Genomic DNA, 144,179 nt, shown 5'->3' with positions numbered 1-144,179 from the left:
AAAGATCACAATAATCAAAAAGAGGGACTAAATACAGGAGGCATTGAACTGCCATATGGAGAGTGATACAAGGCGATATAGAACAATACAAGTTAGGTTTTTACTTAGAAAAATAGGGGTATATAATGAGGTAACCACAAAAAGGTATAACAACTCTATAACTCAAGACAAAAACCAAGAAAAACGTAACGACTCAACTAGCATAAAGTCAAACACTATGAAAGTGAGGATCTCACAATTTACTAAGAAAAACGCCTCAGCACAAAAAAGTATGTGGAAAAATGAAATTGTCAACAACACACATAAAAAGGCATCAAAATGACAGCACTAAAAACTTATTTATCTATAATTACCCTGAATGTAAATGGACTAAATGCACCAATAAAGAGACAGAGAGTCACAGACTGGATAAAGAAACACGATCCATCTATATGCTGCCTACAAGAGACACACCTTAGACTTAGAGACACAAACAAACTAAAACTCAAAGGATGGAAAAAAGTATATCAAGCAAACAATAAGCAAAAAAGAAGAGGAGTAGCAATATTAATTTCTGACAAAATAGACTTTAGACTTAAATCCACCACAAAGGATAAAGAAGGACACTATATAATGATAAAAGGGACAATTGATCAGGAAGACATAACCATATTAAATATTTACGCACCCAATGACAGGGCTGCAAGATATATAAATCAAATTTTAACAGAACTGAAAAGCGAGATAGATACCTCCACAATTATAGTAGGAGACTTCAACACACCCCTTTCGGAGAAGGACAGGACATCCAGTAAGAAGCTCAACAGAGACACGGAAGATCTAATTACAACAATCAACCAACTTGACCTCATTGACTTATACAGAACTCTCCACCCAACTGCTGCAAAATATACTTTTTTTTCTAGCGCACATGGAACATTCTCTAGAATAGACCACATATTAGGTCATAAAACAAACCTTTGCAGAGTCCAAAACATCGAAATATTACAAAGCATCTTCTCAGACCACAAGGCAATAAAACTAGAGATCAATAACAGAAGAACGAGGGAAAAGAAATCAAATACTTGGAAAATGAACAATACCCTCCTGAAAAAAGACTGGGTTATAGAAGACATCAAGGAGGGAATAAGGAAATTCATAGAAAGCAACGAGAATGAAAATACTTCCTATCAAAACCTCTGGGACACAGCAAAAGCAGTGCTCAGAGGTCAATTTATATCAATAAATGCACACATACAAAAAGAAGAAAGAGCCAAAATCAGAGAACGGTCCCTACAACTTGAACAAATAGAAAGTGAGCAACAAAAGAATCCATCAGGCACCAGAAGAAAACAAATAATAAAAATTAGAGCTGAACTAAATGAAGTAGAGAACAGAAAAACAATTGAAAGAATTAACAAAGCCAAAAGCTGGTTCTTTGAAAAAATTAACAAAATTGATAAACCATTGGCTAGACTGACTAAAGAAATACAGGAAAGGAAACAAATAACCCGAATAAGAAATGAGAAGGACCACATCACAACAGAACCAAATGAAATTAAAAGAATCATTTCAGATTATTATGAAAAATTGTACTCTAACAAATTTGAAAACCTAGAAGAAATGGATGAATTCCTTGAAAAACACTACCTACCTAAACTAACACATTCAGAAGCAGAACAACTAAATAGACCCATAACAAAAAAAGAGATTGAAACGGTAATCAAAAAACTCCCAACAAAAAAAAGTCCTGGCCCGGATGGCTTCACTGCAGAGTTCTACCAAATTTTCAGAGAAGAGTTAACACCACTACTACTAAAGGTATTCCAAAGCATAGAAAATGACGGAATACTACCCAACTCATTCTATGAAGCCACCATCTCCCTGATACCAAAACCAGGTAAAGACATTACAAAAAAAAGAAAATTATAGACCTATATCCCTCATGAACATTGATGCAAAAATCCTCAACAAAATTCTAGCCAATAGAATCCAACAACACATCAAAAAAATAATTCACCCTGATCAAGTGGGATTTATACCAGGTATGCAAGGCTGGTTTAATATCAGAAAAACCATTAATGTAATCCATCACATAAATAAAACAAAAGACAAAAACCACATGATCTTATCAATTGATGCAGAAAAGGCATTTGACAAAGTCCAACACCCATTTATGATAAAAACTCTTACCAAAATAGGAATTGAAGGAAAATTCCTCAACATAATAAAGGGCATCTATGCAAAGCCAACAGCCAATATCACTCTAAATGGAGAGAACCTGAAAGCATTTCCCTTGAGAACGGGAACCAGACAAGGATGCCCTTTATCACCGCTCTTATTCAACATCGTGTTGGAAGTCTTAGCCAGGGCAATCAGGCTAGACAAAGAAATAAAAGGTATCCGGATTGGCAAGGAAGAAGCAAAGTTATCACTATTTGCAGATGACATGATTATATACACAGAAAACCCTAAGGAATCCTCCAGAAAACTACTGAAACTAATAGAAGAGTTTGGCAGAGTCTCAGGTTATAAAATAAACATACAAAAATCACTTGGATTCCTCTACATCAACAAAAAGAACACCGAAGAGGAAATAACCAAATCAATACCATTCACAGTAGCCCCCAAGAAGATAAGATACTTAGGAATAAATCTTACCAAGGATGTAAAAGACCTATACAAAGAAAACTACAAAGCTCTACTACAAGAAATTCAAAAGGACATACTTAAGTGGAAAAACATACCTTGCTCATGGATAGGAAGACTTAACATAGTAAAAATGTCTATTCTACCAAAAGCCATCTATACATTTAACGCACTTCCGATCCAAATTCCAATGTCATATTTTAAGGGGATAGAGAAACAAATCACCAATTTCATATGGAAGGGAAAGAAGCCCCGGATAAGCAAAGCACTACTGAAAAAGAAGAAGAAAGTGGGAGGCCTCACCTTACCTGACTTCAGAACCTATTATACAGCCACAGTAGTCAAAACAGCCTGGTATTGGTACAACAACAGACACATAGACCAATGGAACAGAATTGAGAACCCAGACATAGATCCATCCACGTATGAGCAGCTGATATTTGACAAAGGACCAGTGTCAATTAACTGGGGAAAAGACAGCCTTTTTAACAAATGGTGCTGGCATAACTGGATATCCATTTGCAAAAAAATGAAACAGGACCCATACCTCACACCATGCACAAAAACTAACTCCAAGTGGATCAAAGACCTAAACATAAAGACTAAAACGATAAAGATCATGGAAGAAAAAATTGGGACAACTCTAGGAGCCCTAATACAAGGTATAAACAGAATACAAAACATTACCAAAAATGATGAAGAGAAACCCGATAACTGGGAGCTCCTAAAAATCAAACACCTATGCTCATCTAAAGACTTCACCAAAAGAGTAAAAAGACCACCTACAGATTGGGAAAGAATTTTCAGCTATGACATCTCCGACCAGCGCCTGATCTCTAAAATCTACATGATTCTGTCAAAACTCAACCACAAAAAGACAAACAACCCAATCAAGAAGTGGGCAAAGGATATGAACACACATTTCTCTAAAGAAGATATTCAGGCAGCCAACAGATACATGAGAAAATGCTCTCGATCATTAGCCATTAGAGAAATGCAAATTAAAACTACGATGAGATTCCATCTCACACCAGCAAGGCTGGCATTAATCCAAAAAACACAAAATAATAAATGTTGGAGAGGCTGCGGAGAGATTGGAACTCTCATACACTGCTGGTGGGAATGTAAAATGGTACAACCACTTTGGAAATCTATCTGGCGTTATCTTAAACAGTTAGAAATAGAACTACCATACAACCCAGAAATCCCACTCCTCGGAATATACCCTAGAGATACAAGAGCCTTCATACAAACAGATATATGCACACCCATGTTTATTGCAGCTCTGTTTACAATAGCAAAAAGTTGGAAGCAACCAAGGTGTCCATCAACGGATGAATGGGTAAATAAATTGTGGTATATTCACACAATGGAATACTACGCATCGATAAAGAACAGTGACGAATCTCTGAAACATTTCATAACATGGAGGAACCTGGAAGGCATTATGCTGAGCGAAATGAGTCAGAGGCAAAAGGACAAATATTGTATAAGACCACTATTATAAGATCTTGAGAAATAGTAAACCTGAGAAGAACACATACTTTTGTGGTTACGAGGGGGGGAGGGAGGGAGGGTGGGAGAGGGTTTTTTTATTGATTAATCAGTAGATAAGAACTGCTTTAGGTGAAGGGAAAGACAACACTCAATACATGGAAGGTCAGCTCAATTGGACTGGACCAAAAGCAAAGAAGTTTCCGGGATAAAATGAATGCTTCAAAGGTCAGCGGAGCAAGCGCGGGGGTCTGGGGAACATGGTTTACGGGGACTTCTAAGTCAATTGGCAAAATAATTCTATTATGAAATCATTCTGCATCCCACTTTGAAATGTGGCGTCTGGGGTCTTAAATGCTAACAAGCAGCCATCTAAGATGCAGCAATTGGTCTCAACCCACCTGGAGCAAAGGAAAATGAAGAACACCAAGCCCACATGACAACTAAGAGCCCAAGAGACAGAAAGGGCCACATGAACCAGAGACCTACATCATCCTGAGACCAGAAGAACTAGTTGGTGCCCGGCCACAGTCGATGACTGCCCTGACAGGGAGCTCAGCAGAGGACCCCTGAGGGAGCAGGAGAGCAGTGGGATGCAGACCCCAAATTCTCATAAGAAGACCAAACTTAATGGTCTGACTGAGACTGGAGGAATCCCGGCGGTCATGCTCTCCAGACCTTCTGTTGACACAGGACAGGAACCATCCCTGAAGACAACTCATCAGACATGAAAGGGACTGGTCAGCGGGTGGGAGAGAGACGCTGATGAAGAGTGAGCTAATTATATCAGGTGTACACTTGAGATTGTGTTGGCAACTCTTGTCTGGAGGGGGGATGGGAGGATAGAGAGAGAGGGAAGCCGGCAAAATTGTCAAGAAAGTAGAGACTGAAAGGGCTGACTCAAGACGGGGAGAGTAAGTGGGAGTAGGGAGTGAGATGTATGTAAACTTATATGTGACAGACTGATTGGATTTGTAAACGTTCACTTGAAGCTTAATAAAATTTATTATAAAAAAAAAAAAAAAAAGCTTCCTTGAGGAAATAATGACCAAACTGAAATCCTAAAGAACACTGGTATTTTCTATGTGAAAACTGGAATATTTTGCAAGTTTCGAAATGATGAGCAGCTAGAAAATGTGCCCAGCCAAGGAAATGACATTTTAAAAAGCATGATCCGGAACAACATTTCTTGTGGAAGGAGTGGAAAGGAACTCTGTAAGCTTGGGAACCCCAAAGTGAGCTTATTCCATTTTCCTGTATTTGGTGAATTGTGTGTGTGTGTGTGTGTGTGTGTGTACAGCTTCCTTTAATTTTCTGCAGATATGCGTTCCTCAGGAATGAGGATCATGCTTTTGGGTTGCATTATTGCTTCCACTTGGACATAGCTTAACACCTAATAAAGTAATTAACTTGGTGTTTCCTGTGTTTATCTGGAGCTCCGTTAAAATTAAACTGTCATGTTTACATTTCAACAGAAATGTGATAATTGAGCCAATCATTGCATCATGTATTCTCCAATGGAATATAATTATTGAATTGCTTGTAATATTGAACATTTAGCTAGCGATTTTTCCTGATCCCCATTTACTTTGCAAGATACATGGCTGAAGTATATTTTAACAGTGAAAGCACATTTTGATGCTGCAAGATGCACGCAGCCAGCCAGGACAAAGAAGAGAGGGAGGCACTACCTTCAGTGCCTTTTGCTATGGAATGGAGTTTTGAGAATACCTTGAAAGCAAGGGGAATGTATTTCAATTTCACATATTTCCATCGTCAGCAGAAATTGGTAGCTATTTTCAATATTTTTCTTTAAATGTGCCAAATTTTTTCTTTCTTTTTTTTTTAATTCAAGAATTTTGGATTTATTTGAATGATTTGATGATCTCACTCCAGAATAAGATAGCATCTGAATCTATTCAAAACTGCTACGAGTCAATTGCCATTAGCCTCATTCCTATGCTCTTTGTACCATGTCATATTGACCACAACACTGATAAGAGTCTAATTTTATGTAACAATTATTATGAACTTAAATATATATTTAACTAGTACTTAAACATAACTATTATTATAAAGTCAGATATGATTTGGGGAATGCATTGGTATTTATTTAACATTACCAAAATCTTATCAAAGCTAAATTAAATGCATCATTGAAAGCTTTAATTTAAATCTTATTATTATCATGAATTAAAATTCAGAAAGTGCTACAGTAAAGTAGCACTGCTTCTATACCCACCAGAGTGTTTAATATTTTGATTTGAATCACTCAATAAAAAATTAATTTCAAGAGACATATTCTTGTTGGGGAAAAAGTCACTAATGGCTTTTAAAAAGTAAAAAAATTATTCTGGTTAATTGATTTCTTTCAAGTGAAATTTATTTTGTCTAGTATAACCAGAAAACCAAACCCAGTGCCATTGAGTCGATTCCGACTCATAGCGACCCTATAGGACAGAGTAGAACTGCCCCATAGAGCCTCCAAGGGGCGCCTGGCGGATTCGAACTGCTGACCCTTTGGTTAGCAGCCGTAGCACTTGTCAAGTATAAATACTCTAAAAGATTTCTTCAGAAAATGAGACTACATACAGAGTAGGTACGTTGTGATTGCACCAAAACCTACATACCGTGGCGGGGGGGGGGGGGGGGAGTTGTAAGGACTCTCTAGTTTTAACTGTGGAGTCTTAGTAGTTTCCTACTACCAATAGCTTTCATGGGAAAACGTTCCATAACTTAAAAGATATTTTCTTTATCCAGGTAAATTTGTATAGTAAGATATAGTAGCAAGATTCACATATAAGGGATAAATAGCGTTTTAGTATAGTTTAGCTTTAGTTAGCTTTTCTTTTTGAATATACATAATAGATAAATAGAAAACTTAGTGTTTTTGTTAACTAATTTAGCTTTGACATCGCAAATTCACAATAATTTGTGTCAAGGGAATGAATTTTGTAAAGGTAAATTTTAAAAATGAAAGATTCATTTAGTTTTTATGTGACGGCATTAAAACCTGATATTTTGTCTAAATAGAATATTGTCATTGGCCAAAATCCACACAGACCTCAACGTATGACTTGTCTGGTGTTTATACAAGAGGATTTTGATATGTGCTTTTTTCCTCAATCTTAATTGACCATGGACCACTTTATTTACAGACAATTTTATTGTAATACACAACCCCTTTTAAGAAATATTGACAACTTATTAAGTAAAGATAAAATAAAAGTGATTTTTAAATTAGTTAGGAGATGAATGAACATCATTTTTCTTTCTGATTAAAGCCTTCCATCTAAATCCTGATTTTCTTGTTTTGAGAAAATATTAAATTTAAAGAAAAAGGAAATTAGTTTAAGGTGTATTTTGTATGATCTCCTAGAATGAGTACCCAAATACCTATCCAAACACTGCACCCATTCTTTATATTTCTTAAAAGATACATAGCTCAGCTCATTATTGTTAATTGGAGCTCTGAAACAAATGCCTAGTTTCCTACATGTTGAATTGAATATTAAAAAAAAAAAAAGGTAGAAAGAAGAATATCTCTGTTAATTCTCTGTCCTATCACCCAAAGCAGAAATGCCATAACTTAATGTTTGTATCCCCCTTCCCTACCACTAGCATCAACCCTGCCTGGGCCTATTAATGTCAAAAATACCTCCTAGGAAGATGTTGCAGCAAGTAATTATATTATCTGATCACATAGGAAGAAATTGTTTAGTCTTTCACCCCAGGACCCGGGCAGAGTCTTCCAGCAGGGCCTCTTTCCCATGGATCTCACCTTGATGTTCCTACTCAGACCTAATGCTAAAAAAAAAAAAAAAAGACCCTCAGGTACAGCAAAAGAACTTTGACATTTTTACATTTCACATCTAAGTGCCACCTCATGCCAGTTCATTTTTGTCCATGAAGATGTCATTTCGTCTCTAGGCTTATATTGGTACTTTTCCTTCCTGGGGGTAAACTGAAAGGCTAAACATTGAAGTCTGCCTGGACATTATAGTACAAGGATTAGAACATGGCTAACACTTTCTACTCTCTACAGTCAGGCAAACCATTAACAGGTGTTTGCGTAAACCTTATGAATTTGGATTTTAATTGTCAGTATGAAATGAGTTTAGTGAGACCCCTCTCTCCATAAAATACACAATTTTCTACATTAAATGACCCCATAAAGTATTTCATATTAAGTTTTTGCATTTTAGAATCACTATGACAAATATCTGAGATGTGCTTAATATGCTGTGTAACATCTCCCATGTTTAAATATGCTACTCATTGCTCAAAAATATATTTCTGTACTATAGATATAGGCTTAATAGTCACAATTTACATAGTTAGTGTCATTGCTTTGTATTTTATTCTGTGCTTGAGAGCCATATGTACCAACATCTAGCAGCATTTTACATGTATACTACATACAAGTTTATGTTGAGAATCATTTGCTCAATCCTTCATTCAACTAACAGGTAGTGCATGGTATGCCTCTTAATGCCACGTACTGAGATAATAAGGTGTGCTGTTATTATTTTTACCTACAATTTTGCTTACCATTCACTCACTGGTTAAAAACAAAGAAAAACAAGAATATAAAAATACCTTTTTTTACATTGGGATATAACCCTTTCTTAATGCCAATCCCCATGTTTGGGTGAAGATGCACATCTGCCACTCACAATTGTTAGCACCCTCTGAACATCTTGCTATGTCTTCACAGTGCTCATCCTGCCTTTTCAATTTAGGATCCAACAGCTTTTTTTTTTTTCCAACACTCCTAGTGGGCAGATATGCGGCTTAGTTGCTATCAGTCAAATGCACCCGTTTGAGATTTACATTCAGAAATTTTTTAGGTGAAGAGACGACAGCTTTCGAAATACCCATTGTACTGGGTGCAGGTGACAGCAGAGGAGGTGCAGTTCTGGGGCAGGAAGCGGGGAGGTGGAAGCTTTGACTGAGGCAGAAGTAGTTTAGCTTCTATGTGGTCAGCAGCATCAGCCCTGCTCAGGAGGCAGTTCTCAACTGTGATTCATGAAGATGTTCCTGGAAGCTCAGTCTAGAGCTTGCTCCAGATTTTATAGGATGCTTATTTAACATGAAATAAATACCTTCCTGCTTAATGTAGCAAAAGTGAGTTATTTTTACTTACATATAAGGACCCTAACAGATTGAAAGTGACTCAACTGGATGTTCCAGGAGAGGGTACTTGAACTATATTAAAACTGATCCATGTATTTTATGCCCCTGGCCACAGTGAGTGTTCATTACAAGCATCTGACCCCATTAGAGGAAATGAGTCGCAATTTTAAGACTGTGGTTTGAATAACTAAGAAGGAAGATTTTCATTGCCCTTGAGTTAGCTCAAGAAAGTTAAACCTGGTGAATTGCAGCCTGCGGGTCAGGCAAGCCTGAGAATGAAGCATTGGGGCTAAAAAATACAATAAATTAAAGGATGAAAGGTAAAGTAAGGCAGCCCCATTTAACATAGTCATTTGATCTATTTCTTCCAATTCTGTCTCACATCAGAGATACCTCTAAACTTTTCACTTATGAAAATCAGTACATTTACTTTTGTGCTTAAATAATTTTGCTCTGGTATTCTGCCATTTTCAAAATGAATTCTGAATATCTAATATAAGAATCACTGCTGTGAAGTTGAATATAAAGAACCCTTGCATTTGAGCAGTAGGGAGGACAGCTTTTGAAAGAAAGAATAGAGGTAACTTGCAAAAGTCTATGTGGAAAATGCAGCTTTTGTTAGGACACTGCAGCAACTGGAAAGATTATCAAGGAGGATGGTGAATTGCTCTGGAATGAATTGTCAAAAATTAACAGAATAATTTAAGATGAAAAGATCAGGGGAAAAAAATATTTTGAAAGCCTCAAAATAGAGTACAGACTGTAAAAACAGAATTTATATAGCAGAAAAAAAAAAAAAACACAATAGTCCATGAATGAAAGCCAAATCCTAGTAGGAAGCTCCCTACTCCATGTACTTAATTGGTTGAGCACGCTAATGCTCTTTGCAGTGACTACTCAGAATTTCCCTGAGGTCCATTCCACACTCTCATTGGTTATCTATGCTTTATTATGGGACACAAAAGTTCAGAATCATAATGCACAGAAGTAAATGTTTAGCCATTTTATGAACAAGATAATCAAGTAAACTGTGTCCATCTTCCCTTGAAATTTCAACAACTGTAGGTTCTTTGCAAACCCTGGTGGCGTAATGGTTAAGTGCTACAGCTGCTAATCAGAAGTTTGGCAGTTCGAATCCAGCAGGCTCTCCTTGGAAACCCTGTGGGGCAGTTCTACTCTGTCCTGTAGGGTCACTATGAGTCAGAATTGACTTGACGGAAATGGTTTATTTTTTTATAGTTTCTTTATTAAGGTGCAAAAAAAAAAAGTCAAATGCACTTCCAAGATTCAGCATTCTTGCTAAAAGAGGAAATCATACAATTAATCACCTTGATTGTCACAAAGATTGTATGATAAGGTTACAACTAGCTTAAACACCTAGACCTATGCTGATGAAGTTTTATCCTTACTAAAGATTGAAGTTGCGTATTGGAAAAATTTTACTGTGAATAGAAAATCCATCAAGTATGTAACTTCTCAAACTACCCTGTTAATAAGCAATATACTGTGCATTCTTTTAAAAAAAGAATCCTCTCAGAACAAAGAATTATATAAAAAACGATGATAGTTGCCATCAGAGTACATTTCTCCTCATATCAAAAGGTAATGAAAGGAGACGGAAGTGAGTAGACTGATATTCATCTGTGCCTGTAGGAGAAGACTGAGAATTGTTTTATTAAAGAAGAAAGTATATACTAGGAAACTATTAAATTCCATTTTTTATAATCTGAAATGAAGTTGAATATAAGCGTTTATGTGAAAACACTGAAAGATGAATAAGCTGTAATCTTGATGATGGGAAAGTAACAGAGAACAAAAGAAAGGAAGCTAGAGGGAGAATAATCAGAGGAATAACATACCTTATTTCCCAAGAACTTTAGCCAAGCAATAAATCAACTGAAACACTGAAATGTCTAATGTGAATATAGACAGCATTACCTTTAGAGATGATGAGATATTTCAGGGAGGTAATATCTAGCACTATTGTTCATTAGGATGTTCATTTTACTGAGGAAAATATAAGTTCAGAGATGAGTATATTTCTTCCCCAAAAAACTTCAAATCAACCAGTGTCTTAGTAAAAGAAGAAGAGAAAAAACGTAAAAATGTGGATTTATAGTTGCTCTTTCTTCTAAAGGACTCAAAGTTCTTTCTATATCAGTGGCCTTCTCGAGAATAAACAGCTTACTTTTACGGGTAAATTAGGTCTTTCCAAATATTTGAAATCATGTCACTCAGTGACTTATCCATTGAACACTCTGAGATAGGACTAAGGATATTTCTAAAGATGAGCAATTTATACAATATTCTGGGATGTAAATTAAGTTGCAACTGTAGGTAACACTTATTGCTCACCTATTATATATTCTGAACTCTGTTCAAAGAACTTTGCATATGTTAGCTCATTAAATTCTCATGATAATATAAAATAGCCATTGTTGTCACATTATTTTAGCAATGAGGAAAACAAGGCACAGATAGGTTCATGGCTTTCCTAAATCATAGTACCCGGCAAAGTCAAGTTCTGAACCAAAACAATCAGCCTCAGATCTCCTGCCCTTAATTAATCATGACGCCATTCTGCCTCTCCATATATGCTAGAGTTGGTGATAACCTTTTTTTTTTAATTGAAAAGGAAAGTATTTTCCAAAGCACCTTAAACAGAGTTCTGCAGAAAAGAACAGCTTGCTTGCCCTCAACCAATAACTTGCAAACAGAAAGGAAACTAGTATGAATGACTTATACCAGCCCTAATTTATCCATGAGTGACTCATGGAGGCTCGACACATTGCGATACCAGAAAAAAAATCATGTACACCTGCTCAGATTTCCTTGTTCACCTTTTGTTTTTTTTTTCTTTGTCAAGGTTCCATTCCCTTTGTACCATCTCTCACTTCGAGAGCAGCAGCTGAGCAGCTACATGGCGAAACCCAGAAACATGCGGGATTTAGCTCTCCACAGGGTAGTCTTAACCTGCGAGAAGAGAGATAGGAGAGAATCAGACAGACAAATCTTCCTTCTTCTCCCGTAGGTAAACTGCTCTGATGTGATTTCTCCTTGCAAATTTCCCAGAGAAGTCCTTCAAATGGAATCAGTGCACTTGCTGAATAGCCTGCTGTGTCCCTTCCTTGCTTTCTGCGAAGCAGCCATCACTGTAGGCAAAATACTAGCTTTTGATATTTCTGTCTTCCATTGTCTTATTTCCTCTCTTGTCCTCATACTTAGGTCCCTGGTTAGCACTTCTCCAATGATCACATTTTAATCTTTAGCTCAGAGTCTGCTGCTAGAGGACTGGGGCTTAATAAAATATCTAATCACGTCAATGGATATGAGGTTCCCTTATGCAGGAAGAAGGGGGGATGTTTGTTCAGGAGGCAAACAAATGATCAGTCATTGCTCAAAGTCAGTAAGTGGCAGAGCCCAGATTCATACTCAGATGTATTAAACTCCAAATTCTGTATTCTAAAATACTAAATTGTATTCATATAAAATCATCTGTGATCATTAAACTTTCTCTTATCCAAGTTCGAAGGAAAACAACAGGACCAGGAATTCATTTCATCTGGCTCCTCTCTATCTATAGAAAAAAGACAAAGCCTAGGAACCTTTTCCCTGGGAGGTCTTACCTGCCAATCGTGGTAATTATTTCAAGCCTGAGAGTTTGATGGGCACTTGTCTTTCTCTCCTTAGTTAATAGCAGCAATTAGTGTTCTGTGCTGTACAATAATCTCCTGGGATGAATATCATCTTGATGGTGATGCTTTAGTGCTCCAGGTCACCAGGTATGCCCTCCTGAAGAGTAGGAAACTGAATTATATATAAAACATGTGCCTTAATTTATAGTCTGAAACAATATTATCAATCAGCCTACTCATGTGGATTACCAATTAGACAGAGGCACTTACTAACAGTGACAGAACTTTATCTTTAATTTCAGACCTAGGATTGTATGTCATTATCTATTTCTATCAACTCCCAGTCAATATTTTCAGACTTATACAGCACCGTAAATTTCAATAAGTGTTACCATCTTTGTGATTGCCAAGTTTGTGACTGTCCAGACAGTAAGGACAGGGTTCTGGGAATTACAGGTAAGTGAAATGAGATTACCATCTAATCAGAAGCAGTGATTTTCTGTCTTAAAGCTGAATAGGTGGAGCACTTTGTAGCCTATGCAAAGTGCAGGTCAGTATGGGACAGGTGGATGGGGATCTGTACAGTCCCAGTGGGTGGTAACAGGCTCCCCTGATTTGTAGGTGCATTGATAACTGAAGTGGGTTTTACCACTGTTCAATATTACCCACGCGAAGGGATTGCTGGGGCAGGGGGGAGGGTAGGTTTCCACTCCTTACAACCACAGCCTCTTTGAGTGTCCAGGGGCCTACACTTTAAAAAAAAAAAAATCTTTAGGGCCATTAAGAAGGGGATTTCCACTTGAAGCAGTTCATGTAATCTCAACAAGGTCTCTAGGCAAAAGAAAATTTCACATCTGCAGGATAATTCACTCATGATATTCAGCAGAAGTATTGAAAATTCCCATCAAATAATAAGAACAGTTACTGTCAACACAAGTGATGTGTTGGTCACTTGAATGGTAATGGTGAAGTGGCCAGAATTGTCTTGTCTTCCATGTAGATACCGGGGCCTGGTCCCAGAAGGTTCCAGGTCATACCGTGGAGCTGATTTTGATAGATGGATGGTGCATATAGTTGCACAGGTTTTGCTGTCCACAATTTCACGCATCAGTTCTTCCTGATCTTCTCCATATGAATATCTTGTTCTAGTTTCCTTGTCTTACGCCCTATCTACCTTTAACAAATTCAGTTGTCTTCTTCTCTCTGCTCACATAAGATGTATTTTGTGTTCCGAGGGGGTGGGTCAGTTTGGTTTTCCTCTAGTCTCCTTGCAATATTTTGTCACGCATACCCTGTCTAACTCTTTTTAAAGAAACTAACTTTTCTCAACTATGCCTCACTTGTGAAAAAAAAAAAAACAAAAACAAACAAAAAACTGACTTTCAATATGTCTCTTTCTAAAGCAAGATTTAAGGCTCTATTTTGGAAGTCAAAAGTGGAACACCAATCTTTCTTTATCATCAGATTTCTCCTCTAGCTAGTCTAATTATTCTCACAACACTGTGAATGCCAAGAAAACAAAGTTTTGCATAGCAAGATGTTTTCTTCTAAGGACTGTAAGATTGGAGACTTCTTATATATGCTGGATAGAGAGAAAATTTGCAAGAGACAGTAATTTTGTGGGAGTAGTTTGGGGTGATGGTGGTGGTGATCTGATCAGAGCTAACATGCTTAGAACATTAAGGTTAATTTCTGCATACATTTTATTTCTTCTCTTCCTACTTGCTTCCTTTATTTCCCGTATAATATACTAGCAATTTTTCTCTAATTCTCCCAAGAATATCCCCTTGCACTAGCCTGTTCATCCTCCATATCATCTCAAAACCTCTGATCTGCCCTAAATTATCACTCTTGCCTTTTTCCTTTCATGTTGTTCCTTTTGACTGAACTTACACTCCTTCTTCTCGATCTATTATGATCTTAATCATCTTATTTGAATGAGCAACAGAGGAAAGGGCTTTTGTCTACCTTATTTGTATTATACTCCAAATCCCTAGAATGAAGCCTAGCCAGCACAAGCCCTCAGTAAATACTTGTTGGATCAATAAATTAGTATTTCAGACTAGAGATTTTACCCAGTCTCCTTTAGGAAACACACCTAAGCATTCATACAAACTGCCTGATTTTCTCCAAAGGAAAATGTCTGAACAACCACTTATAATGGCACTTGTTCATTCATTATTTTATATATGTATGTATATATATATATGTGTATTATATTTTATCATATACAACACGCTTGGCTGCTAACCATAAGATTGGTGGTTCAAACCCTACCACGGGCACTTCAGAAGGAAGATCTGGCAATCTACTTCTAAAAAATCAGCCTTTGAAATTGCTGTGCAGCACAGTTCTATTCTGACACGTACGGAGTTGCCATGAGTGGAAGTAGACTCGACAGCAACTGCCCTACCAAAGGCCTTCCGGAAAGTCTGCACCAATTTTTGCCGCATTCGAGCGTCTTCACACCCCAGTGGCACAACAGTTAAGCGCTCAGTGGCTAACCAAAAAGTTGGCAGTTCGAACCCACCGAGTGGCTCCATGTGAGAAAGACCGTGGAAAGAGACAATGGAAAAGCTCAATATCATCAGTCAAAACAAGGCCAGGGGTCAACTGTGGAACAGACCATCATTTGCTTAAATGCAAGTTCTAGTTGAAAGTGAAAAAAATTAGAACAAGTCCACAAGAGCCAAAGTACAACCTTAAGTATATTCCACCTGAATTTAGAGACCATCTCAAGAATAGATCTGACGTGTGTGTGAACATGTATATATGTTCCATATATATACATATATGGAAACCTTGGTGATAGTTAAAAGCCACGGCTGCTAACCAAAACGTTGGCAGTTCAAATCAACCAAGCACTCCTTGAAAACCCTGTGGGGCAGTTCTACTCTGTACTGTAGGGTCGCTCTGAGTCGGAATCAACTGAACGGCAATGATCTGTATACATATGTGTGTGTGTGTCTATATATACATACATGCACACATATATACATATATGCATGTATAAACTTGTGTGTGTGTGCAGAATAGGTCTATCAAGAATTACTCTATAAAATACTCTCATAAAGGGAAATACTATGGACTTCAGGAGCCCTATTGGCACAATGGTTAAGTATTTGGCTGCTAACTGAAAGGTCAGTGGTTTGAACCCACCAGTGGCTCTGCAAGGAAAATACCTGGGAATCTGCTCCTGTAGAGATTTCAGACTGAGAAACCCTATGGGGCAGTTCTACTCTGTCATGTAGGGTCATTATGAGCCTGAATTGACTTAACAGCAACACAATAACAACATAAATTAGAGATATTATGCACTTAAACACCACTTTCAAAGACTAAATTGTATGAAGAAATAAGCGTCATGCTTAACGTGTTTACATAAGTTCCTTTCACTCTGCATCTGCAGACACAACAGTCACACATGCACACCGCCACACTAGATGTCGTGGGGTCTTTGGAGAAAGAGATCTACATATTCTTTGCTGTTTTCTTCAAAGTGCTGTACCTAATACTTATTTTTCATATACAAAGGAGATAGAAGCCCAGATTTGTAGCTTTGAAAAATTTTTAAAAAACTAACTCACAACTAATACATGAGAATTCTTTCTATAACATGCATTAATAAATCTATTTATTAAATATATGATTATTATGGCCAAAGTGTTATGTTAACAGCCAAAAAAATCTAAATGATAGTTGTGTGATTCTAGAGATGATGATGAGAATGTTGAAACATATATTTACATTTTTCACAAGTATTTTCAAGCAATTAATGCTAAATAGCAATTTTAGAAATTTGTGATAAGTACAATTTTGTGCTTTGGTATGCTGATTATTATTATTGATATCTGCAGTGCCTGATTACCCAGGGAACCGATTGCCTAAGTAGTGTTTGTTATCTCAGTGATCAGAAATTCATCAAACAGCAAATACCTGTTGCCATTAAGTCCATTCTACCTCATAGAAATACTGGTTGTTTTTTAGAGTAAAGATCTGAATGGAATTTGAAAAAGTTTATTACATTTTATAACTCATATTAAACACATTAAACTGAACATAATCCAGTCAGTCTTTGAGTTATAGAAGTTTTGGTGAAGAAGTGTAGATAGGGAAACCTGTTGAACAAACAGCATGAGGATGCAGTCAGCCAAATCCAGAACGTGAGGAAATCCAGAGAGTGGTTTCTTCAAAAAATAAATGGCTTAAAAAGGGAAAGCTGCTGACGACTAACAGAGACTTAATAGACATATTGACAAATGTCATGTGTTGTTGCGTACCATCGAGTCGATTCTGACTCATAACCACTGTATAGGACAGAGTAAAACTGCCCCATAGGGTTTCCTAGGCTGTAATCTTTATGGGAGCAGATAGCTAGGTCTTTCCTTCTATGGAGTGGCTTGGGATTCAAACCACTGACCTTCAGGTTAGCAGTCCCGCTCTTAACCATTGTGCCAGCAGAGCTCTTGACAAATGCTGTAAGTTGAACTTTACTTTTTGAAATAAAAAACAATGAAAAAGTATATATTTAATTTAAAAAAGCAGGGAAAACTTATTTTCAGATGGCATTAAGGAATTATTGCTAACATTTGCTAGATTTGAAAATGGTACTATGGTTTTTATTTTTCTAAAAGTGTCTTTTAGAAATGCATGTTCTCGTTAGGTGCTTTCAAGTCAGTTCCAGCTCATAGCAACCGTATGTACAGCAGAACTAAACACTCCCAGATTCTGAGCCATCCTCACAATTGTTGTTATTCTTGAGCCCATTCTTGCAACCATTGTGTCAATCTATCTCATCATTGACAGTCTTCCTCTTTTTCACTGGCTCTCTACCCTACCAAGCATGATGTCCTTCTCCAGGAACTGATCCCTTCTGACGTGTCCAAAACATGCGAGACATAGTCTTGCCATCCTTGCTTCTAGGGAGCATTCTGGTTGTACTTATTCTAAGACAGATTTGTTTATTCTTTTGGCAGTCCATGGTATATTCAATATTATTCCCCAGCACCACAATTCAAAGGCATCAATTCTTCTTCAGTCTTCCTTACTCATCATCCAGCTTTCAAATGCATACGAAGCCATTGAAAACATCATGGCTTAGGTCAGGCACACCTTAGTGTTCAAGGTGACATTTTTACTTTTCAACACTTTAAAGAAGCTTTTTGCAGCAGATTTGCCCAATGCAATGCATCTGTTGATTTCTTGGCTGCTGCTTCCATGGCTGTTGATTGTGGATCCAAGTAAAATGAAATCCTTGACAACTTCAATTTTTCTCCGTTTATCATTATTGGTCCACTTGTGAGGATTTTTGTTTTCTTTACGTTGAGATGTAATCCATACTGAAGGTAGTGGTCTTTGATCTTCATCAGTAAGTGCTTCAAGTCCTTTTCACTTTCAGCAAGCAAGGTTGTGTCATCTGCATAAAGCAGATTGTTAATGAGCCTCCTGCCAATCCTGATACCCCCTTCTTTTTTGTATAGTCCAGCTTCTCGGACTGCTCAGCATACAGATGCAATAGGTATGGTGAAAGGATACAACCCTGATGGACGCCTTTCCTGACTTAAAACCATGCAGTATCCCCTTGTTCTGTTGGAAAGACTACTTGATCTAGGTACATGTCCATCATGAGCACAATGAAGTGTTCTGGACATCCCATTCTTTACAATGTTATCTATAATTTGTTATGATTTTTTTACCCATTAGAATTTCTTTGCATAGTCAATAAAACACAGGCAAGCATTCTTCTGGTATTCTCTGCTTTCAGCCAGTATCCATCCAACATCAGCAATGATATCCCTCCTTCCAAGCCCTCTTCTGAATTCAGCTTGAATCTCTAGCGGTTCTCTGTTGATACACTGCTGCAACTCCTTTGAACGATCTTCAGAAAAATATTACTTGTGTGTGATATTAAAGGAAACCCTTGTGGAGTAGTGGTTAAGTGCTACGGCTGCTAACCAAAATATCGACAGTTCAAATCCACCAGGCTCTACTGGGAAACTCTATAGGGCAGTTCTACTCTCTCCTATAGGGTCACTATGAGTCAGAATCGATTCGACAGCAATGGGTTTGGTTTTTTGGTGATAGTAATGGTATTGTTTGATAATTTATGCATTTGGTTGTACCACTTTTCTTGAGAAAAGCGTAAATATGTGTCTCTTCCAACGGGTTGGCCAGGTAGCTGTCTTCCAAGTTTCTTGGCATAGATGAATGAGCACTTCCAGTGCTGCATCCATTTGTTGAAACATATCAGTTGGCATCCCCTCAGTTCCTGGGGCTTTGTTTTTTTACCAATGCTTTCAGTGCTGATTGGACCTCTTCCTTCAGTACCATTGGGTCCTGATTATATGCTACCTCCTGAATTGGTTGAATGTTGACCAATTCTTTGTGGTACAGTGACTGTGTATTCCTTCCATCTTCTTTTGATGCTTCCTGCATCATTTAATATTTTCCCATAGAATCCTTCAATATTGCAGCTCAAGGCTTGAATTTTTTCTTCAGTTCTCTCAGCTTGAGATATGATGTCCTTGATGTCATTCCACAACTTGTCTGGTCTTCGTTCATTAGCGTTCAATGTGTCAAATCTGTTCTTGAGATGATCTCTAAATTCAGGTGGAATATGCTCAAGGTCATACTCTGGCTCTCATAGATTTGTTCTGATTTCCTTCAGTTTCAACTTGAATGTGAGCAAATGGTGGCCTGTTCCACAGTCAGCCCTAGGCCTTGTTCTGACTGATAATGTTGAGCTATTCCGTCATCTCTTTCCACTGGTGTAGTCGATTTGATACCTGTGTGTTCCGTCTGGTTAGATCCCCGTGTATACTTGCTGTTAGTGTTGGTGAAAAAGCTGTATTTGCAATGAAGAATCCATTGGTCTTGCAAAATTCTGTCATGTGATCTTTAGCATCATTTCTATCTCCAAAGCCATATTTCCCAGCTACTAATCCTTCTTTGTCTTCAGCTTTCCCATTCCAATCACCAGTAATTATCAATGCATTCTGATTGCATGTTTGATCAATTTCAGACAGCAGAAGTTGGTAAAAATCTTCAGTTTCTTCATCTTTGGCCTTAGTGGTTGGTGCAAAAATTTGAATAACAGTCGTATTAACTGGTCTCCCTTGTAGACGTGTGGATATTATCCTATCACTGACAGCACTGTACTTCAGGATAGATCTTGAAATGTTCTTTTTGACAATGAAAGCAATGTCATGCCTCTTCAATTTGTCATTCCCAGCATAGTAGACCATATGATTGTCTGATTCAAAATGACCAATACCAGTCCATTTCAGCTCACTAATGCCTAGGTTATCAAAGTTTATGCTTTCCATTTCATTTTTGACAATTTCCAATTTTCCTAGATTCATACTTTGTGCATTCCAGTTTCTTATTTTTAATGGATATTTGCAGCTATTTCTTCTCATTTTGAGTTGTGGCACATCAGCAAATGGTCCCCAAAACTTGACTCCATCCACGTCATTAAGGTCACTCTACTTTGAGGAGGCAGCTCTTCCCCAGTCATATTTTGACTGCCTTCTAACCTGAGGGGCACATCTGACGTTATATCAGACGATGTTCTGGTGTTATTCATAAGGTTTTCACTGGTTAATTCTTTTTGGAAGTAGACCACTGGGCACATCTTCCTTCTTATAAATGCATACTGAAGTATTTATGGGTGAAGTGATGTACCTAGGATAAGCTTTTAGATGCTCTAGAAAAACCTATATAGATACATATGTATACATAAACCAAAACAAAAAGCATACATACAAATTGATTACTTCATTATATTGCACCATAATTTCAAATGTCATATCAAAAATTGTCTTTTCTAGTAAGAAGTCATCCCCAGATGGAATTCTTGTAGAAAAGAAGGCTCATCGTGCTCCTTGTGACTGTATTTATAACTGCTGTTTCTAACTTAGGGCCATGTGTAAAAAAGCATTTAGCACAGAGAATTTTCTTAAGAAGATAATAGAATGTAACTCACAGCTTTGAATGCTAAAACAGGTCAACCCATTTAACCAATGCAACAAATACAAAGTGCTTGAAAATGGGCTATGCAGGAACAATACCCTTAAAATGTTTTATTTTTCCTTTACATTTTAGAGAATCTGCAATCTAGATTATAACTAAATATATAGAGCCTTCAGCCATAATATAACAACTGAAAATATGTCATGTATTTGTTCTTTTAATCAAGCTTCGTTTGATATATACTTTTAAAAATAAAATTATTTTTGTGTAGGAAATAATACCTTTACTAATAAAATAAAGAAAAATACATTAATACAAGATTAATTCATCATAAGAAGTCCCTAATTGTAAATTTTAATTAAAAAAAATCAGATAGTCTACAGTCTAGTAAAGGCATCTGGATAAATTGTTGACAGAGCCCTACATAGGAAGCTCAACTTTGTCACGGCTTATCAATGTTACTCACTATTATTTTAAGACTAGATCTTCTCTCAAAATTATACTGTTAACTATCACCAAACTGAATCCAGCAAAACTAGATGGTGCCCGGCTACCATCATTGACTGCTCTGACAGGGATCACAATAGAGGGTCCCAGACAGAGCTGGAGAAAAATGTAGAATAAAATTCTAACTCAAAACAAAGACCATACTTGCTGGCTTGACGGAGACTAGAGAAACCCTGAGGGTATGGCTCCCGGGTACCCTTTCAGCGCAATAATGAGGCCACTCCTGCGGTTCACCCTTCCGCCAAACCTGCCCATGGAACAAAGCAGGACTGAAAGGGTGCACCAGTCCTGGGACAGGGACTGCAAGGCAAGAGGGAACAGGAAAACTGGTAATAGGGAATCCAGGGCTGTCGGGGGAGAGTGTTGACATGCCGTGGGGTAGTTAATGTCATAGAAAAATGTGTGGACTCTTTGATGAGAAACTAGCTTGTTCTATAAACCATCTAAAGTACAATTTTTTTAAAAAAAAGGACACAAGACAAAAAAAAATAAATCAATTTGCATTGTTTTGATTTAAAAATATTATGCTGTTAAAGTCACACAGATCTAAATGAAAAGGTTATGTTAGTGTCAATCACGGTTCCTCATTTCCCACCCTCGATGTCATACATCTTAACCAGATTTCCATTCTGACTTATGAAGTGTTAACCACTACAGGAAGTGACATTCTGTTGTAAACAACCAGAAAACTAGAAAAAATATACAGCACTTTTTCCAACATTAGACAATAGACTCCATAAGTATGGTCTCTTAGATAAAAAGAATATACAACATGAGCTCTATGATTGTGAGGAGGGGAGGAAGAGTTTAAAAAGATGACAGAAATCCTACTGAGTTATGGATTCAGAGATTAGAGTTCAGGGAGGCCAAGGTGGCTAGTTTGGGGAAGAGGAAGTTACAGAGAGAGAACTTTGTAGATCTGCAGAGGGATACCTTCAAATTTTGGGCTGCACACTAATCTGCACATCTGTGGCTGGAGACCACACGAGGGTAAGAAAGAATCATGAAAAAGCACAGGGCAAACAATTCCCAAAGCTCACACATGGCTAGGAAGAAGCCATCTTTTTCATCAGCCAGGGAGGAAAGATGTCTTAATACAGAAAATGCATCTGGTACAATATTCAGAAGCATATTCATTCACTCATTCATTGGGAAGAGTTCGCGTAGAATTGCTGTTATCTTTTTCCTTAAATGTGTAGCAAAAGTCACCAGTGAAAAGATCTGTGACCTGTACCTGGAGACTTCTTTATGAGACGTCTTGTTTTGTTTTGCTTTGTTTTTAGTACGGTTCCAGTTACTTTAACTGATATGGTGCTATTCAGGAAATCTATTTCCTTCTGAGTGATCTTGGATGATTTTTATCTGCCAGGAATGGATCCATTTCATAGAAGTTGCTGAACTTACTGGCATAAAGTTGTTGGTAATATTCCTTTACTAGTCAATTAATATCAGTAGATTATGAAGTGAGGTTACCCCCCTCATTCTTAATATTGATAATCTGTGTGTTATGTTTAAGTTTCTTTTTCCTTATCAGTCTGGCTAGAGTATCGTCAATTTTATTGATCTTCCAGAGAAGGCAGTATGTGATTTCCTTGATTATTTTTGTTTTTATATTCCATTGATTTCCACTTTGATCTTTATTATAGCCTTTCTTCTGGTTACTTTGAGTTTACTTTGTTCTTTTCCTAGTTTTTAAAGGTAGAATCTGAGGTTATTGTTTTGAGACGTTTCTTCTTTTTAACATATGTTTTTAGTGCTGGAAATTTTCCCCTAAATACTGCTATGGCAAACAAAAAAAAAAAAAACCAAACCCATTGCTGTCAAGGTGACCCTGACTCGTAGCGACCCTAGAAGAGAGAGTAGAACTGCTCCATAGGGTTTCCAAGGAGTGGCTGATGGATTTAAACTGCCAACCCTTTGCGAAACAGCCACAGCACACCATAGCTCTTCACTACGGCACCACCAGGACTCCAGCATCCCCAAAACGGTATTATATTGTTTTTATTCAGTTTGAAATACTTTCTTGTTTTTGCTTTTTCTGATTTCTTTTTTTAATCCATGATTATTTAGAAGTAAGGTATTTAGTTTTCATGCATTTGGGAATTTGCCAAAGATTTCCCCATTAATGATGTTATTTTAATTCCATCATGTTGACAAAGAATCCTTTGATTTGATTCATTTTGGACTATTTAGACTTCTTTTATGTCTCAAATATGGTCTACCTTTTTAAAATGTTTGATGTGCATATGCTGTTGCTTGTTGGAATGGTCTGTGAGGGCCAAGATCAAGTCTTTTTTTTTTTTAAGTCACATTCGAGAAACATATTTTTAAAGCTAGTTTACCCTTGGTTGATATCTAACTTGTTTGGGAAATTTTTTAATTATACAAAGGCTTCAGTAAGAAAAAAAAAATTGTACATCTTCAAGGTTTTGGATAATGAATTGTTTTCTTATAGCTGTTGTAACAAAAAACCACACACTTACTAAGTTAAAACAACAGAAATTTATTCTCTTAGGTTCTGAAGGCCACAAGTTTGAAATAGGTCAATAAGGCTAAAATAAAGGGACACACTCCATCCAGAGGCTTTCAGAGACAATTCGTTCCTGCCTTGTCCAGCCTCTGGTGACTGCTGGCAATTCTTGGTTCTGTGGCCACATCCCTCTGATCTCTGCCTCCATGTCACATTGCCTTCTCTCTTTTGTAGTTGGAACTCCTTCTGCTTCCCTGTTATATGGATACTTGTGATTATATTTGTGTCCCTCTGTATAATACAGAATAACCTCTCCATCTCACTCAGGATCTGTAACTTTATCACATCCGCAAGGTCCTCTTTTTTTTTATAACATTCACGGATTCCAAGGACTAGGCTGTGGACATCTGAGGACTGGGCATTATCCAGCCTACAAAAGGTGATACAGCTACAACAGCCTATGAAGGAATGAAAATTTCTTAGTCAAATACTGGCAAATTCTCCTTCAAAAGGTTACAGTCATTGACAATACCGTATAATGCATCGGTCTCTATTTCCCTACAACCTCATCAACAGTAAGTGATTTCAAAGAGTTTAGCCTTTGCCAATCAGAGAACTGAAAAACCTTATTATATTCTTATAAATGTAAAATTCTCTCATTGTGAATTGGTTAAACTCATACTTTGTCTTCTGATTTTGAAATTATGCATAAGAGTTACTTTAGTTAGTGATTTTTTTCCTCTCGGCCTCCACCTGCCCTTGTAGTCATCAAAGTTTGTTTTTTTTCTGTGTGTGAACTTTTTCTTGGGCTGTTATAATAGTGGTCTCACAATATTAGTCCTTTCGTGATTGACTTATTTCACTAAGCATAATGCCCTTCAGATTCATCCATGTTTTGAGATACTTCACAGATTCATCATTTTTGTGACACATTGCAGGGACCATAAATATTCATCTAAAACATTAAAAAAATATTCTACATTTTAAGAAAAAAATTTGCATGTATTTTCTACTTTTTTTTTTTTAGAATATCAACCCTCAATTTGTCTGCAGTTTACTAATGTTCATGTAATTTTGTGTACTTTTACTTCCAGACATCCTATTGTTATTCAGAATTTCCCTTTTATCATTTTAACATCTTTACTGTTTAAAAAGTTTAATATTTAATTTAATTTTATTAGCCTTGGTTCTATTTTGATATTTTTTTCTATCCTTTGATTTTTAATATATTTAGGTCTTTGTGTCTAAGGTGTGTCTCTCATAGACAGGATGTTGATGGGTCTTTTTTTTTTTTTTTTTAATCTATTCTGCCACTCTGTCTCTTTACAGGTATGTTTAAGCCATTTATATTCAGTGTGATTATCGATAGGTATGAGTTTGTTACTGTCATATCGTGCTTTTGTGTGTGTGTGTGTGTGTGTGGTAATGATGATTTCTTTGCTCTTCTTGCTTTCCTGTGCTGAGTTCTTTTGTTTGTGGATTTTCTTTCATTATTATAGATTTTATGTCTACTGAGTCTTAGTGTGTTTCTTCTTTTTTGTTCTCATGAGTAGATTGGTTAACTTTCTTTGTGGATACCTTGAAATTTACCCTTATCTTCCTAAGTGTGAACCAGTCTTTTCTTGATATTGCCTTTCCTTGCTCTCCTTATGAAAGTTCTGTAATTACACCATTTATTCCCCCTTTTATTGTTTTGACATCATCATTTATAGGTTGACATCTCTGTTTCCCTGTTTTAAGTCTTTTGGCTTTGTTTTATTATTGAGAGTTATCTAATTATTTATCCCTTTGTTTGATGCTTAGGGTTCCAAGACTGACATTTTTATCTGTTTTCTTTAGTTTTTCAGGTTTTGCTGCAGACAGACAGCATGGCACATCTGTCTAGGACACCATGTTCACTCCACTTTCTCTTCCTCCAATCTAGATGGCACATTCTTCTTGATATAGTCCAACCTTTCAGATTACTTGCTCAGCATGCCGATTGAATAAGTATGGTGAAAGGATACACCCCTGACACACATCTCTCCTGATTGTAAGATATACATTATCCCCTTGTTCTGTTCAAAGAACTGCCTCTTGGTCTATGTACAGATTCAACATGAGCACAATTAAGTGTTCTGTAATTCTCATTCTTCATAATGTTAGCCATAATTTCTTAGGATTCACACAAATGTCTTTGCATAGTCAGTAAAATGTAGATAAACATCTTTCTGGTGTTCTCTACTTTCAGCCAAGATCCATTTGACATCAACAAAAATATCCCTCATTACACGTCCTCTTCTGAATCCAGCTTGAATTTCTGCCAGTTCCCTGTTGATGTACTGCTGCAACAATTTTTGAATTATCTTCAACAAAATTTTACTTGCATGTGATATTAATGATAATGTTTCATAATTTCTATGTTCTGTTGGATCACATTTTTTGGAATGGGCACGAATATGAATCTCTTCTTTCTACATATATTTTTCCCCAAAATTAATTAACTGAGGAATAGAATGCAGTCTCACAACCTGATTGATACTTTCTTAATTTCTGAAAGAAAGTCACTGGAAATGCTAAGTTCTGTTAAGATGTGATGTTGCGTGTGTGTGTGTGTGTGTATGCGTTGTCAGTAAGAACTTAAAAGGATACAAGAAAAATCTTGGAAAATGGAGGAAAGGGAGTTCTTTACATGTAGTAATAGAAAATTTAGCAAACACTGCTACCTGTAGTAACTGTCATAGACAGTAGGTCATTTCTGAGATTAGGCTATTAAAAACACTGAGCTATATTTTTTCTATGTCATTTTACTATCTTTCTCTCTTTGACCTCTTACTTTGGAGGAAGCCAGCAAACTCATGGGGAGGAGAACTAAGGAAAGACCCACTTTGCAAGGAGTTGAAGCCTCTTGCCAATATCTGCAGGTGTGAGATTAGGAGCAAATCCTCCAGGTCCAGGCAGGCTTTCAGATGATCACATTCCTGGATGGCCTCATGACAGACTCTGAGACTGAACCACCCAGGTGAGCATACCCTGTTTCCTAACCCTCAGAAACTAAGATAATCAATATTTGTTGTCTTCAGTTACTAGGTTTTGAATTAATTTTTTATACAGCAATAGAAAACTTACACAGTGTGTGAGTAGACAGAGAAGACTAAAAAGCTATCAGGAAAAGAAAATATTGAGTGAAATTATCATGGAAAAAGGGGAAATTATTTTATCCTGCAATGTTGGTTATCCTGTTCACATAAACAATCATTTCTTCAGTGTCTGATTCTTGACAAAGTGCCAGGGAGCTAGAGACTTAATGCTTTTGTATAAGTTATGATCTAAAAATGCACCCATCTGCCTGCCTTCCCTCCTCTGCTTTCTTCCTTTTTCCTTTCTTCCTTCCTTCCTTTCATGTCTTTGTTTTATCAACGGTATTTCTCTATTTTGGTCAAGTATTAAATAGAATGCAGTCTCTTGACAGCAATCCTGCCAGTAAGTTCTGGAAGGAAGTGAGCCCAAATGATGCAACACTAATTCAAAAACCCAAAATAAGAAACATTATTAAAAGCATTTGACATACAGCGAAGGAAAAAGAAAAGCTATGGAAATCATATTTTTATAAACATAATAGATTTCATATAAATTTAATTAAAATTCAGGTGGTGAGATTAAGTCATATATTAAAAAGATATACATGTGCTCTTTTAATTGAGCAGCCATTTGGCCATATTTCATTTCTACTTACTTGTGTCAAAATGTGTTTGGTGATGTGACATGTAGTCTGTTACGTGTTTATAGACACAAACTGATTAACTCATTAGGAACTCCGGAGTGCCGTGGGGTCTTGCAAATGACTATGCACAGTTGCTTAGAATCCACAGTGCAAAGAAAAAATGGGTTGAATATGTGATGTGGAATGACAATATAGCTCCCTGGAAGCTGCTGGAAGAGAGTCCTCTCAATAAATCAGAAATCTGATATGTTGCCTAGAATATATAAACTTTTTTAGAAGGATAATCAAATAGATTTTAAGAGAATCTTTTCCTTTGTGAAAACTTCTCTTAAAAGAAATCAAATAACATTGGCCGTTAAAAACAAATAATGTGACCCAGGCATATCTCTGCATATATACATGCATGTTAAGCATTTGACTACTAGCTGAAAGATTGATGGTTAGAACTCATCCAGAAGTGCCTCAAAAAAACGTTCTGGCAATCTGCTTCCAAATGGTCATAGCCTTGAAAACCGTATGGAGCAGTACCACTCTGACACACATGGGTTGCCGTGAGTCAGAATTAACCCCATGGCCACTAACAACAGCAACAAGGACCTATGTGTATGTGAATAAACACATATATAAAGACACAGATTTATACATGTATATTAAATATCTGTGATACAGTAGAATTTATTTAAGGTATGCATTTTCCTGTTAAAATTATAGTTTTGAAGTATTTACGTGAGAAAAGTTTGAGAATATTCCCCTCAATGTAAGTGTGGAATCAAAGTTATTTTCTTCTTGAAAATGCTAAGCAACATCTGTTATGAATTTTTTGAGAAATCCTGTAGTTTAAAAGTATCATTATATGCCATTTAAAATAGCACTTAGGTTCAAAAACTATTCTCGTACAAAGAAAACTGACAAATTTCTACTGCCAGTTGAGAAAAAATATATATATTTTGGGGTATTATAAATATAGATAAGTATGATATTATTATAATACTACCTGTAAAGTTAAAAAAAAAAAAGCGACATTTTACATTCAGCTTTGAATATCTTCCTAGTTCTCATAATTCTCTACTTTGTCTATCCTGTTTTAGAATTAATTCTTCTGATGGATCTGTGAAAAGTGAGAAATAGAAAAGGTTTTGTGTATATGAATGTATATGTATGATCCATAATTGCTTGGCTGCTAATCAAAAGCTCAGCAGTTCAAATCCACCAGATGCTTCTTGCAAACTCTATGGGACAGCTCTGCTCTGTCCTGTATGATTGCTATGAGCCAGAATCAAGTTGATGACAATGGGTGTGGGTTTTTTTTTTTGTTGTTGTTAATATGTCAAATTACATAGTGTACATATATAACATATAAAATGAATATAAATTATATAATATGTAAATATGTATTATATATCTGGGTGTATGTATACACGTATATGTATATGTGTTTATATATATACACACACATGCATTATATATACATATGAGCCCTTGTGGTGCAGTGGCTACGAGCTTGGATGCTCACTAAAATATTGGCATATCGAATCCACCAGTTGTCCCTTGAAGACCCTGTGGGGCAGTTCTACTCTGTCTTATAGGGTCACTATGAGTCAGAATGGACTTGACAGCAATGGGTTTTTTTTGTTTTGTTTTATATGTACATATATATACACACATATATGTGCATATAAAACATATATATGTATGTGTGTATGTGTATATATATATATATGTAATTTGAAAAGGCCTGAAGACTGTTCATTGTACCTTGAGTTTTCAAGATCATTTGAGTCTAGCTGGTTTCCTTACAGTGTTAAAATCCTTTGTGTGGTTTAGAACATGTAATATCAGAAACTTATGTGTTAGGCAGGAATGTTCCTGTGAAGTACCTTTTAAATTGTACCAGTGAAAGGTAAGCAATGCCTGATAATACCCATGCAGATCAAATAAATCTGATTATAACAAGAGAACAAGATTCAATGTTATAACATAGACCTAGTGTCATATATTAATGCTGGCTGTGTTCATTCAACAAATACTTGTTGAGCAATTACTATATGCCAGACAGCATAATAAGCATTAAAGATAAAATGTTGTGAAAAAAATAAACCTACCTCTCATGTAAATTAACGTCTAGTAGGCAAGATACCCGTTGATTATATAATTCATACAAATGTCCATTTGCACAACTTCATATGTGTTACTGGGAAAGGCATCCCTTGGTATAGGCTGCTGACTTATGTGCAAGGTCAGCAGTGTCTTCCCTGACGTAGTCAAGTTAGAGCTGAGATCCGAAAAGTCAGTAACATTTGATTAGGCAAAGAGAGAAATTTTGTTTCCAAGTAAAGAAACAGTGTCATTAAAACCCTGAGGGAACTTGGAATATCTGAGGAATTCAAGGGATATTAGAGTTCCTGGGTGCTCCAAAGCATTACTGTGTATGGCACGTGGCTACTAATCAAAAGGTTGAAGGTTCAGGTTCACCCACATGCACCTAGAAAAAAGGCCTGGCTCCCTACTTCTGGAAAATCAGTCGTTGAAAATCCTGTGGAGCACAATTCTACTCTGATACACATGAGGTCATCATGAGCTGGAAACTATTTGATGATAACTGGTACCAGTATAAAAAGGATATCAAAATGGCTGGAATGCTAAGGTAGAGAAAGGAAGAAGGGGCTGAAATACCACTGATGGGAAGGGGGAAAAAAAAACATGTAGAATATTAAAGGCACATGAAAAGGTTTATGTCTTTATTGTGAACCCAATGAGAATTAATTTGAGGAGTTTTACAGTGAGTTTAGGAGGAGGGCAGGATAAAATTATCATTTTATTTCTGTTTTGACTGCAATGTAGGAAATGGATAGGATGAAAATCTATTTAAGTTGCCATTAAAGTGATCCCAACAATAGCTGATGCTAGGTTAGACTAAACTTGTGGTGATGGAAGACAGACAGAAGAGAAGGAATTTGAACTTCATTTTGGTGATAGAATTGATAAGATTGACGAGACCTCACGTGGATTGGTTGTGGGTCTTCATTTAAAGAAAAAAAAAAGGATATTGACACAATTTATCCACAAAATTCCATCAACCGATTTTCCCTATTTTCCCTCCATAATGCTCTTTAATTTTAAAGCCATCTTTGTGCAAATTTAATGATCAAATTTATCAGTGCCTGCATGGAAGCAATTCAGTATTGAGGGAGAAAAATCAAATGCCTATGCTAACTTGTTTGACTTTAATTTTTTGACCATGCATTCAAATGAGCACTCAGTACAACTCAGCAATGTCACTTAATTTTCCATTCAATATCAGAGAATAGTGTTCTATTACTTCTGCTTCCTCCCAGAACTAATTGCTGCTGTTGCTAGGTGCCATTGAGTCCATTCCAACTCATATCAATCCTATGTACAACAGAATAAAACACTGCCGTGTCCCGTGCTATACTTACGTTCGTTCCTATATTTGAGCCCACTATTGCAGCTACTGTGTCCATCCATCTTGCTGAGGATCTTCCTCTTTTTCGCTGACCTTCTACTTTAGAATGATAGTCATATTAACTGCTTTTCCTTGTAGGTCTATGGATATTATCCTATCACTGACAGCATTGTACTTCAGGATAGATATTTAAATGTTCATTCTGATGGTGAATGCGATGCCATTCCTCTTCAATTTGTCGTTTCCAGCAAAGTACACCATAAGAATGTCCAATTCAAAATGGCCAATACCAGTCCATTTCAGCTCACTAACACCTCCTAGGGATATCGGTTTTTATGTGTTCCATTTCTTTTTTGACACCTTCTAATTTTCCTAGATTCATACTTCCTACATTCCACTTTCCAATTATCAATGGATATTTGCACCTGTTTCTTTACATTTTGTGTTGTGCGACATTAGCAAATGAAGGTCCTGAAAGCTTTACTCCGTTCCTGTCACTGAGGTCAACTCTACTTTAAGGCAGCAGCTCTTCCCCAGTCATAATTTGAGTGCCTTTCAACCTGAAGGGCTCATCTTCAGGCACTAAGTTAGACAATGTTCTGCTGCTATTCATAAGGTTTTCACTGGCCAATCTGTTTTGGAAGTAGACTGCCAGGTCCTTCTTCCTAGTCTGTCTTAGTCTGGAAGTTCTACTGAAAGCTATCCACTATAGGTGATCTTGCTAGTGTTTGAAATACTGATGGCATAGCTTCCAGCATCACAGCAACATGCAAGCCATCACGGCACAAAAAAACAACAGAAAAGTGGTGTCCAGAACTAATATTCATCTTGAAAACCCCAGATGAAGATATCATTTCATAATTTATCGAAAAAACAAATGCATGGGTAAGAAATGTACTCATCTTCCTACAACCAAATTCTCATTTTTCTGCATCTGTAAGATTTTCTGTCTTCTCTCCTGTTTTTTTATAGGTGGAAAAGTAAAATGCTTTAGAACTATAAAAATTAATCTCTCTTGTTATACCCTTGGTTTCTTCTCTTTTGTCGAAGTGTAAGAAGAAATGTCTAAGACTAAGAACCATGTACTCTGTTAAAATAAAAACAAGAAGTTTATTGAAGGCAAGATAAAGTTTAAACTGAGGAAAACGAAGTGAAACCACAGCGCTCCAAGGAGCTACAGGCATTCAGGCAATATTTATATTGTTAAAGCAGGAATTAACAGCATAATATTCTGATTGGCTTACTAGTGTTTTACCAAAGTCAAAGGCGGGTAAACAAAAGTAGGGAGTTTACAACCTATGTGGGTCTGCATGATTAGTTTAAAAAGTCCTTGTTGATTAGTTACCACTTGGTGATGGTGTGCTTTGTTGATTAGTTACTACCTGGTGACTGTAGGGTGGGTTTTACAGGGTGGTGCAAGAGTCGGAATTGACTCCACAGCAATGGGTTTGGTTTTTTTGTTTTTTTACAAGATGATCGCAGAGCATTGCTTTCTAGGGACATAGAGGTTAGATACACTGTATGAAGGGCCCTTGGAAACACACTGACAACATTCTTAGCTTAGTTACCAAAAAAAAAAAAAAAAAATTCCTTAAATACCAGATTAAGTCTGGCTCAATGTTACAAGTTAGCAAAAGCAGTATATCACTGATCCCAAGTCTGGGAGAGCAGTCCTCCCCATCAAGCACACCAAAACTCAGGACTCTCACACTTTTTTTTCTCATGGACTTCACTTCTGCATTTATTTATCCCTTCTTCCCATGACTAAATTTTTCATTTTTATTAGGTCATGTATATCTGCATACGATGAGCGTATAGTAAATTTCATCTTTATAATAAGCTTGTCTTCAACATCACCTTTTCTTCCAACTGCTATTTTTGTATTCCCTTTCCTAAAGAAATGGCTCAATTCCAAATACTCTTCAACACATTCCAATCTAGAACTGAATGGGATAAATGTGAAATTACCAGTGACTGCCCACATTGCCAAATTGAATCATCACTTCTCTATCCTCATTTCAGTCAACAACCTTACAGCACTTAACCTAGTTTACCATAGTCTATTTTTATGAAACTCTTGAATCTCTTTGCTACTCTGGTAAGTCAAATAAAGGCCCCCAAACAGTGTCCTCATGCAAGCCCCAGAATTTGTGAAGATGTTAATATATGTGGTAAAAAGACTTTGCAAATGTGATTAAGATAAGAATTTTGAGATAAGGAGATAATCCTGGATTATATGGGTAGGCTCAATGTAATCACAAAGGTTCTTATAAGAAGTACAGGAGCATTAGAGTCAGAGAAGAAAACGTAATGATGGAAGCAGAAATTGGAATAATGTGGGGCCATGAGCCACCAATGCAGGCAGCCTTTAGAAGCTGGAAAAGGAAATGGAGTCTTCTTTAGTCCCTTCAGAGCAAATGCAGCCTTGCTGATCCCTTTTTGACTTTTGACCTTCAGAACTCTCAAAGACATATTTGTATGGCTTTCAGCCACTGACTTTTTTTTTTTTTTAGTAGCAGCAACAGGAATTTCATAAAGCTATTACAGCTTTTTTTTTTTCCCCCTTAGTATAACACCTGTCAGTCTTTTTATTCTTTCTTTGCCAGATTTGCCTCCTCCTCCTGATGTAAATATTGGGACACCCCAGTGCTTGGCTTTGAGCCTTCTTCTAGTCACCATCTGTTTGCAATTCTTTGGTGATTACACAGCGTTCCAATGGCTTTAAATGCTTTGTATGGTGATAACATTCCATCCCCAGCCTCTCCCTTGATCTTTAGACTGAACAAAAGCTGCCTACTTAAAAGTTCTGCTTTATGTCTGATAAAACCAAACCCAGTGAGTCGAGTCGATTCTGACTCATAGCGACCCTATAGGACAGAATAAAACTGCCCCATAGAGTTTCCAAGGAGCACCTGGTGGATTTGAACAGCCGACCCTTTGGTTAGCAGACATAGCACTTAACCACTACGCCATCAGGGTTTCCCCTAGTCTCTTTAAACTCCATGGTCAGTATAACTCATTGCCATTGAGTCTATTCCAACTGATAGCAACCCTACAGGACAGAATAGAACTGCCCTCATAGAGCTTTCAAGGCTTAAATCATTACAGAAGCACACTGCCACATTTTTCTCCCATGGAATGGCTGGTGGGTTCAAACAGCTGACCTTTAGGCTAACATCCAGGTGCTTTAACCACTGCACCATCAGGGCTTCTATGGCCAATATTGAAAGAAAAAGGCTAAATCCATTGCTGTCAAGTAGATTCTGACTCATAGTAACCCTATAGGACAGAGTAGAACTGCCTTTTAGGGTTTCCAAGGAGTGGCTGGTGAATTCGAACTGCTGACCTTTTGGTTAACAGTTGAGCTTTCAACCACTATGCCACCAATGTAGAAGTCTCTTAACCTTCTCTTTCTCTGTAAATGGTCCTGCCATCTTTCCTGATCCTTAAGACAATTGTCTAGATATTACCCAACATTCAATTCTGCCAAGTATTCTACTAAAATATATCTCTAATCTTTCTACGTTCTCACCCATCTCTTCTTCCACCATCATCTTAGTGAAGATAACAAAAATCTTTCAGCTGTATTATTATTAAAGCACTTCTAAGTTTCCCTGGGAAACCCTGGTGGCGTAGTGGTTAAGTGCTATGGCTGCTAACCAAAGAGTTGGCAGTTCAAACATGCCAGGCGCTCCTTGGAAACGCTATGGGGCAGTTCTACTCTGTCCTATAGGGTCGCTATGAGTCAGAATCGACTCCACGGCACTGGGTTTGGTTTTTTTGGTAAGTTTCCCTGGGAGCCCTGGTAGCATAGTGGTTAAGAGCTCTGCTGTTAACCAAAACATCAGCAGTTCAAATCTACCTGCTGCTTCTTGGAAACACTATGGTGCAGTTAGACTCTGTCCTTCCTATAGGGTTGCTATGAGCCAAAAACAACTTGACAGCACCTAAAAGCAACAATAAATTTCCCTGTTTTTTTTTTTAATCTCTATAATACAATTGTCATATGGCAATCAAGGGGATTTTTAAAATTCAACTTAGAGTGATTTCCTTCCTAGGCTCAAAATCCGCTAACTGCTTCCCATCTCTCTTAGAATTCAATTGACCTTTTTACTGTGGCTTATAAAGCCCTACGTGATTTCACCTCAAGTGCTTAGGTTAGAAAATTGAGATAAATGTTATCGGAAATACGGGCATATTATAAAATGCTCTTGATGTCTTAAGAATTTTAGCTTTATCCTGTGGTGAAAAAATTTAAATAACTTAAGAGAACATACATTGTCAGATTTGCACTTTTTGAATGACTCTAACATTTATGAGGAGAATTAATGAAATGAGAAAACATCAAATTATACATTACCATGGAGCCTAATGGAGAAGAGTGGGGACAGCAGGTGACCAAGTAACTTCCCTTGTAGAAGTCCAGTGAATCAAGCCACTTTCTTGCCCTAATGTCTCTACTCAATGTTACATTATCTTCTTATTTATATACTTGGAAAGTTGGAGTTCAAAATAATATTAGTATTGATCTAGTTGATATCTTCATTTAATAAATGAAAAAACTAGATATGTGAGAGTTAGGACACATTCCTCAAGCTATGCTAATAACAGTGGAGACATCTATTTTATAATTTTATGGGTATGTGTATACTTTTATAGGTGTGTGCGTAATTACATAGCATATGATAGTATATGAAACTCTTTCCCATTGTACAGATTTTTTAACAACCTGAGATAAAGACATAGCAGTTATTATTTTTCCCATTTTCAGAGCTGGTAAGTAAAGCTGTGTCTTGCCTATGTGACAGCAGGCAAATAGTATGAGTAAAAGTAGAATCCAGGCTTCTGGATTATTCTTCTTCCTTGCTTTCTACTATGCAGAAAACAAACAAACAGACCCATTGCCACTTAGTCAATTCCAACTCCTGGTGACCCTATAGGACAGAGTAGAACTGCTGCATATGGTTTCCAAAGAGTGGCTGGTAGATTTGATTTGGTCAACACCCAAGCTCTTAATCACTGCACCACCAGGGCTCCTGCTTTCTACTATACTGCAGAATAATTTCAGGGTGCCACCAGACTCTGAATATTAAAAGTAGTAACTTTTTTTCAGTCCTCATGTCACACTAGGAAAGAGCCCAAAACATCTCAAGATGGACCCCTAAGACTAGGAAAAGAAGAGCTGGGCTCATTAATTTGCATTTTACTGATGTGGAAGCGTATTTTGCATTACAATTAAACTCAAATATCACTACTTCATTTAACGTTTCTTCTTCAAGCAAGAAATTTAAACGTCTATTAATGATATAATAAAAAAGAACAATTGCTTTTATGTTTAATAAAGTACTATCTATAATCTTTTTTTTTATCTATAATCTTTTATTTATATAGTATTATGCTTTCCATTTTAAGCTGGAAGATATAAAATAATTCTCATTTATATTAGTATTCCTCAGATAGTCTTTTAGAGAGGAATCCTAGGGAGAATGGAATATTCCTCAAGTCATAAATACCAAGTAGGTTCAATTCAGAGTGCTCAGATCAGATTCCTATAACTAAGTTGGCAGCAAAATACCTGATTAGCATTGTGGGGTTTTTTTAGCAGAGTTTGTTTCTACCTTCTAAGGGAAATGCTCATTGTTTATTCATTCAACCAGTAAATTTTTTGAGGAGTAGTTAATCATAGTGAGTAAGAGCATAGGTTTTCTGAAAACCTGGTTCTGCAAGTTTCAATATATATAAAGTCTTGGGATAATAAACTCAGTAGTTCAAATCGTTAAGGCCTTGACTTCTAGACAACAGATTGGCAGTTCAAATCCACCCAGAGGTGCCTTGGGAGATAAGGCTGGCAATCTGCTTCTGAAAGATCACAGCAAAACCCTTGGAAACTCTATGGAGCAGTTCTACTGTGCACATATGGGATCACCATGAATCAGAACCAACTTAATGGTAACTGATAGTAACAGCATGACTCAGTCTTCTCATCTGTAACAAAGGGATAATGATATGGAAAATAAAGCTTGTCAGCTGTTTCCTACCTCTTAGCAGAAGGACTGTCTTGAAAAAGCAGTGAGATTGGAAGAGCATGGCTTGGTCAACTGAAAATAGTTCGGTGAGACCATACATAATGAGGATGAAAGATGAGCTTGGAAAGTTAGACAGTTACTAGAACTTAAAAAAAAAGAACTTAAACGGTCGTATATGTCATGGTGAGCAGATAGGTAGCTACCACCTAAACCAAAACCAAACCCATTGCCGTCGAGTCAATTCTGACTTATAGTGACCCTATGGGACAGAGTAGAGCTGCCTTTAGTTTCCAAGGAGTGCCTGGTAGATTTGAACTGCCTACCTTTTTGTTAGCACCTGTAGCGCTTAACCACTACACTGCCAGGGTTTCCAGCTACCGTCTAAAAAAAAAAAAAAAAAAAGTCTAGTCACCTTCAAATCCTGGAGTAGTTCAGACTTATTCTTAAAGTCTGTGCAAGAAAATACTGAATATTCTTAACTAAGCAAAGGTGGTACATTGTAGGATTTTTGCATTTGTAAACTAATTAGGGCAGCAGTACAGGGAATGGATGGCAAAATGGAAAGCCTGGAGGCAGGGAGAACAATTAGGAAGTTCTTGAAAAATTCAGTAGAACCTGAAAGAAGAGAACAGAAACATAAATCAAAGAAAAGGAGTAGATGACTTCAAGAGTTATTTAGGAGATACAATGGCCAACAGTCTTTAAAAAACTTTTGGCCACAACCCAGAGAATAAATGAACTTAGTGTCACTTCTCAGTACACAACACACACACATACACATACACTTAAACATATATGTTAGTCTGAAACCAAAATTTCAGGCAACAATATTTACTATGTTTTATTTATTCTGATATTTTCTCTTTAAAGTATTGATTATGACCTACTCAACTGACTTTATGACCCATTAAATGGTCACATTAAAAAACAAAAATTATGAATCTATGTGACTTTATGATTGATTGAATGTGAAGAGTTGATAGGAATACTGTGTGACAGAAAAATGTCTGGCTTAGATAATTATATGGGTAGTGGAGTCCCTTACTAAGATGAGAGGAAACTCATGTGTGGGCTAATGTATACTTCTGTTAAGACATCTGTGAGATTTTAAGTGGAGGTGTCCAGTACATGGCTATATATGGTTTTGGTGTTTATGGCAGATGTCTGGGCTAAATAAAGATACAGAAGCTCTTAGTGATAAATAGGACAGCCAGTGAATACAAAATACCTGGGTTCATATTCTTACTACATGCTTAGCATCTGTCAAACAATGGGCAAATTGATTTTCTCCTCTCCAAACCTTAGTTTTTTCATGTCTAGAATGGAGAAAAGAACAAAATGAATGATTGTCAGGATTAGAGGAAAATAATGCATATGACAGGTTTAGCACATAACCGGTATATATAAGTGCTCAATAAATATAGGCTGTTACCATTGTTGTTGTTATTATTATTTATTCTACTATCAGTAAGACCCTGACTGGAGTGTGGAATAGCAGTTAGGATACTGCTTCAGTTCCTCCCACTACCAAAAATCAAGGGTCATGCATGTTTACAAGTCCTGCTTGCTTAACTTAATCATGATGGATTGTCTCGTCTGCCTTCATTGTTAAGGAATGGAATCTCAAACAGTAATTTCTCCATTTTACACCAACCAGTAGCCAACAAGGAAATCAGAGATAAGAGCCTAGCATCTGCCAAAGCTGGCCACTTAGCAAGGTGCTATGGTCTTTTTAACTAACAATGAAACAGTCCCATATTTGCAGAACTGTAAAAATTGAACTAAGTAATGATTCTTTAAAGCTGTAAATAATGCAACCGGTAACTAGCAGTGGCTTAAGCAAAGGAATTTCTATTTTTCACACAGTGATGTTTATGGGTAAATGGTTCAGTAGCTTAACAATGCAATCACAGACGCAGGCTTTTCCCATCTTTCTGCTCTCTCATCCTTAATGTGTTGCCTTTAGTTGTATTCATAATGACCCCTATAAGACAGTGTAGAACCACCCGTCAGACTTTCCAAGGAGCGCCTGGCAGATTTGAATTGCCACCCCTTTGGTTAGCATCCACAGCACTTAACCACTACGCCACTATGAGTCGGAATCGACTCAATGGCAACAGGTCTGGGTCTGGGTTAGTTTTATTGCTTGATGGTTTCAAGAAGACTGTTCCAGTTCTGGACAACATGTCTGCATTCAGAGGATGGTCAGAGACAAAGGGAAAGCATCATACTCATACTAACAGTTTGCATTCCTTTTTTATGAAGAAAGCAAAATTTTCCTAGATCACCAATCATGTAGCTTTTGTCTGGATTATGTTGGTTAAAACTGGCACCTAACTATACAGAAGCGCAGGAAGCTGGGGAAAAGTATTATCATGTTCAGCTTTGACAGTGGTTCTCAACTTTAGCAAGAGGCTAAAATCATCTGGGGACCTTTGTAAGTACTGACCCCTGGGTTCACTTGGTTAGGCTTTGAGCTGGGGTTCTTGCCATCTTAAACAAAATGTAGGTCTTGTTTCGTAGTTATCTTGGTGTACATGGTGCCTCCTGTATTTGTGCAGTACACAGATTGCATAATCGTTCAGAAATCCCTATGAGTCAGAATTGACTTGATGGTGCACAGCAAGAACAGCAGCAGTAAGGAGAAAAGGGAAATGAATACTGTGTAGGCAATTAAATGTGCCTGCCACCAAGGGCTAATACAAAGCCTGGCACATGGAACTTGATTAATCAGATAGCTGGATGGGATCCCAGAAATGGACAGGGACCAGTTCCTTGTGGCGATTGCCTAATGGATTTGAATGAAGAATTTCTGGTCTTATGAAAGACTTTTCTCTTTTTTTGTTTTTAACATAAGAGCAAGCCCCTTTACCACAAGAAATTTTAATAACTTTTTAAAGGAACATTTCTATGAGTAGAGAAATTTTAGGTTAGTTACAGTTTTTTTAATTTATTTTTTATCAGTCCAGATATTATGTTCGCACACATGTGAATGGGAAGGCAATACCTTATCCACAGCCAACGAAGAATGGCCAGTCAACTGAAGGAGACAGAAAGTGGCCTCAGGCAAAACAGGGCACCAAATCAACATTTATGGGATAGACAAAGGAAAAGAAACTTGAAAGTGAACGGAGAGATGGGAGAAAAACACAACAATCTCGGGGGAATGCAGAGTCAACAATTTTCTGCTGCTGACAGATTGAAATGATAAGAGCCTTGGGTTTATCTAGCAACCAGGAGATCAGGGATGGTTCACAATAAACAATTATAGTGAAGGATTTGAGGACAGAGTTAGAGAGTTGTTGGAAGAATAAACATTAAGTGAGGAAATTAAGTAAAGCTTCAAATTAAGAGTCACAGTTCAAAATTCCTTCAAGATTTTTATATGAGAAGGTAAAGATAGCGTGACAGATAGAAGGAAAGAAAGGGGATGCTACACGAAAGCCAAAGCGCCTAAAGAAAAGAAGGCAAAAGCCCATGGGTGTACAAAAGAATCATATAGCGGGCCTGAGACTGCAATCCTTAGGAAGGTGTGCTTGCAAGGTTGACCTTTAGCTGGCCCTCTGGGAACCAGAATATTGGGAGTGTTGCCAACATTCCCAGAATTAATAAGGGTCACTCACTATGCTTAAACTGTTTATGCAAAAAATATGGTTGATGTTGAACACTGGTTTCTTTATGAGGGTAAGAAATTTTGAAACATGTTAGGCAGAAGGTGTCTATGTCACCAGCTGCCCAAAAATCCTGACTACAGTGTTTCTAATAGCTTTCCCATATGTTGTCACTACTCATTGCTGGAAGAATTAAGCGTACCCTGTGTAACTCCACAGGGTGAGGACTCCTGGATGTTTGTGCTTGGTTTCCTCTGGACTTCACTCTGTTCACCTTTTTCTATTGCGGAATTTGCTTTGTATCCTTTGACTTTGCAATACAGTGTAGCCGTGAGTACAGCTGTATGCTGAGCCCTGTGAGTTCTTCTAGAGAATCAGTGAATTTGGGGGTGCCTTTGAGAACCCTTAAAGCATAGGATCAAAAAAAAAACAGGTGATGTTAAGAAATGAAGCATGCCTATCATACTGTAACTGGAGGACAGAGGTTGGGTCAGGATAAAAGATTTTATTGAAGGAAGCTGAGAGTGTTTCTTTTGGATAAAAATAGCTATCTGATAAATGGAATGAGGAGACATTAGAATCAGATTCTTGGGAAAAAATGAAGGTTAAAAATAATCTGTAAAGATTAAGAGATCTTACTAGAAAAATATAAATTGATGGCCTAGAAATACTGATAACCCGGTTGTACTGCAGATCTTGAGTTTAAAAAGATGCAGTGTGTGTATGTGTGTGTGTGTTTTAATCTAGCAGTTCTATGAATCCTATGTGTGAGAAATAGTTAACTGAATTGTTTTGAGATTCAGGGCTTTGCTAACTATTTGGAATGTCATGATTTTAGGGTCATTTATAAGAAAAGTTTACATGATAAGTCATAGACTTTGAGTTTGCTAGGAAAGAAAATGAATCCAAGAGGGATCTGAGAGTTCGCTAGGAAATAAAGAGAAAAAGAGACTGGGGTAAACTAGTGAAATACTACAAATGCAGAAAAGTTGAGACTGATGAGAGAATTGAAATGGTGACTTTAGTGGGCTGCTTTGTAATTCCAAAAAACATGTCTGCTTTCGAAGCTCTACACCTGGAATATGACCTTATTTGGATAAAGGGTATTTGCAAATGCATTTAAGATAAGAATCTGGAGATGACATCAACCTGGATTATCCAGATGGGCCCTAAATGAAATGACAAGTGTTCTTATAAAAGACACACATAGCAAAGAAGGGAAAGCCACAGGTTAAGGGAGGCTGAAATTGGAATTATGCAGTCAAGGAATGCCTGGACCTACCAGATACTGCAAGAGGCAAAGAAGGATTCTTTGACAGACTGTGGCCCTGCCTTTACCTTGATTTTGGACTTCTTGCCTCCAAAAATATAAGAGAAAATTTTCTGTTGTTTTAAACCATCAAGCTTGTAGTAATTGATTATGGCGGCCCTAGGAAACAAACCCAGTGACTATGGAAAAATATGACTGAATTGGAGTGATATGAAATTTACCAAGGAAGAACAGATCAAAAACATGAGACAAAAGGATATTGAGTGGATTATGTATGTGGAGTTTGTGTCTCCCAGAATAAGGACAGCACCTTGAGAGTAGAATAAGACAGGTAGGGATAATCTAAAATATATCAAAAGCAATACATATACAATATATGTAATTGATTTAGAAATTATAAAATGTTATACAAGTAAAAATATTGCTATTGGGGAATTTCTTTTAAATGTAATGAGAGTATACTTACGTTAATAGACAATATAGTTAATGTTCAATTTCAAATGTCTTCTTTTACTCCATTAATTAGTAAAAAACACCTGAATGCACTCAGCTTTACATTTACTTGCCTAAAAATGAACATCTAAAAATTGTAAAATAGGCCTGATTGTTAAAAAAAAAAGAAGAAGAATATTTTCATATGTAGAAGATCAGGCTACCATACTCATTTGCACCCACTAAAATATTTCACTTCCTATAGTGCAGTCTTGGAGTTGCAGATAAATATTTGTAATGTGCCTGCCATCGTATCTTAAATCTTCATATTGACCTGGAATGCTCATGACCAAAGAAGTTACTTGACCTTTCCAAAGTTGCACAGCCAGTTCTAGGTGGTCAGGAATTTGAAGCCTGGTTTGTCAACTTCTAAGACCATACTGCCTCACCTTCACCAGATCTTCCTGAAGCAAGAAAGGGAGGTACAAGACAGTTGATGCTTCTTCCCATAAAAATGAACGTAGTCTCTGGGTTTTGTGTAAAATGTCAAATGAGTGATTTAAATTATGAGGGATTACATTTTGAAACTTAACAAATGTTTTATGGGGTCATTCTGCCTAATTGCTGAGGCATTTTTAAAATATCATATCACTTTTACATTTCCCTAATCAATAAAATGGTGTGCTACATTTTAACAGCTCTCTTTCCTATTTGGCCTTTCAGTATCACGCTTTATGGTCAATCAACTACAGAGCAGCAATAACCACAGATGTTTTGTGCATAGCATCAACCTGTGCTTGAGCCTTTCAATTCACATATATAGACTCTCTATAGAAAAAACAATGTAATGAATGCTAAGTCTTAAAGATATAATATTAATGGTGCAATAGGAAAAAAAACCAGCGGGAGATATATCTTAGTTAACAATGGTTGATTTTTTTCACTATTTTTTGCTAATTATGCCAACTTAGCCTCCTTTCTGTGCAAATTTCCAAATGTTTGAAATATACATAATCACATTAAGAAACACATAAAATTATGCCATAATAGTTATATACTAGTTATGGCATAATTAGTACAAGTTCTATATTATTATAATTAATGTAGTTATCTCTATGTTGAAAGGTAGTTACATGTACATAGAATACCAATTTTCAAAAACTAAAATAAAACAAAGTTGCTCATAATGACAGCAATTAAAAAATATACAGATCATACGAAGAAACAGGATAAGATGGCTCAAACAAGTGAGAAAAATAAAGGAACAAAAAACATTTTTGAGGAAGAAATTCAAAAGACTTATAAATATAGGGTCCTCAAAGATATCAAGGGAAACACAGACAAAACTCTGGAAGAATTCAAGAAAACAATACAAAAATAAAATGACAAAATAAATAGACCATTAGAAATCCTACAAAAACAATAACTAGAAATCCAGATTAACAATAAAATATTAGAAATAGATAACCCAATGGAAGGACATAGAAGTAGAATTGAATCAATTCAAGTAGAATTGAACCAATGGAATCACTCTATTAGTAAAATAGAAGATAAACTCCTTGACACAAATTTATTTGAGGAACAGTCAGGAAAAAGAATGAAGAAAGCCTAAGAGTTATATAGGACACAACCAAGAGGAATAATTTATGCATGATTATAATCCCAGAACAGGAGGAGACAAAAGAAAAAAAAAAAAAAAGAGCACATAGAGAATTTTTGAGAGATTGCTGGCAGAAAACTTCTATAATACCATGAAAGACAAGGTTTTCATCCAAGAAGCTTAACAAACTCCATTCATACTACAAACCCCCCAAAATTTGCTAAGACATCATAATCAAACTTTTAAGACAGAAGACAAAGAAAGAATTCTGAGAGCAACTTATAAAAAATGAAGTATCATTTACAAAGGGGAAAGAAGATGAATAAGCTCTGACTTCTCAGCAGAAACCATGCAGCAAAGAAGACAATGAGATGACATCTATAAAACCCTGAAAGAAAAGAACTGCCAATGAAGAATCACATATCTAGCAAAACTGTCTCCCAAATATGATGGTTAAACTAGAATATTCCCAGATCAATAGAGTTAAGGAAACTTTTATAAACTAGATAGGCCTTACAAAAAATATTAAAGGCAGTCATTCAGACAGAGAACCAATGATATCAGACAACAACCTTAGTTTAAGACACACAATAGCATCAGTCATATACCAACCCAGGTAAAGAACTCTCAAAAGTAAAATAAAGCTACAAAACTGAAAACAGGGAACCTGAGATGTTAATGTGTAATTGATGGCAGCTTCAAAAACAAAGGGGAAATAAATGGGGAAATAATAGAACTTCCATATGGAAAGGAAGTCAAGGTGATATCAAGAAATAACAGACTGTTTGAAACCTAGGAAATCAAGGATAAATTTCAGAGTGATCACAAAGGAAATTAATAATCCAATTCACCAAACTGAAAAAGAAAAAAATCATTATGGTTCAGTATACAAAAATCAACAATGAAGGAAAAGAAAACTCATAAACACAAAGAACTCAGGGTAGAAAATTAAGCAGAACACAGAAGCCATCAACAATAAAAATAAAAATCATAACAAAATGATAGCAATATATTCATACTTACAATCACAGTGAATGTAAATGGCTTAAGTGCACCACTCAAGAAACAGAAAGTTGCAAAACGGATAACCAGAAAAAAAAAAAAAGACCCATAAATATGTTGTCCACAAGAGACACAAAGACATAAATGGATTAAGATAAAGGATGCAAAAAATATACCAAGCAAACAGTAACCAAAAAAGAGCAGGAGTGGCAATATTAATCTCTGATAAAATAGGCTTTAAATCAAAATCCCACATAAGAGACAAGAAAGAGCATTACATAATTACTAAAGTGTCAATCAACTAAGAGGACATAACCATAATAAGTACTTACGCACCCAAAGACAGAGCTCCAAAATGCATAAAACAAACTTTAACAGTATTGAAAAAAGAAACAGTTCCACAGTAACAGTAGGTGACTTTAACATACCACTTTTGATGAAGGACAAAACAACTAGGAAAAAAAAAACTCAAAAAGATACAAAAGATCCAAATAACACAATCAACCAACTTGACCTCAGAGATACACGCAAAGCACTCCAGTTACCAGTAGCACAGTACACATTTCTTCTCCAATGCACCTGAATGTTCTCTATAATAGACCATATATTAGGCCAAAAAGCAAGCCTCAGTAAATTCAAAAACATCGAAATAATACAAAGCATCTTCTCTAATCACTATGTTTTAAAATTGGAAATCAAGAACAGGAAAAGCAATGAAAAAAATAAAATATATGGAAACTGAATAACACCTTCCTTAAAAACCACTGGGTAATAGAAGAAATTAAAAAAATGAAATGAAAAAATTTCTAGAATCAGAGGAGAATGAAAACAGAACATACCAAAACCTTTGGGACATAGCAAAAGAGTGCTCAGAGAAGAATTTATAGCAATAAACTCAAACATCAAAAAAGAAGAGCCAAAATCAATAGTTTAACCCTACGACTTGAACAAATAAAAAAGTTCACAATCACCAAAAGAAAGGAAATATTAGCAATCAGAGCAGAAATAAATGAGACAGGAAACAAACAAAAAAATAGAATCAACAAGACTAGAAGTTGGTTTTTTGGAGGATCAATAAAATTGACAAAGGAAAAGAATGAGAAGATGCTAACAACCAAAATAGGAAATGAGATAGGCAACATTACAACAGAATCAACTGAGATAAAAAGAACCATAACAGAATATTATGAAATATTGTACTCCAACAAATTTGAAAACCTCGAAGAAATTGACAAATTTCTAGGAACACACTACCTACCTAAACTAACACCAACTGAGGTAAAAAAAAATTGAACATACTCCTAACAAAAGCAGAAATAGAAGAGATCATAAAAACAAAGTTTGACCCCCTCTTAAAACACACACATACACACAAAAAAACCCAACCCAGAACCCAGACAACTTCAGTAGATAATTCTAGCAAACATTCAGAGAAGAGTTGATAACAATTCTACTCAAACTATTCCAGAACAGACAAATGAAAGGAATATTCCGCAATTCATTCTATTAAGCCAGTATAACCCTGATACCAAAGCCAGGAAAAGATACCGTTAAAAAAGAAAATTCATGAATATAAATCCAAAAATTCTCAGCAAAATTCTTGCCGATAGAATTAAACAACCTATTAAAAAAATATTATGACGAAGTGGAACCTCTACCAGATATGCAAGGATGGTTCAATATTAGAATATCAATCAACGTAATGCACCACATAAATAAAAGAAAAAGCACATAATCATCTCGATTGATGCAGAAAAGGCATTTGATAAAATCCAACACCCTGTCTTAATAAAAACACTCAGCAAAATAGAAATAGAAGGGAAGTTCCTCAACATAATTAAAGGCATATTTACAAAACCAACAGCCAACATCATGCTCAGTGGAGAAGGGCTGAAAACATTTCCCTTGAAAATGGGCAACAAACAAGGATGCCCTTTGTCAACACTTTTATTCAATATTGTACTGGAAGTCCTAGCTGGGGCAATAAGTCGAGAAAGGGAAATAAAGGGCATCGAAATTGGTAAGGAAGAAGTAAAATGACCCCTATTCACAGATGACATGATCCAATACACAGAACATCCCATAGAGTCCACAAGAAGATCAGTATAACTATCAGAAGGGTTCAACAAACTGACAGTGTACAAGATCAACATAAACAAAACCAGTGGAATTCCTCTACACTAACAAAGTGAAGGCCAAAAAGTACATCAGGAAAACAGTACCACTTACAATAAAAATAAAAACAAAAATTTTTTATTTATTTTATTATTTTTTTTAGCCAACGAAAAGATAAAATACTTAGAAATAAATATAACTCGGAGTGTAAAAGACCTACACAAACTACAAAACAAGAAACCAAAAAAGGCACACATAAATAGGAAAACATACCATGCTCAAGATAAAAAGACTTAACATCGTGATAATGTCAATACTACCCAAAGCAGTCTATAGATACAATGCAATCCCAATCCAAATTCCAACAACATTCTTTAACAAAATGGAAAAACTAATCTCCAAATTTATATAGAAAGAAAAGAGGCCCCAGATAAACAAAGTGTTATCGAAGGAAAAGAACAACGTAGGAGTACTCACACTATCTGATTTCAGAACCTACTATATAGCCATGGTAGTCAAAACAGCCTGGTACTGGTACAGCAGACATACAGAACAATGGAACAGGATTAAGAGCCCAGAAGAAACCCATCTGCCCATGGACAGTTGATCTTTGACAAAGTGTCGAAGTCCATTAAATGGAGAAGAAATAGTCTCTTTAACAAATGTTGCTGGCAAAACTGCATATCCATTTTCAGAAAAATGAAACAGGAACCATACTTCACACCATATGCAAAAACTAGCTCAAAATGAATCAAAGGCCTGAATGTAAAACCTAAAACTATAAAGTTCATGGAAGAAAACACAGGAACAAACCTAGGTACCCTAATTTATGGCATAAATAGCTTATCAAACAACTAAAAATCCACAAACAGCAGAAGATAAACTAGATAACAGGCCTCCTAAAAATTAAATAATTATGCTCATCAAAAGACTTCTCCAAAAGAGAAAAAACAGTCCCTAAAGACTGGGGAAAAAAATTTGGCGACGACATCTGACAAGGGTGTAATCTCTGAAATTTTTAGAAAACTTCAACAACAAAAAAATGGACAAAGGGCATGAACAGACATTGCACCAAAGAAGGCATTCAGGAGGCTAACAAACACATGAAGAGACGCTCATGATTGTTAGCCATTCCAAAATATCACCCGTTGCCATCAAGTCGATTCCAACTCATAGGAACCCTAGAGGACAGGGTAGAACTGCCCCATAAGGTTTCAAAGGAGTGGCTAGTGGATTTGAACTGCAGATCTTTTGGTTAGCAAATTTGCTCTTAACCACTGTGCCACAAGGCTCCAGGAATATCATGTGACCCAGCAATTCCACTCCTAGGTATATATCCTAGAGAAATAAGAGCTGTGATATGAACAGAAATATGTACACTTACGTTCATTGCATCATTATTCGCAATAACAAAAAGATGGAAACAACCTAAGTACCCATCAGCCAATGAATGGATAAACAAAATGTGGTATATACACACAAAGGAAAACTATCCAATGATAAAGAATAATGATAAACATTCAAAACATTTCACAGCATGAATAGATCTGGAGGACATTATGCCGAGTGAAATAAATCAACCACAAAAGGACAAATATTGTATGAGACCACTAATATAAAAAATCGAGAAAAGATTTACATGCAGAAAGAAACATTTGTTCATGGTTACCGGGGATGGGAGAGGGAGGGTAGAGAGAATCACTAACTAGATAGTAGACACATGCTAATTTTGGTGAAGAGAAAGGCAGTACACAACATGGTGAAAGTCAGCACAATGTGACCAAGGCAAAGAAAAAAAATCAATTAGGTCATTTTGGTTGATAATGTTTTTCATATCTTCTATATTCTTACTGATTTTTCTGTCTGCTTGTACCATCAATTAAAATTGTGGATTTCTCTCTTTCTTAGTTCAGTTATATTAGCTTTTACTTAACATATTTTGAAATGTGACTACTAAATGTATGCATTGGCATGACTCCTTTCTAAATTGACTACTTTCTCTGCAAGAAATATTCCTGTCTATTTCTGCATATATATATTTTTGGAAGTACTGTTTGTCTAATATGCATGTAATGACTCCAGCATTTTGTTTATGTATATATGTAGTTTGCATTATATATACAGTTTTAAAATCCTTTTATTGTAATCCTGTCAGAAACTTTACATTGAAAGTGAATTTCTCGTGGACAGCATATGGTTGAGTCAAAAATTTTGTTAAGTCTAATGATCTTACCCTTTTAATAGATGCATTTATTTTCAGCATTTAAAAAACAAAAGCAAATCCATTGCCATGCAGTTGATTCAGACTCATAGCGACCCTGTAGGACAGAGTAGAACTGCCCCATAGAGTTTCCAAGGAGTGCCTGGTGGATTTTAACTGATAACCTTTTGGTTAGCAGCCATAGCTCTTAACCACTAGGCCACCAGGGTTTCCATTTTCACCATTATGTTTAAATTGACCTTCTTAATATTTGTATTGTATTTGTCCCATATCCTCTTTGTTTTATATTTTCTATATTCTTGACTATGTTTTTGATTGATGAAGTATCTTCTATACCCTTTTAATCTCCACAATTTATTCGTTATATCTATCTCTTTTTTTCTTAAGTTTGTCTAAAAGAATTAATGTGCATTTTTACCTTATCACCATTCAATTTCAAATATTTTAATACTTCATCTATAAGACACAACAATATTCTTTCATATCCTAAATTCAGTCTTTGGTGCTAATTTTTTTCCAAATGCAATATAAACAAATCCGTTCTTATTATTTTACTAAATGGAATGTATGGCTAACTGCCTCCATGAGCAACTGCCTCCTTTGCCATGAGACCAGAAAAACTAGATGGTGCTTGACTACCATTACTGAACATTTTGGATCAAAGATTTTATAGAAGAATCATAATCAAAAGGGAGACAGTGCAGAACAGAATTTCAGATTCTCACGAATCCATACTTTCTGAAGCAATTCAGGCCAGACAAACCCATGAGACTATTGCCCTCAGATAATCTTTAAACCTTAAACCAAAAATATCCCCAAGTCTTAAAACCAAAGAACAGTTTAGCCTAACTAGTAAAAAAGGGGAAACCCTGGTGGCATAGTGGTTAAGTGCTATGGCTGCTAACCAAAAGGTCAGCAGTTCGAATCCGCCAGGCGCTCCTTGGAAACTCTATGGGGCAGTTCTACTCTGTCCTATAGGATTGCTATGAGTCGGAATCGACTCTACGGCAGTGGGAGCAAAAAAGGTTTACTTTAAGTGTTGTGCTCTTTTAAGAACTATTTGTATGGGATCAAATTGACAAAAGCAAACTGAAAGATTAGATAGGAAACTAGGAAATTTAGGGGGCAGCAAGTTTATGTTAATGGGGGGGATAATTCTGAAAAAGACTGTGAGAAAGGTTGTACAACTTGAAGAATGTAACTGATGTTACTGAATTGTACATGTGGAAATTATTGAATTGGTGTATGTTCTGCTGCGAATACTCTCAACAACAAAAATAAATATTAAAAATAAATAAATAAATGCATACATTATCACCAGAGGCTATTTCATACAGATAATTTTTATAGAGAAGCAAATGTGAATTATGATATTTCCCTGTAAATATTAGAATCATGAATAAATGGATAGGATGTCTAAAGTTTGCTTCCAAATAATCCAGGGTGGAGGAAATGGGAGAATATAAATCAATCTCATGCTTGGCCATGAATTGTTCATTTTTAAAATGGGGTATTGGGTACATGTTGTTATTGTTGTTTTTGTTATTACATGCTGTTGAGTTAGTTCCAACTCATAGCAGTCCTATGTACACCAGAATGAAACATTGCCTGGTCCTATATCATCCTCATGAGACAAAGTATAAAACCTACAATATGAAGCAAAAAGAGGGAAAAAAAGACTAAAATAATTCTTTGTCTTCTCCAACCAGTCTTTTCCATCTTCTTTTCAGCTCTTTTACTTCATTATTTCTTCCATTTGCTTTTGCTACTCAATGTTCAAAAGTAATTTTCTGAGTCTTTTCTGAAATCCATTTGGGCCTTTTCTACCTTTGTCTTTTTAATGACATTTTGCTACCCTCATGTGTGATGTCCCTGATGTTGTTCCACAACTCATCTGGTCTTTGGTCATTAGTGTTCAGCACATCAAATCTATTCTTGAAATGGTCTACAAATTCAGGTGGGATATGTTCAAGTTCATTTATTGGCTCTCATGAACTTCTTTTAATTTTCATGAGCTTCTACTTGAACTTGCATATGAGCAATTGGTAGTTCCCTGGCCTCTTTCTGACTGATAATATTGAGATTTTCCATCATCTCTTTCCACAGATGTTGTCAGTTTGATTCCTGTGTATTCCATTTGTCATACTGCAGTGGCTGGCCTGTTTCTGTGATGCTGAAAACAATGTCACTGGTATTTTAAATATCAGCAGGATCACCCATGGTGAGCAAGTTTCAGCAGAGCTTCCAGACTAAGACAGACTAAAAAGAAGAACCAGGCAGTCTACTTCTGAAATAACTGACCGGTGAAAACCTTATGAATAGCCATGGAAAGTTGTCTGATATAGTATCAGAAGATGAGCCCTCAGGTTGGAAGGTACTCAAAATACAACAAGGGAAGGGCTGTTTCCTCAGAGTGGAAAGCCAAACCAAACCTGTTCCCATCAAGTCAATTTTGACTCATAGCAGCCCTATAGAATAGAGTAGAACTGCCCCATAGGGTTTCCAAGGAGTGACTGGTGGATTCAAACTGCTGACCTTTTGGCTAATAGCCCAGGTCTTAACCACTGCACCACCAGAGTTGACCTTAATGACATGGATGCAGTAAAGCTTTCAGAACCTTCATCTGCTGATAAGATATGATTCAAAATGAAAAGAAACAGCTGTAAACATCCATTAGTAATTGGAATGTGGAATGTGCAAAGTATGAATCTAGGAAACTTGGAAGTTGTCAAAAATTAAATGGAACTCATAAAGATCAATATCCTAGGCATTTTTGAACTGAAATAGACTGATACTGGCCATTTTGAATCTTATAATCTTATGATCTGATATTCAGGGAATGACAAATTAAAGAGGAATGACATCATCATCAAAAAAATAAAAAAGAAATTTGAAGATCTATCCTGAAGGACAAAGTTATCCCTTTGACGAAGTACAGTTTTCCTCTGGTATTATTTTCCTTCCTCAGGAAGGGCTTCTACTGAGATTTTTGTTATTGTGCAAGTCTGCTGGCCATGAATTTTATCACTTTTTGTTTGTCTGGAAAAATCTTTACTTGGCTCTCATTTTTGAAAGGTATATTCTTTGGTAAAGAATTCTATTTTGATAGTTTCTTTCAAAGCATTGTCTTCTGGATTGCATAGTTTGTCATGAGAACTCTTTATTGTTTCTTCCCCTTTCTCTGACTATATTATCTTTTTTCCTATGGCTATGTTTAAGACTTTAATAAATTTGATTTTAATTTGCCTTCATATGATTTTCTTGTGTTTATTTTTCTTGGGTTCATAGATCTTCATGGATTTATGAGTTTATAGTTTTCATCAACATGAAAAAAGTTGACTATTATATTTAAAAAAAATTTTTTTTGTCTCATTTTCCTTTCTTCTAAAATTTCAGTTACATGTGTATAAAATTTTTTGATATTCAGGCAAACAAAAATTGATAGTCCCACAGAGACTAGTTATTATTTTAGTCTTTTTTTTCCCTCTTTTTGCTTCATATTATAGGTTTTATACTTTGTCTCATGCTCACTGTTCTTTTCTTCAGCAGTGCCTATTCTATAGCTAATCCAATATAAACCAACCCATGCCTTCAAGTCAAATCTGACTCGTAGCGGCCCTATAGGATAGAGCAGGATTGCCCCATAGGTCTTCCAAGGAGTGCCTAGTGGATTCCAACTTTTTGGTTAGCAGCCAAACTGTTAATCACTACGCCACCAGTGTTTCCAATCCAATATAGTGCTGTTATTTAACTTTTCTAGAAATTCAATTTTTATGTCTTTCATTTATCTCCTCACTGTGTCCTTGTTCTCTTTTAAACACTGAACATAATTTTAATGATAGTATAATGTTATTTTCTGTTAATTCTCCAAAATTTATTACTGTTTGGGTGTTTTTTATATTGACTGGTACTTCTGGTAATGTTTTTCACCCTCGTCGAATATCTAAAAACATGTATTAGATGTTGGTATTGGTGTATTTTGTGTTGCTTAGTGTCTGGATTTTATTGTCTTTCTTTAAAGAGTATTTGTTTTGGTAGGCAGTAAAGTTACATGTGGTTCAGTTTGATTCATTCATGTCTAGTTTATCTGCTTTGTTTTTGTAGGAATAAAATACCTTTTCTCTGTTATTTAACCTCACCACTAAAGGTCTTTCCTTTTGAGATTTCTACCAACTCTTAAGTAATCAATGAAGAATATTGACTATGGCTGGTGTGATCTTAAAATACCCCCTAGGCTAGGTGAGGTCTGAGAATTATTAGGCTGACAGATCCCTTTAAGTTCTCTCTCTGACCTTGTAGCATTTTACCCCACATTAAAGGCCTTAGTATTCAGCAATACAAAAGCAGTCCACCTTGGTGATTTCTGAAACTTTTTTCTATCTATATCCTGCTGTTTTTGAAGCATAGAAATTTCTAGTGACCTCAGATTGCCTGACATTTGATCTCTGTCTCAACTCAGAAATATTAATTGGGAATCTATATCTGCTCATTTGTCTAGCATGTGTTTCAAGGCAGAAAGTAACAGTAATTTTTTCCCTTCCAAATGGGATAAAATTGCCTATGGGTCAATTTCTGAAGAGTTATTACATATAAACTGTCCCTATATATTCTATGTTCTTGTTGTTGTCAGGTGCTGTCGAGTCAGTTCCGACTCATAGCAACCCTATGTACAACAGAACAAAACACTGCCCAGTCCTACACCATCCTCACAATCATTGTTTTACTTGAGCCCGTTGTCACAGCCACTGTGTCAATCCATCTTGTTGGGGATATTCCTCTTTTTTACTGACCCTCTGCTTTACCAAGCATGATGTCCTTTCCAGGGACTGATCTATCCCGATAACATGCCAAAGTACATATGATATAGTCTAGCCATTCTTGCTTCTAAGGAGCATTCTGTCTGTACTTCTTCCAGGGCAGGTTTGTTCATTCTTTTGGTAGTTCATGGTATATTCAATATTCTTCATCAACACCACGATTCCAAGGCATCAATTCTTATTCATTGTCTAGCTTTCACATGCATATGAGGTGACTGAAAACACCATGGCTTTGGTCAGGCCTGCCTTAGTCTTCAAGGTGACATCTCTGTTTTTCAACACTTTAAAGACATCTTTTGCAGCAGATTTACCCAATGCAATGCGTCTTTTAATTTCTTGACTGCTGCTTCCATGAGTTTTGATTGTAAATCCAAATAAAATGAAATCCTTGAAAATATCTATCTTTTCTCCTTTTATCATGATGTTAATTATTGGTCCAGTTGTGAGGATTTTTGTTTTCTTTATGTTGGGGTGCAATCCATACTGAAGTCTGTAGTCTTTGATCTTCATCAGTAAGCACTTGAAGTCCTCTTCACTTTCAGCAAGTAAGGTTGTGTCATTTGCATAACACGGGTTGTTAATGAGTCCTTCTCCAACCCTGATGCCCCGTTCTTCTTCATATAGTCCAGCTTCTTGGATTATTTGATCAGCATACAGATTGAATAAGTATGGGGAAAGGACACAACAGGGAGGGTAAATCTCTTCCCTATTACTCCCTAATTATGGGAACCCTAGGTTAACATTCTGAACTTACTTTTTTTTTTTTAACCAGTGCCATTAGTATCACATTATTTGTGAACATTTTACCAATTAGAAAATTGAAATTCAGAGAGATTAAGAAAATTTCCAAAGTTCAAAATGGTAAGAAGTTCTTAACCCAGAATTTCAAACTGTATGTGTTTTTACTTTATGTTCATATGAAATTCTATTATACTATATTGCTAATACCTTGATTAAAAAAAAATTGGCAGCTAGGCATTTACAAAAGTTGATATGGATCCATGTCTGACAGCTTTACGTATGGGAAATACTCTGATTGGTTTAAATGTGGAGCTATTAATGTGGGCCTGAAGCAGGTTGTATATAAGGAATTATCTTTTTGAGTTTAAATATTTTTAAGCCCAGTTAGTTTGCATAAGGATAAACAAAAAGCAAGGCAGACTGAGAAAGTTTTAGGGGCATAATGACTATTGCTGCTGAGTTACTCTTGTGGATTGAATTGTGTCCCCATAAAAGATATGTTGAAGTCCTAACCCCCAGTACCCGTGAATATGATCTTATTTGGTAACAAGGTCTTTGCAGATGTATCTAGTTAACATGAGGTAATACTGGAGTAGGGTGGGATATAATCCAGTATGACTAGCCTCATTATACAAAAAGGAATACGCACACAGAGAGATACAGAGAAAACGAGCCTCGTGAAGATGGAAGCAGAAATTGGGAGTTATGTTGCCACAAGTCCAGGACTGCCTGGGGCCGCGAGAATCTGGGAGAGACAAGGAAGGATTTTCTTCTAGAGCCTTCAGAGAGAACATAAAGACCCTGCTGACACATATTGAATTCTGACTTCTAGCATCCAGAACTGTTAGAGAACAAATTTCTGTTGTTTTAAACCATCTACTTTGTGATAATTTATTACAGAAGCCCTATGAAACCAATACAATGACTTTTAAGTGGTCCTGAATAAGCAAATCTATTATTCCCTATTTTGTTTGCACCCATACACCAAATCTACCTAATAGTTTTATCTGCTTGAGCAGCTTTTGCATATATTTCAATAGATATCACCCCAATCCTTGGGAGTCTCTCTCACTACTCTAATGCAATTTAGTCAAACTGGTCTTCTTTTGATTTCTCACATTCCCCAGGCTCACCCTCACCGGAGAACGTTTGCTCTTGTTCTTCACTCAGCATTCCCTCTTCTACCTCCAGATGCTTTCATATCTCAGTTTCTTACTTCCTTTGGATCTTAGCTCAAACATCATCCTCACCTCCAAGTTACACGATGACTGAACTTAGAATTACATCCTTTCACCCCAGTACTCTTTATTCTCCCTTTTCTTTTTTTCTCCATAGTACCTATTTCCCTTTGCTATGCTATTTTTTATGCTATAAAAAAAATAAATAAAATAAAATAATTTTTTATGCTATAGTTTACTTTTTAATTTGTATTTATTTTATATTTTTCTTTCTGTTTAATGTTAAAGTCACCTTCGTCTAAATATACCACCATATTGAGAGTTCTTAATTAAATTCTTAATACTGTGATATATTTAGACTATGGAGACTTTTTACCCTTTCTCATATTAGTTATCAGCACTCTCTTTTAATTTATGGAAAAGTATTTGTATGTACAGATTTTTGTCATAAATCCATTTATTGTTATTTTTAAAAATCATTTCTAGTAAATATTCTCAACACAGCATGAGAGCAAACACATTTATATTCTCATTTTTAATGGCCTATTATTTTTTTAATGAATTGGTATATCATCTCAATCTACAGATTATTTTCAAACTTCATAGCTTATTTGTGGAAACTGAGTTTCTCAGATATGAGAAAAGTTTTTACTTGACCAAATATTTTTTATGTATGTGACTTAATTAGCCACTTACTTAATTTTTTTTTTCTGATTTACTTGCATTTTTGGATTACTTTCCTCATATGAATGTAATGGGATTCATCATGATAAAATCATAATCATAATAAATAGTGTCTTTTTAAATATTGTCACCTTCTGGTGCTTTATAGATGTTACATTTTATTCTCACAACAAGCTGCAAATTAGATATGATCATCACTAGTTTTGCAAAAGAAAGGCCTGGCAAACTGCTTCTGTAAAAACTACAGCCAGGGAAACCCAGAAAGCAGTCCTATTCTGTGACACATGCAGCTGCCATGAGTTGGGGGCCAACTCCATGGCAGCTAACAACAACAAACTATAGGAGCGAGGAAACTAAAACTTAGAAAAGCCAAACGACTTAAGCAAAGCTGCATAATTCATAAATAAAATGTTTGGCTGCAAAGTTTGTACTATACTTGCCTTTCAGTTTCTTCAGAAAACATTTGCTCTCTCTGTTGATATAGCTGACAATGAAGTTACTGCAGAGCTTTATTTGTACAGTTTCTAAGGACTATTGTGAAAATGATACCCTGAGGAAAAGTTTTCGTAGTCATTTAACTGTTTTACCCTTTGGAGTTTCGTCTTAAAAAATAACAAAGTTTGCAAAGTTAAAGAATTGTTCTCTGTTCCGTATCTCTAGAGCATCAAACAGTGTTAGGTGTATTGACCTTAGTATACCATATATATAAAAAAAAAAAAAGGTGATAATAATTAAATTAATAACAGTGTATGCTATGTTCATATTATAAATGTTTGGGAGTACATAAAATCAGTCTCACTTTTAGGTTGTAATTTTATCAATGATAGAATTGGTAATGGATGTGAAATTATATATTAAGAGTGGAAGAGATGACAGTTAAAATCATTGTTTCTGCTGAAATTTAGTTTTGCTTAAATCAAGGTTAGTTTTAGTTAAACAGATTGCGATGAGCTAGTTTGGAGTTTCTGCCACCCTGATTTGATGATTGAGCCCAAGCTGGCATTTGTGACATTCATCTTTACCTTCTCTAGAGGGTTATGAGTATCATTCAGTAGTATACATGCACTAAGCTAAATGATATTTAAATCTTCAGTACATGAAACAAGTTGGCATAATTAATGCTATTAGACTGATGTGAATTGATGTGGAAATTTTCTCTCTCTTATAGATAGAAGCCTTAATAACGCTATTAAGTACAGTTGGTGACCTAGGATGTATCTTTTTCAAATTCATATTTTATGAACACTTGCCTAAAAAAAAAAAAAAATTTTTTTTTCTTTACTGCCTAGAAAGGCTTCAGAATTTTAATGCAACTCCATGCCTGATGATACAACTTTCATTTCTAGGTTTCACATTAGGGGCAAATGCCCTCTGTAGGGTAATCACATATGTTGTCTATTGTAGGGAGGGAGAGAATGATACAGGCAGAGATAATTAAACATCTAATGCCAGGAAATGGAGATGATTTTACACAATCAAAAATACATCACACTTGGAAGATTTTAATTAGAAACTTATGTTAGATATTTTGAAAATCCCAAAAGCAGGCAAGTTAAGATTACATTCAAAGCAAATACATGTGACAGGTTGGCATTTTCATTCTCCTGCTTTAAGCAAGAAAAATGTCATCCAAGATTTCTCACCTCAACATAAACGTCAATATAAAATACAATTCAAATACTGTCATTTCTTGAAGATTTTCAATTATTTTCAGGTTAGGAGAGGTTAAAGGTTTTCTTCTTGGTACTCTGTCCCAAATAGCTCATACTCTTCCTCTCCTGAAAAATAGAAAGAGAAAATACCTAACTTTCTCAAAGTAGTTGAGAGAAAAAAATGAATAGAGAGGAAGACTATGAGAGTGAGAAAGCAAGGGAAGAAGATCAAAGAGAAAGAGGTGCATTGAGAGGATAGACAGAGAAAGACATGGCAGGCTGAAGGAAGAGAGGCAGGTAAAGATAAACGAAAAGGAAATAGGGGAAGAAAGCCTTAAAGGAAAAGAAAAGAGAATACCAATGAAGAGGAAAAAAAGTTTAAAAAAAAGGATTGTTGGGATTTGGGGTTATAAAGAATTTTTAAATGAGTTAAAATGAATCAAAAGTATTTCTAAACTGGGTTGGATAGACAATAATTAGTGACTAAGTAAATTAAAATTATATATGCTTTTATGGTCAGAAAACTACAAGCAACAAAATATAGTAAAATATAAACTCATTTTATGTAAACTGTTCTCATTTTGTAAATTATTTTTCAATGTGCCATTATCAGTGCTCTATTTTCCCTCCTTTGACATTCTCATTTCTTAATGTAACTTATTTAATTAGTTTGAAGAACAATGAAACATTTATAGTATCCACCTTACATCTGAGAGGAAGGATTAAGCAACTAGAATTTCAAACAAAACTAGTTTTGAGCCCATTCCTTGAAATGGATCCTGTTTGGTTGAAACGAGTAAAGTAAGGTTAATGCTACATTCTTTTAATTTTCTCGGCTTGGTTCCTTCACTTTTTTCAAGGGTTATTTGTACATCTGGTGTACTGCAGTCTCCTGTATTATCTTTCTAATTTACATGAATTATAATCAATACTTTGTCAAGGAAAAAAAAAATATGACTTTGAATTGGTGGCAAGTTGTAAAAAAAAAAAAAAACTTTTTTTTTTGTAGGTATGAAAAATTAAGCTGTAGATGTGATGAAAAAGATTCTTATTTGTTATGTGTCACTAAAAGATGTAACCAAGATAGATCGCTAGAGTCGAGTATCCCTAAGTTCTACTAACCAGTAAACCAGGTGCCCTCCAGTCAATGCTGACTCATGGTGACTCCATGTGTTTCAGATTAGAACTGCGCTTCATAGAGTTTTCAATGGCTGTGATCTTTCGGAAATAGATCACCAGGCCTTTTTTCCAAGATGCCTCTGGGCAGATTCGAACCACCAACATTTCAGTTAGTAACTGAGGCTTAACTGTTTAAACCCTCAGGGATCCTCTAAATTCATGTAGCTTATCTATAATCACTGAAAATTCCCAATGGAAGGGCCATACAAAGGAAATCAATGTGTTTTTTATTTTATTTTTTAACAAGGGGCTCATGGTAATTAAAAACCAAACTCATTTTTCCACCTGATTCTCTTCCCTGATAACCTAGTTTGGTTCATTAAAAAAAGTATAAGGCTGAAGGGCAGTGCAAGATGGCAAAAGAGCGGACTCTCCCATCAACTGCCCCGGCAAGTAACCCACCGAACAACGAATAAGAACAAGCACCGACTGAAATCTCAGAATTCCAGAGACCAGCAAGGAATATAGAGATTTCCGGTGAGTCTAGAAGTGGGGGAGAGGAGGAACGAGATCACCTCAGAAACTGAGAGATCCTATCCGCTAACATCGGGAGTGCTTGCTCATTGCAGCCATTTTGGAACAGGACTGGGTAACAGCCCAAACAGGGAATGCAGAAAATGAACTTATTTGAGGAAGCTTGAGCTGGATTTTTTTTTTAAGGTGGCGCAAACTGTGAGACTTCACAGGCTGTTCAGGTGAGAAGGGTGAAGGAAGACCATAACACTGCTTGAAAGTGTTGCTGAACCTCGCTGAGGCCCCAAATGACGGGCACTAGGCACAAAAGAAATGACCCCAGCGGGTTACCGTGGGTAGTGGGTGTGCCTGAGCAGGGTCACCCGTAAGGGAAAGACAAAAAGGTTCCTCCCAGTTGCCACACTGAAGTCGTTCCCCACCGCGCACATCAGTGAATGCATCCAGTGAGACACCCTCTCCTGTGTATGCTGTTGAATTCCAGAGACTAAGCATGCGTAGCACCTGAACCCTGATGGCATAGTGGTTAAGAGTTTGGCTGCTAACCAAAAGGTCACCAGTTCATAATCCACCAGGTACTCTTTGGAAACCCTATGGAGCAGTTTTACCCTGCCCTATAGGGTCACTAAGAGCCGAAATCGACAGGACGGTATCGGGCTTGTTTTTTTGGTGCTTTTTCCATGTGTATTGTCCTTGATGTCATTTCCCAAGTCGTCTGGTCTTTGGTCATTAGTGTTCTATGTGTCTAACCTATTCTTGAGATGGTCTCTAAATTCAGGCGGGAGATACTCAAGGTCTTACTTTGGCTCTTGTGGGCTTTTCTAATTTTCTTCAGCTTCAATTTCCACTTGAACTTGCATATGATCAGTTGATGGTCTGTTCCACAGTCAGCCCCTGGCCTTGTTCTGACTGATGACATTGAGCTTTTCCATCACCTCTCTCCACAGATGTAGTTGATTTGATACCTATATATTCCATCTGGGGAGGTCAGTGTGTAAAGTTACCGTTTATGTTGTTGAAAAAAGTGTATTTGCAATGAAATGAAGTAGTCATTGGTCTTGCAAAATTCTATCATATGATCTGTGGCGTCATTTCTGCCACCAAGGCCATTATTTTCCAACTACCAATCCTTCTTTGTTTCTAACTTCCTCATTTCAATCACCAGTAATTATCAATGCTTCTGGAGTGCATGTTTAACTAATTTCAGACTGCAGAAGTTGGTAAATATCATCAGTTTCTTCATCTTTGGCATTAGTGTTTGGTGGGTAAATTTGAATAATAGTTGTATTAACTGGCCTTGCAACCTGAGGGACTCATATTCCAGCACTATATCAATATGTTCTGCTGCTATTCATAATGTTTTCACTGGCCACTTTTTTCAGAAATAGACTGCCAGGTCCTTCTTCCTAGTCTGTCTTAGTTTGGAAGCTCAGCTGAAACCTGTCCAACGAGGGTGATCATGCCGGTATTTGAAATACCAGTAGAAAAGTTTCCAATATCACAGCAACACGCAAACCACCACAATACAACAAATTGACAGACACGTGGTGGTGATAAAATATTAGGGGCTCCAAATCGGTCACTGCTTCTGGAAAGATGGGTTGCAGTTTTTGCAGCTTGTCATTCTTAGTGAGGTAGGGCCTTTGTTTGGGCCTAAACGTAGCTTAAAGGCTTGCTGCTGTTGTCTGTGGTTCATGCGCCTATTAGTCAAATGGTCTGGAAGGATAATATCTAGGAAACAGATAATTTTGTCTTTTTTTTAAGTAAAGTGGTGCTCAAATTTTACATATTACATAAATATCCTCACCTTATTCTGGGTCCATTCTAGAGATCTGTTCTATTACATCTTACCAAACATTCTTGTCAATGATTTTCCAAATTCGTATCTCCCTTTTCTCTGAATATCTAGCCAAACTATTAATTCAAAGTACATTAGTTAGTGATGACGTTTCCTTCCAGAAACAGTGGACAGTAACTTATACTGTACAATGTCCTGCCCAAGGGCAGGATCTCCCTATTTGTCTTTTTCACAGTCATTCATAATCTCCTCTAACAGTTCATCAGACCATTACTGGCTGGTTCAACACATCATGATATACCTGGACTACTACTGAGCAATCAGTTCAGGTTATGTTCTCCATAACTACAGAAGACTAGAATTCAGATAGCACCTTTCAGATTTATAGAGTGTACAACATGTGCCACTACACTTGATATCCTTGTAAATATCATTCGTAAACTGGTTACGTTTTTCTTTTTATTCACCTCCGCATAGGGAGCTTACCTTGAAGCCACAGATACAGATGGAGGGAAGGGTTTCAGTAAGGTGTGAATATGCATGTGGAGAATGGGAGCCACCTGCTCCTGCAACTTTTTATGTGCCTTTGGGCCTCCTCACCCTACCAGCCAAGAACTGATTATAACATTCAAACCAATAATGGATAGTGGCTAACATGCTAAATCAATTTGACTAGATTAATCAGACAATATTAAGTTCATGAAAGGAATCTCATCTTGTCTGGTTACCTGACATCTCAGAATCAGGTTTTAAGCCTCTTTTTTTTTTTTTTTTCCAAGGGCCAAGGGCCACTTCTCAGAGGGTAAGCATTAACTTGCTCAAGAGGGCATAGCTTTTCTACAAAATTCTATGGATTATTGTGCATATTGAGTGTATAACCTCATAGACATTTTAAGCTTTAGCAAGGCCATAAATGGTTGTATTGTTTATACTTAAGCCTGGACCCACAAAGCAGAGTCTCTTGCTTTTAGTCCCACTCAAAATAGGCAACAACATGTGAGGTCACCTAGTCAGAGAGTTGAAGCACACACCCAAATGTGATTTAGGGTTTTCCAAAGTCTAGAGATCCAACATTATAATTTATTTCATAGGTAGTGGTGCAGGGGACAACTTGCACTTATTTTAAAAGGAAATAACTGGACATACTTCAGTCCACGATGGCTGTTTTATTTTCCTATAATTTAACTCATATTTTATTCACATATCTATATTTCAAACTATTTATAGTATAAAGCCTTGATCTAGGATCTTTTTACTTCCTAAACTTAGACCCTACCAGCATAAAGTCACCAATGAAATAGATCAAATAATGTCTCATGCACGCTTCAGTCTGAATCTGACCCAATGCTGCTGAATTGGTGTATTGAAGACTTATGACCTCAAAATATTGCTCTTCTTTTCATCTGTTTTAGGGAAATAATACTTCTAGCCTTTATGCTGTATAAAAGGTAAAAAGCACTATATTAAATTGTGGTATCCGGTAAGGAAACCACATATACGATAATATGTATAATTAGAAAAATTACAGTAAATCCCTTTTTCCTCTCCAAGAACTATCTGCCTTGCATCAGGTCAATTAGGAAAGTTAAATGAAAGTAAGGAAGACCACACCTGCATTTTTTTTACATATATTTGATAGTGACACTAATTGATACTTTTTTTTTTTTTCCATAAATATGATCATTTGCTATTTGATTTGCTGTTTTATAGGGAGAAGATGATATGCTTCCTCTGGTCCTTCTTTCTATTATCACATATACTTCACAAATTAGAAAGCTATTGTGGAGATCATAAATGAAACTAAACAGTTTTATTTTGGTTATGTAATCAGGGACTCAGGGTATAACCACTGAATAGATTTAGACTCCTCTTCAGCTTAACGTGAAATAGATTTTGATCAAAATTCTGTTATCATGAGACATCTATAAATCTTACCTTGACTGATGACACCAGTAGAATTTTTGAGATCTTTTTTTTTTTTTTTATTAGGGATTGTTAGTCAGAACCAATACTTAGGAATCCCCAAATTATTTGAGTATTCATTCCCCTAGTTAACTGTTGATATTTTGGATGACTTTAGATCCCCTTAGAGAAGGGTAAGAGGAAGACTTTCAGAGTATACTTGTAAAGTAATTGTAAGCTTCTTCTTAAATAGCGTCCAACCTCTATTTCGTTGAAAGGGGCTCAGATTATGTGACCTGACTTAGGATTTGGATTTGAATGAAGAGTGTGATTTATAATATTTGCTTCTGTTAGGATCCTGTTTAATAAACTGGATGTTTTCTCTCTTGCAGGAATCTAGTGGAAGCTTATTAGGCTATCCCTAGATTTTTGTCCTAGGAATACTATGGTCAATTATTTACCGCGTGGAGAAGCAGAACACCTGCTTTTACTTACTTATTTATCCAAATGAGTTTTTATCTGTAATTACATACTAAAACCTATCTTCCCTGCTCAGATATGTTTATATTCTGCCCAGATCAGATTTCTAGTACTGTCACATCTATGCAATTTATATTTGACTCCTCTGGAAGAAAGAATCACGTTCTTATTAGGGATACTCCATAGGGTAGAAATATTAGATATTTTACTCTGGTCATAGGTGCATCAGATGTGTTCTTTTTAAGCCATTTCAAGCATAAAATCATAATACTTTCACATTACCTTGGTGAAAAGCCTTATAAAATTTCCACCCTTCATAAAACTCACAGTTAGTGGAAAGCCAAGGGAAGCTCTTTTACTCCTGATGCTGAATTGCTGTTTTGTTCTCTACTGAACTAACATGGAACCCCTAGTGGCAGAACCTATGATTAAGCACTTGGGATTTACTGGCTTAATTGCTATGAACCCCCTAGATCCATCTGCAGTAATGTTTAGTCCCCTTTCTTCATACCTCTGATATCTTGTGTTTGCTTTTTCCTCTGGCTCTTCTCTGCATCACAGTAAAAGAAGCCAGCATCTTAATTGTATTAGTATTACCCAGTATTTGTCTAGTAATCTAATATGTAATAATACAATAAATCCTCTTCAAACTTCTAAAGTGGGGGAACAAGGGGAGGCAGCAGCGGAGAAAGGAGCCCCAGATGAAGAATTAATTCTCTAAATTCAGGTTCCAGCTCTGCTTTCTAATAGCTTTGTTATCTCACACACATAATTTAACCCCTCTGATTCTCCAGCAATACCTCTTTTACTGGTCCTTTGTGGGAAATAAATGAGACAGTATTTGTTAAGTCTAACAAAGAGAATATGCTTTGTAAATTATAAATCACTATAAAATATGATAATTTTTGTACAGCACAGATTGATTTTTGTGTCTTGGAGTTTATTGGAAAAGTTTATTTTCTGCAAGATAACTGTTTTATAATAACCTTCTGCTACTAACATAACAAACAATACATATTTCCTTTTACTTACCTGGCAGAGGCAAATCACCAAATATCTCAAGTGAAAGCACTTTCAATTTAATGTATTTGATTTATCTTATGCTTGTCTAACACTGCTTGACTTTTGAATCCTTAATAATCTTTCATTTTCAGATTAAATATGAGAAGAAATTATGTTATTGTTTCAGAAAGAATTGCAGAAACAAAAATAATATTAAATGCTTGTTTTACTTGTATTCCTTTATATGCAATGAATAATCTTTTTTTTTTGCAAGTATTATTGAGTCATTCCAAATGAAGTACATGCCTTTGCTATGTACCTACTTGCTTCTCAAAGTTGGTTTGTTACTGTTTTAGTCATCTAGTGTCATTATAGCAGAAATACCACAAATGGATGGCTTTAACAAACAGAAATTTATTCTCTCATAGTCTAGTAGTTTACGAGTCCAAATTCAGGGCATCAGCCCCAGGGGAAGGCTTTCTGTCTCTACTGGCTCTGTAGGAAAGTCCTTGTCTTCAATCTTCCCTTGGTCGAGGAGCTTCTCAGGTGCAAGGACCCCAGGTCCAAGGGATACGCTCTGCTCCAGGTGCTGCTTTCTTGGTTATAGGAGATCCGCAAGTCTCTGCTTGCTTCCTTTTCCTTTTACCTCTTGATAAAAGGTGGTGCAGGCCACACCCCAGGGAAACTCCCTTTACACTGGCTTGGGGAGTTGACCTGAGGCTTAGGGTGGTGTTACAATCCCACCCTAATGCTCTTAACATAAAATTAAAATCACAAAATGGAGGACAGCTACACAATACTGGGAATCATGGTCTAGCCAAGTTGACACATATTTTTGCGGGGGACACAATTCGATCCATGACAGTTACCATTAACCATTCATACCAAACTGGACAATATACTTGTTCAAATTAGATATTTCCTGTAAAAAATGTGTTTGTCTCGTACTAAAATAAATTTAAAATAACAATCATTTATGTGATAAAATGCATACAATTCCATTCTACTTCTTTGTTTAATAAACACCATTTTTATTTGAAAGTGACCTCAAAAAGAAATAATAAGCATCGGTTGTCTTTAAAAAATGCCATTGTTGACAACCTAGAGACATATTTGTCTTTGGTGAATTTTAAGTATATGTTTAAAAACACAAATACACATCTATTGACAGATGCATTAAAGCATTCAGATATGAGTCATATGCGTAGTAGACGCTGTTATATATTCAAGATTCCCAACCTCTTCCATTGGCCTAGAATAAGAGCATTGACTCAGAATCATCAGGGATGAGGGCCTAAGTACAAAGGTTGCCCTACATGGCTTTAAGATAATCTCCCTCCTAAGCGCTTGGTTCAGAAACCAGGCCTAAGCCAATATTTGATTGTTTGCACTTGACAAACAGGAATTGATACAAAGCCCAATTCATATCAATAAGACCTCATAAAAGATGATGTAATTGTAGCCAAGGAGTTACTAGATGGCACAAACTGTAAAGCGCTTAACTACTAGCCAAAAGGTTGGTGGTTCAAACCCATCCAGAGGTGTCTTGGAAGACAAGCCTGGTGATCTGTTTCCAAAAGGTCATGGCCTTGAAAACTCTACAGAGCAGTTTTACTCTGCTCACATGGGGTTGCCATGAGTCAGAATCAACTGACAGCAAATAACAACAACAATTGTTGCCACCTAGAATAACTAGATTCAACAGTAGCATATATTCCTTGTCACAACTCCAGTTCTATTATCAGTGATTTTCCTTATTGTTAAAAAATGCTTAATGTAGGTTTTCTTCTCTAAATTAAGTCAAAAGTTTCCAAACTGATGCAGTTTGTCGCAAGTGAATTGAAATGCAATAAGAGTGAAGAAATGTCTTTCAGTATTGACTGAAACAAATATAGATCCAAGAATAACTGAGGGAAATCAGTCAATTGCAAAAGAACAAATATTGTATGAGACCACTATTATAAGAACTCCAGATAAAGTTTAAACAGAGAAGAAAATATTCTTTGATGGTTATGAGAGCACGGAGGGAGGGAGGGAGGGAGGTTTTCACTAATTAGATAGTAGATAAAAACTATTTTAGGTGAAGGGAAAGACAACACACAATACAGGGGAGATCAGCACAACTGGACTAAGCCAGAAGCAAAGAAGTTTCCTGAATAAACTGAATGCTTCGAAGTCCAGTGTAGCAGGGGCAGGGGTTTGGGGACCATGGTTTCAGGGGACATCTAAGTCAATTGGCATAATAAAATCTATTAAGAAAACATTCTGCATCCCACTTTGGAGAGTAGTGTCTGGGGTCTTAAATGCTAGCAAGCAGCCATCTAAGATGCATCAATTGGTCTCAACCCACCTGGAGCAAAGGAAAATGAAGAACACCAAAGACTCAAGGTAATTATGAGCCCAAGAGACAGAAAGGGCCACATAAACCAGAGACCACAGAGCCTGAGACCAGAAGAACTAGAATGATGCCTGGCTACAACCTATGACTGCCCTGAGAGAGAACACAAGAACCTCTGAGGGATCAGGAGAGCAGTGGGATGCAGAACCCAAATTCTCATAAAAAGACCAGACTTAATGGTCTGACTGAGACTAGAGGGACCCCAGAGGTCATGGTGCCCAGATCTTCTGTTAGCCCAAGACAGAAACCATTCCCAAAGCCAACTCTTCAGACAGCTATTGGACTGGACTGTGGGGTAGAGAATGATACTGGTGAAGACTGAGCTTCTTGGATGAAGTAGACACATGAGACTATGTGGGCAGCTCCTGTCAGGAGAAGAGATCAAAGGGCAGAGGTGGTCAGAAGCTGGCCAAATAGACACAAAAATAGAGAGTGGAGGGAAGGAGTGGTGCTGTCTCACTAGAGGGAGAGCAGCTAGGAGTATATAGCAAGGTGTATATAAATTTTTGTATGAGATACTGACTTGGTTTGTAAACTTTCACTTAAAGCACAATAATAATAGTAATAATCAGTTGGATTACTATACACCAATAAAGAGAACAACAAAAAGGAAATCAGGAAAGTAATACCACTTATAATATCCCCTAAAAAAAAAAAAAAATACTTAGGAATAAATCTAACCAGGGATGTAAAAGACCTATACAAAGCAAACTACAAAACACTACTGCAAGAAACCAAAAGAGATCTCCATAAAGGGAAAAACATAGCATGCTCATGGATAGATAGACTCAACTTTGTGAAAATGACAATTCCACCCAAAACAATCTACAATGTGATGCAATCCTAATCCAAATACCAACAATATTCTTTAAAGAGATGGAGAAGCTAGTCATTAACTTTTAAGAATCCCTGGATAAGTAAAGAACTATTGAAGAAGAAGAATAAAGTAGGACTCATACTACCTGACCTACTATACAGCTACAGTAGTCAAAACAGCCTGGTACTGGTACAACAACAGATACATTGACCAATGGAACAGAATTGAGAACGCAGATGTAAATCCATACACCTAAGGTCACCTGATCATCGACAAGGGCCCAAAGTCCATCAAATAGGAAAAAGACAGACTTTTAACAAATAGCGCTGGCAAAATTGGATGTCCATCTGCAAAAAAAAAATGAAAGACAACTCATACTTCACACCATACACAAAAACTAATTCAAAATGGATCAAAGACCTAAATATAAAACCCCAAACTAGAAAGATCGTAGAAGAAAAAACTGGATCACAGCTAGAGGCCTTAATACATGGCATTAACAGGATACAAACCATAACTAACAACAGACAAACTCCAGAAGATAAGCTAGAAACTGGGATCTTCTAAAAATTAAAAATTATCCTCATCAAAAGACTTCACCAAAAGAGTAAAAAGAGAACCTACAGAATGGGGGGAAAAAATTGGCTATTACATATCTGACAAAGTTCTAATCTCTAAAATCTACAGGAAAATCCAACGCTTCTATGACAAAAAGACAAATAGTCCAATTAAAAAATGGGCAAAGGAAATGAACACGTCACCAAAGAAGACATTCAAGTGGCTAACAGACACATAAGGAAATACTGGCAATCACCAGCCATTAGAGAAATGCAAATCAAAACCACAATAAGATACCATCTCACCCCCAGCATTACTGGCACAAATCAAAAAATACTGGAAATAACAAATGTTGGAGAGGCTTCGGGAAGGTTGGAACTCTTATGCACTGCTGGTGGGAATTCAAGATGATACAACCATTTTGTAAAACAGAAATAGAAATACCATATGATCCAGCAATCCCACTCCTAGAAATATATCCTAGAGCAATAAGAGCCATCACACAAATAGACATATGCACACCCATTTTCACTGCAGCATTGTTCACAATAGCAAAAAGATGGAAACAGCCTAGATGCCCATCAACAGATACACACGATAGAGTACTACCCAATGATAAAGAACAATGATGAATCTGTGAAGCATCTCACAATGTGGATGAATCTGAAGGGCATTATGCTGAGTGAAATAAGTTAATCACAAAAGGACAAATATTGTATGAGACCACTACTATAAAAATTCATGAAAAGGTTTACAAACAAAAAGAAACAATCTTTGATGGTTACGGGAGAGGAGAGGAGTGGGGTTGGAAAACAATGAATAGACAATAGCAAATTGGTAACTTTGGTGAAGGGCAAGACAGTACACAATACTGAGGAAGCCAGCACAACTTGTACAAGTCAAGGTAATGGAAGTTCCGTAGACCCATCCAAACTCCCCGAGGGACTGAATTACTGGGGCGAGGGCTGTGGGGACCATGGTCTCAGGGAACATCTAGCTCAATTGTCATAAAGTAGTTTTTTTTTTTAAAAAAGTTCTACATTCTACTTTGGTAGGCAGTGACCGGAGTCTTAAAAGTATGTGAGCGGCCATCTAAGATACTCCACTGGTCTCACCCCTTTGGGAGCAAGGGAGAATGAAGAAAACTGAGTACATAAGGGAAAGATTAGTTGAAAGGTCTAAAGGAACACAACTACCACAGACTTCACTAGACTGAGTCCAGTACAACTAGATGGTGCCCAGCTACCACCACTGACTTCTCTGACAGGGATCACAACAGAAGGTCCTGGACAGAGCGGGATAAAAATGTGGAACAAAATTCTAACTCACAAAAAAAGACCAGATTTACTTGCCTGACAGAGAGTGGAGAAACCCTGAGACTATGGCCCGCGTACAGCCTTTTAGCTCAGTAATGAAGTCACTCCTGAGGTTCACCCTTCTGCCAAAGATTAGGCTGGCCCATAAGACAAAATGGGACTACAGGGTCACACCAGCCCAGGGGCAAGAACTAGAAGGCAGGAGGGGACAGGAAAGCTGGTAATAGGGAACCCAAGGTCAAGAAGGGAAAGCGTTGTCATGTTGTGGGGTTGTTAACTAATGTTATAAAACAATATATGTACTAACTATTTAATCAGAAGCGAGTTCTGAAAACCTTCATCTAAAATACAATAAAATAAAAAAAGGCAAACATGAAAAAAAGAAGTAATAATTATCTTAGATTTTTGTACCGTGAGGGTTTTCAGGTTATAATCTGGACTGATAAATTTCTACAACCACTTGCCAATTATTCTTTAAGTCATTACAATCCAGTCAAATGCTTTTGTCAAAGTTGTTAATTATTTCCATTTTAATCAAGCCCATTTTACATTTTTGTATTCTTACTAGTAGCATTTGCCAAGGTTGTACATAAGCTTGCTCCTGAAACCCTCTCCTAGCCTTTGTGGTGATTCTTTTTCAGGCCTTCCTTCTGCCTCACTGTCCACTTTTCTTAGTCTTCCCTGGTTCTCTCTTTTCTTAATGATGCATACTTGCAGAATGCAGGTGTTTTTCTCTTCTCTTTTTTCTGTTATCATTTAAGAGTGGTCTTATTCATTTAAATGTCATCCATACTTTTTCACTTGTATAGCTCCAGCCAAGGTATTTTCACTGAGCTTTTGATATTTCAACTTGGATAGCTCATACATTTCTAAAGTTAGCTCATCCAAAATACAAAATTTTATTTTTATTTTTTTAAAAAACATAAGCTTTCCTGTGTCTCAAGAACTATAATACCCATCTCCTCAGTTATTAAAGCCAGAAAACTGACAAATATCTAAAAAATGTTTTTCCCTGTAGTTGTTGAACAAAATATATCTCAAAGCCATCCATTTGACCTCTTAACAGTTCTTCTTATTTGTTCTACCATCTATTTTGTGCACAGTACCTACCATGAAAATTAGAAAATAAAATGATTTATCATTTTCTTCCTTCAGAGTTTTCCAAATCACTTGTAGCATAGGTTTCCAAATCATTTGCACTACAACACAAATTCTTTCTTGTCACTGAGGAGGTACCGCATGACCCACTTTTCACTTACATCTCCAGTTTTACTCCACCCCTTTTCTGTATTCACTGGAGGCACAAAATCTTCTGTCATTCCTACCCCGCCCAAACTTTTTTCTACCCCCGCTGTTTTTCATTTCATATTGCTTTTCTTGGAAAAATACTACCCCAACTCTCTAGATAATTTTCTATTCTTAAAGTTTACACTTGTGTTATACCTTCAGATGAAGCTTCCAGTCAACAAACACCAAAAGAGAATGCTTTTATTCTCTAATTTAGCAACCTGTTATTTTCCTGCATAACGTTATTTACCACTTGTAGTCATTGCATTCTATATCTCTTTATTTGGTGAATGTCTGTTTATCCCACTGAAAAGTAAGCTTCTTGATAGCCAATTCATTATTTCTCTTGTTGTCCTTCATGTTCCAAGGAACTAATCCCTATATTATTGAGTGAATGAAAAATTAAACCCATTAATTCATAAGGCTCAAAGTCTTCAAAAGTGTTTGAGTAAATTGCCAAGTGTAGGTGGAATATATAATTATTTAATTTAAAATAAGTTTACTTTTAGTATAAAATAATGGTGCTAAAAATTTACCAAATTTCATAGTATATTCTTAGTTTATATCTTCTTCTTTAAAATGTTATTATATTATTAATTGAAAATATATTTTTGTTCATAAAATTTACTATCCTTTTATTCAACCTCACCTGATCCTGACATAAGATAAACTTTCACACACTCAGTAGCTGGATACAAAAATAAAATATTAGCTATCGGCAATCAATTGAGACCACGTTAAACATACAAAGACCAAATTTATAGCCCTTCGGTTTTAGTTCTTAACATTATTTTGAGGTTTAGTACAATTTCTCAAGATACATTTACAAGATTTATATTGTTTTTGTATTCCTCTATGTGTACATTAAAAAAAAAATTTTTGTGTGTGTACATTTTTGCTGAGGTGGCACAATCCAAAATGAGAAGAAACAGCTGCAAACATCCATTAATAATCAGAACATGGAATGTACAAAGTATGAGTCTAGGAAAATGGGAAGTGCTCAAAAATGAAATGTACTGCATAAAGATTGATATCCTAGGCATTAGTGAGCTGAAATGGACTGATGCTTGCCATTTTGAATCAAACAATCATGTGGTCCACTGTGCCAGAAATGACCACCTGAAGAGGAATGATGACACTTTCGTCATCACAAATAACATTTCAGTAGCTGTTATGAAGTACAATGCTGTCAGTGATAACATAATACCCACATGCCTAGAAGTAAGACCAGTTAATACAAATATTATTGAAACTTATGCACGAACACTAATGCAAAAGACGAAGAAATTGAAGATTTTTACCAACTTCTCCTGTCTGAAATTGATCAAACATGCAATCAAGATGCATTGATAATTGCTGGTGATTGAATGCAAAAGTTGGAAACAAGGAAGAAAGATCAGTAGTTGGAAGGCATAGCATTGGTGATAGAAACAACACCAGAGATTGCATGATGGAATTTTGCAAAACCAATGACTTGTTCATTGCAAATGCTTTTTCCAACAACATAAATAGTGACTATACACAGGGACCTCACCAGATGGAATACACAGGAATCAAATCAACTACATCTGTGGAAAGAGACAATGGAGAAGCACAACATCATAAGTCAGAACAAGGCCAGGGGTTCGCTGCTGAAGAGACCATCAATTGCTCATAGGCAAGCTCAATTTGATGTTGAAGAAAATAAGAACAAGTCTTATAAGAATTAGAGCCAAAGTATGACCTCGAGTATATCCCGCCTGAATTTAGAAACCATCTCAAGAATAGAAGACTAGGTTTGAAGCATTGAACACTAATGATTGAAGACGAGACAAGTTGCCAAATGACATCGAGGACATCGTACATGAAGAAAGCAAGAAGTTCATTAACTAGAAAAGAAAGAGAAGACTGAAATGCATGTCAGAAGAGACTTTGAAACTTGCTCTTGAATGTAGCGAAAGGAAGAAATGATAAAGTAAGAAAGCTGAGCAGAAGATTTCAAACGGAATCTCAAGAAGACAAAGTATTATAATGACCTGTGCAAAGACCCAGAGTTAGAAAACCAAAAGGGAAAAACACGTTTGCCATTTCTCAGGCTGAAAGAACTGAGGAAACAATTTAAGCATCAAGTTCCAGTACTGAAGAATTCTAAGGGGAAAATACTGAACAATACAGGAAGATTCAAAAGAAGATGGAAGGAATACACAGAGTCACTTTACCAAAAAGAATTGGCCGATGTTCAACCATTTCAGGAGGTAGTGTACGATCAAGAACTGACAGTACTGAATGAAGAAATCCAAGCTGCAACAAAGAGAATGGCGAAAAACATTGCTCCTGGAATTGGTGGAATACCAATTTAGATATTTCAACAAATGGATGCAACACTGGAGGTCCTAACTTGTCTATGTCAAGAAATTTGGAACACAGCTAGCTATCTGACCACCTAACTGGAAGAGATCCATATTTGTGCCCATTTGAGAGATAGCTGATTCAACAGAATGTAGAAATTATTGAATAATATTATTAAACAAGTAAAATTTTGCTGAAGATCATTCAAAAGCGGTTGCAGCAGTACATCAACAGTGAACTGCCAGAAGTTCAAGCTTTATTCAGAAGAGGTCTTGGAATGAGATATAATTGCTGATGTCAGATGAATCCTGGCTGAAAGTAGAGAATTCCAGAATGATGTTTCCCTGTGTTTTATTGACTATGCAACGCATTCAACTATGTGGATCATAACAAATCATGAATAACATCGGGAAAAATTTTTGTTGTTGTTGTTAGGTGCCATCAAGTCGGTTCCGACTCATAGTGGTCCTGTGTACAACAGAAGAAAACACTGCCAGGTCCTGCGCCATCCTCACAATTATTGTTATGCTTAAGCTGACAAACTGACATATATGTGGGGGCATTGGGAAGAGTAGGAATTCCAAAACACTTAATTGTCCTCATAAGGAACCTGTACCTAGACCAAGAGGCAGTCATTCAGACAGAACAAGGGGATACCTCATGCTTTAAAGTCAAGAGGTGTGTATAAGGGTTGTATTATTTCACCACACTTATTCAGTCTGTATGCTGAGCTAATAATCCAAGAAACTGGACTATATGAGAAAGAAGGTGGCATAACTATTGGAGGATGACTCATTAAAAAATTGTGATATGCAGATGATACAACCTTGCTTGCTGAAAGTGAAGTGGACTTCAAACACTTATTGATGAAGATCAAAGACTACAGCCTTCAGTACAAATTACAAATTAACATTAAAAAAAAAAGTCCTCACAACTCAACCAATAAGCGACATTATGAGAAAGAGAGAAAAAATTGAAGTTATGAAGGATTTCATTTTACTTGGATCCACAATCAATGCCCATGGATGCAGTAGTCAAGAAACCAGGTGATGTATTGCATTGGCCAAATCTGCACTGAAGACGTCTTTAAAGTGTTCAAAAGCAAAGATGTCACTTTGGGGACTAAGGTGTGCCAGACCCAAGTCATGGTAGTTTCAATGTCCTCATATACATGTGAAAGCTGGACAATGAATAAAGAAGACCGAAGAAGAATTGATGCCTTTGAATTATGGCGTTGAGGAAGAATATTGAATATATCATGAATTGCCAGAACCATAAACAAACCTGTCTCGGAAGAAGTACAGCCAGAATGCTCCTTAGAAGGAAGGATGGCGAGACTTCTTCTCACATACTTTAGTCGTGTTATTAAGAGGGACCAGTCCCTGGAGAAGGACATCATACTTGGTAAAGTAGAGGATTATCAAAAAAGAGGAAGACCCTCAATGAGATAAATTGACACAGTAGCTGCAACAATGGGTTCAAGCATAAAACTGGTTTTGAGGATGGCACAGGATTGGGCAGTATTTCATTCTGTTGCACGTAGGGTTATTAGAGGTCACAACCAATTTGACAGCACCAAGGGTCGGAATCGACTCGATGGCAGTGGGTTTGGTGGTTTAAGGACAACAACAACATATGTATACTTTAACTGACCCATTGAGGATTATTTAAAAGCCATCCTTAGCGACACCTACTATTTGTGTTGCAGAATATTTCACACTTCGTAGAAACTGCCAGAAAAATTCAAAAATGCAGGAAGAAGTAGTTTTATTTGTTCTAATATATACTGCCATTTAAATAACTCTATAGGTAAGAGTTTAACTCGGTTCTATTTTTTCTATTCTATTCTATTCTGCTCTATAATTCTATTCAACAAGTATCAACTGAGATAATCATTTCTGCTCTAATGTTTGACTTGCTTCTGGAAGAAGACTCAGGATCAAATCAATGTACTAAGTGTCCTTTTTACCTTGGGCCCAAAATCCCAAGATGATTTATTTCTTTGGTACCAGGAGCCCTCAAAAAACATGCAAGGACTTTTTCTTGTAAAATCCCCCAATGAATCACAAATGCTGACAAGAATTTATCCACATAATGTTAAGTTGCCTGTTGAAATCTACTAGCTTAAAATCAAAGCTCTTGTTCCCTATCAATCTTCCTCTCTACTTCAGTTTTTCTAATGTATCATAGCTTCTCAAAAAATAGAAGATTGTAGAAGATACCTCTGGAGGTCTTTAGTCCTTCTTTTGTCCATAGGGACTTACAAACCGTTCAGGCTGTTTAAATTTGTCATCGGTTTTTAAGTACTCAAGAGAAAGAAATTCTAACACCCTAGTTCAATATTTAACAAAGGCACTGACGGCAAATCTTTCAGGTTGAAATCGAAACCAGATTTTTTTTCTAGATTCTGGGAAAGGGAATAGTTGATAATTCTCCTTTTATTCACCACAGAGTATTCAATAAGCAACAAGTTGATAATGTCAAACTGAGGATGGCAATTAGTCTTTTTCCCATTATGCTCATATATTTGACTGAATTCCATTAAAGCAAAACAAGCATAGAATATATTATCAATCCCTCTTTGACCACCAAACATTTAGGTTTTATGATTTAAATATTTCCAAGTAAATTCCACCTTACCTAACCTCTCAAATTCCAGGCTAAATGATTCCAGGTTTATCAGTCTTTGCACATTATTTTCATTTTTCAAACCTCTTGTTTCCATTGCTGTCTCTGGTGCAGACTATTGAAAGTATTTTCTAATTAAGATCTGAATCAACCAAAAGAAGAGCAACAGATTAGCTTTTGAAATTTGACTTACCCTGATGCAAAGAGAGATACAAAGATAGAATTAGAGAAAACATAAGAGGTAATAGAAAATGAAGAGGGAGGAGGAGGAGGAAAAAAAAAAAAGATGAAGAAATCCCTCCTTCCCTTAGGAGCACCTGATTAAAATGTTTGGAGTAATAATACAATTGATGGGTATCTTAGTTATCTAGTGCTGCTGTACCAGAAATACCACAAGTGGATGGCTTTAACAAAGAAGTTTATTCTCTCACAGCCTAGTAGGCTACAAGTCCAAATTCAGGGCATCAGCTCCAGAAGTCTTTCTCTCTCTGTCAGCTTTGGAGGAAGGTCCTTGTCATCAATCTTTCCTGGGTCTGGGAGCATTTCTGCATAAGAACCCTGGATCCAAAGGACGTGCCCTGCTCCCAGTGCTTCTTTTTTAGCAGTGTAAAGTTCCCATGTCTCTCTGCTCACTTCTCTCTTTTATATCTCAAAAGAGATTGGCTTAAGACACTATCTAATCTTGTAGACCTCTTAATATAACTGCTGCTAATTCATCTTATTACATCATAGTGATGGGATTTACAACATATAGGGAAATCACATCAGAAGATAAAATGGTAGACAGTCATACAATCATACAAGGGAATCATGACCTAGCCAAGCTGACAGATATTTTGGGGGGACACAATTCAAACCATGACAATGGGGAAAAAAATACAGCTCCTCATATTCTATTTTTTTTTTTCCCTTCTCAGATAGGTTTATCCACATTTACAAAAAAAAAAAAAAAAAAGCCCATTGCCATTGAATCAACAGAGTAGGACTGTCCCATATGGTTTCCAGTTAATGAAAGACATCTGTACTAAAGAGGGTGACGTGCCCTTTTTTGGATCCTGAAGCTTCATATTTGGGATTCTCCCAGACCTCGCTGTATGTCTCTCTTCCTTATAGTGGTCCTGAGAATTTTTTTATTTTTTATTTTTGCTATAATAAAACTGTCATCGGACTAGGCTTGGTGGTCTGACAGAGACTGGAGAAACCCTGAGATTTTCTCCAGTACACGCTTTTACCCCAGTACTGAAGTCACTGCTGAGGTTCACCTTTCAGCCAAAGATTAGACAGGTGTATGGGGCCAACAATAACATGTGTGGGACATGCTTCATAGTTTAAACACGTATATGAGAGAAATGGGCACACCAGCCCAAAAGCAAAAACCAGAAGGCAGGAAGGGACAGGAAAACTGGACAAATGAAACAGAGAACTTGAGGTGCAAAAGGGAAGAGTATTGGTTGACACATAGTGGGATTGGCAACCAGTGTCACAAAACAATTTGTGTATTAGCTGTTTAATGAGAAACTAATTTGCTCTGTAAACTTTCAACTAAATCACAATAAAATATACATACATATTAAAAACTACAATCATAAGGATAGTGCTTACCTTGAGTTCTGTGTGTCCTTTAGCAAATCACTGAACCTAAGGGAGAAGTGGGAGCCAGCAGTTCAGAAGTGAGAGGGCAAGGGATACTTAGTTTATGACTGGTATCCTGAGAGGGGTATAAGGAACCCCTAAATTTGTAACCATCAGGTCAAAAGTCAACATGTCCTGTGGACTCCCAAGCTTATAGCCTGTGTTTGAGGTCTTTGGCCAACTTCACAGTCAGGAGGACTGCCCTGTAACTTGTGAGGTCTGACCTAGCTCCAGGGGGCTAGGGTCAGAGGAAGTGCTGCATGTATAGCTGGTGTCAGAACATAAGTGGCAGAAAACTGTGGATTTGACATTTTCCTCACAGTGACTGAATATTTACTTTTAGGGCTTTCACTTCATTACATTGCTCTGTTCCATCTCCCATCTTAATTACGTCTCTAGTGAGGTGAATCTGAACCTTCTATTCATGCCACTGGTAGCTAATTTCAACATAATTTTAATTTAAGGGCGATTTCTTGTTTAATCAGAGTAGGTTTCAACCCCTTCGAGGAAAAATGGAAGAGAACCTGTTTATATTTTCTACTTTAAGCCTTGACCGTTTCTTATGAATCATATTTTTTTATGAGAAAATGTTTTCTAATAGCAAATTTAATCTTGAAGATAAAACACATTACCAGACAAATAACATTGTTTGTGATTAGTAAAGCTAGTACAACAAAGGGGATCAACTAAAAATGTTATTACTAAGAGAGCAGAATATGAGTTGGTTTATTTGCTCAAGCCTCAAGCTAACTGTTCTATTGATACACCAAGCTGTAATTATCACAGTAAAAAACATGGTGTGGGCTGAATATTCTTAAGAATGTGTCTGCTTAATGCTTTCGGCCAATCTGTTGAATAAGATTAAATTAGATTCTATTTGAAAATAGAAGAAAAGGGAAAAGAGCTTCTTATTTTTTAATTGCTCAGTCTCAACTATAGTTTATTTCCAATATAAAACACTAATAGTGTTCCGTATGTGAGACATACTTTAGATTTCATGATAATAAAAGAATAATACTGGGAGTACAAAAGCAACTGTGAGTCCAAAATAGAAAAATAAAGCATAATTGTTGGTTCAATGTTTATTATTTTTAGCCAAATTTTAATATACCCAATAATATAATTTTGTACATTCAATAAAACATTTAGTTGCAATCCTTTAAGAACTTTGTCAAACTTCTATGCAGGCATTCGATAGTAATAGAATCATTTTAATCATGACTTTTAAAAATCTGAAATACAAAGGATGCAGAAGTACACTGGAATATTAGACACATTGTCACCCCCTTTCATTTCAATTCTCCTGGTAAAAAAAAAAACATAAGCTAATCTTTGTGGCAGATGGAATTAGTTGATCTTTGTTTCTCCCACCTCGTAGGAGCCAAATGTCATTCTCAGCTCTTGAGACAAGGAAATTAACTTTTTTAAGACTCTAAAGACTATCTTAGCACTACTTTTTGTTTTTTACTTGGTTTGTCATCGTTTAAATTTTTATTATTGTGGTGGCTTTGTCAGTTGGCCTTGGCCGAATGATAGTTTTCTAAATTCCCTTCACCATGTACTTCTGAGTAAGGTGAGCTACAAAAAGAGATTTTTGTGTGAGATGCAGAGGGCAGAAATGAAGTGGTGGCCATTTTGTGGCTTACATATCCTGTTACTTATCTGCTCAAGGACCTCATTCGGATGGGACAGCAGGTGGCCTGCAACTGCTCGCCATCCAACTGGATTTCCCTCAGCTTCTCTAACTCCTAGGCTAGGTGTGTGTTTTCCTCTGTGATAAGTGTGCCAGATTTTTCTTCAAACACATGCACATCACAGTCACAGAGAGCTAAAACTGAAACAAGCTTTAATCTATGCTCTTGGGTTCTATCTCATGCTTGTATGTTCTGGCTTGTTCTGTTCTCTTCTACTTTTCATCCATCTACCCTTTCCAGTTTCCTGTCCAGAAAATTTCCAGTCCCAGCATCAAATTCAAAGGCAACAGCATTATAGAGACTGCTTTTCCAACTCCCATGATTGCTTAAAGGAAAATCCCAGTGAGGAATGCATGTGTGTGTGTGTCTGTACACACACACTAGTGGTTCTACTTCTATGATTGAATTTTGAAGACATCAGTTGAATTAACATCAGGTCACACACTGGGTTCAGGTGAGTCCTAATCCAGTATGAGTAGCTTGTATTTTGTTACATATTTTCTGTGAAGCTTAAAAAAAATCCATAGGAATAAAAATATGTGGTATAAGATTTTGACAAGATAGGCATGATATAATTTATAAAAACAATCACCAACAACAATCATAAGAAAAGCAGAAACAAATATTAATTATACTCTTACCACTTGCCAAACACTCTATCGGAATCATCTCTATCCTCATAACTACCAATTTGAAGTAAGTTCTATTATTGTTTCCATTTTGCAGATATGATCACACCTTTAATGAACTTCAGAGTTCAGAACTGAGTTTTAAAGAGTCTGAAATTTTGTCTTCTACGCTATAATACTTTTCATTCTAATGTTAACTTTAGTGGGTGCTGTTAGGAGAGCAGTGAAGGATATAGGTCACCTTGAAAGCAATGGGAAAAAAATTGTGTAAATTAAAAAAATTGTTTTATATTTCAGTAACTGAGCAATAATTGAGCATACGTTATATATTTAATCACATATAATATTAATAAATTTATATGAAAATATAACGATAACACATATTATGATTACAGTGACACCTGTGAAAGCCAGAACTTGACGGGAGTGTCTTGTTTTTCTGGGTCTTTGAGAGGATGCAGTCTTACCACTTTTTTATTGCTTATTTTAGTTTTCTTCTCTGACAGGTTTCCACATTACACAGATTCCGGCTCTCACAGGTTTTGCTATATATGTTAACACGTAGATATTAACATATAGCAGTTAAAGGATAGAATTAAATCTATCTTCTTCCTCACTGGAACCAGTTGTAGACAGAGATTAGGCTCAGTAAAGTAAATTATTCAAGATAACTAGCCAAATATACTGAAGGCTGAGCCACATTTTTTTTTTACATTACTCACATAGAAGAAAACAGTATTCGGTATTTCAGATGTTCACAAGGCTAGATCGCCTTGTCTATAATGTGGAGGCTTCTAAATTGTTAGATACTTCATGGTAGGGACTATATTTTATTCTATAATCCCATTTCTCCCATATGTTATAGACTGACTCATAAAAATTATGCATATAAACTTCCAGTGTTCATTTCAGAAACAGAATTATTGATAACCTATTATACAAGTTTATTTCAATAATAAATAATATGTAAAAATGCTTTAATAATTTATATCTTTTCTAATTGTAAAATTGATTTGAGGTGAAGTTCTTTAGAACTTGCAAGTGTAACACAAATATCAGTAGGTATTGTTATTGGTTTTCACTAAGTGCTAGTTTTCTGACATTAAACCCCAGTGCCATCGGGTCGATTCCGACTTTCTGACCTTAGCCACTCTAAATATCCTATGGCCACTGTAACAAAGTACCCAAACTGGGTGGCTTATAAAAGAACAGAAATTTATTGTCTCACAGTTCTGGAAGCTGGAAGTTCAAATTCATGGTCTGAGTAGGGCACACTCTCTTTGAAGGCTCTAGGGACGATCCTTGTCTCTCAACTTCTGGTAGCCCCTGCTGCTCTAGTAATGTCTGCCTCTGTTCTCACATGGCTGTCTTCTTTTTTTGTCTCTCTCTATGCCTCTTCTCTTTTATAAGGACATTACTCATACTGCATTAGGACCCACCTTAATCCAGTATGACTTCTTATTAATTTAACTGATATCATCTTTAAAGACCCTATTCCCAAACAAGGTCACGTTCACAAGGATATGGGGATTACGCTTCAACATATCTTTTTAGAAGATACAATCAAGTTTATAAATCCACCATTTAATTAAAAATAGTGAGGAATCAACAGAGTGTCAGACTAAAAACCAAAATCAAACCTGTTGCTATCAAGCCAATTCCAACTCATAGCTACCCTATAAGACAGAGTAAAACTGCCCCATAGGGTTTCCAAGGAGCAGGTGATGGCTTTGAACTGCCAGCCTTGCGGTTAGCAGTTGAACGCTTAACCCCTGTGCCATCAGAGCTCTAAGTGTCAGACTAGTGGGTGAGTTAAGTAGTTACTCTGTCTATGATGATGTTAATTTAGGACCAATAAAAAGTTACATTTCTTTCCATAGTAGCCTGGAAGGAAATAACCTTAAAAGGAAGCAGGACATTTTAAACTTAATTAAAAAAAAAAAAAAAAGCCTAGTTTTAAAAGTATTTTTTAGATATTACAACATGGCACATTTACTTATAGGGAACACTGAATAAAGATTAGGGAGAAGCCTCCTACTTAAAAGGTCATTTAAATTTCAGGCTAAATTCTTTTGGAAAATTCCATATTTTTATGTGTGTATATGTGTATGTGTATGTGCACCCCATTTTTTCATGGCTATTGTTGGGGATCTCTATTAACTCCTGCAGTCTGATGTCTGGTCCAATTTTAAGCCAACAATCGTCTATCGAATCCTTCCTGCGTTTTAAATCTCTCTGACTTTTCCTTCTACCACCAGCTATAGAAAATTGCTTTTTACCTGCTCATGTGATTTGATTGAGCCCACCAGATGACCTCCCTTTTGTCATATAATATAGCACAATCACAGGAGCACTATCTCGTTATATTCACAGGTTCCACCCACACTTAAAGAGGAAAGCAAGTGGGGCAGACAGCTTCAGAGCCCAGCCCTTCTAAGAGACCCCTGCTGTGGCTTAGCCTCATACAGGAGCAGAAGAAGCCGCACTTTCTTCTAAAATTGTCCTGGACAAGATAACCACAGGATGGGCCATAGACGGCCTCAACCCGCCTCTGGGTGGAGACTTAACACCCTAATGAAGGAGAATCAATGTCGTCCTCCATCCTGGGGGATCAAACCCTTGTCTAAAGAAAACGCATTCTCATCCCCAAGTTCTGAGCGCCTGCTGGGAAGTTCAATCCTGAATATTCATGATGAATTTGTATTTCCTTGTCTGCTTTCTATGAAAGCCCATCTCCCAAAGGTGCCTGCTAGTAGTCTTGGGGGCAACACCCCCGATTGTTCCTTTCCTTATACAATGAAATAAAGGCATCTTTGTGATCTCCCACCTCAGCCTCTTGTTTATTGGCTGTAACAAGCCATACTGAGCAAAACCTGGGGTTTTCGCCAGGAACACAAAAGTCATGAAAGCCATTCTTAAAATTCTGCTTACCACAGAAATTTTATTAGCTTAAGAAGACGTCCCCATTAAAAGAAGAGACCTTTTTATCAATAACTTTTAAAGACGTTTTATTCATTTTTTTACTTTAATTTTATTTAAAATGCACATAACAAAACATTTGTCAGTTTCCACATGTAGAATTCAATAACACTGATTACATCCTTACGTTGTGTCACCATTCTCACTATCTCAACCGTACTCTTTCACTACCATTGGCTTACTCTACTCCCTAAACTTCTCACCTCTGCTTTTGAGTTACTGTTGACAATTTGATCTCATATAGATAATTCTTTAAAAGAATGCAATGCTAATTTAGCTAAATAGTTGTTTAGTTTAAAGATGACTACAAGGGATAATTTTGGTTCATGGTCTGAAGATTTTCTCAGACCAATAGATCTCATCTCAATAGATTCAGTAAGCTGGATTCTACAAAAGTTGAAATTCTAATCCACATTTTTCCCCTTTTTATCAAGATTCATCCACTGATTCCTTGATCAAAATGTTCAATAATGGTAGCCGGGCACTATCCAGTTCTTCTGATCTCATGGCTAATGTGGCAGTAGTTCACGGAGGCAGTTATATCTTCAGTCCAGTTGTTCTCTCTCCTGGATCTCCTTCTTCCTCTGTTGCTCCAGACAGATAAAGAGACCATCTTTATGGTCTCTATCTTGGATGTCTGCTAGTAAGCTTTTAAGACAGTAGGCACTAATCACCAAACTTGGGAGTGGAACAGTAATTCTACTAGGTATTAGGTCAATTGGTTGGACAGTCCTACATGAAGAGGTCTTTATGAGACCTGTGGACAAGTACTTTGGCACCCTGTTTTGAAAGGAAGTGGATAGCTGACTTGGCTTAAGACTAACGGTCATCAAACACAATTTTTATTTGAAACTCAGACATTTTATTTTTCTTCAAACAAGATACCATCATAGTTTCAGAAATTTCCAAAGTATTCCATTTATACAATTTTTATCACTCTCCTCTAGGAAAAATGTGACCTGTAATTCTCATAAATTCTCAGTATAAAGTTCTCTTTGAGTTCTTGAAAATGCTAAAGACTTGTGGCTTTATAGGCTGCCTACAGCTATTATGATAAATGGTGGCACATAATGGGTTTAAAGTATAAACAATAATAAAACAAATAATCCTAGCAAAGCATTGCTTGAAAGAGTTTCCTCTGTTATGCAAATATCCTAGCTTCTATGCTTCCTTTCTTTATCTTTTTCTTTTTGTCTTCTTTGTGGCAAAGTAGGATAAAAAGCTCCCTGCTCATCCCGAAATGCTGCTTCTCAAGGACTTTTTAAGTTTATTGTTGGGCTTTGCTATTTATCTATAACATTTCAACTGCAGGTAGGGTGAATATATAGTATTTGTAAGGGAAAAGCATTTCCAGGTGGTACAAATGGTTAAGTGCTGACTACTAACCAAAGGTTAGTAGTTCGAATCCACCCAGAGGCATCATGAAAGAAGGTTCTGGCTATCTACTTTTGAAAGATCACAGTTCTACTCTGAAACCTATGAGATCCTCATGAGTCAAAATCGACTCAATGGCAACCGTTGTTTTTGTTTGTTTTAAATTGCAAGAGAATATTAATGATATCACATTAATATTCTTATTAATGTGAAGTGAAGTGGAGTGAAGAAAATGCCAAAAACTTCTTAACAGCATCACCAGATATAGGTATTAAACTTATGGATTACAGAGTTTTGCATACCCATTTTTTCCAAATCTTCCTCTAATTCTCCAATTGACATTCATTCCTTCATTCATTGTGTGTATATATATATATATATATATATATAAATATATTCTTTTTTTTACATTTTCCTAGGCTGTAATTTTTTCTTTCATTCAATTGTAGGAATTGAATTGCCTACAAATTACCAAGTACTCTGAGACACTTGAAGCAGCAGCAGTGGGCAAGAAACACATGGCTCCTGTTTTCATGAAACTTAAATGTCTATAACTCAGGAAATTGGATTTTCTTTTTCATGGATTCCTAAATATGTCAAGATATGCCCCCAAATTAACGTTGATAATCTTTTCTAAATATACCCATGCTATTTTTTTTATTAGCAATCTATAGGTTTTTTAAATAAGTATTGCAGTTGTGGTGGCGGCAAAATGGAGAGAGAGCAGTAGAAGTGGCATATGACTTTCTCATAACTCCCTCTTACTGGTTTAAATTTCACACTTGGAATGAAGTGATACTCCTTGGGAGATGGTGTTCAGAGATTCCAGGTGTTATGTAGCACATGCCAAAAAACCAAGCCCATTCCCATGGAGTTGATTGCAACTCATAGTGACCCTATAGGACAGAGTAAAACTGCCCCATACAGTTTCCAAGGAGCAGCTGGTGGATTCAAACTGCCAACCTTTTGGTTAGCAGCCAAGCTCTTAACCACTGCACTACTAGGGCTCCATGTAATGTACTTATAATGTACTTAAGTTTGAGCTCTGGATCAATACTTTCTTAGATGTATTTCCGTGAGAAAATAAAGACATACTGTTGAGTTTTATTTTCTCTGTCCCTATTATCTTTTGCAGCATTTTGCAAACTTGAAATTTATTTAATTAGCTATAATCATTTCTTTATTACACATCAGCCCAGCTAGACCATAAACTCCATAAAGTCAGAGACTGAACTGTTTTGCTTATATATCAATGTCCAAGACCTAGCACATTACCCAGCAAAATAGAAGTGTTCAATAAATATACGTTGAAGAGTACCTGGGTGGCACTTGACTACCAAACAAAAGGTTGGTAGTTTGAACCCACCCAGAGATGTCTTGGAAGAAAGGTCTGGCATCTGTTTCTGAAGGTCACAGCCTTGAAAACCCTGTAGAAGTTTTTTTGTTTGTTTATTTTTAATATATGTTAACTAACAAGTGGACTAAATTGTGAAAATGCTTACTCCAGAACAATGTGGTAAGAACCAAACAAGGTAATGCTTGTGAAAGCATTTGATGAAATAGACATGATTTGATTTCATGTCTTATATAGGATAAAAGCTTATGAGTAGTAAGTTATCATAACATTAAATTCCATAAGCAGTAGAATGTGTGAAGGCAGGCATTCAAACAACTTACTTGTTTGCATGCTTGGTGAATGATTTTTCAGACCATATTTTTAATGTCTACGAAGTGCAAAATATAGTTGATAATCCATCAATAAAGAGCCTAAAACTAGTCATGTTGCCAGGAAGTACAGATTCTGCTCGGCATAATTCCATCAGGGCCAAAAAGAGACTGAGTTGAGGAGAACGAAAGGCAACTTTATTGGCTGGTCAGGCAAGAAAACAGGCGGAACTGCGTGCCATCCAAGACTACCTGGAAGGCAGCTTGTGGAGGCTGGCTTATGTAGGCAGGATCAGTTTCAGTATACAAAATGGCATGCGCATAGACGAAGAGCGTTTCAGAATGAGTAAGCATTTTCTAAGACCCAGTTGGATTCCCGAGCAGGAGGAATTTAGTCCTTTTTGTTCATGAGTATGTCAGCTCTCCACCCAGGGTCGGAGAATTTATCATGCAGGAAGCAGTTGATGAGCTAAAAGTCATCTGGAATGCCAGGATGGAGGACAGGACCTGGTTCAGCCAATTCCGGCTAGACTGTGGCTGTTTCTTTTTAAGGAGATTCTGAGGAAAAGAAAAAAGAACTGTAGGAAAGGGGCTGGATAAAGGACAGTCTTGAGGCTAAAAAAAATGGCTCTAGCCTTGTCTTATTCAGAGAGACTTCTGCTTAGAGAAGATTTCTTTCATTTTCTCTTTGCACATTTCACACTGAGTCAGTCAATTCCAAACTGGAAGAGTTAGTCACCCTGATATTTATGATGGAATACTTATTTCACAAGGACCTTGGTAGAATTTGTTTAGACGGCTCACATTCGCTCAAATTTGAACATCTGGACAATTTTACTTTTTCTATACTATTTCAAAATTGCTCAGCAAATACTAAGGAGAGGTCAACTGGCTAGTTCAGAAAGGAACGCCTTACCTTCTGAGGTTGTTTTTTTTTGTAAACTTTTCGACAACCTTAGATTTGAATTTCTATTATATCAACTCTAGCACCCCCTGATGATAACTACTATGCAGCTGCAAATTAAAGGCCAAGTTTTGATCAAAGTAATTATAATTTGGAGCACAGCCCTGTGACAAAGCAGTTCAAAGGATAATTCCTTACTATGTGGCAGAAGTTTGCAAAGATGATTAAAAATTGTCAGAACCTATTTTCCAACCGTGAATATAACCAAAATCAATCATAATTATTGCTATTATGTGCCTTAATAAAAATAGCTGATATACTTTATAAATTCTTCTTTGGTCTTCCTTATTCATTGTGGTGTTGGAGAAGAATATTGAATATACCATTGACTGCCAGAAGAATAAATAAATCTGTCTTGGAAGAAGTACAACCAGAATGCTCCTTAGAAGCAAGGATGGCGAGACTGCATCTTAAAAACTTCGGACATGTTGTCAGGAGGGGCCAGTCTCTGGAAAAGGACATCATGCTTGGCAAAGTACAGGGTTAGCGGCAAAGAGGAAGACCCTCAAAGAAGGTGGATTGACACAGTGGCTGCAACCATGCGCTCAAGCATAACAACGATTGTAAGGATGGCACAGGACCAGGCAGTGTTTCGTTCTGTTGTGCATAGGGTCTCTATGAGTTGGAGCTGACTCGACAGCACCTAACAACAACAACTTTATAAATTGTATATCAAAACACTGAAATATAGGACAAATAAAATACAATCTCTATGTTAAGAGAATATAAGACTTTTGTATATCTAGATATTTACAAAAGAAGCCCTAGTGGTGCAAGTGTTCAGCTGCTAGGAAGGTCCTGAGGTTCCAACTCACCAGTCACTCTTCAGGAGGAAAGACCTGGCAATCTGCTCTTGTAAAGATTTCAGCCTAGGAAACCCTTTAAGGCAGTTCTACTTTGCCCTATAGGGTCACTATGAATAGGAATCCACAATTTGTCACGAACAACAACGGATATTTACAAAAGTTACAGTTAAATAATATGTACTGTGATACTATGTTGCAAGGTGTACAGCTATTAAAAAAAAAATCATATGTTTTCTCTGAGATTCTATTTCAACTTGGTTTGTGTTCTTAATAAACTTTTATCACATTTCAGTGCCCCTACAGCGCTTTTAAAGGTGAGCTGTTCCATTATTGAAAGTACTTGCATTGATTATAAATCAATTACATTATTGCTATCTAACATTTGTTTCTTAATCCAGTGCTCAACTCTTTCACTGGCCAAAATCATTTTTTATAATCAGCTTTATGTTCTACTGAACAGGGAGATGTTTATTTGTGGTTCATGCAAAGTTCTATTGGATTGATACTTAAATACAGTGCAACGAATGGAAACTTGTTAGTTTGTGGTCATGCCATTGATTTTGGTTCACCATTGTGTCATAAATCCATAGTTCTAATTCCGTTCTGCTGAAAGGAGTCAGTTAACATATAAATTTCAGGATAATACTGACTTGATAGATGGTCAGGAAAAACGAATGAACTATTATTGTAATAAAATAGTAATGAGGAAGAATTAGGTCTCCCTCCCTAATTGAGTATTCCTTAAAAAAAAAAAAAGTTTTTTTTTTCTTAGCATATGTTATTTACATATTAGTATTTGCAAACATTTCATTCCTTCTTTGAGTTATTCAACTTCATTTCCATAACCCTAATCTATTTGTAAGAATATTCAATTATTTTTTGAGTTTGAAACTTAAATTCTCTCCCACTCCTGTATAATAAAGAAAAACACAGTATTAGCATGAGCATCAGTGTTATGTCAAGCCCATAGCATTCATTGAAGACTAATTCCTAATAATAATAATTTACTACTTCTTATAATATACATAATGAATTAGAACTTTGCACATTTTCCTCCTAGATAATGACCATATGTAATTGAAGGAAATTGAGTAAAGAATATCTACAATGGCTGATCAACAGGGAAAAGCATCCTAATAAAGAAAACTATTAAACTACAGGAAATTATCTCTCTAGGGAAGCTGCACCAGCCATACTGCTTAAGTCACATAAAATTGGACCACAGACAAAGAAGCACTAGAAACTACACCATAGGGAACAACTCTGCTTTAGCAAGAGAAGAAAGCAAGTAAAGGAATGGTTGCATTTTCTCCCTTCCACTCAGAAAGTCTTAACGTGCCACTCAGAAAGTTCCTTCCTCTACTTTGGGGATTTTAGTACTATATGCAAATAGGTCTTTTATTTCTACTTTGGAAAACTAGAAAACTTAGCCTTATGATATTTTATGTAACTATGATAGTTATAAAATGTATTACATGATTTATTCTTTTCCACAGTATGTTGTATTTATATGAACTAAAAAGGAATTTAAATATATTATTTAAAATACCACATGTAGGAATATGATGTCATATGCTTTATTATTTTGTTAATTTAACTTAAGAGATCAGTGATTAAAAAAACAATTTAATGACTTTTATTACAAAAAGAAAATTGTTATCATAATAGAAGACACGTATTTGGAGTCCTGCAGATAAAGTTAGGAGAGAGGTTGTATTAGGGGAAAATAAATAATAACAAAACCTTTTATCTAAATTTGCAAGTAATGAAAATTAAGTCATCATTACTAAAGATTTAAACACCTATGTCGTTCAGATCTCAACATAGTGGACATTTTAGAAAAGAAAGGAATCGTGTATTTGATGAATTGGCCTGTATAGAGCACATCGAAAGTCTACCAGTGAGTTGCGGATGGAATTTTAAAGCATAAAAAGAGCCAACCACCTTGTTCTTATCTTGTCTACTTGGACTGTTTTCTTCTTCAATATTGAGCATCTGCTCTGTGCCAGGCACTGTACCTTATCCTTGAGCATGTGTGACACTGTGGTAACCAAAAACAACACAGTTCCTATTTGTATGGCACTTGGAATCTAGTGGGAATGGATATTAACTAAACTGTTGTCTTTAGCATCAAACCAAAAAAAAAAAAAATCAAATCTCTTGCTGTCAAGTTGATTGCAACTCATAGCGACCTTATAGGACAGAGTAGAAGGGTTTCAGAGGGTTTCCAAGGAATAGCTAGTGGATTCCACTGCTGACCTTTTAGTTAGCAGCTGTGCTCTTAATCACTTCACTACCAGGCATTAAAGTCTTATATACATGTTGTGAGGTACAGTAATACAATCCCATAATGGCATGAAGCAAAGTAGTTTGAGGTAAATTTGGAGGGAATATGTGGATGATTTTTGTGGAAACCCTGGTCGCATACTGGTTAAGTGCTACGGCTGTTAACCAAAAGGTCAGCAGTCCAAATCTGCCAGGCGATCCTTGGAAACTCTATGGGGCAGTTCTACTCTGTCCTATGGGGTCGCTATGAGTCAGAATCGACTCAACAGCAGCAGGTTATGTGGATGATTGGAGTCTTGGTGGCACAGTGGTTAAGTACTATGCTGCTAACCAAAAGGTTAGCAGGTAGAATCCACCAGCTGCTCCTTGAAAACCCTATGGGGCAGTTCTGCTCTGTCTTATTGGGTTGCTAAGAGCCAGAATCCAAACAACCAGTTTTTTTTTTTTTTTTTTTGATATAATGTGGATGATCAGATAAATTGACAGATGAACATGAGTTAACTGAACAAAAAGAACAGAGAAGTCCAGGAGCTGATCATGTTCTAAACAGAGGGAGTAGCATCTGCAAAGATCCTGTAGATGATACAGGAGATGTCAGCACAACTTGACTAAACCAAAAGTAAAGATGTCTCCTGAAGACAAACAAATGCTTCAAAGGCCAGGGTAGCAGGAGCAGGGGTAGGGAACCATGGTTTCAGGGGACATCTAGATCAATCGGCATAACAAAATGTATTAAGAAAATGTTCTGCATCCCACTTTGATGAGTGGCGTCTGGGGTCTTAAATGCTAGCAAACAGCCATCTAAGATGCATCAATTGGGTTCAACCCACCTGGAGCAAAGACACAAGTTAAATATGAGCCCAAGATACAGAAAGGGCCACATGAACCAGAGATTACTTTGGTCTGAGACTGGAAGAACTGGATGGTACTCAGTTACAACCAATGACTGCTTTGACAGGGAACACAACAGAGGATCCCTGATGGAGCAGGAGAACACTGGGATGCAGACCTCAAATCCTCATAAAAAGACCAGACTTAATGGTTGACTGAGACTAGAGGAATCCCAGAGGTCATGGTCCCCGGACTTTCTGTTAGCCCAAGACTAGAACCATTCTTGAAGCAAACTCTTCAGACAGGGATTGGACTGGACTATAAGACAGAATATGACACTGGTAAGGAGTGAGCTTCTTAGCTCAAGTAGACACATGAGCCTTTGTGGGCAGCTCCTGTCTGGAAGCAAGATGAGAAGGCAGATGGGGACAGGAGCTAGTTGAATGGACATGGGAAATACAGAGTGGAGGAGTGTGCCATCATATTAGGGGGAGAGCACCTAGGAGTACATAGCAAGGTGTATATAAGTTTTTGTATGAGAGACTGACTTGATTTGTAAACTTTCACTTAAAGCACAATAAATTAAAAAAAGAATATTGATAACAATCGATATGAGAAAAAATGCTACAAAAAAAAAAAAAGATCCTGTGGACGGTGAGAGGCTGACACTCTGTATAAGCTGAAATAAGACAGAGTGACTCATGTATAGAGAATAAGGACAAGCAACTGGCAAAATGGGCTGTACAGAGCACCATTTTGAGAGAGTTGGATGAGTAATGGATCAAATTGGAATATTGAAAATATCCATCTGGATTCCATGGGGAGAACGAATTGAGGTAAAGCTAGTTTGTAGGCTAGTGGGCTAATGCTCTGAAATCTGGAAAGAAATGGAGGTTGCCTGGCCTAGAACATTATGGACAGAAGTAGGACATTGATAACAGATTTCAAGAAGTGGAAGCAGTTGTAAAATTTATAGAAAATAAAGTAGATGGAAATTTTTGATCAGCTGGACTTGCCTCATTGAAGTAGAAGTCACAGGAGAATCTCTAGTTTTGTCAAAGAGCAAACTGGAGCTTCTGTTAAAACTAAAGCAAAGAGCATATTGAAAGAAAAAAAGAGATACAGATCAGATAGTACTTCGTAAGGATTCACAAAAGTACTTCGGCAAAAGAAATTTTTCAGAGTTTAAGCACAGAAAATCTAGGAATTTACAAGGAAAAAATTCTAATTGGTTGGTCTTTACAAAAGTGACACAGTGGTTAACAGCCTGGCTGCTAACCAAAAGGTCAACAGTTGGAATCCACCAGCTGCTCCTTGGAAACCCAAGGGGGCACTTTCTACTCTGTCCTACAGGGGCCTCTGTGAGTAGAACCCCACAGCAACAGATTTAGTTTGGTTTTAGGCAATTGCAAGCTCCCTTAAACACTGTTTTGCTAACAGTAAAACAGCTTTATCTATGCATATTTCTAGGGCTAGCCTGAGTGCTTGGGAGCATGCTATGAGAGGAAGAGAGAGGAGGGGAACTAACAGGCATCCTGAAGTGATCTGGCTGGCTGACTTTTGAAAGTCAGCTTAGAATAAGCAGTAAAGAGCAAAAGTTTTGGCAGAAATCTCTCTTATACCAAGCACCTAGGTTTTATAAAACTCCTTCACATTTCAGGAGCCTTGGTGGTGTAGGGGTCAGGAGCATGACTGCTAACCAAAAGGCTGGCAGTTTGAATCCACCAGCTGCTCCTTGGAAGCCCTATGGGGCAGTTCTATTCTGTCCTATAGGGTCACTATCAGTTGGAATCAACTCTTGGCAACGTTTTTGTCTTCATAGTTTATGTAACTAGATGAGAGATGGTGATTTTCACTGAGAAAGGTATCACAGACAGAGGAACAGTTTTGATAAGAATAATTATGAATTAGGCCTCGAGCCTATTGAGTTGTAGATATTTTGTGATATCCAAATGGAATAATTAAATAAGCAATGATTACATTTGTCGTTGTTGTTGTTAGGTGCCGTCGAGTCGGTTCTGACTCATAACGACCCTATGCACAACTGAATGAAACATTGCCCGATCCTGAGCCATCCTTAACAATTGTTGCTATGCTGGAGCCCTTTGCCGCAGCCACTGTGTCAGTCCATCTCATTGAGGGTCTTCCTCTTTTTCACTGACCCTCTACTTTAGCAAGCATGATTACATTTTAACATGTAAAATTGCCGTTTTCTAGGTTAAAAAGTGATTGTCTAAGAATGATTTTATAAAGTAACCTAATAGATATAAAGATCCAGAGCTAAGAAGAGAGGTTTAGACTGGAGATTTCAGTGTAAGGGTTACTAACATGTGGAAAGAGTCAGAGCTATGACTTTCATTGGCTATGGAACGAGTATAGAGCAAAAAGGGAAGAGTCCAAAGCTAAGAAATGGAACACTTAGTGGCTGAGGAGAAAATGGTTAGTACTTGAAGAACACTAAGGAAGAATGCCAGATATGGATTAGTTGTTCAGAAGATATCCAAGATGTTTTCCTCATTTTGCCAAAAGCTAAGAACATTCACTAAATTATTTTCTAGTGATGATATCTACTTTGGTAAGGGTGCAAGGCAAACACTAAAGTTATCCCTTGGTGCTGGTGAAAACACATATGCTAAAAGACCACAGAAGCAGAGAATCTCTTAGCATTCTGCAGAGAGGTACCTCACAGCAGAGTTGGACACACTGTTTTCCCCTAGAGGCTGACTGCCCTCTCCCCTCTTCTTATTCCTATTAGTTGCCATAGTGTTGGCTCCAATTCAAGGTAATCTTATGTATAACAGAAGGAAACATTACTCAGTCCTGCACCACAATATGTTTTAGTGCATCGTTGTAGCTATTCCTCCCCTTTACTCTCCCTTTATTTGAGGCAGAGCAAGAACAATCCTGTACAAATAAATTACATGGGCATTCGTGAGTCTGTGCTTGTGTCTGCTGTTTATAACCATTGCTGGCAAATCCAGCTGTCCAGGACCTGGAGACCTTGGGGACCTGTGGGAAGTTGCAATTATGTCTGTGAAAGAAGTCACTGGCTCACTGGCAAGTTGGGTGTATCTCTACCTATGTGATACAGAGAAACTAAGCATGGCCTCTGGAGATAGATTATTGTTAGGTGCCTTCGAATCCATTTGGACTAATAACAACTATGTGACAGAGCAGAACTGACCCATAGAGTTTTCTAGAATGTAATCTTTATAGAAGCAGATTTCCAGACCTTTTCTCTTGTGGAGCTTCTGGGTGGCTTGAACTGTCAGATAGCAGCCTAGTGCTTAACCACTGTGCCACCAGGGCTCCTTGGACATAGACTTAAAAAAAAAAAAAAGAAGCCCATTGCCATCAAGTTGATTCTGACTTATAGCTACCCCACAGGGCATGGTAGAGCTGCCCCACAGAGTTTTCAAGGAGTGGCTGGTGGATTTGAACTGCCAACCTTTTTGTTAGCAGCTGAACTCTTAACCACTGTGCTACCAGGGCTCCTTGGACATAGATTATCTGGTTTTAAATCCCAGCTCCATCACTAATGGTCTGGGTAATTTGAGGCAAGTTACTTAATCTTTCTGTACCTCTGTTTCCTCATCTGTAAAATGAATACTACTAACAGTAACTATGAAGAGTTGTGAGGATTAAATGAATTAATATAGAAAAAATATTTTCAAAGTCTGCAAGACAGAATTATTATTTAAGTGCTAGCTGTTATTATTGTCTTTGGAATATCAGCTTTGTATGTAGGCACTGTACAAACGGGAGAGAGCCAGGATGTCAAATGCTCACAATGCAATGATGAGATTCTTACATCCTTGCATAATCATTCTTTCTCTCATCAGTGGTATATGTTTGGGATGTTAACATTGTGCCTGTTTTTTAATAAACTCATTATTTGGTCATTGTAACACATTTTACTAGTCACAAGATCTAAGAAAAAAATATATTGTCGTAGGGCAAAAAGAAGCCAGACTCAAATTTAATCAAAAGATATTTTTATTAACCCAAGACAATCATTCAAATGAGGGTGACCATCAACATGTACCCAGTACAGAGGCTGAAGGAATCCACTGAATCACGGTCAGAGGACAAAGAAAATCATCACAAGGTCATGGCTGGTAGCCGGTCAGTTCATCACTGTCCCCCACAGAAGTGGGGAAGGGACCATGAAGAGGATACGTACATAGTTACAGGTTAAAAGGGTTACAGGATTGGGATTTTAGTTACTTGGCTACCTGGGGCTATTGTAGATTCATGATGATGTGATCCTGAGTCATAGTCACAAGGTGGTTATAAGACAATACCAAGACTCCAACCTTTAACTTAAATCAGATAACCTGCATATGGAGCATTTCCTTCTTTGCTTTACATAGGTACACTTATTTATTGACCAGCAGAGAAACTTGTTGTGCCAGTTTTTCTATCACATAACTATGGGGAAGAGAAATTGGACCTTATCCTAGTTTTCCTTACCATGGCCAAGCCCTATAAGATTTAGGGGATCGCCACTCTCCCCATTAATACTCTTGACTTATTTTTGAAAGCTGTAAATATTTACTTAGTATTTGTTTTAATCAAAAGATGCCAAACTCTGGAACAAATTGAAATGTAAGAGTAACACTTAACAGTATAAATGAGGCATTTCAAAGTTTAGCTTAAGTATTTAGCTGTAATCCTCTTAATATATTAATTTCAGTTCAAAATTTACTGTTTTGAAGAACAAGTAATCAATTACATGATACAATATGACATTTTGAATTGGTAATATGCAAAATGTGATTCTATTTTTATAATCAGAGGCTGAAATCATTAATATTAACCAATTTCTATTACATTTGGTATTAGATCATCATTATAAGAATGTTTAGCACTTCATATGGCATATAATACCACTTTGTGACTACCCATAACTTTGAAAAACACATTACAAATGATAATATTCAAATGAAATATACAAATGATGAACAAAAGAATGTTCTATTTCAATAGCTGAATTTAGAATGCAGTGTGGTTTTGAATTACATTGAGGATCTCAAATGAATTCTCTGTTCAGATGGACTTCAAGAGCTAGCTAGAGTTTACATTTAAGGGAGGTACTTAGTGTGTTCTGTGTTTTGGGAACAATTTAGAAGATAAAATAAATTTAAACTGAAAACAGATTAGAAACTTTGGTTTGGGCCACAAGGTCTAATATCTGCATTGAGATGAGTTAAGGATAACTAGCAGAAGCCTGGGAAAGCACACTAAATGGACAGTGAACAAAACATAGTGCTAACTCTCAATGTCTGGATGATTTGTTTCTGGTTGATTTATCCCACCATAGGCTGGAAGATATTGTATTATAAGAAGATTGCTACCTATCATTTCCCAATAATTATATAAATTGAACCTCATGTGTTTAGGCTCAAATACAAGAATGCAGAAGTTAAAACCAGGATTTATTAGAACGTTAGAAAAAAAAAAACAGGATGTCACTTTTATCGTTACAAAATCATTGTAATTTATAATTTTTTTATTGTATTTGATTATTTTCCTCAAATTCAATCAAAACCTAGGCTCAGTTCTTGAAATTCCCAAGTTTTAGTAGCTTGTTTCTTGAAATGCTGAATTATAAACTGAAGACATTCTGTAATCTGCAGTAGCATTATTTTGTATTGCATTGGAGCTGACTCTCTTGTGTAGTGCGTCAGTTCAAGTGGTAAGTGAGTGATGATGATAGCAGGCAGTAGGGTGAACCCTGGAATAATTTTAAATGACAGAAAATTTGGTTATTATGTGAAACTATGAATAATGAATGATCATCTGTATAGTTAAATTATAGCAATTGAATGTAAGAACCTGTGGAAGATACTGAAGATGGTTTGGATATAGGCCAGCAGAAGTCGATGTAGAAAGATTTGCAGTATCAAGGAAATGTTTGTCTATGCTGTGTTCATTCATTCAACCATATTTATTAAGCCTCTACCCAAGAGGAGATACTATGTGCTTTGTGGCACATGGAGATAAACCAGACGATCATTCTCTCTTGAAGGAGCTCACATAGGATGTAGATCATTGAAATGTAATGTATAATTAAATACCAAATTAAAATATAGGATGAAAAGGTGATATGGATCATGTACATAGAACAGATAAAAATGCTGAGGCATTGTTCTCAAAAGTGAAACAGGAAAGGTCTTATGGAGCACGTGGAAATTTATGGTGGGTTTTCAAGTATATGCAGGCTTTGAATATGAGGAAAAGAAACAATAGGGATTCTAGGACAAAGATGGACAAGGCCTGAAGATGAGGATGAATGGGATAAGGATAGAAAACATGGAGTATTTTAATGTGATACAATTGGAAGCTCTACAACGGTATACTGTCACAAAGAAATCTGGGAAGGTAAAATGAAGGCAATATTCAGATTGTGATATGTAACATAATGATTAAGCTTAAGGTCTTGAAAATAAGACAGACCTGAGTTAATTCCTGACTCCTCTATTTACTGTCACCAGCATGATTGTTGTCAAGTTGTTTCTTTCTATGGCTCAGTTTCCTCATCTGTAAAATAGGGATAGTAAAAATATTTGCTTCGTTATTTTGACATAATGAATAAATTTAAATACTGCATGTTAAGTGCCAAGCATAAGGCAAACATTTAATAAATTGTATAAATATTTTAATAATGCAATAAGGAGTTGCTGAGCAGATAATGGTAAAATCAAAGTTTTACTTCTGAATAAATAATCCAACTTCTGAATAAATCATTTAGATGATGCAAAATGGATTACTGAAAGATTAAACCGGAGGTAGAGAGAGCAACTAGAGGGTATTGCTTGATTCCAGGCAAGGCCTAAGCTGGAAGAGTAGTGTAAGTAATAAATTGGAAGACACCCACCCAAACCTATTGCCTTTGAGTCAATTCCAACCCATAGCCACCATATAGGACAGAGTAGAACTGCCCCATTGGGTTTCCAAGGAGCCCCTGGTGGATTTGAACTGCTGACCCTTGGTTAGCAGCCGTAGCACTTAATCACTATGCCATCAGGGTTTGTTTGGAAGGGACGGGTGCACAATATTTAACAGGTATATTATGCCCAGGATTTAGTACAATTGGTGTTGGATTTCTGATTACTGGGGGCCAGAGAAGGCAGCATAAAATGTGAAGTAAGTCTTGAATCATTTTCCATGAAAGAAAACTACTAACGGTATACCTTCTTGTTTAGGAATATATTTAGGAATAACCAAAAAAACAACTCATTGCCGTTGAGTCTATTTCAACTCACAGGAATAAGGTCAGTTACTTTACTCTTAATACTGTTCAGATTTATCCATTAAATATTTACCTTTCTTTGGAACTTTCTTTGGAAAATTAGAAGATCATCCATACCGAAGGAAATATGATACCAAATCGTCAAATACAACTGAAATGGAGACTTAGAAATTTCCCCTAAATTTAGCCTGCAGGAAACTCTGAATCACATTTCCATACAGGTTAAATGACTCAGATTCTTTAGTTAGTTTAACCAAATCATTAAGTTTTTTGTTTGTTTTTGGTGACAGGTAGTGTTGGAATGCTCTGTGGTAGAGTCAGAATAACTATGAAGCTAATGAAGATTAAGCCCCAGGGTCCTCTCACCCTGGCCTCTTTCAAGGTCCTGTTACTAATTTGTGTCTGTGATTTTGAATTCTTTTTCTTAAGGATAGCTGCTAATATTGTATAAGGTTTCCCCAGCAGTAGCCATCAAGGCCATTCCTATTCATGATGACCATATGACTGCCAGAGTAGAACTGTGCTCCACAGGATTTTCAATGGCTGACTTTATTGCCAGACCTTTCTTCTGAGATGCCTCAAATCACCACCATTTTGGTTAGCAGCTGAGTGTGTTAACCATTTGCACCATCCAGGGACTCCCTATAAGGTTTAGGAGTCCACAAAAGCTTGGAACAGTCCTTGAATTCTTAAGCTTTTATTTAATATATAGGTTCCAGGTGGCTCAAAAATCCTTTGAGGTTGTAGGCAACATTTTGTGTCCACGAGCGTTTTGTCTGAGAGGAGCGTTTTGGAATTTATCGTGTTTCCCAAGAAGATTGTGGACAACAAAAACTAAAGAACTTCCAAGAAAATTAGAGTTAGGATGTGGAAGGAGGAAACAAGATTGTTAGAATAAGACACACTTGGGTTTATTACCTGATTCTGTGGCTTGGTTCGAGAACTTGGACCAGGAGGTGACTCTTTTTTTCGATTTCATTCTCTGGGATACGGTTCTCATCATCCACACTTGTGGAGTTGCGAGGATTAATAGGGGTAATGATTATCCCTGGAACCTAGCAGATCCTTGACAGGTAGGAGTATTCATACAGGCCAGTTTTCTTGATGCTTGGTTTTGTGTTCTTGCCATTATCATTCACACATACAGGTGAGTAGAGGAAGTTAAATACATAGCTTTAATCAGAAGATGAATTAAAAAGAAAATAATAAAAGCAGCTTAATTAAAGAGATGGGTAAAAAAAAAAAAAAGTGCCATCCCACTTAAGGGCAGTGATAGTATATGGTCACCTGATTATCCTTGTTTTCACATGAGCATCTAACAGCATTTGGTCAGGTGGTTCTCAACACTAGATGTACAAAAGAAAAAGGGGGGGGGCAGTTTAATAATTTAACAAATAAGTAAATATCTATTCCCCTCAACCAGAAATTCTGTTTAAATTAGTCCAGGGTGGGCTCTGGCATAAATGTTCCATAAAAGCTCAAGGATAATTGTAATGTGCAGCCAGGTTTGAAAATCACTGACCTAGGTATTACTTATCATTCTTGAACTGTATTGGAAAGGTTAAAAAGAAAGGTTCTAGATTTGGGAGTAAGAAAATTTCATTTGAGATCCTGTAAGTACTTAGACAAGATGTTTAGCTTCTCTGAGCTTAATTTCTTCATTAGTAAAAGCAATATAAAAATAAAGATGGGCCATGTTATCTCGGGTAGGTAAAAGAATAAATAAGGAGGGGTAATCAAAAGTGAAAAATGGTAAAGTGGTTGAGTAGGAGGACATGGTGGGGTGAATTATCATTGGAGTCAGGATGTTAGAGGAAGGAAAGTACAATGGTTACAGATGGTATTTAGAGGAGATATTTGAAGCAGAGAGTACTGTGGGAGCCAGCCTTTGGTGATGACAAGGTCTAGGATATGATTGTAGGAGTATATGGCTGAGTTTAGATGTAGGACAAAATTTTTGGAGATGAGAGGGAAAGGAACTGATTGGTCAGGATATTTGAAAAATTTCAAAAGTAGTTATTGAAATTGCCAAGAACTTGTCAAAGAATGTGGAAAGGTGACCTTGCATTCTAAACAAACAGCTGTGGTTTCATTTGTTATTTGTATGCCAGAAACATTCCTTAGCATTATCATTTTTAGAACTTTGATAATAATGCAGAAATAAAATGTTATCTTACCATTACTATAATAAAAAATCAAATAAATGTGCAACACCATGGGAAGGAACATAAATCAATGGCCTGCATTAGCTCATTGTATCACTTTTTCTTTCTCCCCAAACATGAGGTAAATGGTAAAGATGTCATCTCCTCCTTACCCTTAATCAATCAAGCAACAACATGGTCAGTAATATTATTGAATAAGGGGTTAATTGTTGGGGAATTTGTTGTCAGTCTGCACAGTTGTCAGATTCTATATTACAGTTTCTCCAACAATGCTGAGACTAAAATTCAGCATAATACTTGAATTGCCTCTATCTGCTTAGCTGGTAAAATTTAAAAAAAAAAAAATCTTGTTCAGTTAGGATTTGTAGGTTGTAGGAAAAAGAATCCTTATTTGCCTCTCCATTTTCTCAGTGATCTTAATAACACTTTGCTGCTTGGCATTTCATAAAAGAAACAGAAACAAAGTAGAAATTCTCCCAGGTTTCCAATGGCTTCTTGTTGACACAAATGGCTTCTGAGGTCTTTCTGATAGAGCCCCTTACAGAAATGTTTGTGTATCTATCCTGCTAATCCCCTTCTCCCCAACGAACTCACCACCATTTAGGCAGCCTACACAGCTTCCTGAGCTTTCCATGTCTTACTATGTCCTTAACTTCAAGGGAGAATTTGCCAATTTTTTCCTTTGGCACTTCTCTTCATACTCTCATGATCATCCTGACTTTGAGCCAAGTAAATATTTTTTAAAATAATAATACGTGTTGGTTTTTATATTGTTTTATCTCTAGGAGCTACACATCAAATCTTTTCTGCTGTGCTATTTAGGACATTTTAATTCTTTAACTGTCCAGCTCTGCCTGACATACTTACCTCAGCCAAGAAACTGCCCCAGTGGGAAAACAATTGTGTATTGAACTCTGTCCCATTTGACAGGTAAAAAATGAGATCTTTAGAGGGGAATGACCCATGTTTTCTTGCTGAACATTGTGCCAACAAATAAAACTTTAAATGCTTTGAGTCAAGTTTCCAAATTTTTAGGTGACTGAGTATGCAAAATATTTCTCTTGTAAAAATTGCACACTTAAGTACTGAGATAATTTTAGTCAACAGCTCATTGCCAATTATGTATTTGCTCATACTTTTAGTTAGGTATGACAAAATCTCACTTTCATAGAGGAATTCACTGAATTTTATGTAGAAATAAGTATTTTTGAAGTACCTCCCATACATTATCTTGACTTATTTCATCTCCAGAAAAATACTATATTAGTAGATCAAATATTATTTCTGCTTTGCACAGATGAGGAAATTGAGATTTAGAGAGATTAGATAACTTAGTAATTTGCACAGCACATCTAGGGATGAAATCAAGTTATTCTTGACATTTAGTCTTATGCTATTTGCTCTTTGTATTACTTCATGTCACTATGGTCACCCAATAGACATTCTTTTCTTTACACATATGATGCTTATGTATTCCTAAAATTCGTATATAGGGATCAATTTAAAAACTCGGACTTTAAATATCCAAATGTTGCTCTTTATTTAAATAAATTCTAAACTGAAGCTTTTGTAATTTAAAAATTATCTTTAAGTGTAACCTATTCTCAATCAGTGTAACACATTGGAAAAAGCATTACAGTTAATGAGCATAATCTTACCTAGTGTGGCGAATATGGTTTTTTAATTATCTTTCTCACTTTCATTAAACAAAACTGGAATCATCGTACCCATATTAAATTAAAAAATTTACATTTTCTGTGTAAAAACTGCATGTTGGCATGAGCGAGGATTAAATTTCATCTACGCCTTTTTTCTAAGAGGAGGGATTGTTTCTTAAGCAACCTCCTAGGCTCTCTCCACCCCTTTACTCATTCTGCCCCTAAGCTCTTGAAATAACCACTCGAACTGACCCTTATGTATTCTGTCTTATTCAATGCATGTATTAATTCTTTCAAAAATATTTCTTTTTCAAGATCAGATATTTTTCTAAACAAAACAAAGCTACGTTTGTATGGTGCATATGTTCTAGTGAAGGCTGCCCCATGGAACTTCCTGCAATAATAGAAATATTCTGTAACCTGCACTGTTCAGTATGTCAGCCAGTAGCCATATGTGGCCATTGAACATTTGGAATACGGTGCTTATACAACTGAAAAAGTTTTTAAATGGCTTAGATTTTAATTCATTTAAATTTAAATTTTATGACTTAATGGTTACGATTAGAAAAGGAAAGATCCAAATGGTACCCAGGGATCAGAATATGTAAAGTATGGTAAAGCTTAGTGAGGACATTAAATTTTATTCTAAGAGTGAACAGAAGCCGTTGGGAGGAGCAAGGGAGTAAAATGAACTACTTTAAACACTGAGCTGTATGTGAGGAATACACTATATATAAACACAGCAAGAGTACAAACAAGTTTTGTCAGTTCAACTTTGTAAAGGTGTGCAACTTGACAGCAATTGGATTAATTAGCCGTGCAACCGTACCTTTAATCAATGCAATATTTCCATCACTGTAACCAAAACTCAGTTCTCCATAAGTAATAATCCCTTATTCCCCTTCCTTTCTGCCCCCTAATAACCACTAATAAACTTTGGTCTCTATACATTTGCCTGCTCTTGTCTTTATATGGTAACCCTGGTAGCATAGTGGTTAAGTGCTACAGCTGCTAACCAAAGGGTCAGCAGTTCGAATCCTCCAGGCGCTCCTTGGAAACTCTATGGGGCAGTTCTACTCTGTCCTATAGGATTGCTATGAGTTGGAATTGACTCGACAGCACTGGGTTTGGTTTGGTTTGGTTTGGTCTTTATATAAATGAGGTCATACAATGTCTGACCTTCTGTGATTGATTTATTTCACACAGCATACAAGGAGTCCACTTCAGAGACTGGCAATGTTATAGGAAAGAAAGATGGTAGCTTTGACTAGGGTCATAGCCTTGAGTCTAGGTATATTTTAAGTGTAAGTGACTCCAACAGGACTGGTTAACAGACTGATATGCGATGTAAGACAATGAGTGGAATCAAGGATGCCCCTTAGTTTTTAGACCTAAGCAATGAAATGAATAGTGTTGTCCTTTATTGAGATGGGTAGACTAGATAAAGAGCTAGTTTGGGGAAATCAAGAATTAAATTTTGGGCACGATGGGTTTATTATACGTATTAGATATTTAAGGTGGCAGTTTTATATTTAAATCTGAAACTTTAACTGGAAGTCAGGGCATGTGCTAATGGGTAGTATTTAAGGTCCTGAGACCAAGCGAGTGAGTATAATTAGAGAAGAGAAAACATCCAAGGACTGAGCCCTGGAGTTCTTCAACACTTAGAGGTAAAAAAGAGGGTAAAGAGAGAACACAGCAAGATAAAAGTAGCAGGCGATGAGGCATGCGAAAAAACACGCAGATGGATTACTGGAAGCCAAGTGACCAAAGTTGTTCAAATAAGAGATATCAAGTGTTTTGAAAGCTTCTGATATCTCAGGAAATCAGAATTAAGAATTAATCACTAGATTTCACAATACTGGTAAAATGATGATTTAAGTAGTACTTAGTTGGAATTACAATGAGAAAGGTTAGAATGGAATGGGTTCAGAAGAGATTGAAGAATCAGAAATTGGAGACGGTGAATATAAGCAATTTTTGGGAGGCCTTTGCTGTGAAGGAGAAGCCCTGTTGGCACAGTGGTTAAAGTACTTTTCTCCTAATCAAAAGAAAGATCCACTGTTTGAATCCATCATCTACTCTGAGGGAGAAAAATATAGCAGTCTTCTTCCATAAAGATAAAAACCTTGGAAACTCTGTGGACAGTTCTGCTCTGTTGTATAGGGTTGCTATGAATCAGAATCGACTTGACATAGTAGGTTTTGGTTTTGTTCTGAAGAGAAGAGAAATGAGGTGATGCTGACGAGATCATGGAATGATTGTCTTTGTTTTGTTGCTGTTATTATTGCTATTGTTGATGTTATTTTTTTAAGGTGGGAGATAATTCAGTGTTTGTAGCTTCGTTGAAATTATCCACTAGGAAAAAAAAAAATTGATGCAAGGGCAAAAGAGGTTAATTGCAATAGCAAATTCCTTGAAGAAACAGGTGAAAAGAGTCTTTTGAGTGGTCTAGTTTTCTTAAACAGATGCAGAAACTTTCACTAATTTTTAGAGAAGGGTAGGCAGACTAAAGATGTAGAAAGATTTTAGAGTGGGATCATTAGGAAATTCTGTTCTGATTGCTTCTTATCTCTCAGTCAAATAAGCAAATTCATAGGCTGAGAAAGAGGAAAGAGGTTAATGGATAAGAGAAGAGAAAAGATGTAAAATGGTATATGTCTTGGTTATCTAGTGATGCTATGACAGAAATACCACCAGTGGATGGCTTTAACAAACCGAAATTTATTCTCTCACAGTCCAGTAGGCTAAAACTCCAAATTCAGGGCATCAGCTCCAGGGAAAGGCTTTCTCTTTCAGCTCTGGAGGAAGGTCCTTGTTACCAATCTTCCCCTGGACTAGGATCTTCTCCACACAGGAACCCTAGGTCCAAAGGTCATGCTATGCTGCCGGTGCTGCATTCTTGTTGGTATGAGATCCCCCTGTCTCTCTGCTTGCTTCTTTCTTTTGTATCTTAAAAGAGATTGGCTCAAGACACAATCCAATCCTGTAGATTGAGTCCTGCCTCATTAACAAAACTGCCATCTATCCCACCTCATTAACATCATAGAGGTAGAATGTACAACACATAGGAAAATCATATCAGGTGACAAAATGGTGGACAATCACACAGTACTGGGAATCATAGCCTAGCCAAACTGATAAGCAAATTTTGAGGGGACACAATTCAATCCACGAGAGTATGCACTTAAAATATAATCCAAATTTCTTGCTAATTTCCTTCTAAATAAATTTTAAATTCCTAAAATCAAGTTACTATATGATCTAGTATTAGCTTATCTTTTAAATTTCATCTCTGGCCATTCTCCACCTTTTTTCCCCCATTCTATATTACCAGATCAAATATGTTGTCCTTGTTAGGTGCCTTTAAGTATGTTTCTACTCATAGTGACCCTGCTTACACAGAAAGAAATACTGGTCCAGTGGTGAGGATCTTTGTTTTCTTTACGTTGAGGTATAATCCATACTGAAAGCTGTGGTCTTTGATCTTTATCAGTAAATGCTTCAAGTACTCTCTTCTCTTTCAGCAAGCAAGCTGGTGTCATCTGTGTAACATAGGTTGTTAATGAGCCTTCCTCCAATTCTGTTGCCCTGTCCTTCTTCATATAGTCTAGCTTCTCAGATTACTATAAACAGATTGACAAAATGTGGTGAAAGGGTACAACCCTGACACATGCCTACCCTGATTTTAAACCATGCAGTATCCCCTCGTTGTGTTCAAAAAACTGCTTCTTAGTCTATGTACAGGCTCTGCATGAGCACTATTAAGTGTTCTGAAATTCCTATTCTTGGCAATGTTATCCATAATTTGTTATAATCTACACAGTCAAATGCCTTTGCATAGTCAATAAAACACAGGTAAACATCTTTCTGGTATTCTCTGTTTTCAGCCAAGATCTATGACATCAGTTATGATATCCCTCATTCTACATCCTCTTCTGAATCTGTCTTGAATTTCTGGCAGTTCCCTGTTGATGTACTGCTGCAACAGTTTTTGAATTATCTTCAGCAAAATTTTACTTTCATGTGCTATTAATGATATTGTTTCATAATTTCTGTGTTCTGCTGGATCACCTTTCAACAAATAAAAAATACAACAGTCTTTAAAACAAAGGCACAGCATACACAAGTGAATTGCATTCAAACCATGTAAAACTGTTTCAAACTTCAGAAATATATTAATACAGTTCACCATATTAAGAGGCCAGATTTGAAAATACACTTATTTTACTTAGATATATGCATAGTCTTTGACTATGCAACTAATGCAACATCCATTTTAGGTTGAAATCTAAATAAATATAGTTAAATAATTTCTAAATAGAATATAATATGGATAATTAAGTCATGATGAAACAAAAATATCTTTCAAGTCAAGCGTACCCCTTTTATTACTATTGCTGCTCATTATTGTAATTGGTCTGAAGGTACTAAGGAGTCCCTGAATGGTGCAAATAGTTAATACACTTAGCTGCTAATCAAAAGTTGGAGGATGAAGGATACTCAGAGGCTCCTTGAAAGAAAGGCCAGCCAATCCATTTCTAAAAAATCAACCACTGAAAAACCCTATGGAACACAGTTCTACTCTGACACACATGGTGTTATAATGAGTCAGAATTGACTCTGTAACTGGTTGGGTAGAGGTGCCAACTATATAACCGAATTATACTAGCAGCAAAAATAAGGAGCAATGTTAACAGATATACAGGAAAACAAAAAACACAACCGTCGTGGTGGGATGAATACAATTATGGAAGAACTACTACCTTGTTTAAACCAAATAACCATAAAAGGAGGGTTCTGTTATTTTCAGGATCTGTTAGATGAGATCACAGAAGTTTAGGGCAATAACTTGCTAAAGGTAATACAAGTCTTGTGGAGCCAAGTATGATTTGGACTTAGTTTGAATCTTATTTGTGCATGTTCAAGATGTGAACCTGTGAGAAAGATTAACAATCTTAAAAGTGAGAATCTAGGTCTTGCTGAGAAGCTATGGTGGTTATAAATTAAGTTTTCCCAGTCCTCGCCAATTTATGGGGACAAATCAGGCCATGTTTGCAAAATGATTCAAATTTTACTGATCATTTCACCCAATTGTATCATGCCATCACAGTCCCTAAAAAGGGGAATCCACTGCCAATATTTTTTGCAGTCTTCTGGGCATCACCTATAAATAATCTTTTATATTTTTCATCTGAATCCTACTTCTAGCTTTTGTCCCATATACGAATGATGGGAGAGGAGGGTAAAGCAGAGTAAATTTTCAACTCAGATGAAAATAGAGTTTCACATTGAAATAGAAGTTCAAAATATGAATATGAAAGAAGAATAAAATGTCTACAACCACTTGGGATACATAGCAAAAAAAATTTTTTTAAACAGCATTTCATCCCATTGAAGCGAAACATAAGCAAAAAGTAAAAATTAAAGAATGGATGTAAACCTTTTGTATTTTTGTTACTGAAATAATAGTGTATGGATATCAGAGAGATCACTGAGTTTTAAAAGAATCATAAAATATTTCTTAACTTTAATCCTGTACTAATTTAATTAAATTTGTTTGATTTATTCTTTTGGCTTGCTTTTAGAAATGTTATCTTTAGGATCCGACTCATAATGCTTCCTCTTCTTACTAACTGATAAATACGTATATCGATAAGACATGCCTGGGAAGCATTATGGAATAGTGGTTGGGAGCATGCATTTGGAGACAGAGTGTCTTGGTTTGAATTCTGGTTTTGCCATTTAGCGATCGTATGACTGACATAGTGCAAGCTACTTGACTTCCCTGTGTCTCATTTTCTTCATCTCTAATTGAGGATAATAAAATTATCTACTCATAGGGTAGTGTGAAAATTAAACATCACAATACGTATGAAACACTTAAATCAGTCCCTAGCCTATTATAACGTAAAGACTCAGCAAGTGTATTTTCTGTGAGTTTGATGCCTTCCCACGTGACACATTTCTTTGATGAATATTCTTGGAAAAATCAAAATTATTATGACAGAAAGAGTGAGTTAATGAATGGTGAGGATACTGCTATAAGAAGAACACAGAGAGAACATGCTGAATATCTTTGTAGTCCCTTTTAAAATGAATTGTACAGCATAAAAAACACAATATCTTTGTAAGAAGAAAATAAAGCCACCTGCGATTACACTACCCAATTAAATTGATGGGTAAATTCTAAATTCACATTTGACAGAGTCAAGAATAAAAACTAGTGATTACGTACAGGAAGTATTAAATACTTTAGAAATCTAAAAGTCCTGCAATCACCTCACCATTTAGCTTTAGTGGTGGCACAATTGGGGAAGCTGAGTAGGGCCTATTTGATTGATTCAGGGTCATCTTGCCTGATTAGAGACTTGAACTTTTCTTTAATTTGTTTTTTATAAGGAATGACACAAACGTATGCTGAGGAAATGGCATATGTTGGTCCATGGTGAGGAGGAAAATATTATTCCTGGATCTTGAAAGAGGATTAAAATCATGATTTGCTCTCTAAAGAAACATTTAAGTCAAAAATTTTAATCAGTACAAAGGAGAAGTTATTGCAAGAAACAATTCAGGTTCTTTTATAGAAAGTGATTTCACATATTTAGTATTTAAATGAAAATGTTTGTTTGCAACCTCATTAGTTGTCTTATTAACATGAACTTTGGCACCATTTTATTCAATGTAACTAAATTCCTATAAAATGACTAATTTATTTAACATGATTCCAGATTATTATAAACACATAAAGGACATTTATTAAGAAACAAAACAAAAACTTGAAAAAATATCCAGGCTTTGTTTTTGCTAACACGATTCTGGTCTAACCCTATCTGAAATCACTGCAATGAATACTTTAAAGGAACTAAAATGTACAGGAGGACTAATAATAAATGACGTCAACTGCTTTACTACTTTTAATCTGTAACACTAGGCCTTATTTTTCTTTACTTAGAAAAGTTATTTCTGTGGGACTGCCCATATCATAATACCAGGTGTAGAAAAACCCAGTGACTCTACAAATCTATAGCTATGGAGTCCAGATAATTAAATCTTTCTTACTCCTTTCTCTGAGATTCTGGGACATCCACTACACATATAGCCGAACAATCAATGCCTTATGGCTTTAAAAAATTATACAATAGGTTTCAAGCCTTTTGGTCAGGAATGGCTTTAAATTGCAATGCCACTTTTCAATTTCTGCAAATAGCCCTATGGATTGCCTAACCTGAACACCTCAATTATTATGGCAGGAAGTCAACTTCTTCTAGGTCTATAGTCCATTATCATGTGTGATACAATGGAAACAAATAATATATATTAAATTCATATAGTTATAATCTCAGCTATGTGATTTTGGGTCTTAAGGCAAGTTAACATCTCTGATTTCCAGTTCCCTCTTTTTGCAATACTGGAGATTATGCCATCAATGTGACATGAACATTATCCTGTGAACTATATAATGAAGGCACTATACACCTTTCTTGAAAAAAAAAAAAGTCAATTCTCAACAACAAAAAAAGTATTAAGTGTGATTGTTATAGGGCTTCTAGTATGGCACAGGAGCCCTGGTGGCAAGTGGTTAAGCACTCAGCTGCTAACCAAAAGGCCTGCAATTCGAGTCACCAGCTGCTCCTTGGAAACACTATAGGGCAGTTCTAGTCTGTCCTACAGGGTCACTATGAGTCGGAGCCAAGTGTACGGAAGGCTTAGGCTAGCATGACATGGAGCCCTGGTGGCAAAGTGGTTATGAGCCCGGCTGCTAACTAAAAGGTCGGCTATAGAGTTGCTGTGAGTCCGAATTGACTTCTCGACAACAGGTTTGGTTTTTGGTTTGGTTTAGTATGGCATAGTAGATGTTGTCACCTGTATACTTTTTAATTAGACACAGGGTCTTTTATTTTATTTCTTAAGCAAAACACAATTCTAGCTTCCAATTTTAGAGATGTAATATGTAGAATATAAGAGCCCTGTGGTGCAGTTAAGTGCTCAGCTGCTAGCTGAAGAGTCAGTGGTTGGAACCCACCAGCCACTCCTCAAGAGCAGAATGTGGCAGTCCACTTCAGTAAGGATTGCACACTGGAAACCCTATAGGGCAGTTCTGCCCTGTTCTGTAGGGTTGATATGAGTTGGAATCAATTTGAAGGCAACAGGTTTGGTTTGGGGACTGTGTAGAATGCCAGCTCCTTAAGGCAAAGATCCATATTTTATTACAGTTTTACTGCTATCATCAATTAATGTTGAAATAAAATGAAATGAAGTGAGGTCATATGGAGTAGCAATTGTTGACCCTCATAGGAGACCACTCCCATAGAGAATGCCTTGGAAGATTAGTTGATGTAGCTTTCAATAATAGCACACAATTATAAGAAAGGTGTAGGTTTGGGGAAAAACTAATAATTCCTAGTGAATTAAACTATACTTGATTTAAAGCCTCATTTCCTTGCTTAATATATGTGTGGCCATAAAAAATAAAAAAAAGGAAAAAAAAAACAGTTGTTTATCTTCTCTGAATGTCCATTTAATGAAAAAGGGAGCTAGTAATACTTACCTCACAAGGTGATTATTAAGACTCGGATAGGAAGGTGTACATGGAAAGCCACACAGAATAAAGTCTGACACATTGTAAACAATACAACATGCTGGTTAAATTCATTACTTAATTAAAAAAAAAAATGTAGCTAACAATTAATTGCTGTTGTATGCTTACAAGTTGATTCTGACTCATAGGGACTCTATGTGACAAAGTGGAATGGCCTCATAGGGTTTCCTAGGCTGTGATCTTTATGGAAGGAGCCCTGGTGGGGCAGGGGATAAAGTATCTTTGCTAACCAAAAGGTCAGCTTTTGAACCCACCAGCTGCTCAGCAAGCAGTTCTACTCTGTTCTGTAGGGCTGTTATGAGTTGGAAGCAGTCTGTGGCAGTGGGTTTGGTTTTCTGGAATCATTATGGTAGCAGATCACCAGATTTTTTCTCCAGAGAAGCCGCTGGTAGATTCAAATGGTGACCTTTCGGTTAGCAACTGAGTGCTTTAACCATTAGTAGGTACACAATAAGCGCTAGTTCTCTCCATTATTTCCCTGTGGTTGGCAAGTTTTGATGGTAAGACCATCCCTGACAGTAATTCATCATGTTTTGAATCTGTCCTTTCAAGGGTTTGCTTTCCTCCACATCTCCCTTTTCTAATATGTGAATCAGGTGATAGTGAAGGAAAAGTTATCAGTAAATACCACGGTGTGCATTCACAAAAGAGTTCCTGGAAATACAGTTTTTATTGAAATTGTGAAAACTGAATCTGAGCCCCAAGTATAGTGAAGTGATTTATGAGACAATATTAAGATTATTGATCGACCAAGTAAAAGTCTACTTCTTTCTTTTAGTCATGACCGTAATGAAGATTAAAGAGATCTTGATCATTTTCAGCAGATATTATCAAGCAATTACTATGTTCCAGCCACAGTGCCAGACTCTGTGGATGCATATGTAAACAGCACACTTCTTGTTTTCAAAGAGTTACAGGATCTAGACTTGTAATCAAGGGATTGGAGAATTACTTAATTATGCCAGGTTCCACTTATGACTATCTTGCCTAGATGTCAAGTTGGCATGACTAAACTATGAAGTCAATTGGCAATTTATTTCAATCATAGAACCTCAACATATTTATTAATAGATAACTATGTCCAATTCTTTTCTTAATAAATTATTTTCTAGATGAATTCTTTTCTAGATGACTTGTGCTATAAAGCCAACAAACATCTGCCAGTTAAGAAGGTGTTTTTTACCATAGAGAATTTTAAAAAAAACCAAACCCGTTGCTGTCAAATTGATTCCTACTCATAGCAACCCTATAGGACAGAGCAGAACTGCCCCATAGGGTTTCCAAGGAACAGCTGGTGGATTCGAACTGCTGACCTTTTGGTTAGCAGCTTGAGCTCTTAACTACTGCCCCACAAGGGCTCCCCACAAGGAATAGTTCTGCCTAATCCTAATTATAACAACAAACCAGCAACTCTGCAAATAGTACCTGGGTAATTATTTTCACTCAAAGGTTAGACTTGATTATGCTGTAGTAATAAGTAGCATCAAAATATTATTCTCTACACAAGCTTGCTCAAGTTATATGCCCATTGAGTATTAGTGGGGAAGTGTCGCTGTCTCGTGTTATCCTCACCTCAGGATCCAAGCTGATGGAGACTCCACCACCTAAATTAGTCATAAAAGCACTAGTTATTGCAGTAGGTGAAAGAAGGAGATAGGAAATCACTCACCACCTTTCAAATTCTTCTGGCTAGAAATGGCATGCATTACTTCTGCCACCGTTTTATTGCTAAATCAACTCATATAACCTCACCTAATTGCAAGAATGGGCAGAGTATGTGGTCTGACTGTGTGCTCAAAAGAAGAAGAGCTATAAATATTGATTGTTGTTATTGTGACTTACTATCCAGTCGATTCCAACTCATGGGGACCACAAGTGTGCAGAGTAGAACTGCTCCATAGGGTTTTCATGGCTGTGACCTTTTGGAAACAAATTGCCAGGCCTTACTTCTGAAGCATCTCTGGGTGGATTTGAACCACCAGCTTTTCGGTTAGTAGTCTGGTGCTTAACCATTTGTGCCACCCAGACACCCAGAGGATCCCATAAATATTGGTAGGACATCTTAATAAATGCCACTGGTTATTTAAAATATACTCAACTGTGACTAAAAATCTTTCTTTTTTTTTGCATTGAGACACACAGGAAAAGTCAAATATAAGTTACAATGTTTACAGCTGAAATCTAAGCATTTATTGTCTTTAACATTTTTATTTTAGGAAATGTGACTTTTGAGGGAATTTCCCAATGTCCAAAGCTTTGGAAACGTCCTTATTTACCTTTTGGAAATAATTTTGATAGAGGCCACAATAGTCTGGCCAGTTATTTCTCAATTAACAGTGGATGCCAACTTTAGAGCTGCTTGGTACTTATTTTAAGGACTCAGGCCTTCTCATTTTGGTCTGCTTTTCTAATGAGAATTGCCTTTGCATTTCTCTGGAAGAATTATTACAAATTACATTGGAAAAATATGAAAATCAGACTTTTATACCAACATTTAAATCACCCATCCATAAATTTTGTTGACTGATTACTGGGTGCCTGGTAGGACTTCTATAAGTATTATGAACTGAAATTGTTTATTTTTGCAAAATTCCGACCCCAGGCTCTAAGCACTATAATTTTCTATGTGACTCAGGGATAGACCCTTTATGAACTAGAGTAACTTGTTTTCCTTCAAATCCCCTCTACCTACAAAAAAAAGTTATTCTCTAACCTACACTCCGATATCTAAAAATTTAGTTGGTGCTGATATATCTACAAATGATTGTGAATAATACAAGAGTTTCAAAAAGATCTCAACCATAATGTTTTACTACCCTGCTGTCTCCAAAAGTTCACTTATTATTGAAAGTGTTGTTCTTATTGTGTGCCATTGGATTGATTTCAACTCATGGAGACCCAATGTGACAGAGTAGAACTGCCCCATGGAGTTTCCTAGGCTGTGAACTTTAAGGCAGCAGATTGCCAGATCTTTTCTCCCCGGGAGCGCTGGAGCGGCTGGTGAGTTTGAACAAACAACCTTTTGGTTAGTAGCTAAGGGTTTAATCATTATACCACCAAGGCACCTTATAATTGTTTATTTCTCTAAATATAAATATGCATTAGGTGAAATCTTTATTAGATAATGTATAAAGCATGCTTACGAATGCCCAGAATTATATGTACAAAAATAAAGATCATAGCCTTGTATTTGATGGCACATATTAGAAATAACGCAAAGATCCATCTATGGAGGAAAGTATTTAAAACTAATGGAGCATTATCCAATTCTTTAAAAAGAATGTTATAACTTTATATATACTGAAATGGAAGGATTTACAAATATATGGTAAAGCATAAAAATTTATTTTCAATATGACTTAATAGTTGGAAAACAGATCGTATGAACAAGAGAAAAATTATGGCCATTATACTATTTGTTAGTTATATATAGGAAGCAAAAAAAAAGAAAAATTATATAACCAAATACCTTGCTGTCGTTCTTTGGTTGACATTCTAGAGAGATGATTTTATCTGATTCTGATTTGTATGATATTTTTAATAACAAATATCCTTATATTGTGATCAGAAACTAAAAGCCATAACCATGTGGAAAAGGAAATGAGAGTAGGCAATATACCAAGATTGTATTTTATTTCTTTTTTTTTTACATAAATGCCTGAGTAAATTATTGTCTAATGGTTCTTCTATTTGGATGATATAAGAAATTTTAACTTGAAATTTCTTGGAAGACTTTTGGTAGATTTTGCAAAAATTTTTGTTGCTGGTACAGTTACTGTTCTTTGAATAGAGATACACATTTTGTTAATTTCTTGAATTCAAAGTTGGAGAGAATTTTCATTTGCTTTTAATAAACTTGTATTTTTAAATTATTGAATAGCAAGAATAAAGTAAGTGCCATAAAGTATGGAGTTAAATTTAGTGCTAATGTGTAGTAATAAACTTATTTTTGATGGCAGTAATAATAATATTTTTCATTTGTATAGATTTTACAATTTTCAAATTGTTTACACAAGCATTAATTTTCTAACATTCACGATAACCCTGACAAACACAGGAGATGCAAATGCCTAAGGACTAAAATACTTTGAAGTCATCCAAAAGGACCAGAACATAGGTTTTCAGATTTTTTTCTCTAGTGACTGCTTTTTTTTTTTTTTGATATGCTACATTTGAAACCATTTTTGTAATTGATTTCAGGTGTGTGTTTTTTAAGCTCTTACATTTTAATCATCCCGATTCATGTACTTTGAAAGTATAAATTGCTTTAAAAACATTTGCTTTCAGAAATTCTTTTATGCTATTTACTTTTTAAATGCCTCAATCTTCCTGTCATGTGGACAACATAGATCAAACACTATCAGATGAATGCGAAAGAATGAACTAATCAACCAACCAGGGGCTGCCAAGTTCAACCTGATTCATGGTGACCCCATGTGTTTCAGAGTAGAACCGAACTCCGTGGCTGTGGAGTTCTTTCATGGAGTTTCTTTCATGGCTGTGACCTTACGGAAGCAGGTCACCTGTTCTTTCTTCTGAGGTGCCTCTGAGTGGTTGGTAGCCCAGTGCTTAACCATTCGTACCACCCAGAGTCTCCATAAGTGAGTTACTGATAGGTATTAAACCACATGGAATCGCTGGGTATTATAAACAGATACGTGCTTGGCTGCTAACCTAAAGGCTGGAGCTTTGAGATCACAGAGGTGCCTTGGAAGAAAGGCCTGGAGATCTACTTCTGAAAAACCAGCCACTGAAAAATTCTATGGAGCACAGTTCTACTCTGACACAAATGAAGTTGCCTTGAGTTGGAATCAACTCAACACAATTTTTTAAATTAATAACTTCTATTATTTCACCAAATACTGTGTTAAGAGCACCTCTGAAGTACTAACACTGACTCAAATGCAAGTTACGTGGAGCTACAAAAGGGCATCTTCCATACGTTCTACATAAACTTGGTATTTTGAGGAATTTATACTCGTCCTCAAATTTAGAGACATAGTACAATCTGAAACAGTTTTGTGGAAATTAATTTACTGATTATCTAAACCAAGCAATTCCTTCTTTCTGCTGAAATGCAAGTATTTTTACTGAATATGATCAGCAATATTCTTTTTAAAACTACTTTTTCATTTCTGGAATATATTGATGCAGTCTTGCATGCCGGGTTCTGTATAACCTAATAATCATCACAAAAGAGTGCTTTCAAGATTTTTTAGTGTACATTCTAAACATAAAGCAAATCTGCAAAGGGATTGGTGTTAAAATCCCCAAATTTAAGTCAGGTTGAAAATATAATTTTTTGCAACATGATGTGGGTTTCTTTTGTGAAATTCTAATATTATGATTGTGATCAAATGTGCCTTCAGTAATTCACAAATGTCATCAAATGCCATGATTTACAATGAAGCAGTACAGGTGATGTTATTATGGTAAATGTTTAAAGATTGTCTCTCAATATATGAACCTCCAAAATCATTGAATTATTCAATGTATTAAAAAGCCTCATGTTAAATATTGAGGTAGGTTCAGATACAGAGCGCAGGTTCCATTATTTGATTGCTGTAGGTAGTATTTGGAAATGATTTTTTTTTCCTCCCTCTTTTCCTTCCTTCTGTCCTCCCTGCTTTCTTTCCTTTTTTCCTCGTTTTCTTTGTCTCCCTTCCTCACTTCTCTCTCTCTCCCTTGCTCTCCTTTCCTTAACTTCCTAACTTCTTTCTTTTATTTAATGGTCTAGTCACGGGTAAAAAAGGTAAGAAAAAACTGTTAGTGTTTCAACAAAGTTTAATTGTTGAAAAAATTACTGTATGAGAAATCATGGCAGTACATAAATATAGGAAGTTACAATTTCCAGAAGACCATCACTAAACAGCGTTATTTAATAGAAGCCAGAGCAATTTTTTTTTTTTAGAGCAATAGGAAAAAAAAAAAAAAAGAAAATTAAACTAGGATAGGAGAATTATGAACTTTCACAAATTATAGAGAAAATTCTTCTTACATTTTTTCTTCTTGCTGTTTTTTGAGAGTTGATCAGAATATATAAGTTCAAAGGTGTATGAAAATGAAAGGAAAGGTAATGAAAGGAAAGTTAACTGAATGTTTATGGACCTCAATAAGGGATTTATTTTCAGAAGGGTCAATTGCCTGCGTTAATTTGCTAAGCCCTAGTAATAACGTGTTAGTGATTTAAGATTCAGTGTCCTTTTACTTAACTGAGAATTTGTGTCAAGCTTAAATAAAATTTATCCAGTTGAAATAGTCTACTTTTTTGCATTCCAAGCAAATAATGCTTGTTTTATGATCCATGAAAGTGCTTTTGGGAGTTTTTTTTTTTTTAAAGCACTCTAGAAAATGTGATCCTTAAATCTTAAGATATTACGAAATATAGAATTAATATAAGTCATATTAGGGTATTAAATACGTAAAAATGGTTCTCTTTAGTGTTTAAATATTCTGCTGGTATCTCAGGTACCTATGCATGAGAACTAAAAAGTGAAATTGACAGAAGAAATTAAACTGAGACTGCCTACTCTGTATTCATTGTCTAAACTCTAGTGTGCATATTTTGTAACTTTCCAATTGGTTCTGTTCTAAAGACAGAATAGTCTTCATCTCAGAACAATTGAGGGTTCTTTCTGAAGAGCTAACTTCTTACAAACTGATTAGTCTATCATTAAGAATCACTTTGATATAATTTCTTGTGATATATTCTTAGACTTCAGATTCTTATTTTGTGATATGAAAGTTCTTCAATCCAGTCAAGTTGGGGTAGTGTCAAGCAATAATTATTCATGTGTTAATCATTAAAGTTGGAAATGTAGTGTAATAATGAACCTAGTTTTAGTGAATAATGCATTATTTTGGGAAGCACATTAGTTTACTCAATAAATATAAAAAGTTTATTTTATATGGAAATCATTAGAAATGTTATACTGTGTATGCTTACGGCATTGTGGTACTTTGATGATTTTTTTTTTCTTTTGTATTTTAAATCATTGATTAAGATACTGCAATATGTTATCATTATATATTAGACCGTGGCACAGGGGACAGAAAAATTATATTTTGCCCTGGGTTATTAATCAAGCTTTTAGTGGTCATGGCAATTAAATCATAATATTAACTTCTAGATTATTCTATTTTTTCTTCTTTGATAAATTGTTGCTGACACAATTTTGCTTGTCATCTTTTGTGGCAAACAATTCACCACTTGAATTTTTTTTTTAATTCTAGTTGTATTATTATAGAGTTTAAAATTTTATTGTAGAATTTTCAAACACAAAAATAAAGAGAATAATATGATTTTTCCATCATGCAACTTCAATAACCATACAATTTCTGTCATTCTTGTTTCAACTATTCTCTGACATGTTTTTATGGTAGAGTTTGTTAAAAGTCCAGATGTCATATCATTTCTCTAATAAATAATGAAGATGTTTTCAACATACAGGATGGGGACAGAGGAACCAAAGAAGTCCTGGGTAAGATCTGAGGACTAGAGGTGCCACCATTGGACAATTCAAAGTTTTGGAAGAACAGAGTATTATTTTTTAAACTGGTAAGAAAATTTTCTGAGTATATGTATCAATAAGAAAACTTTTGGCTGTTAGTAAAAAAGACACAAGTAAAGGAAGCTTTAACATTATGGAACTTTTATATCTCACTCAAAAAGTCATCCCCAAGTACATTAGTCCCAGGGTAGATTCATTCATTGAACCAACAGAGTCAGAGATTACAAAGTTCTTTTTTTTTTTTTTAATCTTTCTGCTTTGTCATTCTTGACATTAGTTTGTCCTTAGGCTTGTATTCTGCATGAAATCAAAACATGCACCAGCTCATGCAAGCATGACAATTTCCATAAAAGAATGAAATCATATATGCATTATATTCAAGAGAACTTTTCCCAGGAGAATGCCAATCGGCTTAGAATCTTATCTTCCATAATTGCATAACCCATTCATGCAAAAACAAACTACTGGAAAGAAAAAAGACAGTGGTAATTAGCTTAGGACAATGTCCTCTACCCATTCAGATGGCACTACAAAGAGCTTATCAAAGAAAACAGCTGCAAAAAAATGACAGGTTAGTAAACAAAATTAAGTGTTTTTTTGAAGAAGGGACAAAAAGATATTGGAGAGGGAAACAATAGTGCTTCTATTATACTAGTTCTAGTGTGAAGAAAATTCAGATAATACTCATTTTTTAAAACTAAAGTAAAATTTATATATAGGGAAATCCATGAATCATATGTATACAATTCCATGAGTTTGAACAGAAAGTTCCCTCATGTCACCAACACCTTAATGAAGACATAGAACATTTCCATCACCCTAGAATGTTGCCTCATGCCTCTTTTAAATCCATTCCCACCTCGCATGAGATTTCTGATTTCTACCAGCATAGATCATTCTGCCTATTCTTGACCTTCATAGAAATGAGATCATACAGTTTGTATTCTTTTTGCATAGCTTCTTTGGCTCAAAATAATCTTTTTGTGGAATCATCCATATCCTTTACTATAAATGTATTTTTAAATTGCCTACTTGTTTTCCATTTGTATGAGGGTATCAAAATTTGCTTATGAATTATACTATTAAGGATTTGGGGATTGTTCCAAGTTTTGACTATTATGACTAAAACAGGTATGAATAGTCTTGTACAAATATTTTTTGCAGACATGTATTATTATTGTCTTTGGGTAATTGAAAAGGAATAGAAATTTTGGGTCAGAGGGTATGTTTAACTGTAGAAGAAAATTTTGAATAATTTTCTAAAGTAGTTTACCTTTTATACTCCTATCAGCAATGTATGAAGAATTCCATTTGTCTTACACCTTGAAGGAGATACATATTGTACAATTGTTAGGTCTAGGTCAATTAGGTCAAGATGATTTATTATGTTTTTCAAATAATCTATATTCTTTATGATCCTCTAACAAGTTTTTCTAGTAATTACTGACAGAGAGGTATAATTTTTTTTTTTTTACTATTATTGTAGATTTGTTTATTTCTCCCTTCAGGTTTGCCTGCCTTTGTTTACATATTTGAAAGCTCTGTTATTACACACACACACATTTCTAATTCTTTATGACTTCCAGATTCATATGTTATAATGGCATATCTAGTTTTATTTATAGTGATAATCTTTAAGTCTGTAAGTCTGCTTTATCATGTGTTAATACAGCCACTTGAGCTCTCTTTTTCTTAGTTCTTGCCTGAAATATATTTTCCATACTTTTGGCTTTATCTGTGCCTTTATATAAGATGTCTGTATTTTGTAAGCAATATTATATAAAAGTGGCTCTTTGCTTTTTTGAGCAACTAAATATTAATGTAGATGAGTCTTTGCTTTTTTACCAGGTCTAACAGTCTCTGCTTTAAATTAGATATGTAGCTTATTTTTATTTATTGTAATTACTAATATTTTGGAGTTAATATTATATGTTTGCCACATAATATTATTACAAAAATACTGAGAAATGTTCTAGGAAGAGATGCGTATTATAATATGTAACTTTCATTTTTAAATACATAGTTTTGGCAATGTCACTAAAATTCTTCTTAAAATTTAAGAAGCCTAAATAAAATGAAAAAAAAAGTAAAATAAGATTGATGATAGACCTTTAATTCAAACAAAACATTCTAGTTGCTTTCATATTCGTTGTTTTATGCAATTATCTTAGCATTTTAATTTTGTCATTTAAAATGTTTTTTTGCCTTTTATTTTTATGTGTTAAAAAAAGGATATTATTTTTAAAAAGAACTCTTTAATGAGTTGTACTTTTCCCTGGAGTTATTTACAGTGAATTGTAAAAAAATTCCATTAAAAATTTAGTGTAAATTTACAAAGAAATCTACAATGGGTGAAAATTTAGACAGATGAGGAGAGAGAGAGAGAGAGAGAACAGAAATGAGGACATTAAATTATATCAGTGACTCAAAAATGTTTTACTAGGACTGATTCTTGTCTCAGATTCTTTTTTTCTAATTCATAAATTCAATCAAAGCTTCATTTTAAACTAAGATTACATTAATTAATAATTTTAACATATTTTTCAATCATTTCAATTATTAACTTCTACATTGGAAAGTTGCTATTATTATTAATAAATGATAGTATATACTCACTCTTTTTTTCCTGTTATCAATATTTTATGTACAAGTTATTATATAATAATGCAAATCAAAGTAATAGCAAAAACTTATTATAGGATTTTTAACACAATTCTAAAATTAAAGCTTGTTCTATTCTGATTTTTTATTTTTACAGAAAAGATTTTGTGAGTAACAATAGTCTTAGACTAAATTAAAATATTCCCATTTTTGTCCATGAGATAGGGGTCCCCAAGACCATCTTCAGGCTCAATAATTCACTAGGACTCACAAAAATCAGAAAAGGTGTTTTATTCATGGTTATGGTTTATTACAGTGAAAGGACAAATATAAATAAGTCAACAAAGGGAAAAGGACTATAGGGCATGTCAAGGAGAAGTCATGCATGAACAAGCTTACAGGTATTCCCTTAAAATTGAGTCACATGGGGACCTACTTAACTCTCCTGGCAGCAATGTATCACCAAACCAAAAACCCACTTCCATCGAGTCGATTCCGACTCATAGCGCCCTACAGGACAGAGTAGAGTTTCCAAGGAATGCCTGGCAGATTCGAACTGCCAACCTCTTAGTTAGCAGCCATAGCACTTAACCACTATGCCACTAGGGTTTCCAATGTATCACAACATATGGGAAATATTGCCTGTCAGGAAATCTCACTCAACCCTAAGTGCCCAGGGTTTTAATTGAGGGTCAGTCACATAAGCATGCAACACCCTTGTGACTGACCCTAACTACTGAGTTTCCTGGCCTCCAAAGACCAAATTGATACAATGTGGCCCACAGCCTGAGACATATAGAAACACTCTTACCAGGCAGACTGTTCCAAGGGCTGAGAGCTTAGCCCTTTGGAGTTGGTCAAGGGCCATTCTCTTCCTCGGTATGTGCAGGGTTTGAACAACCCAAGTTGACTGAGTTAACCCTATACTGAACGGTCACAAAAGCTCATATGACGTTTCCAATATTTATTGACAATACTAGAAAATTAATTGCTTTATCAGTTACTAAGATTTAGGCTACTTAATGTTAACCAACATGTTGGCCTATTTTTGAATGTAATGATGAAAAAATAACTAACCAAAAAAACAAAAAACCTAACAATAAATAAATTAGTCAGGAAATACTAAAGAGTTAAGGACCAAATACCATGGAGAATAGCAGAACTATGACAAAAATGATTCCTGAGGTAATTCAGGTGAATTCACTAGAATGAAATAAGAATTTTTCTTTGTATTACCAAAAAAAAAAAAAGACTGGCATATTCATTATTGGCTCAACTACTTTGCTCTCTGGATAAATTTGGTTTATTGTTTGAATATGGGTACTTGTCAGAGTGGTAGATTTTACATGGTAGCAAATATATTCTAATTTACTTTAGTGTAAAGCTATTTAAATATTCTTTTGCATTTGATACACTCAGGTTGAGTGTGCTATGTAGCAGTGACAACTAAACCTAAAACTCTAATAGCAGAAAGCATCAAGTTTTGCTTTTTATTATACTGCATGTCCATTACACATTATCAATGGAACTGTGCTCATCATATTCACTCAAGTACGCTGTCTGGTGGAGACTCCATCTTGACACATGCTGTCATTATAGCAGAGTCTAGAAAGAATGAAAATGTAGTGAACCGTATGCTGGCTCTTAAAGATTCTACCGGTGTCAACAATTACTTTCCTCAATTTTATTGTCCAAATCATGTCGTATAACTCCACCTAGAGGATATATAATCCTTCTGAATTTGTGAATAGTAATGTTATCTATTTATTTTTTTTAATGTTATCTACCACAATCTGTTTTCTGATCACCAAATATGCAGTCTCATTTCTCTCCCACACAGAAAACTGTTTCTTATTGAATTTATATGTCTGTAAAAGCTTCTTACATACAGCTAGAAACACTCAACTTATACTTTGAACATGCTACCTAAAAAGTTCCTTATCAAAACTACAGATTTATTTTTTATAAATATACATGTAACCAAACATTTGCTATTTCAACATTATATGGCCGAGGGGCCTACACCCAAAATCCTGAGAGTGTGGCCAACACTCAGAGTCTAGAGGGCAGGACCATTTCCTAAGTAGTCTCGGAGAACAGAGGATTATTTTCAAGCCTTAAGGGCTAATATAATGTATCCTGCTGACTTACCAGGAACCCTGGTGGCATAGTGGTTAAGTTATATGGCTGCTACCAAAGGGTCAGCAGCTGGAATCCGCCAGGCGCTCCTTGGAAACTCTATGGGGCAGTTCTACTCTGTCCTATAGGGTCGATGTGAGTCGGAGTAGACTCGACGGCACTGGGTTTGGTTTTTTGGTTTGACTGACTTACTTGGTGCCTGTTCTTCCTTCTTTCCCTCCAATTTCTCCTATTTGTACGGGTAATGTCTAGCTTGTTCCTATTTCACCACTGTACTTTGGAAGCAGATAACTTGTATTCTGGACTTTGCAGATGAAGAAGAAGTTTTGGAATTTAAACTTGAAGTTGATTTAAGACTTTTGCTATGATATGATGGAGTGAATATGTTTTACATGTAGCAAGGATGTGAATTTTGGGGGGTCAAAGGGTGGAATGTTTTAATTGAGCAATGTCCCCTCAAAAATGTGTGTCAATTGGCTAGGCCATGATTCCCAGTATTATATGATTGTCCATTATTTTGTCATCTGATATGATTTTCCTTTGTGTTATAAATCCTACCTCTATGGAGTCATAATCAACTCGACGGCACTGAGTTTAGAGTATGATGTTAATGTGTCAGGATTAGATGCGGTTATGTTAATAAGGCAGGACTCAATTTACAAGATTAGGTCGTGTCTTGAGTCAATCTTTTTTGAAATATAAAAGAGAGAAGCTAGCAGAGGACAGGGGGACTTCATACCACCAAGAAACCAGAGCCAGAACAATAGTGCGTCCTTTGGACCTGATGTCCCTACACTTAGAGGCTACTTGACCTGGGAAGTCTGATGACAAGGATCTTCCCAAAAAGGTGACAGAGAGAGAAAGCCGTCCCCTGGAGCTGGAACCCTGAATTCGGACACATAGTTTCTATACTGTAAAAGAATAAATCTCTATTTTTTAAAGCTACCCACTTGTGGTATTTCTCTTATAGCAGTACTAGATGACTAAGACAATTTACAATGAAAAAAAAAAAAGAGTTGCTGCTGAGGCTAATTATGTACAACTAAGCACCTCATGGGATTTGGTTCCTCGGTTTTTTTTCATGGGACATCGCAGTCAATTGGCCTAATAATACGTTTAGTGCTTCTGTTCTACTTCCTAGTTTGTAGTGTAGAATCAAAAGAGGGAAAATACAGAATAGATTTTCAAATTCTCATGGACCCTAGGTTTTCTAGAGCTATATGGAGGGTAGATGAATCCACAAGAGCCAAAGCATGACCTTGAGTATATCCCACCTGAATTTAGAAACCGTATGAAGAATAGATTTGATATGTTGAACACAAATGACTGAAGACATGAGAAGTTGTGGGATGTCATCAAGGACATCATACGTGAAGAAAGCACAGGGTCACTGAAAAGGCAGAAAAGAAGGAAAAGACCAAATGGATGTTAGAAGAGACTCTGAAACTTGCTATTTCACCTATAGTAGCTAAAGTGAACGCAGTGCTGGAGATGCTCATTCATCCATGCCAACAAATTTGGAAGAGAGCTACCTGGCCAAATTGACATGAAGGCATCCATATTTGTGCCCATTCCACAGAAAGTTGATCCAACAGAATGAAAAAATTATCAAACAATATCATTAATATAACCCACAGGTACAATTTTGCTGAAGATCATTCAAAAGTGGCTGAAGCAGTACAGCAGTACCTCCCCAGAGAACTGCCAGAAATCCAAGCTAGATTCAAAGAGGACACGGAATGAGAGATATAATTGCTGGTATAAGATGGGTCCTGGCTGAAAAAAAGACCAGAAAGATATTTACCTGTGTTTTATTGACTATGCAAAGTCATTCGATTGTATGGATCATAACAAATTAAATATAACATTATGAAGAATGAGAATTCCAGAACACTTAATCGTGCTTGTGAGCAACCTGTACATAGACCAAGGGGCAGTCATTCAAACAGAACAAGAGGATACTGCATAGTGTAAAGTCAAAAAGGTGTGGGTGAGTGTTAGATCCTTTGACCATACTTATTTAATCTGTGTGCTGAGCAATCTGTAATCTGAAAAGCTGCATTTACGTGAAGAATGCAGCATCAGGATTGGAGGAAGGCTTATTAAGTACTTGCGATTCGCAAACGCCACAAGTTCGCTTGCCGTAGAGGACTCGAAGCACTTACTGATCAAGATCAAAGACTACAGCCTTCAGTATGGATTGCACTAGAACATAAAGAAAACAAAAATTCTCACAACTGAACCATTAAGTGACATCAAGATAAATGGAGAAAATGTTGAAATTATCAAGGATTTCATTCTACTTGGATCCACAATCAACGCTGATGGAAGCAGCAGTCAAGAAATCAAATGATGTATCACAGTGGGCAGACCTCTTTAAAATGTTGGAAAGCAAAGATGTCACTTTGAGGGCAAAGGTGTGTCTGATCCAAGTCATGGTATTTTCAATCACCTCATATGCATGTGAAAGCTAGACAATGAGTAACGAAGACTGAAGAAGAATTGACTCCTTTGAATTATGGTGTTTGCAGAGAATGTTGAATACAACATGGACTCTCAGGAGAATGAACAAATTTGTCTTGGAAGATGTACAGTCAGAATGTTCCTTAGAAACAATGATGGCAAGACTTTGACTCACATACTTTGGACACATTATCAGGAGAGACCGGTCCCTGGAGAATGTCATCATGCTTGCTAAAGGTGAGGGTCAGTGAAAAAGAGGAAGATGCTCAACAAGATGTGTTGACACAGTAACTGTAACTATGGGCTCAAGCATAAGAATGATTGTGAGGATGGTACAAGACCAGGTAGTCCTTCATTCTTTTGCTCATAGGGTCATTATGAGTCAGAACCAACTCAATGGCTCTTAACAACAACAATAGAAATGCAATTTTCGGTGCAAGAAATAGATGGTTTGAAACTACGGGCAGTCCCTGAGTTAAGAATGAGATCTGTTCCTCAATCTGTGTTTAAGTTGAATTTGTAGGTGAATCAGAATGGGTACATACAGTTCTTATTTAGCATCAGTTAGTCAACTGTTTACCTTTCTAATCATATACAACTCTTAAGAAACACTTCTGAATACACTAAAACAACTTAAACATAATAATACCTTACATAATAATAATATGGTAATGATAAAAAAATATGGTACTGTCGCTGAAAAGAGAAAGAGAATCTGTTTGTCTAAGTATTAGGTACTATAAAACAAACAAAAAAGAAACAGTAAAGAAATAGTTCTCAAAATGGTTTAGAAAGAAAAAAAATTAGGATTAAAGGTTAACAATTACTCTTGTTCCATTGATGTCTTGCATACCAAAAGGGGCATTCATAAGGTAACATTATAGTAATATCAATAATTGGATGATGCAGGAGAAGGTAATGGAGAGATACTATTGTTAAAGATGGTGAGCCTGGTGTTGGAGAGATTAGATCTGGCGCCGTTCCCATGACCAATGTCATTTCACCTCTTTCTGATCACTTTATTATTTCCACTTTATTATTACTCATGATCATCTTCCTTTTCTTTGATGTACTTGCATATGATTTATGCTTTGAAAGCATGGCTACAAGAGTGAATAAGGGAAAAAAATTAAGGCAAAAACAAAGTTACACAGTCAGCATAGTGTTAATGGCAACGGGATCTGACTTCAAATGACGGAAGTTGTTCTTCTTTCTCCAACTGATGAACCGCTGAAGCTGTGCAATGTTTTCATGAATGTCACTAAGTAGTGTGTACATTCGTTATTACCAACTATTGTATTTAACTCGAATTTTTAATATAATAGGCTTTATGGCAGTCCTTTCTTAAGACTTGTCCGTAAGTTGGACGTTCTTAACTTGGGGGACTTACTGTAATCTACATTTGTAATACTACACATGAAAAAGTGTACTGTTTTTGACAACATACTCAAAAGGGGAAATTAAAAGCTAGACCTTATTTATTGAAGTAATGGAACCCCAAACCTTGTATAAAAAAATCCAGATATGGGATAAGGCTGTTTTAGTTCAGAAAAGGAGCTCATGTGGGCCATGATTACTATCATCAAGCAAGTGGTAAACAATCATGTATAATTAACTTGATTTGTGTGACTCTTTTTTTTTATATATATATAATTTTTATTTTACTTTAAGTGAAAGTTTACAAATCAAGTCAGTCTCTCACATAAAAACTTATATACACCTTGCTACATACTCTCAATCACTCTCCCCCTAATGAGACAGCCTGGTTACTCCCACCACCCTCTCTTTTCGTATCCATTTCGCCAGCTTCTAACCCCCTCTACCCTCTCATCTACCCTGCAGGCAGGAGCTACCAACATAGTCTCAAGTGACTGCCTAATCCAAGAAGCTCACTCCTCACCAGCATCCCCCTCACCAGCATCCAATCCATGTCTGAAGAGTTGGCTTCAGGAATGATTCCTGTCCTGGGCCAACAGGAGGTCTGCGGGCCATGACCACTGGGGTCCATCCAGTATCAGTCAGAACATTAAGTCTGGTCTATTTATGAGAATTTGGGGTCTGCATCCCACTGCTCTCCTGCTCCCTCAGGGGTTCTCTGTTGTGTTTCCTGTCAGGGCAGTCATCAGTTGTAGCCAGGCACCATCTAGTTCTTCTGGTCTCAGGATGATGCAGTCTCTGGTTGATGTGGCCCTTTCTGTCTCTTGGGCTTGTAATTACCTACTGCCATGGTGTCCTTCATTCTCCTTTGATCCAGGTGGGTTGAGACCAATTGATGCATCTTAGATGGCTGCTTGCTAGCATTTAGACCCCAGATGCCACTCTTCAAAGTGAGATGCAGAATGTTTTCTTAATAGATTTTATTATGCCAATTGACTTAGATGTCCCCTGAAACCATGGTCCCCAGACCGCTGCCCCTGCTATGCTGGCCTTCGAAGCATTCAGTTTCTTCAGGAAACTTCTTTGTTTTTGGTTTAGTCCAATTGTGCTGACCTCCCCTGTACTGTGTGCTGTCTTTCCCTTCACCTAAAGTAGTACTTATCTACCACCTAATTAGTGAATACACTTTTCCTACCCTCCTTCCCTCCCTCCTCTCATAACCACAAAAAAATTTTTTCTTCTCAGTTTAAACTATTTCTGAAGTTCTTGTAATAGTGGTTTTATACAATATTTGTCCTTCTGCAACTTACTAATTTCACTCAGCATAATGCCTTCCAGGTTCCTCCATGTTATGAAGTGTTTCCAGATTCCTCACTGTTCTTTATCGATGCCTAGTATTCCATTGTGTGAATATACCATAACTTATTTATCCATTAATCTGCTGATGGGCACCTTGGTTGCTTCATTCTATTTGCTATTGTAAACAGTGCTGCAATAAACATGGGTGTGCATATATCTATTCATGTAAAGGCTCTTATTTCTCTACAATATATTCCAAGGAGTGGGATTGCAGGATCCTATGGTAGTTCTATTTCTAGCTTTTTAAGGTAGCGCCAAATCAATTTCCAAAGTGGTTGTACCATTTGACATTTCCACCAGCAGTGTATAAGTGTTCCAATCTCTCTTTATTTTGTGTTTTTTGGATTAATGCCAGCTTTGTTGGAGTGAAATGAAATCTCATTGTGGTTTTGATCTGCAGCTCTCTAATGGCTAGTGATTGTGAACATTTCCTCATGTATCTGTTAGCTACCAGAATGTCTTCTTTAGTGAAGTGTCTATTCATATCTTTTGCTCATTTCTTAATTGGGTTATTTGTCATTTTGTACTTAAGTTTTTGCAGTATCATTTTGATTTTAGAGATCAGGCACTGATCGGAAAATTCATAGCTAAAAACTTTTTCCCAGTCTGTAGGTAGTCTTTTTACTCTTTTGGTAAAGTCTTTGGATGAGCATAGGTGTTTGATTTTTAGGAGCTCCCAGTTATCTAGTTTTTCTTTTGCATTCTAAGTAATGCTTTTTATCCTATTTATGCCATGTGTTAGGGCCCCAAGCTTTGTCCTATTTTTTCTTCCATGATCTTTAGCATTTTAGATTTTATATTCAGGTCTTTGATCCATTTTGAGCATGTTTTTGTGCATAGAGTGAGGTATGAGTCTTGTTTCATTTTTTTTTTAATAATTTTTATTGAGCTTTAAGTGAACGTTTACAAATCAAGTCAGTCTGTCACATATAAGCTTATGTACACCTTACTCCATACTCCCACTTACTCTCCCCCTAATGAGTCAGCCCTTCCAGTCTCTGCTTTTGTGACAATTTTGCCAGTTTCTAACCATCTCCACCCTCCTCTCCAGACAGGAAATGCCAACACAGTCTCAATTGTCCACCTGATACAAATAGCTCACTCTTCATCAGCATCTCTCTCCCACCCATTGTCCAGTCCCTTCCATGTCTGATGAGTTGTCTTCGGGAATGGTTCCTGTCCTGGGCCAACAGAAGGTTTGGGGACCATGACCGCTGGGATTCCTCTAGTCTCAGAACATTAAGTCTGGTCTTTTTATGAGAAGTTGGGATCTGCATCCCACTGTTCTCCTGCTCCCTCAGGGGTTCTCTGTTGTGCTCCCTGTCAGGGTAGTCATCGGTTGTGGCCGGGCACCATCTAGTTCTTCTGATCTCAGGATGATGTAAGTCTCTAGTTCATGTGGCCCTTTCTGTCTCTTGGGCTCATAGTTATCGTTTGACCTCGGTGTTCTTCATTCTCCTTTGATCCAGGTGGGTTGAGACCAATTGATGCATCTTAGATGGCCACTTGTTAGCATTTAAGACCCCAGACACCACATTTCAAAGTGGGATACAGAATGTTTTCATAATAGAATTATTTTGCCAATTGACTTAGAAGTCCCCTTAAGCCATCGTCTCCAAAACCCCACCCTTGCTCCGCTGACCTTTGAAGCATTCAGTTTATCCTGGAAACTTCTTTGCTTTTGGTCCAGTCCAGTTGAGCTGACCTTCTGTGTATTGAGTATTGTCCTTCCCTTCACCTAAAGTAGTTCTTATCTACTAACTAATCAGTAAATAACCCTCTCCCACCCTCCCTCCCTCCCCCACCTCGTAACCACAAAAGTATGTGTTCTCCTCAGTTTATACTATTTCTCAAGAGCTTATAATAGTGGTCTTATACAATATTTGTCCTTTTGCCTCTGACTAATTTCGCTCAGCATAATGCCTTCCAGGTTCCTCCATGTTATGAAATGTTTCACAGATTCGTCGCTGTTCTTTACTGATGCGTAATATTCCATTGTGTGAACATACCACAATTTATTTAACCATTCATCCATTGATGGACACCTTGGTTGCTTCCAGCTTTTTGCTATTGTAAACAGAGCTGCAATAAACATGGGTGTGCATATATCTGTTTGTGTGAAGGCTCTTATTTCTCTAGGGTATATTCCTAGAAGTGGGATTTCTGGGTTGTATGGTAGTTGTATTTCTAACTTTTTAAGAAAATGCCAGATAGATTTCCAAAGTGGTTGTACCATTTTACATTCCCACCAGCGGTGTATAATAGTTCCAATCTCTCCGCAGCCTCTCCAACATTTATTATTTTGTGTTTTTTGGATTAATGCCAGCCTTGTTGGAGTGAGATGGAATCTCATCCTAGTTTTAATTTGCATTTCTCTAATGGCTAATGATTGAGAGCATTTTCTCATGTATCTGTTAGCTGCCTGAATATCTTCTTTAGTGAAGCCTGTGTTCATATCCTTTGCCCACTTCTTGGCTGGGTTGTTTATCTTTTTGTGATTAAGTTTTAACAGAATCATAGAGATTTTAGAGATCAGGTGCTGGTCGGAGATGTCATAGCTGAAAATTCTTTCCCAATCTGTAGGTGGTCTTTTTACTCTTTTGGTGAAGTCTTTAGATGAGCATAGGTGTTTGATTTTTAGGAGCTCCCAGTAATCTGGTTTCTCTTTGTCATTTTTGGTAATGTTTTGTATTCTGTTTATGCCTTGTATTAGGGCTCTTAACATTGTCCCTATTTTTTCTTCCATGATCTTTATCGTTTTAGTCTTTATGTTTAGGTCTTTGATCCACTTGGAGTTAGTTTTTGTGCATGGTGTGAGGTATGGGTCCTCTTTCATTTTTTTGCAAATGAATACCCAATTATGCCAGCACCACTTGTTAAAAAGACTATCTTTTCCCTGATTAACTAACACTGGTCCTTTGTCAAATATCAGCTGCTCATATGTGGATGGATTTATATCTGGGTTCTCAATTCTGTTCCATTGGTCTATGTGTCTGTTGTTGTACCAGTACCAGGCTGTTTTGACTACTGTGACTGTATAATAGGTTCTAAAATCAGGTGGAGTGAGGCCTCCCACTTCCTCCTTCTTTTTCAGTAATGCTTTGCTTATCCAAGGCTTCTTCCCCTCCCATATGAAGTTGGTGATTTGTTTCTCCATCACATCAAAAAATGTAATTGGAATTTGGATCGGAAGTGAACTGTATGTATAGATGGCTTTTGGTAGAATAGACATTTTTACTATGTTAAGTCTTCCTATCTATGAGCAAGGTATGTTTTTCCACTTAAGTAGGTCCTTTTTAGTTTCTTGCACTAGTACTTTGTAGGTTTCTTTATATAGGTCTTTTACATCTTTGGTAAGATTTATGCCCAAGTATTTTATCTTCTTGGGGGCTACTGTGAATGGTATTGATTTGGTGATTTCCTCTTTGATGTTCTTTTTGTTGATGTAGAGGAATCCAAATGATTTTTGTATGTTTATCTTATATCCTGAGACTCTGCCAAACTCTTCTATTAGTTTCAGGAGTTTTCTGGAGAATTTCTTAGGGTTTTCTGTGTATAAGATCATGTCATCTGCAAATAAAGATAATTTTACTTCCTCCTTGCCAATGTGGATGCCCTTTATTTCTTTGTCTAGCCTAATTGCTCTGGCTAGGACCTCTAGCACAATGTTGAATAAGAGCGGTGATAAAGGGCATCCTTGTCTGGTTCCCGTTCTCAAGGGAAATGCTTTCAGACTCTCTCCATTTAGAGTGATGTTGGCTGTTGGCTTTGTATAGATGCTCTTTTTTATGCTGAGGAATTTTCCTTCAGTTCCTATTTTGGTGAGAGTTTTCATCATGAATGGGTGTTGGGCTTTGTCAAATGCTTTTTCTGCATCAATTGATAAGATCATGTGGTTTTTGTCTTTTGTTTTATTTATATGGTGGATTATATATATATTTTTTTATATATTAATGGTTTTTCTAATATTAAACCAGCCTTGCATACCTGGTATAAATCCCACTTGGTCATGGTGGATTATTTTTTTGATATGTTGTTGAATTCTATTGGCTAGAATTTTGTTGAGGATTTTTGCATCTATGTTCGTGAGGAATATAGGTCTGTAATTTTCTTTTTTTATGATGTCATTACCTGGTTTTGGTGTCAAGGATATGGTGGCTTCATAGATGAGTTAGGCAGAATTCCATCATTTTCTATGCTTTGAAATACCTTTAGTAGTAGTGGTGTTAACTCTTCTCTGAAAGTTTGGTAGAACTCTGCAGTAAAGCCATCCGGGCCAGGGCTTTTTTTTGTTGGAAGTTTTTTGATTACCTTTTCAATCTCTTTTTTTGTTATGGGTCTATTTAGTTGTTCTACTTCTGATTGTGTTAGTTTAGGTAGGTAGTGCTTTTCTAGGAATTCATCCATTTCTTCTAGGTTTGCAAATTTGTTAGAGTACAATTTTTCATTAAAAAAAATTTTTTTTTTTTTTTTTTTTTCTGATATGATTCTTTTAATTTCAGTTGGGTCTGTTGTGATGTGGCCCATCTCGTTTCTTATTCCAGTTATTTGTTTCCTTTCCTGTATTTCTTTTGTCAGTCTGGCCAATGGTTTATCAATGTTGTTATTTTTTTCAAAGAACCAGCTTTTGGCTTTGTTAATTCTTTCACTTGTTTTTCTGTTCTCTATTTTACTTCAGCTTTAATTTTTATTATTTGTTTTCTTCTGGTGCCTGATGGATTCTTTTGTTGCTCACTTTCTATTTGTTCAAGTTGTAGGGACAGTTCTCTGATTTTGGCTCTTTCTTCTTTTTGTATGTGTGCATTTATCAATATAAATTGACCTCTGAGCACTGCTTTTGCTTTGTCCCAGAGGTTTTGATAGGAAGTATTTTCATTCTCGTTGCATTCTATGAATTTCCTTATTCCCTCCTTAATGTCTTCTACAACCCAGTCTTTTTTCAGCAAGCTATTGTTCAGTTTCCAAGTATTTGATTTCTTTTCCCTAATTTTTCTGTTATTGATTTTCACTTTTATGGCCTTGTGGTCTGAGAAGATGCTTTGTAATATTTCGATGTTTTGGACTCTGCAAAGGTTTGTTTTATGACCTAATATGTGGTCTATTCTAGAGAATGTTCCATGTGCGCTAGAAAAAAAAGTATACTTTGCAGCAGTTGGGTGGAGTGTTCTGTATAAGTCAAAGAGGTCAAGTTGGTTGTTTGTAGCAATTAGGTCTTCCGTGTCTCTGTTGAGCTTCTTATTGCATGTCCTGTCCTTCTCTGAAAGTGGTGTGTTGAAATCTTCTACTATAATTGAGGAGGTGTCTATCTCACTTTTCAGTTGTTAAAGTTAGTTTTATGTATCTTGCAGCCCTGTCATTGGGTGCATAAATATTTAATATGGTTATATCTTCCTGATCAATTGTCCCTTTTATCATTATGTAGTGTCCTTCTTTATCCTTTGTGGTGGATTTAAGTTTAAAGTCTATTTTGTCAGAAATTAATATTGCTACTCCTGTTCTTTTTTCCTTATTGTTTGCTTGATATATTTTTTTCCATCCTTTGAGTTTTAGTTTGTTTGTGTCTCTAAGTCTAAGGTGTGTCTCTTGTAGGCAGCATACAGACGGATCGTGATTCTTTATCCAGTCTGAGACTCTCCGTCTCTTTATTGGTGCATTTAGTCCATTTACATTCAGCGTAATTATAGATAGGTATGTGTTTAGTGTTGTCATTTTGATGCCTTTTTATGTGTGTTGTTGACAATTTCATTTTTCCACTTATTTTTTTGTGCTGAGACCTTGTTCTTTGTAAATTGTGTGTTCCTCATTTTCATAGTATTTGACTTTATGTTTGCTGAGTCATTATGTTTTTCTTGGTTTTTATTTTGAGTTATGGAGTTGTTATACCTCTTTGTGGTTACCTTAATATTTACCCCTATTTTTCTAAGTAAAAACCTAACATGTAATGTCCTATATCACCTTGTATCCCTGTCCATATGGCAGTTCTATGCCACCTGTATTTAGTCCCTCTTTTTGATTATTGTGATCTTTTACGTATTGACTTCAATGATTCCCTGTTTTGAGCATTTTTTGTTGTTGTTGTTGTTGTTGTTTAGTTAAATTTAAATTGTTTTTGTGATTTCCCTATTTGAGTTGATATCAGGATGTTCTGTTTTGTGACCTTGTGTTGTGCTGGTATCTGATATTATTGGTTTTCTGACCAAACAATTTCCTTTAGTATTTCTTGTAGCTTTGGTTTGGTTTTTGCAAATTCTCTAAGCTTGTGTTTATCGGTAAATGTCTTAATTTCACCTTCATATTTGAGAGACAGTTTTGCTGGATATATGATCCTTGGCTGGCAGTTTTTCTCCTTCAGTGGTCTACATATGTCATCCCATTGCATTCTTGCCTGCATGGTTTCTGCTGAGTAGTCTGAACTATTTCTTATTGGTTCTCCTTTGTAGGAGACCTCTCTTTTATCCCTGGCTACTTTTAAAATTTTCTCTTTATCTTTGGTTTTGGCAAGTTTGATGATAATATGTCTTAGTGTTTTTCTTTTTGAATCAATCTTAAATGGGGTTCAATGAGCATCTTGGGTAAATATCCTTTCGTCTTTCATGATGTCAGGGACGTTTTCTGTCAGCAGATCTTCAACTATTCTCTCTGTGTTTTGTTATCCCTCCCTGTTCTGGAACTCCAATCACACTCAAGTTATTCTTCTTGATAGAGTCCCACATGATTCTTAGGGTTTCTTCATTTTTTTTTAATTCTTTTATCTGATTTTTTTTTCAGCTCTATTGGTGTCAATTCCCTGGTCTTCCAGATCTCCCACTCTGCATTCTAATTGCTCGAGTCTGCTCTGACTTCCTATTGTGTTGTCTAATTCTGTAATATTATTGTTAATCTTTTGAATTTCTGAATGCTGTCTCTCTATGGATTCTTGCAACTTATTAATTTTTCCACTATGTTCTTGAATAATCTTTTTGAGTTCTTCAACTGCTTTATCAGTGTGTTCCTTGGATTTTTCTGTAGATTGACCTATTTCATTTCTGAGGTCATCCCTGTTGTCTTCAAGCATTCTGTAAATTAGTTTTTTTATATTCTGTATCTGGCAATTCCAGGATTGCATTTTCATTTGGGAAAGATTTTGATTCTTTAGTTTGGGGAGTTGTAGAAGCAATCATGGTCTGCTTCTTTATGTGGTTTGATATCGGCTGCTGTCTCCAATCCATCACTAAGATATTGTAGTGCTTTATTCTGTATTTGCTCACTGAGTCTTATCTTGTTTTTTTTTTTCTTTCAATATATGTAGATGGGCTACTGGATTGTGCTGTCTTGATTTTTGTAGCCCTTGACTCACTTATGTCCTATTACCAGCTGTTTTGGGCTGTTACCAGATATATACACCTGAGTCCATTCACTATTCTTGAGTAGAATCTGATTTTGGGTCATCAAGTGTGTGGTGCAGACTGTCACCTATCCACCTCGAGAAGTAGTGGTGATAGTTGTGTGCACCAGATTCTAGTAGCAGCAGGGGGTCACACTCCGGGGGGGCAGGATGCTGACAGGCTTCCCCCAAGTGCCAGTGAGGTCGGTGTGTCTCTATTCCTAAACCACCTTGGTGGGTGGGCTCTGCAGGTGTACCTTAGGCCCCCAATGCAAGTACCTCTACAGATTGGTAGGTGTCACCCTCCTTAGACCCCTAAGGTAGGAGGCTAGGTGGTCTGGAGGGAGCTTCAGCCCTCAGTTCCCTGTTGTGGGTCAGTGAGGGCTCTGTTGAATACGTAGAGATATCAAACCTGGGAAACTTATCTTTCCAGTAATCCGCTAAAACAGTTACAGGCAGATCCCTATCAGAAATTCCTTTGCATTATAATAGCCACCTTGTTCCCTGTAGGGATGAAAGCCTGAAACTGTGGATCACATATACTTGGCTGGAGCTGGTTCTGTGTTTTTAGTCCAATTAGGGAAGGATTTTTGGTCCTTGGGATTTTTTTGTAGCTGCTTCTCTCAGGCCAGGAGAATGGGTTAGGAAAAGACCAGAAAAAAGAAAAAAGAAAGAAAGAAAACCTGCAGTGCAGTTCACTCTCTGGCTCAGGAAATTCCAATGTTAATGAAGCCGCCTGGGAAGGGGAGGGGAGGGTTCAGATAAATAGGAGAGAGTAGCACCCCAAAATGTAGACAAAGTTACTTATCTTCCTTAGGATGACTGTTTTATCTGAGATTCCCGTGTGGCGCGTCGACTGTGTGCACTGGCTGGGTAGAGATTGCCCCTGAGGGTCGGGCCCGTGTCCCCTGCTTCCGCTGTGTCTGGAGCCGCAGTTAGTTCCTCCACTCCCAGTCGAAAGCCCAGTGCCATGGTTCCCCAGCTGGGACGCTGCACTCCGGGCTCCAAAACCAGTCGCTGCCTCCCGGTGACTTCTCCTCCTGTCAGCTGCATCACTGCGCTGCCTGCGTGCACTGGCTGGGCTTCCCCGAAGGTCAGTTCAGGGGGCTAGGACTGTGCTCCATCTTTGCACCTTCACAGGGTGCTGTGCTCAGCTCCCCTGCGCCGAGACCAAAGGCCGGCGCCAAGGTTTCCTGACTGGGACACTGGCTCCAGGCTCCGAAAACTGTCGCTGCTTCCCCGTGGTTGTTCGTTCTCAGTCTCTGTCACTCAGGTCAACTCTTTAGATCTGTGTTTGATGGTCAGGGTTGGTAGATTGTCATGTATGTGATCGATTCACTTGTTCTTCCGGGTCTTTGTTGCAAGAGGGATCCGAGGTAGCCTCTACCTAGTCAGCCGCCTTGGCCCCCTCCTCCTTTTTTCATTTTTTTGCAGATGGATATCCAGTTATGCCAGCACCATTTGTTAAAAGACTGTTTTTTCCCCATTTAACAGTTTTGAGGCCTTTGTCAAATATCAACTGCTCATATATGGATGGATTTATACCTGGATTCTCAATTCTGTTTCATTGGCCTATGTATCTGTTTTTGTACCAGTACCAGGCTGTTTTGACTACTATGGCAGTATACTAGGTTCTAAAATCAGGTAAAGTAAGGCCTCCCACTTTGTTCTTATTTTCGGTAATGCCTTATTTATCTGGGGCTTTTTTCCCTTCCATATGAAGTTGGTGATTTGTTTCTCCATCTCATTAAAGAATGTCTTGGGATTTGGATCAGAATTGCATTAAATGTATAGAAAACAATTGGAAGAATAGACATTTTTATAATGTTAAGTGTCCCTATCCATGAGCAAGGTATGTTTTTCCACTTATGTAAGTCTTTTGGTTTCTTGCAGAAGTGTACTGTAGTTTTCTTTGTATAAGTCTTTTACATCTCTGGTAAGATTTATTCCTAAGCCTTTTATCTTCTTGGGGGCTACTGTAAATGGCATTGATTTGGTGATTCCCTCTTCGATGTTCTTTTCGTTGGTGTAGAGGAATCCAACTGATTTTTGTATCTTTATCTTATATCCCGATACTCTGCTGAACTCTTCTATTAGTTTCAGTAGTTTTCTGGAGGATTCCTTAGGGTTTTGTGTATAAGATCACGTCATCTGCAAACAGAGATACTTTGACTTCTTTCTTGCCAATCTGAATGCCCTTTATTTCTTTATCTAGCCTAATTGCTCTGGCTAGGACCTCCAACACAATGTTGAATAAGAGTGGTGATAAAGGGCATCCTTGTCTGGTTCCTGATCTCAGTGGGAATGCTTTCAGCCTCTCTCCATTTAGGGTGATTTTGGCTGTTGGCTTTGTATAAATGTCCTTTATTATGTTGAGGAATTTTCCTTCTATTCCTATTTTGCTGAGAGTTTTTGTCATGAATGGGTGTTGAACTTTGTCAAATGCTTTTTCTGCATCAATTGATAAAATCATGTGATTTTCGTCTTTTGTTTTCTTTATGTGGTGGATTACATTAATTGTTTTTCTAATGTTGAACCATCCCTAGATACCTGGTATGAATCCTTCTTGGTCATGGTGGATTATTTTTTTGATATGTTGTTGAATTCTATTGGCTAGAATTTGTTGAGGATTTTTGCATCTACGTTCACGAGGGATATAGGTCTATAATTTTCTTTTCTTGTGGTGTCTTTACCTGGTTTTGGTATCAGGGATATGGTGGCTTCACAGAATGAGTTTGGTAGTATTCCGTCCTTTTCTATGCTCTGAAATACCTTTAGTAGTAGTGGTGTTAACTCTTCTCTGAAAATTTGGTAGAACTCTGCAGTGAAGCCCTCCAGACCAGGCCCTTTTTTTTGTTGTTGTTGGGAACTTTTTGATTACCTTTTCAATCTCTTGTTTTATTATGGATCAATTTAGTTGTTCTAACTCTGTTTGTGTTAGTTTAGGTGGGTAGTGTGTTTCTAGGAATTCAGCCATTTATTCTAGGTTTTCGAATTTGTTAGAGTACAATTTTTCATAGTAATCTGCTTTGATTCTTTTAATTTCCATTGGGTCAGTTGTAATATCACCCATCTCACTTCTTATTTAGGTTATTTGCTTCCACTCCTGTTTTTCTTTTTTCAGTTTGGCCAGGGGTTTATCAATTTTGTTGATTTTTTCAAAAAACCAACTTTTAGTGTTCTTAATTCTTCCAATTATTTTTCTGTTTTATGTTTAATTTAGTTCAGCTCTAATTTTTATTATTTGTTTTCTTCTGGTGCCTGTGGGTTTCTTTTTTTTCTCTCTTTCTATTTGTTCAGGTTGTAGGGATAATTCTTTGATTTTGGCCCTTTCTTCTTTTTGAATGTGTGCATTTATTGATATAAACTGGACTCTGAGCACTGCTTTTGCCGTGTCCCAGATGTTCTGATAGGAAGTGGTATCTTTCTCATTGGATTTTATGAAATACTTTATTCCATCCTTAATGTCTTCTATAATCCAGCCTTTTTTGAGCAGTGTACTGTTCAGTTTCCAAGTGTTTGATTTCCTTTCCCTGCTTTTCCTGTTATTGATTTCCACTTTTATGGCCTTATGGTCAGAGAAGATGCTTTGTAAATTTCAATGTTTTGGATTCTGCTAAGGCTTGCATTATGACCTAATATGTAGTCTATTCTAGAGAATGCTCCATGTGCACTAGAAAAGAAAGTATACTAGGTTGCTGTTGGGTGGAGTATTCTGTATATGTCTATGAGGTCAAGTTGGTTGATTGTGGCATTTAGATCTTGCGTGTCTTTATTGAGATTCTTTCTGAATGTTCTGTCCTTCACTAAAAGTGGTGTGTTGAAGTCTCCTACTATTATTGTGGAGCTGTCTATCTCACTTTTCAATGCTGATAGAGTTTGTTTTATGTATCTTGCAGCCCTGTCATTGGGTGCATATGTCTTTAATATGGTTATGTATTCTTGGTGTATTGTCCCTTTAATCATTATATAGTGTCCTTCCTTATCCTTTATGATAGATTTAACTTTAAAGTCTATTTTGTCAGAAATTAATATTGCCACTCCTGCTTTTTTGCTTGATATATTTTATTCCATCCTTTGAGTTTTAGTTTGTTTGTGTCTCTAAGTCTAAAGTGTGTCTTTTGCAGGCAGCATATAGACAGATCTTGTTTTTTAATCCTTTCTGCCGCTCTGTCTCTTTATTGGTGTACTTAGCTCATTTACATTCAGCGTAATTCTGGATAGGTATGAATTTAGTGCTATCATTTTGATGTCTTTTTTTGTGTGTTGTTGACAGTTTCCTTTTCCCACTTAATTTTATGTGGTGAGTAGATTATATATTATCCTTTCCTCATATTTGTTGTTGTTGATTTTGTTTCTGCTGAGTATTTTTTTCTTGTATTTTATTTTGATGAGTAGGAAAGTAGTCTCCTTTGTAGTTACCTTATTATTTGCCCCTATTTTTCTAGATTTAAATCAAACTTTTGTTTCTTGTATCGCCATATCTTCCTCTCCATATGGAAGGTGTATGATTACATTTCTTACTCCCTCTTTATTTTTCTAATGTTGTCTTCTTTTATGTAATAACATCACTGTTACCCTCTTTTGAGCTTTTTTTTTTTTTTTTTTTTTAAATCTTGCTTTGTTTTTTGGATTTCCCTGTCTGGGTTGACTTCTGGTTGCTCTGCCCAGTGTTGTAGTCTAGGGTTGATACCTGATATTATTGATTTTCTAATCAAAAAACTCCATTTAGTATTTCTTGTAGTTTTGGTTTGGTTTTTACAAATTCCCTCAATTTGTGTTTATCTGGAAATGTTTTAATTTCATCTTCATATTTAAGAGACAGTTTTGATGGATATATGATTCTTGGCAGCCAATTTTTTTCCTTCAATTTTTTAAGTATGTCATCCCATTGCCTTCTTGCCTGCATGGTTTCTGCCTAGTAGTCCGAGGTTATTCTTATTGGCTCTTCTTTGTAGGTGACTTTTCGTTTATCCCTTGCTGTTCTTGTAATTGTCTCTTTATCTTTGGTTTTGGCAAGTTTGATTATAATATGTCTTGGTGACCTTCAAGATGCTCATGTGCAGTTCGATGAGCATCTTGCATAGATATCTTCTTATCTTTCACAATATCAGGGAAGTTTTCTGCCAACAAATCTTCAGCAATTCTCTCTGTATTTTCTGTTATCCCTCCCTGTTCTGGTACTCCAATCACTTGTAGGTTATTTCTCTTGATAGAGTCCCATGTGATTCTTAAGCTTTCTTCATTTTTTTAAATGCTTTTATCTGATTTTTCGTCAAATATATTAGTGCCAAGTGATTTATCTTCAAGTTCAGAAATTCTAGCTTCTACTTGCTCAATTCTGCTCCTCTGACTTTCTATCAAGTTGTCTACTTCTGTAATTTTATTGTTATTCTTCTGAATTTCTGATTGCTGCCTGTCTATGGATTTTTCCAGCTTATTAAACTTTCCATTATGTTCCTGAATAATCTTTCTAATTTCTTCAATTGCTTTATATGTGTGTTTCTTGGCTTGTTCGGTGTATTGTCTCATTTCCTTGTCTTGAAGTGTTCTGTATATTATACTTTTGTATTCTGCATCTGGTAATTCCAGGAATGCACTTTCATCTAGAAGATCCCTGGAGTCTTTGCTTTGATAGCTTGTTGAGGTGATCATGGTCTGTTTCTTTATGTGACTTGATATTGACTATTGTCTCTGAGCTGTCAATAAGTTATTGTATTAGTTTATGCTTGCTTACTGTGTCATAGCTTCTTGCTTTGTTTTATTTTGGTGTGCCCTTCTGGGTTGCTTGAGTGAGCAAGCTTGATTATTTTTGCCTTTGGAACTCTGCCATCCTGTCCCCAGATGGCTAGAGCTGTCATCAGGTATATCAGTCTAGGAGTCCATTCAGTTTTCTTGTATGAATTCAGCTCAGGTTTCCAGGTAGCTGATCATCAAGTGTGTGGTACAGGCTCTGTCCTACAGTCTTAGAAGGCCAGGGGTGATTGGCGTATATACTGGTATCTGATTGCAGCAGGGGTTCTCAGCAGGCGGCTGAGAACCAACCCCTGAGTGTCTCTGAGGAAAACGTGTCCCTGTTCCCTAGAGCATGCAGGTGGGTGGGTTCTGCACAAGGACCATGGGCACCCAAATTTTTTTGTTGTAAGGACTGGGAGATACCAGTTATCTTTGGGCCCCTGTCACAGGTGTCTGGGTGACCTAAGTGGAGCTACCAGTCCTTAGGTCCCTGATGTGGGTATGTGAAAACTTTGTTTAATAGGCAATGTCAGATGTCAAACACCCACCTCTCCACCACACAGCTGAAATGGTTGGAGTCTGCCAACAAGGGCCCGTTGTCCCGAAATAGGCCCACACAGATCCATGCAGAAGGGAAAGGTGGTTAAAGTCCATGGACAGTTTATGCCTGGACAGGAGGTGCTTCTGTCCTGAGCTCCCCCATTTAGTGGAGCTAGCAAATTATCTTTTCCCCCAAATGCAAATTTTTTCCTTCCCCAAGGCCGGGAGGATGGCTCTAGGTGCTGAACAGTACCTATTTCAGGCCCAGGGAATTTAGCTGCTGAAGCCAGATTGTGGGTGGCGGGGGGGCGCATTAAAATATACAGAAGTACTTACCTTCTGCTGAGAGCGCTGTTCTCCTCAGGTTCCAGAGGTGCGAGTAGGCTGTGTGGCTGGCTGCTTCTCCCTGAGGAAACTGCAGCCCAGTGCTAGTACCAGCCCACCGCCGCCGCTCCGGGAATGGTGCCTGAGGGCTCCCCATGATTCAGGTCCAGTAACTCCTCTCCACTTCTGAATGGTCTCTTCCTTCCCCTGCGCCTCAGTTCATTTTCTAAGCTTGCCTTTGAAGCTCAGGGCTCCTAGCTTGTCACAAATATGCTCGTTTCACTTGTTTTTTTTCAGGTCTTTGTTGTAAACAGTGCTCTCTGGAAACATCTGTCTATTCCGACACCTTGGCTCTGCCTCGATTTGTGTTACTCTTGAAAAAATATTGGTAATAATTTTTTTTTTTTTTTAATTTATATTGTGCTTTAAGTGAAAGTTTACAAATCAGGTTGGACTCTCCTACAAAATTTTCTAAAGACCTTGCTATATATTCCTATTTGCTCTCCCCTTAATAAGACAGCATATTCTTCCCTCCACTCTCTCTTTTCATGCCTGTTCATCCAGCTTCTGACCCCCTCTACCTTCACATCTCCCCTTCAGGCAGGAGATGACAACATAATCTTATGTGTTTGCTTGATCGGAGAAGTATTCTTCCCCAGTATCATTTTCTATCCTATAGTCCAGCACAATCCCTGTCTGAAAAGTTGGCTTTGGGAACAGTTCCTGTCCTGGGCTAGAAGAAGATCTGGGGACCATGACCTGTGGGCTTCTTCTAGTCTTAGTCAGACTTGATAATGATTTTGATGGCGGCAATTTTTGGTGAAGAATAAAGATATTTATGGTATATCATTTTATCTAAAAAAAAAAGCTAAGATGTCATATGCATGATGAGTTGTTCATTCAATGGGGTTTTCAAGTAGAGGATAGACGATAATCAAGTGTATTGAATGTGAACACTCAGTGGTTGGTTAAGGAATTGAATAGACTATCCAACACTGGAATTCTATGACTTGTATTCTGAAAAAAAACACTTAAGCACTAGGCCTGAGTTTTTGAAAGAGCAATATTTAGTGATTACTACCTTGGATTACATTTGAAGGAGGTTAATATCTGTTCCCCCGATAAGAGGTTATGTAGTCAATTTACTTTAAAAAAAAAAAAAAATCACACGCATGTTTTAACATCCCCCAGAACTGGTACTTCACAGAAGCAATGTTAAAAATTCTCCTCAGAAAAATGCATTTGAACTTCCAAATGTCATGAATGTGCAACTTAAATTGATTCCAACAGCAGCAGCTGTCTCATTCCCAAAACAAATTTTATGCATTCTCAACTGTACTTTTTCAGGATGACACAGATTGGAAATACAAAAATAAGTGCATCTTAATACTCTCCTTTATATAAACACTCTGAAAATGTTAATATTTCTATAAATATTTTGGCTCATATTCAATTTATTTAAAAAATATTACTTTTTGAAGAGGTCGTTATAATAGATATTCAAAAAAGATTTTGCTTTACCTAAATTTTCATTAATGCATTCATACGCACATACACATATGTGTGTTATTGACATATATTATATGTAATATACATAGCATATTATTATATTTTATTGAAGCTAATTTTCTGCCCGTCCCAATTTTGACAAATTCTGAATTTTATCTTTTGTGATTATCAATTATCAAGTCCCCTAAGAACTACCAATAAGACCTGTTTATCAAGAAAAGCCAAATGTATTGCTA

The 144,179-nt window shown here is 36.5% G+C and overlaps 1 long non-coding RNA gene across 1 annotated transcript; it reads left to right on the top strand.

Moving 5' to 3' along the window:
* Positions 1–25,854: 25,854 nt before the first annotated feature.
* On the top strand, positions 25,855–118,557 carry LOC126066782 (uncharacterized). The gene is made up of 3 exons (XR_007515255.1): positions 25,855–25,873; positions 26,668–26,842; positions 118,472–118,557. It is a non-coding gene; the product is annotated as an uncharacterized LOC126066782 (long non-coding RNA).
* The last annotated feature ends 25,622 nt before the right edge of the window (positions 118,558–144,179 follow it).

This window comes from Elephas maximus, chromosome 24, assembly GCF_024166365.1.
Source record: "Elephas maximus indicus isolate mEleMax1 chromosome 24, mEleMax1 primary haplotype, whole genome shotgun sequence".
Taxonomy (NCBI): domain Eukaryota; kingdom Metazoa; phylum Chordata; class Mammalia; order Proboscidea; family Elephantidae; genus Elephas; species Elephas maximus.
Note: the sequence above shows the minus strand (reverse complement) of the source record. Positions and strands in the feature narration are given on the sequence as shown.